This window comes from Hippoglossus hippoglossus, chromosome 12, assembly GCF_009819705.1.
Source record: "Hippoglossus hippoglossus isolate fHipHip1 chromosome 12, fHipHip1.pri, whole genome shotgun sequence".
Taxonomy (NCBI): Eukaryota; Metazoa; Chordata; class Actinopteri; order Pleuronectiformes; family Pleuronectidae; genus Hippoglossus; species Hippoglossus hippoglossus.
In genome coordinates this window covers 1,614,475-1,758,653 of record NC_047162.1, presented here as the reverse complement: position 1 = coordinate 1,758,653, position 144,179 = coordinate 1,614,475, and the positions used below count along the sequence as shown (strand labels likewise).

General features: G+C 41.0%; 7 protein-coding genes across 14 annotated transcripts in view; 4 read left to right on the top strand and 3 right to left on the bottom strand.

Moving 5' to 3' along the window:
* grk3 (G protein-coupled receptor kinase 3) overlaps nt 1–44,089 on the bottom strand; it is a 61,348-nt gene extending 17,259 nt beyond the window's left edge. The window contains exons 1-13 of the mRNA XM_034602779.1: nt 41,873–44,089; nt 30,596–30,672; nt 13,950–14,023; nt 13,690–13,791; nt 11,977–12,051; nt 9,967–10,028; nt 9,819–9,870; nt 8,585–8,676; nt 8,381–8,480; nt 8,185–8,263; nt 7,085–7,215; nt 6,052–6,146; nt 4,389–4,496 (exon numbers count right to left, since the gene is read on the bottom strand). Of these exons, the coding sequence (XP_034458670.1) occupies nt 4,389–4,496; nt 6,052–6,146; nt 7,085–7,215; nt 8,185–8,263; nt 8,381–8,480; nt 8,585–8,676; nt 9,819–9,870; nt 9,967–10,028; nt 11,977–12,051; nt 13,690–13,791; nt 13,950–14,023; nt 30,596–30,672; nt 41,873–41,985 (1,160 nt within the window). The 5' untranslated portion in view covers nt 41,986–44,089. The remainder of the gene's footprint in view (nt 1–4,388; nt 4,497–6,051; nt 6,147–7,084; nt 7,216–8,184; nt 8,264–8,380; nt 8,481–8,584; nt 8,677–9,818; nt 9,871–9,966; nt 10,029–11,976; nt 12,052–13,689; nt 13,792–13,949; nt 14,024–30,595; nt 30,673–41,872) is intronic.
* A 2,065-nt stretch (nt 44,090–46,154) lies between these two features.
* On the bottom strand, nt 46,155–49,190 carry cryba4 (crystallin, beta A4). The gene is made up of 6 exons (XM_034602874.1): nt 48,442–49,190; nt 47,759–47,802; nt 47,207–47,325; nt 46,932–47,073; nt 46,628–46,770; nt 46,155–46,458 (listed from the first exon to the last, which is right to left on the bottom strand). The coding sequence occupies exons 2-6, from the start codon at nt 47,795–47,797 to the stop codon at nt 46,311–46,313; spliced, it is 591 nt and encodes a 196-aa protein (XP_034458765.1). The 5' UTR covers nt 47,798–47,802; nt 48,442–49,190; the 3' UTR covers nt 46,155–46,310.
* Nucleotides 49,191–52,339: 3,149 nt separating this feature from the next.
* On the top strand, nt 52,340–56,765 carry crybb1 (crystallin, beta B1). Its single transcript, XM_034602858.1, has 6 exons — nt 52,340–52,660; nt 53,025–53,168; nt 54,230–54,348; nt 54,515–54,647; nt 55,203–55,345; nt 56,380–56,765. Exons 1-6 carry the CDS (start codon nt 52,550–52,552, stop codon nt 56,555–56,557), a joined length of 828 nt encoding a protein of 275 aa, XP_034458749.1. The 5' UTR covers nt 52,340–52,549; the 3' UTR covers nt 56,558–56,765.
* Nucleotides 56,766–57,714: 949 nt separating this feature from the next.
* On the top strand, nt 57,715–64,565 carry acads (acyl-CoA dehydrogenase short chain). Its single transcript, XM_034602834.1, has 10 exons — nt 57,715–57,846; nt 59,858–60,018; nt 60,357–60,506; nt 60,597–60,708; nt 61,591–61,742; nt 61,847–62,017; nt 62,845–62,982; nt 63,762–63,857; nt 63,938–63,994; nt 64,087–64,565. The coding sequence occupies exons 1-10, from the start codon at nt 57,819–57,821 to the stop codon at nt 64,237–64,239; spliced, it is 1,218 nt and encodes a 405-aa protein (XP_034458725.1). The 5' UTR covers nt 57,715–57,818; the 3' UTR covers nt 64,240–64,565.
* Nucleotides 64,566–68,030: 3,465 nt separating this feature from the next.
* On the bottom strand, nt 68,031–69,344 carry cldn5b (claudin 5b). Its single transcript, XM_034602871.1, has one exon. It carries the CDS (start codon nt 69,175–69,177, stop codon nt 68,530–68,532), a length of 648 nt encoding a protein of 215 aa, XP_034458762.1. The 5' UTR covers nt 69,178–69,344; the 3' UTR covers nt 68,031–68,529.
* Nucleotides 69,345–84,881: 15,537 nt separating this feature from the next.
* On the top strand, nt 84,882–102,322 carry sept5b (septin 5b). The gene is made up of 12 exons (XM_034602889.1): nt 84,882–85,193; nt 85,364–85,374; nt 88,671–88,761; nt 90,271–90,357; nt 90,486–90,609; nt 94,268–94,402; nt 94,494–94,611; nt 95,962–96,063; nt 96,367–96,463; nt 96,583–96,718; nt 101,441–101,543; nt 101,751–102,322. Exons 1-12 carry the CDS (start codon nt 85,151–85,153, stop codon nt 101,865–101,867), a joined length of 1,164 nt encoding a protein of 387 aa, XP_034458780.1. The 5' UTR covers nt 84,882–85,150; the 3' UTR covers nt 101,868–102,322.
* Nucleotides 102,323–108,085: 5,763 nt separating this feature from the next.
* mctp1b (multiple C2 domains, transmembrane 1b) lies at nt 108,086–142,063 on the top strand. 8 transcript variants are annotated; one of them, XM_034602768.1, is made up of 23 exons: nt 108,086–108,270; nt 108,316–108,938; nt 125,798–125,918; nt 126,002–126,144; nt 126,311–126,390; nt 128,819–128,942; nt 129,672–129,716; nt 131,258–131,296; nt 131,916–132,083; nt 132,211–132,341; nt 132,776–132,962; nt 133,048–133,141; nt 133,266–133,368; nt 134,090–134,192; nt 134,663–134,764; nt 136,659–136,733; nt 137,785–137,904; nt 138,225–138,335; nt 139,171–139,224; nt 139,308–139,417; nt 140,066–140,175; nt 140,261–140,358; nt 140,835–142,063. In XM_034602768.1, exons 2-23 carry the CDS (start codon nt 108,411–108,413, stop codon nt 140,904–140,906), a joined length of 2,718 nt encoding a protein of 905 aa, XP_034458659.1. In that variant the 5' UTR covers nt 108,086–108,270; nt 108,316–108,410; the 3' UTR covers nt 140,907–142,063. The 8 variants fall into 8 exon arrangements, with proteins under 8 accessions (XP_034458659.1, XP_034458652.1, XP_034458653.1 ...); XM_034602761.1 differs by lacking the exon at nt 129,672–129,716; XM_034602762.1 differs by lacking the exon at nt 129,672–129,716 and having other exon boundaries at nt 108,087–108,270; nt 131,919–132,083.
* The last annotated feature ends 2,116 nt before the right edge of the window (nt 142,064–144,179 follow it).

Sequence of the window (144,179 nt, the reverse complement as noted above, 5' to 3'; positions counted from 1 at the left end):
CTCCTAAATGGAGCTTGGGAAGTTACATTGAAAAGTCTTCCTTTGTGTTTGAATATGACTCAGTTTTGGCTCCAGGGAGGTTCAAAATTAATGTTAGATGCAATGTGAAGGTTTTAAAGTAAAATAATTGCCTCCATGAGCTGTGTCAAAGCCGCCGATGCAGCTCCAATTATAATCATAATATTTTAACAACAGACATTCAGTTAATTCTTACCAAGATTTACTAACGTGGCATGAATCGGGTGGTCTGCAACAACACCAACATGTCACATTTAATTATTCTGATATTTAGGGTTTCTTTTCAAGGCCGTAGTCATGAAGTGAACATGGGGGGGGGGGGGGACCAAAATCTCACAACTCATTATTTTTATGTATTTTGTTATTTAAAACAATGTTTAATACTGTAATGTAAGTCTAATGTGTGCTTGGTAATATAAACATGTTTATGTGTATTATATATAATATCACGCACACCATCCTCAAATCGGAAGTAGTAGAACAGCGTCTTATGCAACTAGCCAATAGCTAGTTAGCGATCGCGACGAGCAGCAAAAATATGCTGACCAGTTGTGTTTGGATGTCTGTTTATGCTCGAAAACAGCAAAGCCACAAGCAACACTCATTAAAAGAAGATGTATCTGCCGCTGTTTTTATTTTTGTGCTTAAAGTTAGCGCTAGCATTAGATGGAAGAGTGGCGCCGTATACAGACGTATGCAGTGACGTCATGACATGGACCTTTGAACGACACTGGCCTATGGAAAGGCAACTGCGAACCAGCACTAGCACCAGCCTGGAACTGGAACCTGGTTCACGTTGGTGGAAAAGGGATATTGGACAAACCGCATGCAGAGCTGCCAGAAACAGTATACGAGCTGCACTACACCATAATTCTTTTGCTTGTCGTCATAGCACAACAGTTTTATTATTGTTATTCATCAGCCTGTTTACAATTCAGTTTATTGGGGGGACAATTTGACCATATTTAAACATTGGGGGGGGGACATGACTATTATGACTACTGCCCTGTTTCTTTTAGTTTTCGCAGCACATTAGCGCATCCTGCATGTGTGCTCCAGGAATGTGTTGTATAAACCCCCCACCACCACCAGGCTGATCCAGAACTAGACTCCTCTGCCCTGTTCTGATCTCTTACTGAAGGAACAGCAACTCAGTGGCAGTTTTATAGCTGTTGAATATGTTATGAACTAGCACCACCTCGTGAATAGGTCTCATACAAGTTAAGTCAGTTCTTTTCAGAGGGTCTGAAAAGAACTGACTCTGAAGCTTTATACACACAAAGCTTTTGGATAAAAATTTATAAATGTTACTCTTTGGCATGCAGTGTTAGAAACATGGCAGCAGATGGGATGAAATTATTGGATAGATGAGATGTTAATACTATAGGTACTTGACATGTAGGAGCATCATTCATTTCTTAACCATGACAAATATCTAATATGTAACTGATAAGGGCTGGGCAGTATGTTTTTTTCACAACTGAGAGGCAGAAGATTTAAAACAATTATATGGATTATATAATTGTTTATATCCATAAATACTTTTGTTATATAGCTACTGAAGACAATTACATTGTGATACCTCTTGTTATCATCTTATTAAGCTGGATAACTATGTTATTAAAAGAGAATTTAGAAATGTGTCTGTTACCCTAAAAGGCAGAAGGACTCCAGGTACAGGGCCCGGGAAGAAAATATAACTCCTAGTTAAGAAGGTCGGAAGACGTTCAGTGAGGCAGTTTGGGGCAAAATTGTTTGTCTGAATGCGGAGAATCGATTTCGGGAGCAGAGCAGCGACATTGGAGATTTCTTAGGGAGGTAAAGTGAGTTGAGGTAAGGAACAATAAACACTGGCATAGATTTTTTTTTTTTTTTACAGGCAATCAAGAGAAGACTCCTTCAGGGGCCCATATATCAAGCCAACGAATTTATGAGCCTCTGCATCCAAGACACAAAGAGCACCATACGCCGCTCTACAGCTGAGGACGGTAGTTGCGTTAATCAATACATCAAAATCCCAACTTTAGGGTTGTAATCAGACAACTTATTCCAGGATCCATTTAACCGTGTGTGATAAAGCATGGAAAGTTTAAAGAGTATTCAAAGGTTTCTGACTGGAATGTTGAGTTTTGTGGATAAAGATTCATTTTCCAGCAGTTACTCCAACAGGCCATCATACTCAAGTTCATGAAGGAGCAAAATATCGGACCTATCAGATCATTTCGATGGGTACATCTTTTTTTATTTCCCCATATTGGAAGGTGCCACATCTCATCGCTGAAGAGATGCATATTAATTATTATTATGGTTTTTATTATACTATATATTATAATACCTATTATATTATACTATATTATAGGGTATATATTACTTATTTATCTTATTCAATTGTTATTCTATTGTTATCATTATTGTTATTTAATTATTTTTGTTGTTTTGGTAACATGAATTATTACTATTATATTATTATTACTACCACAGTACAAACACCACATCCTTTCGTCTTTCCGCTCCACATCACTCCACTTCAGACCACAGCTATATAACCAAGCCAATTAAACATGGGCATATACCATGGACTCATGCAGACGTTGCTCGCTTGCATTGCAAACACACACACACACACACACACAACACACGCACGCATGTTTCCATTTCACAAAAGAAAATTGTTGTGAATTGTGAACTTGGATCGGAAAATTGTGTCGATTGCTTCACAGACCTCCAAAATAGCCGACGTGCAGTGTATGAAAAAATAACCTGGGTTGTGTGGACAAGCTCAGTCCTGCAGCCGACTCGGATCTCACAACTTCGGGCATTGGTGTGTTGGAAAGCAGGCTAAAACTCACGGGTGCTAGTGCCTGTAGCACTGTCAGGAATCATTTCAAAGTGACACAGAGACATTGGAATAGCTGAATTTCCTGGAGTTAAGGACTAAAATGAAGCTCGTCATTGTGAACCTTTCTTGCTCTTCTGTGACAGGTGGGGTTAGAGGTTCAAATGTCAGGGAGTTACTCACTGCTTATTACCATTAAATCTGCATCTCACGATCCAGATCAAGTGTAACTACTAATGTAGGGTTATTCTGCTATGCACGTCTGTGGAATGTTTCGATTCTAACAGCACAACACAATTAGATGACAGTGTATCTGTTTACTTAACATTGTAACAGTCTGTCACAGACTTAAGGGGCATTTTTCAAACTGATTTCTTGATTTAGTCTTTGTTCATATTCTGGTCCATCTACTACATTAGAAAAAAAATGTCCTGCAGCCAAACCTACTTGCCGACCCCTGATTTACATGATACTGTGATGTACGTATTATTATAACATGACATCAATGAACCATTTTTAAATGTCACAGTTATCACCAACACTAGTGCAAGACCACACCACTACTTTATTTGTGGATGGTAAAATGTGTGTGCACAGATCACCTGATACGCTCGAAGGTAACAGGTTACATTTGTGTGTGGCATTCATGGACTCTTCACCTGCTCTTCACTTCTCCACCTCCACACAGATCCACAAATGTATGCTGCCTTTAAGTGCTGGTGGATACCTGGGATATCTGTGCTTTCAGTGAATTCATGTGTAATTCCAAAGTGGCAAAGATAATATAAAAAAAAAAAAGAAGAGATCATTACCCCTCGATTGGAACACACACGTTTATAAACTACAGACCTATAAATGTATATATATATATATGTATAAATATATATATATATATATGGTTTAAATAAGCTTATGTTGGATCATGGTGTGCTGAGAAAACCTGAACCTAACCTATAACCAGTGTTGTGTCGGAGTCTGTTGTACAGTCAAAGTGCGTCTTCCTCCCGTTGGAATTTTTTAGGATTGTGTTGAAACACACAGCCAACCTTTCAGTGAAGACCAACACAGTGTTCAAACACACCGATTCAAACATCAATGGAAAGACACGTCACACGCTTTTTCTCCTTGCTCAGACCTGCCAACAACCCGTCTCTCTATCTCTCACACTCTCTCTCTCACACTCTCTCTCTCTCTCTCTCTCTCTCTCTGAAACACACACACACACACACGCGCATCCCCCTTTTACCTGATTTCTGACCTACTGGGCCTGGACCTCTGGCATTTACACACTCGAGATCAAACAAGCACACACATACACACACAGACAACATCAAACACACACCAAACAGACGACGAGCGAGCGAGCGAGAGATGCAGAGAACGGGGAGAGCAGATTCAAAGAGGTCTACTCAGAGTGGCAGAAGAGGTTTGAAAGCAGTACATGAAGTCAGGATGTGGTGGGAGTAAAGAGCAGAGAGGAGAAACAGAAGAGGAAAGATGAAAGGAGAGCAGAGAGAGAAGATGCAGTATTTACCCTCGGAGGAGTTTGAAGAGCATGCAGCCTAAGGAGAACCAGTCGGCGCTGCTGTCGTACGCCGTCCCCTTCTGAAGAACCTCTGGAGCCATGTAACCATGAGTACCGCTGCAGCAAACACACAACAGGTTCATGTCAAACACACGCTCATTACTTTTTACAACTGCGAGAGCAGAATCACACACGACAGTCTCATTTGGACAGACTTCATATTAGAGGGGGAGGAGGTTGGTAATAAAACATTTCCCCTGTCCCTTGTAATAAAAGTTGTTGTTCTGGATGGTGTTTCTGCTACTCGCAAATTACGGAAGCTTGATTTGTGAGACACCACAATATGCAGGAAAAGCATGTAACCATCCACGCACAAGCTTTTCACTCAACTAAAATAGAAGTGTATGATCTGGAAACTGGGAAAGGAGAAAAAAATGTAGTAAAAAAGTGTTGTCAAAGCAGAATCTACTTTTTTTCCCCTAACAAAATGGTTGAACACACGTGATGACGCAATGAGTGCTGAGGCAACATTAATCACTTGATCTGGCCCAAGAAATACCACTTCTTTTTTTTGGTTTGGTTTCGAACTACTTTATTGTAGACGTGTTCATACACTTTAAAGTATAAATAATCATATATTCATAAAATACATGTAAGTGTAGTTTGAATCTAGTGTATCTAGTGTAAGATGAATTTTTGGTATTCCAACAAAATAAAACACTTTAAGGAACAAACTTTTTTTTAGGCATAAAATTACAGTTTCATTTTCTTTGCAGCCCTAGAGGCTCTTTATGCCTTCCTACATTGTGCTCCTTTGACAAAGTAAGAGCCAATCAGTCAGGCATTGGCTTATGGTGATTTCTAAAATTGCTATTACTTGCTGAGAAATATCTGTGACCTTGCTACGGACACAGAAAGTTTCAAACCTTGGGTCATTGTTTACATGAGGAAAGAGAATGGTACGACTGTTTGAACATTAGAGCTCCCTGCGCACAACATCAGCTCGGCTATGAATCACTTCAGGACAAAGAGTTGACTTTAGATGTGCATCAGATCAGAAACACTACTGTTTTAAGTTTCAGTGGCTGATTGGATCAACATTTAGATGATCAAGCTTACCTAATCAATATCCACAACCTGGAATGATTGATGCTGTTTGTTATGACAAAGTAGAATAACAGCTGGAAAAGGTTTTATTCTGATACCTGATCAGTCACATGCTGCTTTACCTCTGCTTTCTTGTACGGGCTAACAGAACAGTAGTGAAAGATCTATCCGGTTAGAAAAATTCTCTTCTACTTCTCACACTGCACTCTACTGAGCAGGTAGAAACAGTGCCTTGTGTAATATTTTTAATTTGGATTTATTACCAAAACAGGCATATGTGGTTTAGAAGTCATTCAAATTACTGACTGGTGCAGGTATATTTAAATCACTCTATCTCCCTCCGAGAGAGAGAAATCCTGGGAGAATGGGTTTTAACTCAAGCTTTTATCCAGTTGTATTTCCGTTAACCACTCACTATGCTGCCTTGGTTGGTTTTTACTAAGCCAACAAAGTCTCCATATCACCGCAGTGTGTGATTTCAAATGGCATTGTGTCATTCTGGAATCCAAGGCCTAACGTTCCCGCCTTGAACTGTTTGTGTAACAGGAGCTTCAGGAGCACTTACACACTGGCGTGGGGTTTCCTCTTGGAGAAGTCGCAAGCCAGGCCGAGGTCGGAGATACGAACATGGCCGTGTTCATCCAGTAGAATATTGGCTGGCTGGGAGGGGGAACACAGACACATCGTCACAGAGGGACAGACAGGGTGATAGCCATGGAGAAAACAAGAGAAAAGATCTCAGGGATAGAAAACAATGTTTGAGTCACAATTTAAGTTACAATTTCCGCTCAACAGGAGAAAATTCTGTGTGGATACAAATAATAAAGTAAAGCCCCCCTGTCCTGGTTATCCTCTGCTGTTTGGCCAAACTGTGACTCACTCACTCTCCTTCCAACACTCAGTCTCTGAGTATTATCTGCATTGTTCTGCACTGTTTATTAAAGACCTAAAACTGTTCCCTGACTTCCAGCAAAATATATCTATTATTATGGCAACCAGTCCAAACAGGGGACTTGGAGGAAAAACAGAGGACAGTTGAAAACATGGCTGATCTAAATCTATGGCTTTGAAACAGTACGTGTGGGGGTGTATCAGTGGACTGTGATGTTCAGGGTTCTACTCCATTTCACTTGTCATTCCTCTCTCTCTGTCATGATTTACAACATTCTCTACAACACAAGTACGACATAGCATCTCTTCTGAGCAGGGCTGCAACTAATGATTGCTCTCAGCTCCAAGTCCATTGGTTCCTACTGCAGATGTAAATGTTCTAAACAGGAGCTCAATGTTGTTTTTGGCAAACATTCATAACTGATTGGTTGGTTAATTTATTTGGAAATTATCATCAATCAATTTTTTTTACCAAGTCTAAGTTTAAAGATGTATTGTGTGCATGTGTCTGTGTGTATGTCAGCATCAACAGCGAAGTGGGGGCGAGAGAGAAAACATGAATGGGCATATATTCATCCATCTAGACCCTTGTCCCTGTGGTGAAAACAGTTACTGAGTTACTGCAAAATGTCATAACTCAGAGGGAACGTTCCTGCAGTAAAAATACAGCTTCAAAGAAGACAATGGAAACAGAGTGAGAGATTTACCTTCAGGTCTCTGTAGACAACGAATCGGTTGTGCATGTGTTCCAGACCCAGGATGATTTCAGCCGCGTAGAAACGCATCTCTTTCTCACTGAACACGCCGTGCTGAGACAGATGGTAGTGCAGGTCGCCCCCTAAACACAAACACACACACACAGGCAGGAAGAGACACATACACCACAAGGTGCGTAAGCATGACCTCACAACAACTCATGTCCCAATCAATATCTGTCAATAAGTTGGGGTAATCTTCTCAGGGGAGAAAATTAGAACCACTCAGAAGCCTTCTATGACTCTTTTCTCCAACCCAAGGGTCTCAGCTTTAACATGTATCGACTTACTGTACTCATAGCACAACTGCACACTGTATGATGTTCAGCTTTGACTTTAAAAGGTGAGTCAGGCTTTGATTGTGAGACTGTCTGGGAACGCTGAGTGGAGCCTCTGATGAAGCTAAGAAACTGGCTGGTCAGCGACAGGATGAGTAATCCAATCTTTCGCTCTTTCCTTTTCATTTTTTGGGGGCATGTGTGCCTTTACTTGACAGGAACAGTGAGGACAGACAGGAAATGGGGAAAAGAGAGAGGGGGAATGACATGCAGTAAGAGCACTGGTCAAACCAGGCATCTGTGTTCTTTGAAGTCAGCGCCCTCACCATTCCGCTGTCAGATCATCCAGTGATTAAAACTCAGTCTCAGAACTCACTGGGTAGGGCCGGAGTTTAATGAAGACGCGTGCATGTGTGTGTGTGATCCTGTACTCGTACCTTGTGAGGACCATTTTAAGCATAGACCCTACAGAGTGAGACATTTTGGCCGGTCCTCACTTCTTCAAGTGGTTGTTTGAGGTGTAAAGGGGTTTTAGGGTTAGGGTTAGAATAAGGTTTAGATTAAGGCATTTAGTCTAGATGGTTAGGGGCTAGGGAATGCATTATGCCAATGAGTGTCCTCACTAAGACAGAAGTACAAAACGTGCATGTGTGTGTGTGTATGTTGGTGTGTGTGTGTGTGTGTGTGTGTGTGTGTGTGTGTGTGTGTGTGTGTGTGTGTGTGTGTGTGTGTGTGTGTGTGTGTGTGTGTGTGTGTGTGTGTGTGTCACCTTACCGTTCATGAGGTCCAGGATGAAGCACAGCTTGTCAGGGGTGTGAAAGGCGTATGTCATACATACGATGAATGGGCAGTCCTAAGGACAAAGAGAGTCAGGAGTAAAGTAAGTTTTTTATTCAAATTAATCTAGTCGTGTAGAATAATGGAGCAGCATGGCATGGGAACTATTCAAACACTGTAATGCATCACTCACCCCTGTGCTGACTAATGACAGCATGATTCTCTCATTGAGCGCTAGAGTCTCCCCCTGCTTCATCTTGATCCTCTTCTTGTCCAAACACTTCATGGCATACCTGACATTAGAATGACAAAACAGCCACGGTATGATTGTGTGTTTTTTTCCCCTCCAAGCTGTATTTCACTCTTATCCATCGACCGTGCGTGCAGCTTTTCTTACATCTTCCCCGTGTCGGCCTTCCTGCAGCCATACACCTCTCCGAAGCCACCCCTGCCGATGATCCGATGCACACTGAAGTCATTCATGGTCAGCTGAAGGAGGAGTGAGAGTGAACATGTGAGTCTACTGTGGGGGTAGCTGATAAATCGATCAATAATGACCCAGAATTTTTAAAAGACGGAAATATTGCAGGGTGGTTGTGTGCCTTCGCCAAGCAGCACAGTTTCCATCTATATAAACAAAATTTCAAGACTCATCATATGAGGTCACCATGACCTTTGGCCACCAAGATCTAATCATTTAATCCGTGACTCTGAGTGAACATTTGTGCCAAATTTAAAAGATTGCCCATGAGTTGATCCAGAGATATACCATTCACAAAGCCAATCATGTGTTCTGAGGTCAAAGTGACCTTGGGCTTTTGACCTAGACCAACAAAATCTAATTAGCTCATCTTTGAGTCCAAGTGAATGTTTGTACCAAATTTGAAGACATTCCCTCAAGCCTCACCTTGAACTTGACCTCTAATCTCTGACCAGAGTCCAAGTGAAGGTTTCTAACCTGAAGTGCATCTTGGGAGGTGCAATTCACGTCCACCTCAGAGAACCAGATATTTTGTGATATTTTTATTGTCTTTTTACTTCTGGAATGACTAGTGTCTGAAATGCATCCTATCATTTAAGAACTCTATTGTCAGTTATTATTAAATGAGCGTGTTTTATATTATTAGTGTTCTGGCTTCATGTTGCTACCTTTGCATCCTTACTTATGACATTTAAGGTCCAGAGCAAAGCCTGGACTCTTCCCGCCCATGAGCACCACAATATTTCTGTGTGAGCTCTTTGCGTCACCGCAGAAAATAAATAAACACTTAGGTGTGGTGACTTGACACGTGTGACTTGCTGGAGCACACATTGTTGAGTCACCAAGGTTGTCCAGTGAATGAGGTACCTGACAGCCCATGTGACGTAATGTTTACACCTCTTGGCGCAATTATATTAAGTCAGTGTGAATGTGAAATGGACTGGAACTAAAAGATGGCAGTGAGTTTTTATTTCTTCTTTTTGGTCCGGAGCAGAAATGTTTTTAAGGGGGTGGGAAAGAGTCAGTGTGCAAAGGTAATGTAGAGTTAAAAATCCCCCAAGAGCATGAAGGGAACTGTAGTTCTTCTTCTCTTGTGGACAGCATGAATCAAGCTACAGGTGTGAAAGCAGCAGTCAAAGCTTGTACTCACGTGAATGTTGAGCTCCACATTCTTCCACTGGCAAAAGCGAGTAAACTTATCACTAAGGGAAAAAGAGGAGAGGCAATAAAATGTGAATATACTGTGATGTGTTGAACGAACGGTGAAAGTTCCTCCACCTCTGACGTCTTGGTCTTACCTCTCAATGAACTTCTGGAAGATATTCCCTCTCAGGCTGTCACAGATCTCCACTATGTATGGCTGCAAGGGGGGGGGACAGACACATAAACAACAGCTCAGCTCCAGTGTTTCTCTGCAGCGTTTCGTCTGCTCTGGCGCCTCAGTAACTATGTGATAAAAATTCTTGACAAATGTATGTGAATATATCTTCTTTGCATTGTTATAATGACTGAACCGGACTCCAGGTTGTCGGCCTCTGACACATTTTCTGGGGTCCGACCTTGTCAAACGTCTGCTGTGAAGCAAACTCCTTTCACAGAAACTCTCACTGAACAGACACAGACACCTCTATGTTCCAGCTGAGTGTAAAACTTGAGGAACCCTGAAGTCTAACAAATATATACAGGAAATAGGTTGATGTAATATCTCTGACAGAAAGTTCAGTCACGGGATCATTTTACTGAGCAAAAGCCATGTTAGAATTTAAAAGAGGGATTTGTTGACTAGATTTGCTGCTGAAAGAAAACGTCTGTTGTTTCTCTTCTGTATTTTATTTTACTTGGTGGCTTTTTGGCAACTGATTCTTTGCACTGCACTAAATATGTAATGAACCGGAGAATGAGCGGTATAAATATACTGTTGATAGAGCTGGAAAACATAACTAGGAATTAGTGCTGGGCGAAAGGAGTGATTTTTTTTTATAAGAAACATTTCCTCCAGAAGGAAATGAGAAACTGACAAACTGTCGACAGAGCACGTTGCTGGACAATGTGTCTGCAGCCAATCACGTCACAGAAACAAAGCACACACAAACACGCCACATGCTGCCGTGTTGGTATTAAGAGCTGAATAGAAAAGCAGCAGAGAAGATGAAGACCTGCTTTGGGTAAATGAGGTAACAAAACGTCAGTGGTGTGGAGATACTTTGTCTACTTAAAGCTCCATCTAGAAACACTGCGGACAGGGCCAGGTCACCAAGAGACATGCAACTTACACTATTGTATTACATCTTGTATTAAATGTATCACATTTTTCATCCACTTTATTATTTTACTTTGCAAAATCATGTTTATGTGTCTTCAAATGATCATATTTTCTTCATGCTGTGCATTAGTGGCTCTATTTGTCTTACGTAATGTACATTTAAGTGCCTTGTTGTTGAAAAGCACTGTACAAATTAACTTGCTATGCAGAGCACAACCACTTACAGCCTCATCACCAGCAATTAGACCCAGCCCCTGGGCTGAAGATGCACTGCAGCAATAAACTTTTATTCTCTACTCCAAAACATAAATTTGCTGATACCCTAAATAACAAATGGAAGATTAAAACTGATCAAAGTATCGTTCCAAGATATAAATTTCACACTGCAGGATTTACTAGAATTTATACTCAACGGTTTTGTTTATGTAAACAGATTTTCTTTTGTATGTTCAATGTCCACTAATAGGGAATTTAAAGCTAAAAGAAACTAAAAGAAAATGTGATCCTAAAATTGACTGATATGAAGATTGTGATGAAACAATTTGTCACATTGTCAGGCCGTGACACAAACATAGTATTTTGACGAAGCACAGAAACTGAAGTTTAAAAATAAGCCCTGCAAAGTGTGTGTCTGTGAGTGTGTAATTTACACCCTCAAATGAGCTGAAGTAAAAAATATAAAACCATCATTTGAATTAGTCACTGTCAGTCAGAACACGGCCCCTGACACAAACCATTTGTTGTGCTGAGATTGTTTTCTGTGCCGTATCATTTTGAATATAACATTTTCCATGTGAGACACTCTCACTTCACAGAAAAAGCTCAGATGTAGATAACAACACTTGAGCGGCAGCTGAACTCCGTTATAAGCTCATGTCATGATTTATTATGTCACAATGTCCGCTTTGAAACAGAACTTATATTTTGTCTCTTTGAAAATTAACAAATACATCAAACAAGCAATCATAGTTTCTGTATTTGTTGTTGTTCAATCTGAATCCAAAAGCACAGTGACAGGAAAAAAAGATTCATTTAAGGTTTCTACCTGGAAGAGAGTTGGGGGAACCTGTTTCTTTGCCAAGTGACTCTGCACATGGTCCACTGCTTTCTTAGAGAACGGCTGAAAATAGAGAAAGAAAAAGGGTCATTTCAAAAATGCAGCTTCACAAGTAATTTCAGTTCTGTTTTTTTCTGTTTAATGTAACACGACTAAGACTGTAAGAGAGGCCTCTACCATGAAGGACCAATACATATGTGTGTGTGTGTGTTTGTGTGCGCACATGAGTGGGGGATGTTCAATAACTTGCACATGCACTAACTTAGCTTTACAAGAAAAAAAAGTGTGGTCTGTGGTTAATTTGCATGGACTACTTTCAGATGCTTCTGTGAAAGGCGAAGTCATCACTCTGTGTTCCAATACATGACATTCAAATAGTAACTTCAAACTAATTCCACTTTTTCTACTTTTTTACCATCTATAGAGTTTAGCTCCTTTTCAGACACTGAATTTGTACCAGCGCTGGCTTCATCCGCCCAAGAGACAGCTTTCTGTCACAGAGACGGAGTTGAGTTGTTGTTGAAATGCTGCTCGGTGCTCTATTCAGACACGACAGCACATTTACAGATAGAACCACAATGCTCAGCAGAGATATTTGGCACCTGAGAGCGAGGAGTTGAGAAGTTATGATGTCTGTAGGAGAAAGAGGAGTCTTTCTGTTCTCACACAGAAAAACGTACTTTGCCTTTACTGTTTTGATGAACCACCATGTATGTGAGGGATCAAATCACTATCTTATAACAGAACTATCTGCTGCCTGCTTCGTAACGTCTGCGAGTGTGTTAGCATAAAACGACATGAATTCATTTTTGTTCACGCGCTCAATATGAGGCACTTTGCTGCATATTCATCATTTCACCCCTGATGAGAGGTGGGAGACCTCATCTGCCCTGCGAGGAGAAACATCTGCATTACCATGTAGACTCATCTGACAAAAGATGAATCTTCAAGCTTTATTAAACTGATTTTAATATCCTTGTGCGTAAGATGATGAGCAGTGTTTCCACAACACACATCTTTACCACATTGCTGCTGCTGAAATAACTGACACTGACTCTTCGGACTCTGCAGAACGTATATAATCGAATCGAAACGACTGTTGCAGGAAGTGGAGTCACGTTGCAACACCCAGCCCAGGCCGGGGGGGGCGGGGGGGGGGGGGCGTGGTAGATTTAAGAAGATAACATTAAGTAACATAGATATTTACTGATTGCCGGTGTACTTTGTGTAATTGTATGGAATTCAGTGTGACCAGAAATCATTGCATCATGCACTGTAAGTACATATGTAATGTATGTATGATGTACTGGCTTTGAATGTGTGTGGGGTTTTTTTGTTGAGAAAGTGTAGAGGGTTCATTCTGTCTGGTAGCTGTTCCCAACCTCTTCGAGATGGGTTGCATTCATCCATGAGCAACTCAACCAAAGAGTGATTTCTACTTAGAAGTAGACTCGTCAAATGGCAGATAGTGAATCTACAACCATTCTGATAATCAATCATTTGTCAAATTTCAAAGGAAACATTGTCTGATTGCAGCTTCTCCATTGTGAGATTTTAATGCTTTAATTTTCCCGGGTTGGCAGCATTAACCAACGGCAGACAGAAAACCCCTCATCGCACCACGTGTGGTCAGTGTCCACATGTGCACTTGACCCAGAGTGCATTAGTGACGCAGCATGGATCTGAGGCTGTTGTCCTTACATGTGAACAGGACAGGAGCTCCTTCATGATATAGCCGTCGTAAATCTGTCGGCTGCGGCTCAACCTCTCCTCCTCCGAGTCCAGCTTCTCGTAGTCCTTAATCTGAAAGAGACACATGGGGTCATCTTAAAAGTTCGCAACAAAACAACGCAAAGCGCTTCCTGGGTGAGCTAAATCGGAATGAGTGGATTACAGGCGTAATCTCTCATCCATCCCATGAAGCCTTCTAATCTTGCACACACGGGACACTTTAGACTTACTTCTTCGTAGAACTTGAGCTGTGGCACAGCCTCGTCAATCTCATTCATACAGAAGTCCTTGAAGAGTAAGAAGCCTGAAGGACAAAAGAGAAACAGTGAGGACAGATGACCAATACTGCTGTTAACTGCCTTACCAACACTCCCTGCTGGTTACACTGAATTTGTGATTAAAGTAGAGTATTCTGTATATTTTTTAAGCATGTTAGCAGTGAGGCTTTGGAGTTGGCCATGACATTTTATTTAAAATAGTTACCTGCATTTATTTAGAAGCATGTATCAGTTTGTATTTGTGGGAATAATGACATGCTATTTAAAAGTTCTTGCAAAGTCTACGATAAAAGATCTTCAATTAGAAAGAAAATAACAAAAGTTACACTGTAATAAATGTCAGAAGATTCTGTATAGACTTTCATGTTTTGTGTCCCAGTTCCACATTACGCACGTTAGCTTGTTTGAGCTCTTATTATTAGCAACAGCTCAGAAAGTGAGCATTATGGTCGACTGTCATCCCTGTTCAGTCTGTGAGATTACAACTAATATTTTAAAGGAAACACTTCACAAAAAGGTTGACGTTAGAATCAGTCTTAACTATTGCTTGCACACTTACTATGTGGATATATGTGTGTGTGCGCGTATGTGTATGCAATATTCATATTTTCGCTGTTGAATTGAATTTGATATTGAGAATGGTAGAAATTCAGTATCACTGGTACTACAAAATTTCTGATGTTGTGACGTCTCTAACCTCTCTAATGTGTCCAACAGACGTACACACACACACACACACACTGAAGTAAACAGCTGTAACACCACATAAACACGAAAGAAGGGCAGCTCAATTTACTGTATTAGCCTTAATAATGGATTAAGGTTGTCTTGGTCTTATTAGGGCTGCTACTGACACACACACACACACACACACATAACAGAAAATGGCACCAGGCATTATTGGCTGAAAATGACACTCTGGGTTGCACTCAAACACACTAACAATGGATACAAATCTCATGATAGGTCACAAATCCATGCTCAATGAAACATTATCTGAGGAAGAGGAAGGCGGGACAGCAGGGAATAAAAATGCATCCATGCTGCCTGCAGAGATGAGAAGCACTGTTGCCATGGTAATTGCTTTTGTGACTATTGGCTATAAGCTGCTGGCCGAGAGGACATCCCCTGACTCCTATTTAGTGCCTGAAACATTTCCCCTCATATTTACATGTGGCGACAAGAAAGATCAAGGGGACAGAGACAAGAGACACAGGAGCATTGAGCTTAGCAGCCGCAGCCGCACCTCGTGTTTCCATGGAATACTACGCTCTGTGGCTTTACCTGATTAACATCAGGTATTAGCAAAAATAGACGGCTAACAAGATCTCTCTTGACACCGATCACAGGTCTCGTCATTCCCGCTAACCTTCCTGATGGCCCTAGCAGACATCGTGTTGCGAGTGCAGCACGACAGACTTGACCTGACCAAAGAGATGTTTGAAGACATGAGAGGAACAATATAAGTGATTGTCAGAACGATCTAAATCCCCGCCAACTTGCATCTTTCTCCTTAAGAGGAGACCAGAAGTATGGCTGCCGGAAATGTTTTTCAATTAATCAATTAGTTGTTTGGTCTGTAAAATGTCGGTTAGTGGTGTAAAATGAAAATAATAATTTACCAGGGCTCAAGGAGATGTTTTAAGTGTCCTTTTGTTCACGACCATTTGTCCAAAGCCCAAACGTATTCAGTTTTATTGCAACAAATGACTAGAAATGTGGTAAATTCTCCCAACTGCATCATTTGCTTAAAGTGGACAGAAATTATTGATTGATTGCCGAAATAGTAGCCAATTATTTTTCTTTTCATCAGTCAATAGATTAAATCATTAGCCTGAACTTCTTTTTCCGCAGTTGCTAGCAGAATGTCTTGTCTTTACCAAGAGTCTCTTTAGTCTTCCTCCAGGAGCCATCTTGAACCAATCTATGTGCTCCTTCATTAATAGCATTTTTGATGGATCATACAGATGTCTGTAGAGAAGGACCTGTTCACGGTCTCTTGCCTCGAGCTGATCCGTGTTTGAGTATGTTTTAGCTGCACGCAGCGCACGCCAAGTGTAAATAGTTGGAAGGTGCGCGACCAGCCAGTGGATTTGATTCTTGGAGCATCAGGACGACTGCCCGAGCAGAAAGGGAGAGTTAAAGTAAACGCTAGATTCAAAATTGTCAAATCATACAGATGCTTTTTTGAGTTCATATAACCTGATTGTGTAAAACGGGCATGCAATATCGTTACATATTGATCGCCGGCCTCTGACTCGCATTGAATTGTGGCAGATTTTGTGATATCTGCAGATATTTGATCATTGTCCGAAGAATCTATTACATATTGTATTGTGATGAAACTTGTTTTAATCTACTAAAGAATAAATTATATTTACTGTCTGATTTTTGTGGTATTTGTGTTGCCAAAAAGAAAGTGTGATATGATCTGTGCCGTAACAGCTCACACAGTAACGTTTATTGTAACGTAAAGTTCAACGAGTTGAGCTTCTTTCAATGAAACTTAGCAAGATCTTAGAAAACAATTCTTCAAAACTACATTGGTGAAATCAAACAGCATCGTCATTCAAAAGTCACAATTTGACAGAGATTGAAAGACCTTTACTTTGTCAACTCATAATAACTCAATTCATTGACAATAACTTAGCTAACACTAACAAGAAAATCCTTACAAAAGGTGATACTAGCTGTTGATTGACAGAAAAGCAATCTGCAGGTATTTTGATAATCAATTAAATACGTTTTCAGGGAAAAATGCAGAAAATGTTACTTTTCAAGCTTCTAAATTGTGAGAATCGCCTGCTTGTCAATAGTAAACCGAAAAGGAGACCTAACTATTAATCAGTCAAAATTTGTCAGAAATTAAACTAACTGTTCGTTGCAGCCTTAATAAAAGCAACAGAGTAATGAATAGGTTTTGAGCAGCAGCTACATTACCCTAAGTGAAACATTTCAACGGGTTAACGTGGAAGGACTGTCGTGTCCGTATCAACAGAAGAGCTGCCACAATTAGGCGATCAATGGTTAAGTGGATGATTATTACTTTGATGATCAATTAAGTAAAGATGTAAAACATTCCTTGCATTCAACTTACTCTTTATCTAAGTCTTATGTGATGGTAAGATCAGTATGTTTTATATTGGGGGCAGTTCAAAAACATGAAAATTCCTAAAGCTTGAGGCGTTGTCCCCTCTGACTTCATGGAACTGTTACAAATTTGTCTTACTGTTTTCTAACAAAACAATTAATAGATTAATCGAAAGATTATTGCCACATGATGGAAATAATCCCTGCCTGCGCCCCAAATTAAAGCAGAAGCAGGTTAGTTTCTTTTTAAATGTGAGCAAATGTAGAAATATAGAAAATAAAATACTCTATTTGTATGAAAGGCATGAAAGGCCTAAACCTGATTCTTTCTGCAGCCAAGGCAAACAAAGACCTCTGCAACCCTCTGAGAATGTATAATTGTTTAATTACATGACATACAGCCTCTTTGCTTTGAAAAAGTGGCTTTTGCTTCAATTTAGTAGGCTCACTGATTCAGTTTTAAGTTGCACAAGCTATTTGTTTTGGGCCTTGCGTCTGCTATCGTAAATTCTCACGTCTTCCCCTCTGCTTTATCGCTCCTCCAGACTTGATGCATCATTTCCCCTCCGCTCCAAAGCCCACACTAAAAGGCTTATACAAATCAACGGGCTCACATGCATCCACACATATGTACACAGTTGAGTGCACGGGGCATCCTTGTTTGCAGAATGGGTGCTACTGACAACCACACACACACACACACACACACACACACACACACACACACACACACACACACACACACACACACACACACACACACACACACACACACACACACACACACACACACACACACACACACACACACACACACACACAGGTTTCAAACAGCAAGGACGGAACGTGTGAGCGAAGAATTAAGAGAGGGACAGAGGGGGAAACGACAGATCTTACATCACAGAGATTCAAGGATTAACCTTAATCGCTGAACACTTCAACACTGCCCAGCTAATTCAACAAATGGTCTCTTCCAGAGACGACAGACAGACACACACACACACACACACACACACAGACACACACACACACACACACACACACACCTAGCTCAAATCAGACATGAGTTCCTCTGAGCTTTGTCTCATTAGTGAGATCACCTGAAATGCCTAAAAATAGCAAAATGGCTTGTTCTGACAACTGCCTCTGTCTTCCATCATCACAGGCAGCATTAGGCCTCACTGTGGAGCAGGTATGACTGCTGGAGGAAGGATGAAATTCAAACTACGGCCAGGATGCATTAACAATGCATCAGTCATTAATAACTGTTGATATTTCAGGATCTCCTCAGATACAGATGAGTATCGACTTCACAGAAACAATCTGGTCACATTTCTTTGGATGTTGGCAGTTTTATTTAAAACAACACAAACAATAATCAAAGAATTTTTTGCCAAATGATTCATGGATTAATCAACTGATTGTCTTTGGAAACGCTGCTGGCCCTGTTTCAGTTTGAAAACTCCAGGGCAGTGTTTTAGTCTGGCCCATATGGTCCACTTTTAAGAAATGAAGCTTAAATATCCAGGTTATGAACTCTGCCATCGTGTCCTGAAGACGACATTTGAAGCCAGAGTCTGTGCAGTCTCACCGATACACACGCGAGTCTGTCTCATCTGTCAATCATGACATTTCACCCTGAATGAAGGCCCTTTGGCTTCACTTTCAGTGAACCAATCATGTCATTAACCTTTATATATTGTCTATGGTCTGGCGATCAGAAATGATGATGCAGTTATCCACATTTGATTCCGGTCACAACGTGACGTCCAGTGGTGAACGCAAAGTGTTGCTAACATTTACCGACTGTAACAGTTCTACCTTTGTCAAAGAAAAGACATCCCAGCTCTTACTTTTCACCATTGCTGCTTGTTTTGTAAATTTTTCTGTAACTAAGCAACCAACTGCATAGTAGACAATCTGCTTCCTGTTTGTATTGACAGGCACATGCCAAGTGTACATGAATGGTCATTTGATATGTGGTTTCAGTGTGTTAGTATGGACGGAGATTATTTCTGACACGGAGCTGGAAAAACTCGCCTGGTCAGAGATCATTTTGGTTTTAAAATGAAAACATGATTGTGAATGTAGCCTGAGTGTAAGGTTGACATGGAACAGTCAGCTCTTATATTTTAATGAGAACAATGCTTTGATGCAGCAGGGGTAACGATGCAGAGGCTTCAACAACAAGTGCAGTGTTGTTGGGCAGGAAGGCTGAACCTGCCTAAGCAGATTTACTTGAATGGCAGGATAAATGACAGTTGTGACATTCAGTCTCATAACGTATCGCTAGTTTGATTATCTATTAAATCATTATTTTTTTAATGGCATAATTTCAGCCTTTAAATTGCTTTTTTTGTAGTTTAACATAGAAAATCTGCAAGTTTAATTGTTAGTCCTATACAACAAAAACCTTGTGATGGATATTTTAGACAGAATAAAATTGGCAGACTCATTGATACTGAAAATGATGTGAATCTGTTTGGTGTTGGAAAAACAGTCTCTAAAAGTCTCTAAACCAAATCAAAATGGCAATAATCTGTCAGAAGTGAAGCAGACAGTATAGTGAAAAGAAAAATTGAGTGGAAAAGTAGATTACAATCAAAACCGGAAGATCTTACAAGGAACCCGGGCCCAAGTGTTTTCAGAGAAATGTGTCAACACCATGAGACTTATTTGAGTCTTTCAGAAATGTACTTGATCTTCTCATTTCTTCTTTTGATCTTTCAGGAAGTACACACCAAACATGTTTTCACCACTGGTTCATTTACTCTTATGTCCCACATGTAAATGTTGAGTCAACATCAGCTCTCATAAACACCTAATACAAATGAGAATGTGGTTGAGACTTAAACCTTTTAGGGTCAGTGACTACTTCTGTCTTTCAGTTATACATTTTCACTTGAATTCACAACATTTGTAAAGGTTCTTTGAAAATGAACATTTCCATTTGTTTCATTTTGTTACAATAAAATCTATGTAAAAGAGGGAAAAGAAGGTTTCTTCTTATTCAAGGCTCATGTGAGACTTGCCTGTGCTGCATTATACATACAATGACCTTTACTGGTGGAAGAGAGCCAGCACCGAGCCGACCACAGTGTGTTTGTGTGGGAGTGTGTGTGCATGTACTGCACAATGTGACGGATATTCATTCAAGCACAACATCAGGATTAGCAAACAATGTTAAGTATTCTCCCGATCTCGCTGCTCTCTTGCTCTGGCCTCTTACAGCAGCTACCCATGAGCAGAGGGTGAAGACCCACACCGCCAGGTGAAAAGATGCTAATCGCCGCAGTCAATTTGATTTGAACTTGAAACAGGGTGGATTTCTGATATAACACTAGCACACTTTCATAAATAAACCCACTATAATGTAAAACATACAGGTGATTCTTGTTTGCCATTGCTTTTGTCCTTTCAAACCCGAGACTGAATATCTTAATTTACAGTGTAGTTACTGCTCATCTTAGCCAGGAACATATATTGTTATCTTAGGAATGATCTGGAATACTTAGATATGCCATTATTAGGCCACTCAGCAGTGCTTTACATGTTCCAGGAAAGTTCACACCCTCTGCTTTTGTTTATTTGTCTACCAAGAAAATTGGAGGAAGGATATGGTATGGGTCATAGAAGAACCGATTCAATTTTACACCCAGATCAGGGTGCAGATCAAGGCATTTTCTTCACTTTCTTTAAGATTATACGATTTTTTGTCCATTTCTTGGAGAATAATTCATGGATCTTGATGAGAAAAACCTCAGACATGTTTAGGGGACTGGCATCTATGAGTGTCTGCAATTTGGTGCACATCCAAATAAAGACTGGGATCTCGTAGCTTCATAAGAGGACTGTTGGGCCTCGGCAGAGGTATGGACTCTACTAGCTGGAAGCCAAAACTGCACCATTTATCACAAATACAAACTATAACTACATTTTCAGCCTTCTGCTGGTTCATGAATGGTGAACGGTATGCATTTATATGATGATTTTATAATCTTATCAACCACTCAAAGCACTTTACTATACAAGTCACATTCACACACATTCATACAGCAGTGCTATATGCTGCCCATGTTCTGTCACACACACCAATCATACACTTCCGGCACAACTCTGAGGGGCAATTTAGGGTTCAGTATATTGGCCCCGGACACTCAAGCATGCGAAATGGAGGAGCTGAGGATTGAACCACTGACCCTGACAGTGGAACACCCACTGTTCCCACTGAGCCACAGCCGCCCCATAATGTTGACGTCATGTGTGACATTTCCTTCCGTCAGGCATTAAATTATGACATTTCAGGGGTAAATATGCAACAGGGGCACAAAAAAAAAAAGAAGACAACACTCAGAAACGGATTAGGGTTCAGAGGGCTGATACCTGAAAACCAGAGCATATATAAATTAAGCTCACATGCAATCAGTTTTTTCTGGATATGTACACATCGTAAACGGTACGTTTTTATTCCCCTGAGGTCTGTTATCTGCCGTCTAAAGAGCTGGAATAACTACATCTCTGAATAATGATAAACCCTGTTGCCACAGCCTGAACATGAGGTCTGAGCTGAAGTAAAAAACAAATTCTCATCAAATATTTATCAGAAGACTAAGCAAACACAATGTTTCAACTTTTTTTTACTCTTTAGTGTATGGAAAATACTGGAAAACATCTCAACTTTGCAAATGCAAAGCACAGTTTTAAATTTGAATAGATTGAGAATGAAAACAGACTGAGAAAGACTGAATTCCTCAGTCGATCAACTAATCAATGTCTAATAATTTTCGCTGTAAGGCCCGGTGTGACAGACAATATCAGATGTCTCAGACAAGTAAAACTAACATTAAACATCACGTTCAGTTTGCAATTGTCCAGGCTTCTGCACTTCACACGGGAGAGCAGGAACACATGTTCCATGGTATTAGCAAACACTAATTAAAAGGACGGAGAAGCTGTAGCAGGCTAATTTCCCAGGCACATTGTTTATGGCTATACAATGTCATTACCGGTTCAGGTTTGAAGTCCTTAGCTAAAGAAAATGACTGAAACTAAACAGTGAAAGTGCTTTTAATGAGGCAGGTGCGGAGCTTTCACGACAGCTCTTAACTCCATCGCCCCGGGACTGTTTGCGAAACTTAAAACAAATTTCAAAGCGGATGTCTTGTCCTGGAACAACTTTGACTGTTTACAAAGACTGCTGAATTGAATATGCTAAACAAGACCACAGCTCTCATCATGTGAACACGCTGCACTTGCATGAAACTAATGCAACTAGTTTGCATTAAATTATGGACACATGGAGATTTTAGTCTGAGAGGTGAGAACACCCTCCACGCACTCAACCAAGACTACACAGTGTCAGGTTTAAACCTAATTGGCTCAGTGGACACACAGGACACAAAAAATAAGGGGACGCACATATGGAGAGTGTCTGCAGGACTGTTGGCTGAGTTTCACTTAGTATGTGAGAATTCTCTATCACATCCACCAGCACGTAAAGGCACATTTGGGACCATTGCTATTAGTCACTGCACATGTGATATACGTGATGCGGCCACCAACTGATGATGTCAGTCATTTTCTACAAAAGAATGCACACCAGTTGCCAAAGTCTACAGAGATGGGAGTATAGCGTGGGTCGGAGAAAGACTGGAAAGTGGGCAACTAAGCAGAAAACTGACATTTGTCTCGAAAGGAGAAATGGTAAATAAGACATCATCATGTACTGCTTGTTAATCAGCCCAAGTGACATTTAGGTCCACTGAATTAACATTGTCCAACTCCAAATTAAAACTCAAACTCTTCTCTAACCTGGGAAGCCAGAGCAATGACCACACTCAACATATGTTCTTGTGCAAAAATATAGTCAATAGAAGTGACTGCTTCAGAATTAACTACCAATTGACTTTATCCACTGCGACTGGGACAATATGCTTATATATAATACACTCTCCTATTCAATACTATATTGATATTTGGGTACAAATTTCATAGACTGTTTAGGTGCATCAATTAATCCAGAAAACACAGATTTTGGAGCCAAATTAAACTGCAATCATTTGTGCATTGCAATATAATAATATACTCTACAACTGGTAGTTACTTCAATAATGGATTACTTATCAATTTCAGTCAGTTTATCAACAATGATTTATTATTATATTGACAGAAAGAGGCCATTTTTGAGTTGACAAAACCATCTCACCACCAGGTCCATCTAGTTCTGGGTCTGTTGTTCTAGATCTTATCAGTGTTTCCTCAGTCAGAAATGAACTGGCAGGTCAGAAGTTTTGGTTTGAGCAACTCCCAGGTCTGATTTCCCCCAGGGCTGCTGCGACACAATCATTTATAAACTGTAGTCAGTTTGTTATATATTATTACAAGAGAGGTATCTTACACATTTTGGTATAAACTGTAGTCTTGAGACTGAGTTGTGATATTAAACTGAACTTCGCTGGAGAACAGACCAAACAATGTGGTCTTCCAGACATCTGTCATTCTATGTTATGCTCCCCCCCCCCTTTCTTTGCATAAAGTTGTGCTGATGATCTCTCTTTTCATTAAAAACTGCATGGGGGCAAAGCCATGTTGTATGTATAAACTGTCTCAGAATTATCACCGGACAAAACACATCAGTGACAGAAGCTGGAGGTGTAACACATGCTACAGAAAAGAAAATGTTTCAACAACACCTTACAGTGTTGTATATCCTACAGGTATTGACATTACTGCATCACTGTGTATTTTAAGTATTTGTTGTTTAAACTATGATCTTTTTTTGATTTTGCAAGGCTTTTGGGCTGTATTTTGGGAAAGACAGATGTTCTATAATGAAGTTTATTATTGTTATTATGATTAAAAGAATATACATGAATTGAAATTGTACACTAAAGACAAAAGCCACATGGTAATCATATTAATGGGTGTTGTCGGCCAGAGTAAACAGGGCTTTAGAAAATTACCATTACATGGCAGCAGTATACACAGCTGCTGTGTGAAAATACACAGTACATAGAATCATCTGATTTTAGTACTTGTTGGGAGTAATAATACAAATAAATAAATAAATCGACATGTTTCATCACTGCACTGTGACTGCTACTGCGATCAGATTGATCTGATGTGAGGATGGTGTCAATCATTAGGGATGAATAAGTGGACAGACGTGAGAGGGACTGGAGGCGTGGGCAGTCTGTTGACATACACAACCTGGCCTCTTGGAAAACGCTGCATTCTGAGGGAAAACGGAGAGATGGTCCTTCGGTTTCTCCATTTATCGCTCCCCCTTAAAGACATCCTCTCCGATTCCTCCCTCCGATTCTCATCACCTATTTTATTCCTCCTTTAATCAATTTCATTTCTCCCCGTCGACAAGCAAATGCAGCAGTTCTGGTCAGGTTCCCATGGCAACCGCAGTTACTAGGCAACACACAACTCTCCATCATCCATTCCAGAAGTGTGACAGATGGAGAGGGAGAATGCCAAGGCAAAGAGTGAGAGAAAGACGAGAGATGGTGAAACTAGGAAAGAATGAAGAAGAAGAAAAACAGAGAAAGATGTACGACAGAGGCAGAGATGATAACCTTATCAATGATCCTCTCTTTCTCTGCCTCCAACACTACATTTATCCACATTTTCCTTTATTACTATGGTCGTTTGTTTCTGAACAAAGTTTTTCATGAATGCTATTTCACTGCTATGACTCACTGTTATCTCTGCCTGAAAAGGGGAGACGCTGCCTGATGACTTGATCCTAAAATGACGTCAAAAATGATTTCATGCCCCTGCAAATAATATCATAATGAAATGAAATAATTTGTTATATTCAGTCAACCTATTGTAAAATTCCATTCACCAATTTAAGGGACAATCAAGTTATTATGGTAAAAAAGCAGAACAAGCTGTGGTAGTTTATCAAGGTTATACCGAGGCCACTTGCCAGCGATCAACACAATTAATTCATTGTTTTATTTCAGCTTTTAATTTCAACTAATGTGTCAACTTAAAAATATGGACATTTACACAGGTCAGTATTATTAAAGCCCACATATTACATCAGGTGGTCAGCCAGAGGTCTTAGAACCATAATTAGAGACATAACTCTTCCGTCTGACAATGAAAACATACACTCCTTGGCGGAAGTACTAATAAAATTACTTTGCTTATAGTCAGGTCACTTTAAAAGTGAATGTCGTGGTGCATTACTGTTTTAAGCAGAATTCATTGACTTTTGGGCCGAGTGGGGGCAGTGGAACAAGCTCAAATCATAACACTGACATGTTACACCCCCCCCGATAATGCTACGACCAACTTGTTGGTTAACACTATTCACACATCCAGCAGACACGATGAAAGATGTGAAACAACCTCTTTTTCTGTCACTACGGGTAATCTTTTTCACATTACATGATCCATTGTTGATGTAACATATTGATTAGTGCAGCTTTGAGGTTTTAATATGAATAGTATGACTCATTCAAATAAAGAAAACTGAATCTCTGATGGTCATCCTGCCTGAAAGTGATTTTGTCTGAGGAATCCACTCGTAGCCTGACAGGTGGATCTCCTCCACACAGCTTTCTTCGGCTTTGTGACAAGGGCTAAAAAAATAGGCCACTGACTCTCACCCCCTCAGGAAGCTGAATTCATGGATTGCCAAAGACACTGAAGTGCACTCTCTGGATGGATATGTAGAAGTGGAACAAATAACCGTTTATGTGCAAATTTGTCAGACTGGATTCATTCCAATTAACACACTTGTAGACACGACAAGATAAATTTTAGTTTCTCTACCTTTGAGGTAGATAATCATTCCAGCAGCACTCCTTTCTGACCTTGGTTGTCATGACAGTCCACAAGGCCTGTTGAGCTCAAGGACAAAGTACGCTACGAGCAAACGCATTGCCGAGCTTCGTCAACTGTTTATTGAAACTGACTTCCACTTCTGAAGCTAAATCCTCAGAGCATGACAGGACCAGAAACCGATCCATCATGACGGAGATCTAATGTAGACAAAGCCACTGGAGCTGTATGAGCCCATGTATCCCTGTACAGATCCAGCTGTTTGAAATGCACATAATCTGTGACTTGGGTCAATATCCATTTAAATGCAATATGAATTTAAATCACAAGAGTGTCTGTTCTGGTTAACTGCCACAATAACTCTACAGATGACCATAAATTTTACAATTTGAATGCGGCATTTAGAGTTTAACATAAAGCTTCTTTCAGACATGCATGGTGATGGCACTTCTAAAACGCCACAGTCGCAAAAATGAAAAAAACTAAAAGAAAACTAATATCTACCAGTGAACAGAGATGAAGATGTCAAGAGAGTTTGTGGTGATAAGGTGCTGTAAACATGATCATGTGATCTCGGCAGCAGAGTTAATATGTCACATCCTGCTTCTGTCTGCTGCACCCGGCTGCTCCACCACTCGCCTGAATAACACAGAGGATTTGTTGCTTTTGTTAATGTGTCTGTGGAGAAAACCTCCCGCTGTGTTGTGCATGTGTGAAAAGCAAACTGCGGGTAAACTCCATAGCCAATTCTCGGGCTCTTACCCGTAGGTCATGTCTGAAAACAGCTTAAGTGTCCGTCCCATGAAATTGGTCCCAATTGTGTCCCATTTGGAAATGTTGATCCGTCTGTAAAATGCTGCCTGGGCAGGTTGTGGTCATGTGGTCGTTACACTTTAAAACAGTTTAAAATCAGGTGGTTCGACAGTTGTCTGTTTTTACTTTGTCATTCAAATGTGTACAGCATGCAGGCTCTCTCAGCCTCACAACTACAATATTTCTTGAAGCCGCACTGGCTAATGCAACACAGTCTGTGGTCGGAAGCTCTCTCAGATCTATCTGTTGTTACGTTAATGGTCCAAGCGAGAAAAGCACGACGAACCAGTAGAGCAGGATGGAGGCTTGAGCCGCAATATTCAGCTGGTGGCCCTCTTTCTTTCAAGAGAGGGCCAAATTACAATACAATTACACAGTAACTGAGAAAGTAATTCATAAATGTAAATAGAAATGTTATTAATTAATAATTAAGCAAATGACAGAAAAAATAAAAGCAATAATGTAGGGCATATTAAATAGTTACAAACTATTTTTTAAAACTATGTATAAAATACAGTGTACGTAACAGTTAAAGCTCAGCTAAAAACCAGTCACAGTAACAAATACTACAATGATAGCTGTAGCTAGCTTGCTTATTAACAGTAGCTCTGTGAGTTGGCAGACAACTCCATCGCCATCTTAGTCCTTCAAAACAAGAGCCATGTAAAAGGGTTTTACATATGCTCATGATGACTAGTCACTGAATCAAACTAAGGCTAAAATGTTAACATCATCACCGGCTTAGCAAGTAGAAGACATGGCAATAAAGACACAGCATTGTTCTTGAATTGTGCAGTATTATGAGGACAATTCAAACTGTTTTCTTTATTTACTAGCCAATGATTGACAGGGTTTTCTTTCTTAGTTACGTCTTAAGAGACTGATCAGAAAATCCTTGCTCCGAAGAGTTCAGACTCAATGGTCATTAATAATTGTCAAATTCTTCTACAATAATATTTATGAAAATGCATCATTAGCAATGTTTGTGTAATTTTAAAAAGGTCTGTACAGTATAAAGACGACAGAAAGCTAAAACCACCTGATCATATTGAACGAAAAAGCTGTAGACCAGAAGATCAGAATTAAACTGAGTTCACCTCCAGATGCATCTGTATCGGCAGCAATGCAAGTAAACTTATAGTAATTCATCTTAAATTGGAGTATTTAACCCAACAGACAACCACAGAGTTGATTGCTCCATACAAACGCTAACACAGCTTGGATGTTGACGGAAAAAGTGACAGATACCTGGGTCACTATGTATTGATCGGAGCAAAATCATTATTATTATTAATCAAACATTAATGGATAACAATAAACTATATCACAGGAATTAGGAAGGAGACAACAGTCTCTTGATTACCAGGTCCCAGTCCCAGGAGCAGGGGTGCACTGATTGGTCTGGTAACGAGTGTTTTCTAGGGAGACAAGCTAATGAGACCTGAGACTTGGACTAATGACCAGCAGAAACCCGGGGGCCTGCTCAGGCACTCAGAAGGCAATAGTAGATGAGGAGGGAGAACAGAAGAGCAAAGCAAAGCAATGGTGCGGTCGCAGAGAAAAGCTGTGCGAAGGTGAAAAGATCCGGGATTTGATCTCGGCTCTTCTTTTTTTCCTTTGTTACACATATATTTGCAGCACTAGTCCTATGAACAACTAAGTGCAACACTGTGGAAGCCTTCCACAAGAGAGCACTATGTCCGCAGTTATACCCATGTTTAAATGAGTTCAGGGCAAGTAATCAATACTAGTAGTGTTACTACTATTACAAACAACAATGTGCAGACTTATCGATCATCTATCAGTAGGGGATGCTCTGGTGATTTCCCCCTACGCACCAATCATTAGCTGTAGTGACCCTTTGGTCCAAATAATGCAATTTGAAAAATTCCAAAATAAATCAATAACAAACATCATTATCCAGCAACAAGTGTGAAAAACCAAAATCTTGGTGGAAACAAAAGGTTAGTCTTTTCTAACATAAACCATTAATCATTTCTTTGTCAATAATCATCTCATCTCAGCTCCAGATTTGATCAAACATTTTAGAATTGAAACATTAAAAGAATAGTGTGATTAGTCCTCTGCATATTGTGGAGAATGAACATATATCATCTGGCATCAAGTGTTGCAATATAATTGGAAAGCTAAGTATTTAGTTTCACAATGATGTATAGCATAAGGGTGTGCACCCACATCCACACACACAAAATGAATTAGAAAAGAGGAAATGAAGTGATGATACTGAACATAAAGAGACAAAATATAGAGAGTGTGACAGCGGGAGGACTGAAGACAAAGAGGAGGAGGCAGGGAATTAACGCGGCCTATTCTCACAGGGGGGGCTGAGACCTAGAACAGTAAGTAAACCATGCAGAAGCCTGCAGGGCAGCTGTGGTCCCCTGGTACACCACAACTTCTGGCACAAAGCCTGTCTGCTCAGAATGGAAACACTCGGAGGAGTCGGCACAGAGGCGCTGCTACCGTCTGGAGGGCAGGAGGAAGACATGACGCTCTGCACTGAGCTGCTGCATCAACAGTGCTAACACGGAATACAAACAGAGCCGCCACATGATCACAGCCAAGAACTCTGCCTGGAGAGGCAACAGCAGGTATCTGTATGAAAGGTTACTGAGCAACCACCACCATACTGATGCTCAGAAACCCTGACATTCAGGAGAAAGTGAGAAAAGACTTTTTATCCAATGTGCTCTATGACTCTGAAGCAACAATAACGATAAAGAAAAAGTCTGAGTCTGGCTAAAACTTAAGTGGCTGATTGTGATGAAGGCTTTTGTCCAGTTGGCTTTGTGGGTATGGATGTCAGGACCAGCAGCATGGTAAAAATCCCACTGAGACCAATAGCAACAGAGTTAACACCGAACCTCTGACAACAAGCGATCAATGTGGCAGAGCGAATAGCAATAGACAAGGATGCACATTATTTGCACAGCTCAGGTTCCACTTAGCAGCAACACTGGCATTAACAAAACCACACTGCACTTGATTCTGTGACTGAAGAGAACCGTATCATATCTGAAGATACTTTTTTACTCATTTGGATTCTGCTTTTATTCACAAAAATCAAAAACAAATAACATCTTAGTGGAGACATGCACTCTTTTGTGCACTGACATAATTCTGGGTGGCAGCAACAGCCTACAGATGACATGAACAGCAGAAGATACAAAATGCTGATTATAAGTCTGACACATGAGAAAGTTACAGACTGCTAATCTATTTAACAGACTATTTGATGCAAACAGTGAGGGACCTGATTCAGATCTGGGATGTTTATCTACAATAACACAGAACCAACTTGCTGTTGTTGAGCAATTTTACACAGCAGCACTTTCCCTCCCATCATGGTCTCATTGTCTACCAAGAGCAGACAACAGCGTGCAGAGAGCACAATAATCAAACGTCAACCATGTTTCAGTTCAGCCTTTTGACAATTATTGTTAGTTTGTTACAAATAATATAATTTGGAAAATGACTGTCATTTAAAAAGACTAGAGCTATGGCAGCAGCTCTGCAAGGCTGCAAATTAATGTGTGCATCGACTTTCAAAACAATCCATCCAGTATTTAAAATTTCATTTAAAATCTAAAAGAATATAAGAGAAATCATTAGAGCCAGAACAAGACCAATAAATATTGGCTTGTTACAGATAAATCAGTACAGGTGTTGGATGAGGAGTAAGACGAAAATAACAGCAATAATATTATTACTACATTATATTGAACTGTTGAACACAGATATCGAACTTGCTTTACTCTCAAACACAGTGCATGTGGTTGGAAGCCCTGGAAGATGCAAGCAAGACACCTGGGCTGTTTTCTACAGCATTTCCTTTAATCCTTTAATGCGATAAAAGAAATGTTGACACTTACCAATTTTCTGGTTGAAGATTTTGTCAAATGTCAGTTCATCTCTCTCCTCCAGGTACTTCTGCATCACACTGCGAATACTGTGAACACAGTTTGGTGGGGGTTGGGGAGAGAGACATGGATTAATACACACCATAATCAACAGCTCACACAAAGTCAGATACAATAAGCAAATCTCCAAAAAATGTCAGAGGCCAGTCCCGTCCTCCTCCACCTCAGTGTGTGATCCTGGCCTTGGTTTAGGACTCGCCCTGCCACCTGTCCCCTGACAGAGTCCAATGGTGGGGAGGAAAGAGGAGGACACATGGGAGGCTGTGGGGAACCTGGAGAGATACATGCTACCCTGGGAACAGGTGTTAATGAGAGTGGGGAGAATGAATCAATTAGCACCCCCTCCATGGGCTCATTAACACCACACCAGGACCAAGCATACATGAGTGGCGGGTGCCCAGGGTTCACCTGCAAACACCTCTGCAGGATCGCACTGAATATGTGCCAGCAAAAAGCAGCCCTGGCTCCTTGTGGCTACGCCATTTTATTTCCAGTATTTACATTTTGACAGAGCTCACTCCCATGTCCATATGCCCACGTGGCTAGGTACTATTGTTTATCGGTGCACCAGGAGCCATACAACTTTACTAACCTGCTGCCACAATTAAGTCTAAATTAAACGCAAATGAAAGCAGAGAGGCATCTCCTGAAAAGGATGTTAGCAACTTCATTGAGCACTGATGCCGTCTTGAGTGTGTGAAAGAGAACTTCTTACACTACGGCATGAGGCTTTAATGCACAAATGTTCTTAACTCCTAAACAGCGCAAGTCATAACAACACCCTTATGATCCATCAGTGAACAATACTGAGCATTTTGAAATTCAAATGGAATTTCTCTTTGTGCAGTTGCTCAGTTATAAAAACAATGGGTCTCAATGGACTTCAACAGTCTTTAATGTGTCATAAAACTATTCTCTCTTCTGCTGTCCTCATAATGAGCTGATCAGCATCCCATACTGAGCATTTTGATCTACCAAAGCAGTGAGATGGAAATACTATGCGTCTGTGGGATTGTCTATGTAATGCAGTTATCGATGAGAAAAGTCAGTCGACAAAGAATTACGAATGATCTATATCAATAGTATAGGTAACAAAACTAGGCTGTTTTTATACGTAAAAACAACAACTTCTAAACAATTTTGATGATACACAGACTTATAATTGGGACAATGTCACGTCGGTAAATGGTCTGTATTTATATAGCACTTTTCTAGTCTTCATGACCCATCAAAGTGCTTTACATTACATTTTTGCCATTCATCCAGTCATACAGTGCATCTACTCTATAAGCAGCACTTTTTCTACGGGCCATTTGGGGTTCAGTATCTTGCCCAAGGACACTTCGGAATGCAGATGGGGAAGACTGGGATCGAGCCACCGACCTTTTGGTTGGAGGACGACTGCTCTACCCCTCAGCCACAGCCACCCCAAGTCATTGCCACAGTTCTCCCTGGATTTCTGGAACTGCACTATACAACTGAACTGTGCTGGAACCTGCTCTACGACACATGTCACACCAACAATCAGAGCCGCAGCTAGCAGCTAGCTATAAGAGACAACTAGCTCGCCACTTGCAGTTTGCACATCATGGCAGAGCCCCTGAAGAAACCAAAGAGGACATTGTCAGACAAAACAAAGAAGAGAATATAAGAGTGATTATCGGAGCATATTTCAATATTTCCAAGAGGCCAAAGGATGCAGGACATTAACTTTGCTTGTTTGCTATGTCTTGTGCTGTTGTGCTTGCTTGACATTGGGCTGTGTAGGTGAAGCTGTCAACTCTATTAAATCATCAGAAGCCACGTAATCCCATCTCGATAAAGGTTTAGCTGTCAAGTTAGCCAAACACTTCAATGTGATTTAATACACACTTGCTTCATATTTATGACAGTGAATTACGCATCTAATCTGTAGGGGGAGGCCAAGTACAGCCAAGAACGAATCTTGCATCGTGTTTCTTTAAAACAGAAGACTGTAAACTGTGGGTAACATATTTTGTTCTATTTGCTGTATAATATAATAAGATCATCAGACCAATGCTCTTACTGCAGTTGGTTTTGTGAATGCAACCTGGCCCCATGCGTGCTGACTTCTATGGGAGGTGGAATGAACAGTAGATGAGACATTTCTGCAGTTACAGGAACAAGAACCAAGGAAGTAAACACTTCCTCTTTTAGTTAGCAGAGGCCTTTTGTGTGCTCCACTGAATCATTCACGGCTGACTGTGGATGATTTGTATGAAACCTCACCACTTACGATGCTGCCTTAAGACCACTGCTAATATTTACTGCCAAATTCACTACAGAACACTAAAAATACTTTCTGGGGACTCTGTTCAGCCAGTACCCGTGTAAAAAGTCTGCAGAAAGTCAGGAAGAGCCGATGTAGGAACACAGCAGGAGATCCTACGCAGGATTCACCACAAACGAGTGGTGATGTTTCTAACATGCGACAGAATCAAAAAGGGGGAAAAAAGAAAACAAATGTCTCCAGAAGAAAAAGCAGTGCCACACATGTAGAAGACAACGATGATTAAAGAGAGCTTTGGTGCTAAGGGCTGACGCTGGTGTCGATGTGCTTTAAACAAAAACATGTGATCTACGCAGAAGAGTAAATACATTATGTCCTGCCTCTGCCTGTTGCACCACGCCTCACCTTAATGCTGCGGGGATGTATGTATGAAAGGCAAATTGCGGAGAAATTCCGGACCCAATTCTCCAGACATCTTCCAGGGATCATATCCGAAAACGGGTTAAGAGTTCTATCATCATCCTAATATAATGGAGGTAAATGCTTCGAATATTTGTGCTCCTGAAAGCATTGAAAATGTTATCTGAATACCTCAACAGCCACTTCTCATTCCAAAATACAACAACCATGTTACTGTGAAAGACTCACGGACCTTGTTGTGTCCTTGCTTTTCACCAAAGCAAACCTTAGTCAGTAACAACAGCAGCATTACACACCAGCATCAGCTTACGGGAGCAGATGACCGCAGCAGAACAGAAACAAAGGGGCTCCTGCTGTGACAATGCAGTGTGAGTGACAGGATGACTGCTGGGACATAGTGGTAAATAAGGCAATATTATCCACAGGGGATCGCCGTGATGCTGACAGCTTATGAGTGGTGGGCTGTCACAAGAGTATGAATATTGCTTGTATGTATTTGCTACATTATGAAGCAGCCTGGAGTCTCACTGAAAGATGGGCGAGATTAAACAATAATCCACAAAGTGCAAAGTGGCATTATCCAAATATTTAAAATAAAATGTCACATACACCAACAGGTTGTACAGTGCTATGTTGTAGCATTGTGGACTCGATGCAACCCGGTAAACTCCAGTTATTCTCTTCAGCTTAGTCCTGATTTCTATGTCCTGTTGCCCAACCCTATTTCCAGTCTATTGATAACGTATCACCAAAGAAGGTGGCGCTCTTCTGCAAGCTAGTCTCATCCTAAACTAATATCCCCATACATATTTAAGATGATCAACTAAACACAAATTTTGGTTCATGTTGGTTCTGGTGATTCTTCGCCTTTTCAGAAGAAAACTGAACCGTTCTGTCCTTCTGGTTGGGCTAAAGGAATCTGTGAGATATCTGTGATGCTGCTTTGTACTCCACAATATCGAAAATGGATAATTTCAGGTTTTGAAAATATGCTGCTTTCCTTAGTCCTATATGACAGTGAATTAAATATTAGACAAAATTGGACATTTGATTAATCACCTTTGGCTCTGGAATACTGCAATGAGCATTTGGACTGTTTTCCAATGTTCTATAGACAAAAAACAACTGGAAAAATTATCATTCTGCGACACATGGAGTTTGCAGCATGGTGGTTACATATGTTACTCCCATTTGGAGATAATTTGATGAACACCCAACCAACAGTATTCAGAGTGCCGTCACACCTGAGTGGCTTACGAGACATGATAGACTGCTGTTTTGATTATAAATGATGTAAGATATCATATTCCTGCCAGAAGCAGGGCTTCTGTGCAAATTGGTGCAAATTTTGACCGCATTTCCAGACCAATCTGAAAAAGAGTAGACATTCTATGTTCCCACACTCTTACGTCCTCTACCCAGGACTTTCTAAGTGCACCTTGAGCACGTTTTAAGGAGATTTTGCTTTCCAGTCAGTCATCCCTAAGGGGGACTTAGAGGGAGCTGTAGGAATGTACCAGTAAAGTTGATGTCAGCGGTCATTGAAGTTAGGAGACAGGACAACAACTCAAGTGTCCTTGAGCTAGACATGCGGTGAGACTACCAGTGAGATGTGGTGACATTGCAGGGACATTGCATTGTCCTGTGCCAGTACCCACTATATACTTACTATACGGTGGATACGCACATGTTCCATTAGAACATGCGCTACACACCTTCCTTTTGGCTGAACTTACATTATGCCTCCATTACATCTGTTCCAGGATGAACCAGCTGTCAGCACAGTTGGATGAGAACAAACCTACCTTGCCAATCAAATTACCACTATTATAATAAGCCAAAAGGTACTAAAAGCCTTGTCTACCCTCCTACTGTGGCCCTTTTTTTAAACCAAAAGCAAGACCCTTCCAATGTTATCTGACCTTTTTAGGTGTCTCCCTAAACACACGTGATAATTGGTTGATCGATAGACATTCTCTATAGTTAATTGAATCTTTTTGAGTTTTGGGCTGTCAATACGCCAAAAAGAAACAAAGATTTGAACACTACAACTTGGGTTCTTAATTCAAGAAAATAATCAGGGTTACAAATAATTCAGTGATGATTAAATATCAGGTAGTTGCAACTCTGCAAAGCATATAGAAAAAATGTTGATCTACTTTACACAGCACTTGTTTTGATTACATAATTACTGCAATTAGGAAATTGTTGGCAGAGTAGTCAAGGCCTCTGAAAAAGTAATCTCTGCGTGTAGTAAACTTAAGTGATACTAGTCTCAACAACACTGAGAACCAGGTGGGCGAAGTCGGTTTGGAAACCCACATGTACTATGTGTATGTGCACCACAATGCCCTGGACTCAGTCGAGTAACTGTCAGTGCAGCAGTAAAAGGTCAGGGTATATACTGTGTGGAGGATCCAAACATGGTGAACTGATAACATCTCCCTTATCCTCCTGTGATTAGTTTAGTTTTACGTCTTCCTTTAGGGAGAAAGTCAAATTTCAAAGCATCAGCGCCAATGTGTGTAAATGAACAAACACCCAGCTTCTAGGTGTTGATCTCCACTACTAACGCTGGTAACAGCTTTGTGTTGGTGACCCTTGCTGCAGCAAGTATGCAGATGTGTAAATATTTAACACATGAACAGGACGTCACTGGCATTTCCATAGCTCGGTCTGTGGGCATGTGCTTGAACTGTGATGATAGCGAACCACAAGATGATAGCTGATGGCCTATGTCCTGATCTGATAATTCTATTTTAGACTCGAATTGGTCTCTAGTTGTCACTCTATAAATACATATATATATTTAATAATACCAAATGATAAAAACACAACCAGAGTAGTGGGAAACAACACCTATTTCAGCTCATTCAAGCCTGTAGACATGTAATTATTCTCTTTACCACGAAGACTAGTTAGACTTTGGAACCTGTTTTTCTGGCTCCTGTTCCAATGGAACATGTGTAGGATTCTGAGGGAGCCGCCTACAAGACAAAGAAATTGTTTCTCCTCAATTCACTAAGAAAACTAAAATGTTTCTGATATAATAGTTTTAGTTTCAGTTGAGATAACTTTCTAACTGTTAAAACTCAATGCACTGTTACAATACACAATTTTTGTACTAAAAAAAAAGCGGAAGCTCTTAGATAAACAATGTTATCTCGGTGTTGGCTAAAAAGTAGGAGTAGTAACAATGTTACTTTGAGGATTTAGCACCTTGTGTGGTTTTAACACCATGGCACCACCCAAATGTAATCTTCTCCATTATGCTTTTGCTCTTGAGGTGAAATATAATTTAAAAAGGGAGCTCAATGGGAACTGGCAGCACCATCTGATGTTCAATTTCCAAGAAATCATGTGCACTTTAACACAAGTTAATACCTTAAAACTTAAAACTGACAGCGCAATCTAGTTTCTGATCCGCGTTCTGTAGAACCGGGGGGGACAAAGATCAACAAAAACACTTCACTAAAATACTGAGGAGTCAGCTGAAACTGTAGACAAAAAGCATCTAGGAGAGTTTTCAGAAACCCGTAATGAGTAGCATGAGAGACAATGGTGCACTGGAAAATTGTATGCTAAGACTGCGTGTAACACTGCTTTCAGTGTTTGAGGAAGAATTGTCCTGGAGGGGTCAAATGGGCCCATTAGCCCTTTACTATTGAGTCACTGCCAGATCCAAGAGGGACATAAGCAAAACTGTATAACTACTAGGACAAAAACTACTGTGCGAATAACGACAAAACTTCCACTCCATGTGAGAATGCAGCATGTGTCTGGAAGGAACCCATTCGATTTTGGTGTAGATCTGAGGGCGAATTTCACTTTCTCAGCAGCGTTTACCGACCACGTCAATCTATGACGGAAGCTGGAGTGCATTCATGCACCTGCAATGAAAGGTACACAGACTAAAGAGTTAAAGAAAAGGGTCTCAGGGAGAGAGTACAGGCCGCTTGCAGGAATTGCAGCTGAAACTATGAGGTCTGACTGTCTGATGATGGTAACAACTTTATGGATGATAGTGTGAGTGGGCATGCAGTAAATAGTTCTGCAACGTTAGCATATACTGTTTATGACCATTCAGAGAACTCTGTCTTGCTCCTACTGCCCCTAAACTAAAGCCATATTCTTTTAGCTGTTTCAATGCAAATATTTCCTGGGCCTACTTACTCCACTGACATTTTCTGATCTGCTAAAGTTTCATGATGAGCCAAAATATCTTTACATTTCTACGGGTTTCACATTGATCGATTTATTTGTCGCCAACACCACAATATTTACACAGACGACCAAATGTTGAATTTCTATTTCTGCTTTCACTATTTGAACTTCAACTGTAAAATCTTCTTCATTTTAAAGCTTCATAACGATTAACTCAGCCCCTCTTGTCCCTGCTCTCTCACTCCCATGTGTCATAGTCGGATTGGCCAAAACAACATCATTTGGTCTTTGTGAACGGAAAAGATGTGCTTATTTGCATATAGAGTGAGGAAGTGTGATCCAATACAAATGGTCACAGAGGACACATGTGGAGACGCATTATAATGCCAGGTGTGATTGGATCACCAAAGACGAATGTAACACCAGGTCTGAACAGGGCCACAGACGTCATTATGGTTAGGTTATTTATTTTCTTTGCCACGTTTCAATTTATTTTCGAATTTCAAACATAAAGTGACCGCCCCACAGAGCACACAGACACTATAAAAACAGCCAACAAGTTAAGCCAACTCCAGCTGATAAAATCTAAAAATAAGAAGGCTGCTAAAAGCATCTTTTCTGCTCTTGATTTCATGGCGATGTCTGGGGGCAGGGAGGGTGTAGTGACAGGGCGTTTGATGTTTTAACAGGGTCAATATCACAAAGGCGTACTCTGGCTGAAAGCCTGTAGTTCGGAGTCTTTACTACTACAACCACCAGAGTCAGATTTTGTTCTTGTACTTCCACCTCCAGGATAACTTGGTCAGGTCTACCCCATACCCCTCATCTCAACTGCCTCCAGTGTTGCTGTCAAAATCTCACCTCTCTGCCAGAGGACATAGCCTAGGCCTGCCGAGAATGTGGCAGCACCACACTATCTCCCAAGTGCCACATTTAACTGCCCCCCACAAGCATGCAGCTGAATGCTTCACACATGCTTTACTGCGACTGCTAAACCTGTGCATACATAAACGTTTGAAGGTGTTCACACAATCCCTACACCCCTTTATAAACGTTTTGCTATTTTTAGGAACTAGTTTCGCCGAAACCATACATACACACCCTTTTCCCTCTCACTCCTCTCTTGTGTTGTTTCCATCACGCTATTTTTTTTTTACATACGATTTAATCCAGTTATGTCTGACACTTTATTGTGACAATAATAACAATGACCTAACTGACATGTTTTGGATAAGTTTTCATATTACTGCATGTTTAATAATGCCTTTACAAGTCTGTTAGCTGAGGCCTTTATCTCTGCAGCTGCTGCAAATAATAAAGTCAACATGAAACCTCTTGATAAACACACACATTCACAAAAGCAGTGCACCATGCTGGTTTGGGTTGGTTCATATAGAAACACCTCTGCCTGGTGCAGATGACAACAACATAAACTAAGTGTGTGCAGGTCCCGCCGATTACCTCTTATTCTCTGGTTGATAACGTACTAATCAGTCAAATGATCTGGTGTCATCTTTAGTCTCAGCGGCACACGGTTGCCAATCCTTGGATTAACTTCTCACGTCAATGTTTTGCAACTTGGATTCTAGACTGAACATCTAATGAGCAGCCATGAACTCAATTAGCTTGGCATACAGTGACACTGTCAGACAAGCGGATCCTGATTACCTTCTCATTGGCTACAAACACACAAACCTAAACTTTTTACTAACAACTCAACAGCGTATATGAAGAAGAGGCCCTTCAACAGCACTACTCTATACAGCCACACAACAACTAACTGCCAATCAATAAGGTGTCTCCTGTCACCCAGGGAGTTGGATTTCATACAGATTTATAGATTTAATAAAAGTAACTTAAACAATTTTCCCAGATAATCCAATTAAATAAGGGTCTTAGATTTGAATGCTTCTTCATTTACAGAACATGGTGACAATCTGTAATTTCCTAGGCTACATCCACATAGTTCTTTTTCAAGATGCATTATACCTGGTGTCCACACTACTCCAGACTTTTCCGACACCTAAAACCGAGAACTTTGGAAATGCTACTGGCCCCAGTTTAGTTTGAAAACCCCGGGGGGTGTGTTTTAGTCTGGAGGAGAAGAAACGGCAACTCAGTCACCTGCATTTGCTTCCTGAATGGGTCTCATCAATCTGCAACTAAGCAACCAGTTCCAGGTGGAAAATCTGCTTCTGGTTTACACCAGCATGCACATGACCAGTGTACATGAATGACCGCGCATCTTCAGGTGTTGGCATGAATGGGGATAATTCCTAATATAGAGCTCTTCTGGACGGAGATCAATACCATTAAGAAAAAAGTCGACAGAAAGGTGTTTTTCTTTTCTGCAGAATATGACACATTTCCCCAAATGTCATACAGTGACCAGCATGCAGGTGCAGCTGTGAATTAGTGCGCTACAGAAATTTAGAGCAAACTTTCAAGCCTGCGGGGGTTCGTGGATTTAAAACATGCATCAGTGGAGTTCTCCTTTAAAAAGCTAAACTGGTAACTATACTGGTTCTCCTTTAGAGTCAATTTGTTTGAAGCAATGAACCGAACACAACAGCACAACTCAGACTGTCACTGGTGGGCTGAAAAATACCTTATTAGAACTTGGTTGTTTAATTTTGTGTGTCTGTGCTGAAAGCTCAGGCATGATCATATTTACTGCAGACTTCAGGAACATGAGTGTCTGTAACGCTGTGTTGCAACTGTGGTGTTATGCAACATCAACACAACTTTGTTTGTACAAATATTTAATGTGACAGAATGTACACTGTAATGGGTTGGCTCTCTCCAGCAAAGCTTTGAATTCTGCAAGCTCATTCTAATATTATACAGAGATGAGCTGAAACCAATACAACCCTGAAGGAGAGAATCCAACATTTATCAACTTGCAAACCACTCACAAAAGGTTGGCAGTAATGTTACGGGGGGAAGGTCATGTTGAGAAATATTTGTTAACAGATAACCAGTCAAATATGTAGCAGTAATAAAATAATCATAAAATAATCATCCAGAGGGAGCAGTTTGGTGTTAACTTGTCTAAGTATTGACGTTTAAGATACATCTCAAGTGCCAGAAGAGAGAATTCATTACAAACCCGGAGAAGGTGAGACTACTCTTCTGAACCTGCCAAGACGGCAGGGCTTTCCAGCTTTTTATGAAACATTAATGTATAGATGAGATGTAGAGGGTGACAAATTGTATTATATCCTCGACTCTGACAATTGATATGGACTGGCACATTTAAAGGATATCCTTTTACCAACCCATTTCAGTTGGGGAAAAAAAATCAACAGGCTATGTATTCAGTACTGTGTCCGCCCCTGTCAGGATCATTGCTTTCGCCTGATCTGCCGAGACAAGTCATTAAGTACTGAAATAGCTGACCTCCAAAGATCAGCTTTGAATAGAATTGTCATTTAACCTGTAAAATCACAGTGTACCGCCACTGTATTTACACACGTGTGGAGTGCAAGTGCCAATAACTTACAATGTCCCACATTTGAACACTTCCTCTTCCATCAACTTGCGTGCCACAAGCCTCCAACCTGGCCTAAAGAGACACCGTCAAGCCCCTGACAAGCTGCAGTTGCAGAGACAAAACGATGTGCAGTCATGTAGCTGGTGGAGGGATGAGTTGCGGGTGGTGGGGGGGTGTATTATGTATATCCGATTTTAGCTGTAGTCTGCTCTGATGGCCTGATCACACTGGGCGCCTGCAGACAGCGCAAGTGAGCTGGGGTTTCCGGATCAAGAGCTGCATATGCTGATAGTGAAACTGCACCAAAGGGCTGGGAAGGTACACCGCACCACAGATGAGACTGAGCTGCCTCAAGTATGTGGCACATGCTACACCAGACGCATCTGTGATCAGACTGCCAGTCAAGCCAGGCTGGCAGCAGAAGGGGGATGTTTGACAGGACACTTTGGCACCAAGATATCAGGGTTGGGAAATAATCAACACGTGGTGGTAGTGTTTGAAAAATGACAGATACCATGACAGAGATTGTGTGTGTGTGTGTGTGTGTGTGTGTGTGTGTGTGTGTGTGTGTGTGTGTGTGGCCGCATCACGACCTGCTGTAGCGGCCTCCATTAAGATACACTAGAATTCCCGAGAGGTTAACATAAGGCTAACTTCTGGCAAAGGTATAGACGTATAGGTTGGAGATGACGTGCCGATTGAGCCGCTGCGTGGGTGTTTTGGTGACATTGTAAAGCTCCACAGTCTTATTTCACTTTAAGTCACAGGTTTGAGAGGAAGCACGTCTCCATCTCCCTACATGGCTGCATAGCGTGCACACACAAAAGAGATCCATCCGTCTGACATGCAAACAAACACAAGCCTGGGCCGCAGCACCAGGGCTCTCGGTAAATGTGCTTACCTGGGCTCGGGCAGGATGATCTTCTTGCTCGCCCGGGCCGCCGGTGTAGACTTGCTCTTCTCCATCGCCATCAAATAACTGACATCGGCGAGTACTGCTTCGAGGTCCGCCATCTTTCGACCCTGGTGCGACCACAGCTGATACGAGAACCGGAGACGGGGAGATGGGTTTGGTTGTCAGGGAATTAAAAAATTGGGTCCGGCGCCAGATGTGACCAGCATCAAGGGCCGAGGTGCGTGACGGCGGGGCGGACAATCCACTTGGAGCCGCGTCGCTGTCTCCGGCTGCGGTGTGTTCACCTCGCCTCAGACTGCCATCGTTGTAAAAGAAAAGGGGAAATTCAGGGAGAAAGACATTGGGTGACAGGTTAGGTGAGAAATGACAGTCACGGGGCCCCGCCTGATCACCGTCCTTGTAATCCCATTTAGTGCAGAATGTAAAACAGAAAACACATGCGGGCTTCTGGGGGGGGGGGCGGCAAACAATGCAAGGAAAGGCTGATGAGATCTGTTGGTGAGGCCAGCTCCTCCTCGCGTTGTAGCAATCTGTCTCACAGAGAGGGGAAGGTGCACCAGGTGTCGGCTCTGGGGACAGCTGTCAGATCCCACGGGTCACTGGGGACTCCTCCGGTCCTCCTCATGGAAATGGGTCCACACGGCGGGTCGGTCTCCAGTGCAGCATGTGTTTTCTGGGATTTTCCCTCAAAGTGTAAACACACGCCGACAGAAGGAAAAAAAACCACTTAGCTCCTTCCGTGTCTGGAAACCAACAACAACAAAAAAAACAGTCTTACGGTGGTTAGAACAACACGTGTGGTCGGGTCTCTTCCCTTGGTCTCAGAGAAGTGAAATGAAGGGGGCTCGGGGTGTGGGGGGGGGGAGGACAGTGGGCGACAGGTTGAAGTGTCCACCGCCGATGTCCTGGATGTGTCTCGGCTTGCGCGCACATACAAACAAAAACACACGCAAGTCTCTCCGGCGCGTTTTTGGCACAAATAAAACCACGCAAGCACAGGTTGGAGACGGGTCGGGACTCTGGGTCTACATCCCCCCGCAAGAAGGACTCCACACACCGCGGTCGTGTTTATGTTGCCGTCGTTGTTGCTGGCTTCCTGTGTAGGCTGCAATGTTCCTGCTTATCGCCTCATCAATCTCTCTCTGCCCCTCTCACACACACACTCACACACACATGCACAAAAAATGTCGCCCGAGAAAGACGCGTTTAGACACTCTGAGAGGTTTAGCACCCAATCCAACCCAAACAGGTGGGCGTCATCAACTAACCTCGAGCCAAATCCTCAACGCCCGAGAGCTAGCTCGCTTTAGCCCGCTTGCAATGTCGATATTTGGGTTCGTCTGCTAGTTAGCTTCCGCGCTAGCTAGCGAAAAAAATGAAACCTGCTAGCCAGTAGGCTAACTAACGAGCAGCGTGTAGGGAGATGAATCTCGCTATGCATCCAGGTTGGGTTCCTCCAGCTCGGCGGACACGTTAAATGTCCCGGTTGTCAGCAGCAAACGCGGCGAGCAGCTGGCACCAACAGTTAGCACTGGCTCGGCTTCAGGCAGCGATGTGCTTGACAAGCTAACGGCTGCGAGGAGACTGGCTGCGGGGATTGGGGAAGTCTTGCAGCGTCCCCGGAAAGAAACAGTCATCGAGGGTTCACTCGAGTCCAAAACAACGACACGATGGCACAGAATAATCCATGGCAGCTTGTTGTGTTACCCCGAGCATTGGGGGGGAACCTCCTCGCCTGGAGACCCAGCACAGAGCTACTGACTGTGCGCCGATAGTGACGCTGATGGCTGGCGGTGGAGGAAGGGGCGGAGGAGGGGGGAGGGAGAGCTGCTGGGAGATGGAGCTCCGCTGGAGCAGCGGTGGCTGCGCCGCCCGTAAACCGAGAACTTTGCCCCGGCGCTGTAAACCTGCCGCTGATCCGGTGACACTCCAGGCCTCGGGTCGGCAACACAAGAGGCGCCCGACAGAGTCCCCCGTCGCTCCCCTCGGAGCCGCAGATCTCCGGTAACGACACGAGTCGAGCGGGTCCTAGCCTACCAGGCTCTCCGTGCTGGGGCAGCCCACGCTCGGCTAGGTAGCTGTCCGTCCGTCGGTCGTGAGTGCCGAGCGTCTCCGTCCGCTGCAGCCGATCAAGCTGCTGGTTTCCCTGCCCCGGTGTGGCACATGTGTCAGTGAACCCCCAGCCTGGGTTATTTTCCCTGTGTTTTTTTCTATTAGCACAGTGGCACTGCTCTGGTTCAACTTCCTCCCACTGCGGCGGGGAGAGGCTTGTAAAACACGGAGCGGCTCGCTGTGCACTGGGCCTGGGCCACACTGGGTGTCGACAGAGGGGGGAAATAACATTGTTTTTGAAATCTTTATTCATTTTTGTTGACATTTGTGTCCAAACAGCATCGTCAACCGAACCACACACGTGACCCCTTGCGCGGTTTGCGCTGTGATCGCAGCTTCATCTCCAGGATTGTCCATATTTGGAGCATTTTTGTCAGTGGAGATTTATGACTGAGCGTTGCACTGGGAACAGCATCTGTTTACATGAGATTTCCCGGATGATGGAGGAGGGGAGGGGGGGGGGGGGCTTTTAAAGATAAAGACGGGCACCAAACAGGCCTATTTGAATTGGATGAGTGCTACGGCCTCGCTGCAGCACATTTAGCATACAAACAGGCTTGAATAATGACCCTCCGCCCCCAGCCCAGTGTCACATAGGTCGCTGTTCCCATTGCATCTGAATGGTCACGCAGCAGCAGCAGCAGCGGCCTCATAATGAATGTTACCGCTCAGTCAGTGGTTCTCTGTAGATGCTCCGGTGAACAGACTGGGTAGTGTCTGGTGGAAGCGCAGCGCCGCTTTCTGGCCAGCAGCGGTACTGCTCCTCATGCAATGCAGTGCACAGGCCTGCACGTTACTGTGCAGAGACATCATTTGGCGGTGGGGGGCAAACAGGCCTCTGGGCTAAATGTGGTCCCGTTAAAGAACGTTAGGGAGGTTTTTACTTTATAATTTGCATCAAAGCTTTTGCATTATTTATAATTCTCAAATGTGCATGTAAATGCCAGTAAATATGGCATTGTGACATAAAGTAAAAGGGATTTTCATCTCAAATACAACCAGGTGGCCGTCTAAAAGAAATGGTTCTGTAATGATCTACATCTGCTTTAAAAAATCATCACAAACAATGACTGTTTTTTTGTTCTGGGTTTTTGTTTACCAAATTATTACTAGATTCACTTAAAATGAATCTTAGAACAAAAATACAATAAGACATAAAATATATGCAGAATTTACCTCACCTATTATTATGGTATTTATTAAAAGGGCTGGTCTCCACTTCAAACATGAATCTTATGCACCAAATTGTAGCTTCAAAATAATTAGCCTCTGTAGTCATTTTGCAGGTTAGAACAGTTAAACCATGAAGTGATGTTTACGACTGTTCAGTCCCCCCCCAAAAAACAAACCCTGCAACATCTTTTTGATTATTGACGTCCAAAGATGTTCTTTTAGATCAACAGCCCAAAACCCAAAGATGCTTACTTTCATTTACATTTTTTATCAGTATTTTTAGTTTATATCAGTATTGTATGTTTTACCAATATTAATAGCAAAATATACTATCAAAAGTAAAAAAGGTACTTGTTTCTGTAGAGAAGTGGCTGTTGACATTGTTATTGGATGAATACAGCATTTTTCTGTCAGAGCTTATTTTATTTCCTTTTTTTCTTTTTGCACCAGACATTTGGATCTGGAACAATGTGATTACGTACGCTGATCATATTTTGCTTGTACATGCCAACATGCCACACAGAGTCATTTTGGATGAACCTGTTCCTGGATCCCTTTTTGAACACATTTAAAACAAAGTGACAGGCTGTGTATGTAATGCATTTCAGGCCGAGGGAACCAAGCACACTGCTGGTTGATAACAGATTAGCATGTCTGTTGCCTAAAGATTTACAAGTTAATAGAGACTACAATTTTTCTTTATATTTGCAAAAATAGGAAAAGGATTAATACATTTTAAGCAAAAATAGGTTTGGAAATGACTGTAAAGTTATGTAATCACATGTGGATTAACTAGGGCTGCATATAACTATCCTCCTTATCAAGTTTTCTACTGTTTTTGTTTAGTATTTTGTTACCAAAGATGTAGTTGGCAGCATTGTTTTTCTTTTTCATTGATTTAAATTAATGAGTTTATCAAAACTCTCACTGAACTTTTGGGTTTATCTATCTTATTTTATCTATAAATCCATGCATCCATCCATCCATCCATCCATCAGATGATAAGCAAATACATAGGGGAAAGTCAGTAGGGTTTAAGAAAGACATTTTATTCAGCACTAGGTAGCAGCAGGGGTCAAAGGTGAAGGGTCAGATGGGAAGGGGGGGGGGGGGGGTCAGGGGAGTTTGGAGTAAGTTGTTACTGCTGAATGCGGCGGATGGACTGGATCTGAGGGGTCTGGCAGTGGGAGCCAAACTCCCTGAAGTGTTTGTACTCCCCACAGTGACGATCACACTCCATGATATACTGGTATCCACGATAGCCAGGGTACTGGTAGCACACAAATCTGTTGAGAAAGAAGAACGCACACATGAAATGCTGCAAAAGTAGACTGTTGTGAGTATATTTTCCGAACTGCTAAAGAGAGGCTACAAAAATGAAAATTAAATGGTTAAGTATGAAATAATAAATGTGGAATGGTAGGAGGAGTTATCTGGCAGCTGGAGGACACTCACGCTCCAGACTGGATCCTGAGAGAGCCAACTTCGTTGTTGCACCAGCCCATGGCCTGGAGGGAGGGGTAATCGTCACTAAGCTCACCCTTACGGCCCAGGAAGTTCTCACGCTCGAAGATAGTCATACGACACTCTCTGTGGTTCTGGAGGGCAAAAGAGAGAACGAACAATGCATAAAAGATGTTTTTCCAGTCAGTCAAGTCTAACGCAACCATCGGACAAACACAAAGGTTTCACAGACACGGTAGAGACGTTGACATTTCTGAGTGAAAAGGAAGGGGGCGAAAACAACTCGTGAACTTACAGCACAGGCAATTGGTCTGAAGGAGGTCAGTCTCTCAATGTGATAGGCATTGCTACCGCCGAAAGCATCACACTGGGGGTACTCTCCCCTCTCCAGGACAAACTGCTGTCCCTGGTAGGAGGCGTGCTCATAACCCACCCAGCTGGGGGAGAAAAAGTTCAGAATTATTACCTTCTCATTTCAGTTTTATGACAGCTGCAGTGTTGCATTTTCCTGCTCCTCTCTGCAAATGTAAAAGAGCTTTTTTTTCTGCATGTGAATATCTGTTTACTCACGCTCCGCTCTCCACTCTGAGGGAGCGCACGGTCTCAAAGCCAAACTCCATCACGTTGCAGCACTCGGAGGTGAACTCATGGCGACGGCCCTGGAAGCACTCCTCGTCGAAGACAATGATCTGACGGGGAGAAATCAGGAGATTTAATGGCAGCTGATATATGATGATTGAGTATGGATGCAGTAGCACATTAAAACACAAAGAGATAGCTTGTTGTGTAGGAAACCAACTTAACAGCTTTTTTTAAAAGCATCAAATTATGTTAGGTTTGTTTGTTAAATGGAATGCATTTAATTTAAAATCATGATAGAGACAGTTAAAGGTAAATTTATATGATATTTTGTATTTCTAGTGCCCTGATTTGGTCTACATTTATTCAGTTCCCTGCTTGGAAAGAAATGGTAGCTCCCCTCGAGGAGCTGGTGATAAATTGTGTCTTTTCATCCGAGACATTTAACTAGAAGCAGTCGGTGGCATCCCGGGGAAAACATGTAGGTTGAAAGGACCTCTATTGAGGTGATGTATGAATCTGTTCCTCCGTCTGCAGACTCACCTTCCAGTGGCCGGAGAACTTGGTGCAATGGTGAGTCATCTTGTCTGGAACGAGGAAATAAAGACAAATGTTAGATGGTTGAAACGGAGATAATGCACTTCCAGAAATCCCAGTGACTAGAGGGGACAGCCTGTGCAAACACTGAAGTCTGAGAGGTCTGCTCACATGCACTTGATTCTGAAAAAGCTTTTACACAAAAGTTTGGCTGACAAAGAATCCAATTGCACTCAAATCTAAAAACAGCACAGCAGGAGGCTAACGATTGTAAGTGTTATTCCGTGAAAATAACAAGCCTAGAATGCTATACAACATGTGAAATGACCTACGCAACAGCATCAGTCTATTTTTTTAAGGCTGAATAGCACCAGTAAAAAAAGTGGCCTGAATACTAGAATCAGCCTGAATGCATCATTCCTGAATTGAAAGCGTCTATTTAAAGTTCCCACACAAATATGAAGAAGGTCAAAGTAGCCAGAGGCTTCACCAATTCTATCTCTTTATCTGACTTTCTGACCATGTCTTTTCCATCATCACTATTTATCTGGCCCACCAGTTACAGTGAAGGCCGTCAGTGTTTTTGGGTGTTTGTGTATGTGAATTTATGGGGCTGAAGTACCCTGGCTATGCTGCCCTGAGCTGCCCTGTGCTGGGTGCGCTGTGCTGGGTAAAGGACAGGGACTCACCTTGCTTTGATGCCCTTGGGATGTCCTGCCGTGAGAGTGAGAGGAGCCACGCGCCCCCACCCTTTTAAAGCCTCCCCTGGCAAGGGGCCATGCTGAAAGCCCCGGCTCAGCAGCAGGGCGGGGCTTGTCTTTGTCCCCCCCGACAAAAGCATGGTTAATCTGTGGAGGGGCAGAAGTGCAGACACCACATTATCACCCTGGGCAGTGGACATGGGTACAAGGGAATATGAGACATAGGATGAGAAAATAATAAGGGCATAAGATATGAGGGGGTGGAGGATGGAGATAACTTTAACAGAAAACTTTTAAAAACTTTATTTGAATCTCAATTAATTTTTGCGATTATACATTAATCCATGGGTCCTTTCCTGACTAAATGTTGCACAAAATCTCAAACTGCTTGTTTTGTTTGACCAACAGTCCAAAACCAGAACCTTCAGTTTACCATCATGTATAAGAAAGAAAAAACCTCAACTCCTCACATTCATCAAGCTGGAAACAGGAAATGTTTGGTATTTTTAGGCAATAACAACAAATTCTTTGATAATTAATTTTCAGTCAATCAATGAATTGAAATACTTCACTCATATTAGTACATTAATACTCACTTTGATGACTCTGCGATATGCTGGTATCCCCAAAAGTATAAATCCTAAGAGAGTTTCTGTTCTCTCACTTAATTTGAACTGCAGCATATGAGAAATGTATTTGAGAGTCCTACCAAGAATATCTGGTAGAATTGTGTCAGCAGTTTAAAAACTGAGAGTCATTTGATTACATCGAGATTTCACAATTGAAGTCACGCCTTGTTATAAAAGATAAATGTCAGCTATGTTTAAACATGTTTAACCAAGAGGTTGTCAAGTATAGAACAATATATCTTCTGATGCTATTCAACACTGTGTGTGTGTGTGTGTGTGTGTGTGTGTATGTATGTGTGTGTTTGTGTGAGATAGTGAGTGAGTGAGAGACAGCTCACATACTCAACAACTTGTAAATAAGAGAGCCGAGGCACTTTATGGTAACAGGACATTCTGAACAGCAGCTCTACCTTCTGTGAGCCTACAGGAATTTAATTTAAGTGCATGATCTGTATTTCAGTCACTTCTAGATGTAACCACATCACATTCCTATAAACCATAACAGGCACATTTAGCCTGAGTTAATCACTGTATAATGGTCTGTGTGAAATTCCGACCGAATTCTGCACTGCAATAAGTGAGTGATGTGCTTATTATTATGTGACTAATGTGAACCTGAGATAAAAGCAACCAAATGACAGGCAAGTAATTCCGAGGTGCAATAATTGACCTAGTTAGCTTTCAGCCTTATTCTGGGGGAATGATAGAAACAAACGGGGGTAGCCGATCGACAGCAGAAGCAGGGGAAGGTCAATGGGTCAGCAAATCAAAACGCTTCTTTCTAATGGTAGCATCAATTTAGACAAAAAAATACAAAGGCCTCAAGTTAGATTCAGTCATGTTTGGTTATCAAACCTCTTACAAGGATGGTCTTTTGAAGGAGGGCCTCTAATAAAAAGAGGAGCATTGAAGATTTAACAGCAATGAGATGGCAACAAATTGTACATCTGGAGAAGCCTTAAGCGGTCCTGACAAGGAGTCATTTTAAAAATCGAAGGTCACATAGTCACAGGGTGTCAAAAATCAATAGGGTTCTTCCATCTGAGAGTAGAAATGTGTGCAGTAGATTTTGTGTCAGTGTAAGTAGACGCAGCGGCCACAAGGTCAATAGGTTTCAAAATCAATGGCTGCCCTCCTGTTGCATGTGCACAAATTGTATTTGTATTCAATAGATGTCTGCTGATAACTGACTTATTTCATTGTACCAAATAATACCTTATGCTGACAAATGTAAAAATGTCCTTCTCAATTTAAGGATGATTCTGATCATATACTAAACTTTTAGTATTAATCCACCTCTAAAAATAGTCCTCAATCAATTCACTTGACTTCACTTCCTCCCATTGGCCTATATTGATCATTTTTTTTGTCTTCTGTAGGAACCGGTTGCAATATAAAAAGTGTGAATTGATGAATTACCATTTTGATTGTTAGGTTATTTTTATGGCAGCTTTGTTGACAATAAGAACACCAGCCTTACGTTAAAAAAATGACTTAATTATTTCATATAAATGGGTCCAATCTGTTTACAAAGATTGTGAATCTAACTCAGCACTGATGCCCATGTTTTAGAATTTGATACTTGCTTCATTATTTTGTCGTCACCATCAAAAAAGTACAGAGGTTTGATACCCAGCCAAATAGGAACCACACAGATTACCTAACGGGATTAGTTCCCACATAATCTGAATATATCAAACACATCTAAAGTGACATAATCCAGACATAATCCAGCTGTAATCTAAGATTTATTACCACTTTCAACAACCAACTTTCATCTCTAAAGACTCTCATTTCTCATTTACATGTTTATATTACAATATACTCAAATTGTGATTTTATAATATTGGAGACTCTAAATTACATTATCAAGTAAGTTTGTGGACTGAATTATTTGAAAATCATGTAACTGTCCCTGTTTACTTTAAAGAAATACAATATTTCAACATCCTTAATAAATTTCCTTCTGACCATTACAGGAGAATATTGATCTGTAACTCTTGCTTAACTATAGTTTGAGATGGGAGGCAAGTATTCTAGATGAACATAAGTACTTACTATTTATTGATGAAAACAGCTGGCTTCAGCTATCACAGTGAGTTGGCAAGTGTTATAGTTGGAGACACTGCACAGAAATAGACCAAACATGTAATTTCATCTGGAACTACAAATTGTTGTTTTTTACCCAATTTCTGTCTGAGAATAATCACCTTTAATGGTCACACCACAATTCCAGTGGAATCGCAGCAACCAGTGGATTCGCTCTTGAATCGATGACCAATACATTTCTTGCGTTGAGATCAACTTGAAGCATGCTATTCGCACTGCTAACTTGTAGCAAATGTAAAATTGTGGAAGCTGTCATAGCTTATTGACTGTGTTGCAAAGTAATGACAGAAGCTGATAGTTAAAATACTACTTTTGAAGCAATTGCATGAGTCTAACGAAAGACTGAGCTAACAAGCTTGTTGATGACTGCAAGTTCACTTTGTTTCAAGTTTCACTTTGAGAGTTTTTACCTTTCTCTTCAGTAGATTTGTATTCAAATACATTAAACCACGGACACGTTAGTGTTGTGGTTAGAGGGTAAACCCCGCCTCTCGCTCAATGTCAGCTGGGATTGGCTCCAGCCCCCTGTGACCCTCAAAGGTCAAGCGCTATGGATAATGGATGGATGAATAGTGCTAACATGTTACCACCTGTTACCGCTCACAGCGCTATAACAAACTAGTTCTTGTATATTTAGAGAGGACATCCACAAAAATATTTTTCTAACATTTGGACAGAGACAGGTTAGCTATTGCTTTTTGTTTCTCCTGTTTATGCTAAGCTAGGCTAACTGCCTGCTGACTCCAGTCTAGACACAAACATGAGATATTAAACGTCTGCTCTCACCCTCATAAGGAAAGGAAACAGTAAATATATTTGTCATGAGCAAAGCAGACTGATAGTTTTCTCAGCCTTTGGGTTGATCAATATAAGCAACATATAATAAATCATTGCATTGTGTGGTATCCTTTCTTATAATAACAGAACATTTTCCTGTTATTATATATATATATATATATATATATTAGAAAATAGGTGTGTAAATAGGCCTCTTTTCTTTCATTTCATATGGTTTGTCAAAATCAACAAGAGGAATAGATCACTTGAAAGAATGATTTCAAATACTGAGTTGTTTTTTTTAGCTGGAGAATATGCTATATTTCTGTGTGCCTGTTTAGGTGATTGAGAGGGATCCCCTCTTTGTGCCCCCAGAACCTTTGCATTCCTCCTCTCTTCATGTAACTAGCTTACAGCCCCACCAGTCCAACACATGCAAAAAATGCCTTGGTCAGTGCTTTCCTTTGATAGTAAAACGCTTACAGGCAGGCCAGTGGGGCCGGCGGCGTTTCTAGGCTATGCGATGACCCGGTGGCTTTGGCATAGGCCAACTGTGATGACGAGAGGCTTTCTTTTGTGCTATGAGCCTCTACGTTTGGCCTTTGCCAGAGTATAAAAGCTTGGGTCGAGCGCTGAAGGGACCAGCACGAGCCAGCCTCCCTCACACGGCACTGCAAGCTATACTAACGCAGGTAAGGACACACAGACACAGACATGCACACCAGGGGGGCAGCCACACATCATCCAGAGCCAGGGCCCTCTCCCTGCCCACCACACCCAGGCAAACCACCCTCAGCCTAGGGAAAGACCCAAACAGAAATCCAGGGCCTAAATGAGCCTCCCACATAAACGGCAGACTTGTGCTTTAGTCCAAATCCCCAAAACATACCTACCTACCATCCCCTGATAAAGTTTACACCTCGACTAAAGCCACATTGAACCCTCAATTCTACTTCACTTCACCTTCCCTTTCATTCTCTCCTCTGTGATCCTTTCACTTCCATTTACACCTATAATTCTGTTCATCCCCTTGTCTTCCTCCATCCTTTCACCCAGACTCTCCTGAAGCCCCTCACCATGTCTCAGACTGCCAAGTCCGCCTCCAGCCAGGGCACCGATGCCAAGGATAAGGGAGCCCCCGCTCCAGCTGCCTCCAGCAAGGCCACCAAGACCGGAGAGCCTGGCATGGGATCCTTCAGAGTGAGTCACAGCTGCGTTACACATCCGCATAAACAGCCTTTCTACAGAATACTCAATGTCAGGTTTAGTTTAACAAAATTACAATGAAAATGTGTTTTCTCATCAAGACTGGCAGATAGTTTTCTTTTCATTTGCTTAGGTGTTAAGATATTCAATGGGATTTCCCAATTTCTAATGTCCGTTGAATTCAATTAGAGGGGCTAACAGCATTTGAAAAACTGAACAATGTCTGTTTCTAGAAATCTTCTCCTATTGCTAATGTTTTTCTAATTTGGACGCTTTTAGAAAAACTAATGGCAATAATTGCAACCATTCTGTAATTGGGACAAAAGACAAAGTCTTTGTGATTCGAGTATACAGACACTTTAAGGGGATTTTTCTCTGTGCAAGGTTTTGTTTAGTTTTGTTTAGGATTAGATTACTTTTGGTGAAAATAGCAGTGGTGAAATAAGTACTCAGATCCTTTCCCTAAGCATAAGTACAGTAGCAATATCCCTTGTGTGAAAATACACAGCTATATTTTTGTAGTTTTTATATTTGAATGCATTAACATACAAGTGACATTTTCATCTTGTGGTTGGCCACAGTGGCGCTAATATGAAACTTCTTTATACACACTTAGGGAAGTGTTATATCTTATATATTATGACATTTCTATAATATTTCATCATACTTTTGTGGGTAAAATCTTAATCTGCAAAGTAAACAGTGACTATAGCTCTCACATTAACATGGTGGACTAAAAAACACTCTGAAAGGTGAATGGAATTAAAGTACATGAGTAAATTACGATGCTGATGCTTCATACATTAGTAACCGAACATATTGGATAGAGAGACTTGTGCATACTTTTCATGCTCGGACAGAATAAAGTCACCTTTAATGCCAGTCTCAGTCTTTGTGGCAGGTGCTGTTGCCTAAACAAAGTCAGTTATTTGATGGGTTTTACAGATGGATATTAGAATTCATGATTAGCTGATTACTTAAATTGAGAAGACTCAAAGGATATGATGATTGTTGTTGTGTCTGTTTTTGTAACTTGTAATATCTCCTGTGCTCAGGTCATGCTGTTCGACCAGGAGAACTTCCAGGGCAGGATGATCGAGGTCCAGAATGAGTGCATGAACGTGTGTGACCGTGGCTTGGATAGAGTGCGTAGTATCATTGTGGAGTGCGGCCCGTAAGTGGATGTACACACATTTGGACAAACATGATTTAACCCAAAGTCGGATACACTCTTTCTATATATTTTCTCTAGTCACTTTATATTACCTCTCCTCTAATTCTTCTCTCCTGTCCTCTCCCCCCTTGTGCCCCCCCTGTGCCCGGCGGCCCCCCTTCTCCAGCTTTGTTGCCTTTGAGCAGACTAACTTCCGTGGGGAGATGTTCATCCTGGAGAAGGGAGAGTATCCTCGCTGGGATACCTGGAGCAACTCCTACCGCAGTGACTGCCTCGTGTCCCTCAGGCCCATCCGCATGGTATGTGTAACAGTGTATATACTAGCCTCATCCTTCACTTAATATATTGTAAGCATATAGTACTACATTTTTTTAAAAGAACAGAAAAAGTAAGACTATACATTTCTAGCCTTGCTACTGACTTGATGAAGCTGAGATTTAACCACTGATATAGCTACTAATTATTTTCTTTATGGATTCATGGATTTAGCTTTTTGGGGTTTGATATCTTGCTCATACAGTAATTTAGCAGTGAATTGTTCCACCTCCAAAGACTCTCTTAGATCCTCACTACTAAAGTTGTAAGGTCTATACTAAATCCAAAGGGTTCATCCTCTGTCTGATGGCCTTTTTAGAAAATGTTTAACTCAGTTTGTGTATTACCGTCAGGGGTAGCTGACAGGGGCGCCAGATGAAATGTGAAAGTATCACCTAAGACATTAAGATTTGTCATCAGCAGTCTGTACCACATTTCATTGCAAATAACACAAAACAGGAATATGACTGATGCATGTGTAGTTAATGTAACATAAACAGCATCTGTTAATTTGCCCACACCTCATTTCATCCCTACAGGACAGCTTGGAGCACAAGATCTGCCTGTATGAGCTCTCCGACTTCAAGGGCAACAAGATGGAGATCCAGGAGGATGATGTGCCCACCCTCTGGGCGCATGGCTTCTGCGACAGAGTGGGCAGCGTGAGGGTGCCCGGAGGAGCGTGAGTAGACTCAGACTCACGTTTTAGTAGTTTACTGCTGGGGTTTCAACATGAATAGATTTGATCAAGAATCAGTAGGCATTATTTAAACAATATGACAATGAGAAAAGACTTATCATACAGCCTGGGAGAAAAACCTGTCTGCTCCTTTTCTATATATAACTAAAGTGGAGGCTCTGTACTGCAAATAGACATAGACATAGTTTCAGAAGGGAACTGCAGGCTTCTTTACACTACAATCTAGCTGTTCATAAACAGTAGTATGACATGTCATCACAAGGCTTAAAGCTAACTTGTCTTTTTGACAAATGCGTATTTTTGGCCAGGTTGTTTGTCCTCATATTATTATGACCAAAACCTCTTCAGTGACCCCTTGAACCTCCTAAAATACCTTTAGAATTTCTAAGGGAATGTTGGAACCTCTCAGTGACTAAAATCTCTAGATTTCTAAACTCTCTAAAGCACCATACAGAATCATTCAGGAACCTTCCCAGTTATACATCCGCTGAAAAGGTTACTAGAACCCCTCCATTCCCCTTGTGAACACTAGATAAAAATACCACAAATCCCAAAAGAAATCTATAGGGACCAGTGGAACATTCCCAGTGACAACCACAACATGTTACAGGATCAATAGAACCTCCTATCGAGAACTTATATTACAATTCAACCTCCTAGAATACTTCTAACAGCTAGTTGAATTTATCTAAGAACCTATTCAGTCACCGTTAAATGCCTGAAATTCTTGAACTCCAAATGGACCCATAGAGTATTAACCATCCTATTAGATCTGCTTGAAGGACAATCTCCAGTGTATTCCTGTATTGTGAAATTAATGTAGTTATCACATCATTCAGTTTTAGCAATAATAATATATATATAAACATCATATAAACATTGTATAGTAACAGAATAGGATTGAAATTATATTAATGTCATAAGTGAGTTATGTTAAACTACAAGACTTTTAGAGAATTAGATACCTTTTAAAGTGAGTCAGTATTAACTCTCCCCACTCGATCCATGTCTCTCAGGTGGGTGGGCTACCAGTACCCTGGATACAGAGGCTACCAGTACCTGTTTGAGTGTGGTGACTACAGACACTACAACGACTTCTGCGCCTTCCAGCCCCAGATCCAGTCCATGCGTCGTATCAGGGACATGCAGTTCCACCAGAGAGGATGCTTCACCTTCACCTCTGCCAGCAAGTGAATGACACCTGCTGGCTGCCGGGTGCTGTTGTAGCCATTACAGCCCTCTCGCTTATATCTCCAAACACCTGCCTTCTCCAATCCTTTCCTGAATCTCCACCATCAACGCTCCATCCCAAAGGAAAGACAGAATGAGAGCAAATACACTGGACAACCTTAACTGACTTTTTATGGTGCTAAAAAATAAACATGTTGTGAAAAACCTGAAACCTCCCTGGCTGGATTACCTTTATTCATTCCACAGAAAAATCGCTCTTTTTAGGTGGTTTGTTAAGTGTTAACATTTTTTATTTATTGTATCTCCTAGGGCTATATCGCTATAATTGACCAGCCTATTGCGCTGCTAATAATTAGAACATAACTGTTTTTAAATGTTTTCCTTAAACAAAATTAACCTTGAGGCATATTTTACCAAAAAGACAATTTGACATTAACCTGATATTTACTAAGAACATAAATGTTTCCAAATCTCACAGTGAAATACACTGTTTCACAAATTTGACTGATCATATTTCAGTTTCCAAAACCTCTACAAAACCCTTCTAAAGTCTACAATCTCCTTTGACCAATAGAGCTTATTTGACAACTTCAGGAACCTCCTTGGTGACTTCTTGAAACCCTTTAAAGGCCACAAACTCCCTAAAGGACCCCTAAAACACCATTAATAGCAACTAGAACTTCCTCACGGACCACAATACACCCCTGAATGACTGCTACAGTTCATAAAATGATCACAGAACCTCTTGAAAATCCATGAAAGCTCCTCACCTCCCTTCAGAAACCAAAAAGAGCCTTTAAGGACCCATAGAACCCTCTCAACTGCAACTAGAACTTATGAGTAGAACCAAGTCTTTGATACATTCACAAACAATAGTAAATCATCTACATTGGATAGGGAAGTTACATTAATACATTGTGCATTTGTAAGACTATAAACGTACAAAGTCTGATGTATCCTTCTGGTGTCAAGTTGGGGCACATGTTGCCTTCAGGGCTCCTTGAAAGCTCCTTGAAAGTGCTATAGTTGTGTTATAATTTCATGGCTGTTTACTTTAGGACAAATAAATGTGTCATGATCACATGTGAGCAAAACCAAATAGGCTTTAGAACAGTTATTTGAATATGCTGGCCCATTAATGTTGAATACGTCGTCAAAGTTGACAGATAGAAATTCCGTCAGCACCTGAAGGCAGCAGTTTGGTGAGCTCCTGGGGAGACAGCGGTTAGCCTGGTGTTGTTCATCCAACTGAGAGCAAGGAAACATGGCTGCACTTTTCAAAGCAAGGAAAGGTGAGCACACGAAACGCGCTGGACAACGAGAGGTTTGAACAAGAAACAAGGACGCGGGGTACACTGCTAGCCTCATATTAGCATTACACGGGCACTGGGATACCACAGAGCCACAATTAGCTTAGCCTGCTATGAAGCCAGTGTTTGCCCTGAGGACATTTGACTTTCAACATTTCAACACCAGATAAACACCAGATTGTAAAGAACCTGTGAACCAGCTTCAGTCAAGTGACGCAAGTAACGGAGTGACACCTTAAATCACGTTATTTAGCCGTTAGCTCCTTGGCTAAGGTGCTAGGTGCACCGGCTCAGTAGTTGGCCAGTGTGTTATTTAGGTGAAAGGTCATCGTCCACATCAGTCACCCTCGTGTCAGTGTTTGTCTGAGGGGTTTCTGACATGTTCGAAACTGTGACACTGACGCGAAGGTGACTGATGTGGACGATGACCTTTCACCTAAATAGCACACCGGCCAACTACTGAGCCGGTGCTGCCTTCACTGACCGACAGGACATGGGGTTCAAAGCTCGGACAGCAGAGCACCATGGTGATCGTGATGTTTTTGTGACACAGGCCACTTAACAGTGTCAGTACTTAAAGACTATTAGTTGATACAAAATGTGCTTGGAAAAAAGCTGAACAATTAAAGATCATAATAGGAAACGTTTCATGACCGCGGAGGACAATGCTCATACTAGCTGTCTTTATTCATTAAGCAGGTACCAGAACATACAGTGGATATATATATATTTTTTAAATATTTTCTGTAACACCAGGTCCTTGAACCACAAAGATGCTTTAATGGCCAAAAAAGTTTTCTGCACACTAATAATCAATGAATTAAAAAACACTTTTTTTATATGTGTTCAAAAAAGAAGTAATTTCCCCCCTAACATTTGCACATCAGTTGTATCTGATCAATGCTCATTCAAAAGTAGTAATCTTTATATGATAATCTTGGTTCAAAGAGATCTTTTCAGATTCCAGATTACAAAAAAACACTTTACAAGGCATCAAGTAAAACAAATAATCCATAAAATCATCACTTTTAAATGGCAATAGTTATAAATATATATTTAAAAATAGGATTTAATTTAAATCAGGAAAAAGACATTGAAGTATGTTTTAAGAAATTGCACACGCAGCTGACCTGATTTCCTTTAGCAGAGAAAAATAAGAACAAGACAAAAATAACTTCAATTGAGTGTGAGCTCAGGTTTTATAAACTATGTGGGGTCCTTATGAATGGCACTATAAATTAAAACACTGAGAAGATTTCAGGTTTGAGAAAACAACCAAAGTCACTTCAGCTGGTTAAATTCTGTTTTAAGATGTGTAACACCATATCCCCTTCATCACATGTGAAGGAAACTTAATGTATGTTCAGGGGACAGCACAAGATGTCAAGCGAGTTTAATCAGGGTTACTTAAAGGCGTCATGAGCTATGATGCTATATGACACTTAAAGTTTTGGCTAAAACGTGCCTCCAGAGCGTGCACAGCTAATTTTGATCTCTGGGTCTTCAGGTACAAATTTGAAGACATCTATCAAGATTTATAAAGATTAGACAAATTCTCAAAGAGTTATAAAGCCAAGATATTCTAAGCCCCGACCTTTGTGAAGATATTTCGGATGGTGTTGGCCAGTGTTTTTCCATCCATCCTTCTCCTTTTATATATGTCTCAATCCACCAAAACTGCATTTAAGGTTTGGTCAAAATCCAAATGGTTTTATTCATTTGATTTTATAAGGCATAAGAATCCAATCCAATGCTTTGACCTTGATCTCTGACATAAAAACCACGATTCTTACGACTGCTGTTGGATTCACAGCTTCAGATTTGTGAAACGTTTAAGGACAATTTTACTGCTTTTCTACCATCTAGACCACACTGGACCCAGTCCAAAAACCACTGTACTTTAATAGTTAAATACTGTATATCACTCCATTACAATAACCCACATCCAAGGTTATATGCAGTTTTGAAACCTTTTGTTTTTTCTCTCCCTCAGCTCTAGGCTTGTGTCTCAGTGGCTGTCGAAGTCTGTCTCAGCTAGCAGAGTTACCAGAGACTCATCAGATGCTGAGGCAGACCTGCAGAGACTATGCTGACAGAGAGCTGATACCCATCGCCGCCAAACTCGACAAAGAGCACAGTTACCCTGCCCAACAGGTACACGCTCATACAGTAGACAGAGTCTGATGCCTTTATTGTCCCATTTTTGTTATTACAATTCAGTGTTTTGCAAAAACCAGTGTAGAAGAGAAGGCCACTTTAAAATGGCCAAAATTGATATTTTTTATAATGGCAATATAAAAGGGCTGTGTGAAAGGTGTCTCTGGTAGCGATGAATTATTATCTGAATGTGCCACTGTCCACTACCTGCTCAGCAGCAAGCAGAGTCAGTCAGAGAGCAGCTGGTCAACATAGGGGAGCATTTACCAGCTAGAGAGCCAGGTATTTACTCAGGAGGTGGTATCAAATATGTCAATGTTCTTGCAATTGTCCAGATTCAAGAGTTGGGGGCGATGGGGGTGATGGCCATGGAGGTACCAGAGGAGCTGGGTGGTGCAGGGATGGACTACCTGGCCTACAGTCTGGCTATGGAGGAGATCAGTCGAGGCTGCGCCAGCACCGGAGTCGTGGTCTCTGTAAACAATGTGAGTGCAGTCTGTCAGCATAGAGGAACTTTGAGTAAAAGCATATCTGGCTGTGCAGAAGAGTGAACCTGAATCTGATTCTGTTCTCAGTCTCTCTACATCGGACCAATATTGAAGTTTGGTACAGAGGAACAGAAAAAGCAGTGGATCACACCGTTCACCACCGGAGAGAAGGTGGGCTGTTTCGCACTCAGTGAGCCAGGTAAAAAAACCTATACACACACACATATTATACATCTGTATGTGCATTAATAAACTGCTTTCAAATGTGCTGGAAAGCTCTGCTGCCATACCAGCAATTAGCACATGCTGTAGGAAGTCTAGTCTGAAACACAACAGACAAGGACACAATGCTGATTCCTTAGCAGTTATACCAACAATCTGACAAAACTCACTGTTAGAAATACTTGGACTTTTGAGCTGCTGTTGTTAACATCTCAGTGTGAACAAAGGGTGACAGCATTTGATTTAGTCTCTGTTTTAAAAACCCATCATGCTCCCTCTTTCAGGGATAAACTCTCATATTCAAATATTGCTCCACGATGGGCCTCCAGCGCAGCGTCACTCCTACTTGTCGTAGATTGTCCAAGTCTACGGAGCCCTACTGGAGAAGTGAACAACAGCCTTCCAGATAAAGTCCCTCATGTGGTGTTGGGATGACATTAGTGGAGAGATCTGTCCATAGCTGGAATACTGTTTTTCTGAAGATCTGTGTAAACATACACGCAGGCATAGGGGATGTATGTGTTTTAGAGCAGGGAGCGGGGAAGATGTACACTGAAGCAACCGAGCAAAACACTACTGCAGAAAACCTGAATATTATTGTGAGAAGTACAAATAGCTGAGCCACCACCGTCTAAGTGCAGTGAGCTGAATATAACCTGAAACAGTGTTTATGCTGTGATCACCCTTTGTCTTTACACCAACACGAGTTCACCTTTGAACAACTGCAGTTTTTCAGGCAGGTTGTTGAGAACATCTCCTCACTCTGTTGTTTGTCTCTTCAGTGATCCCACACTGACTCCATGACGCCTTCTCCTAACATCTCCTACTTTAAATAAGACAATTTCAATTAATATTGCAGGTAATGGCAGTGACGCAGGTGCTGCCTCCACTATGGCTCATCAGGAGGGAGATGAGTGGGTGCTCAACGGAACCAAGGCCTGGATCACCAACAGCTGGGACGCCTCTGCCACAGTCGTGTTCGCCACCACTGACAAGAAACTCAAACACAAGGCACGATGCAGCACATTTTAATGTTCAGAGCAAAGAGCTGAAGAGTTGTGGTTCAACTGAGCAGTATAACTGTCCCGCTGGTCGTAACTGCTTTTTGTGTGCAGGGTATCAGTGCCTTCCTGATCCCCATGCCACACCCTGGGCTTTCTCTAGGAAAGAAGGAAGATAAGTTGGGCATCAAAGCCTCATCCACTGCTAACATCATCCTTGAGGACTGCAGGATACCGCTGGGCAACATGCTGGGTCCTCGCGGTGCTGGATTCAAGATCGCCATGGTATTTAAAAGTATTTACTTCCCTGTTGCACAGAAACTGCATTTACATAGAGCCTGTTATACCAGTATTATTCCATAGTAAAATGAAGATCTGACTAAAAATGTCTCTGTAAACATCCTTAGGGAGGATCAAACCTTTCTCAGAACTGTTAATCCAATGAAAAGGTGTTATTTAACAAGTCCTGGTTACAAGTTTGTGAACATCTACTTCAATCTTTTTCTGCATACTTGTGTCACCATGTGACAAGTCTGTATGAGATTAAGCAGATGACCCTTCTTCCTTGTTTAAGACCTGTAGGAGTAATTTATATGCTGTTTAATTTCCTGTGAAAAGTATATGTAGCATGTAGGATGGCTTTATTTTGGATAACGATTCAGAGCGTTTTCATGTGGAAAGAGACATAATGAAAATTCAGCTGCAGAAAGAATCAGAGCTGTGTTAGAAACTGACTTCTTATTGTTAATGACAGGCCTTTTCTAATTTTCTCAACATATTTAAACCATATTTAGATTTTTAAATCCTCTCCGTTAACTCATCAACTTTTCTTTGGCTAATTAACACCAGTCTTTGCCCTATTGCTGCTAAAATCAGTTACATTACTGACAGTAATGTCATGTAACACTTTCTCTGTGTGAATGTGTGAGCTATTAGAGAACTGGTAATTCCATGAGTCCTCAATGTTTAATGTCTGCCTTTATTAGTGACTGTGACTTGAAACTGAACTCACAAACACACAATCTATTAATGTGACACGTCTTTATTAAAACTTAGCCATACTGAAGCGTCCCTGCAGGAGCGGTGATTTAACGTCTTTGTCTGTGTCACAGCAAACGCTGGACAGTGGAAGGATCGGTATCGCAGCTCAGGCTCTGGGTATCGCTCAGGCTTCTCTGGACTGTGCTGCAGATTACGCACTCAAACGCACTGCATTCGGAGCCCCCATCAGCAAGCTGCAGTCCATACAGGTAACACCACCACCAATCTGTTCACTTATTCTAAACTACAGCATGACCAGCTTTAAAGAAAACAATTAGATACTCCTATGTAGCTTTAATTACGGTAAATTTGTGCTGAGATCTGGGAACATGGTAACTAAGCTAGAAATACGTCCATGAGGGCAATCAACACAATCGAGCTGCTTTCATACATGCACTGGAATCCGCAGTTCCTCCGTGTTTTCTCTGGAGGAGGTGCATGTCTGAACGCAAATGTCCGACAGACGCTCCGCAGTTGAGACACGCATATAGAAGACACTGAAGAAGATGTCTAGAGCGTTTGTGGTGATGAGAGCTGACGACAGTGTTGGGCTGCTGTTAACAAACTCCTGCGGTCTACGCAGCGGTGTTAATACATCACTTCTTGTCTCTGTCTGCTGCACCTGGCTGCTCCACCTCTCGCCTGAATAATGTGGAGGATTTGTTGCAGTTGTGAACATTTGCAGAGAAACCTTCCGCTCTGTTGTGAAAGGCAAACTGTGGGTAAACGCTGTAGCCAATTTGTCCGTATTTTACCCAGAGGTCATGTCTGAAAACGGCTTCAGATACAAGGCAACAGTTAATCCCAGAAGATCTAAGATACCATGTTATATATTAAAAACAGAAATTAAACACATCTGAAGTGTCTGCAATAATCCGCCAAGGTTTTTTTATGCTGGAACCATCCCCTTATAAGTATTTAGCATTTCTAATTCTTATAGTTTATCAACATCTGATCTTTATTCTTTTTTATCAAATAATTTGTTTAGTTCAAACTGGCTGACATGGCTGTGGCAGTAGAGAGCTCTCGTCTGCTCACATGGAAGGCTGCTCTTCTTCGGGATTCAAAGAAACCCTTCACTAAGGTACGCAGACGCCTCTGACGCCACACATTTTACTTTCAGTCCAGCACACAGTAAATGACCCTCTGCTTTACTTCCTGCAGGAAGCAGCTATGGCCAAACTGTCAGCATCTGAAGCTGCCACGCTGTGCTCACATCAGGTAAGAAAACTAAACCATGATGACTGTGTTCACGATACTGAAAAAACCCTCCAGACAACTGTCTTACATTGTCTATTTGCACTTCAAATCAGGCGATCCAGGTTCTAGGTGGGATGGGTTACGTGGCGGACATGCCTGCAGAGAGGCACTACCGTGACGCTCGCATCACTGAGATCTACGAGGGCACCAGTGAGATCCAGAGACTGGTTATCGCCAGCCAGTTACTAAAGGAATATGAGCCATAGACACACTTCTGTCAGTGCCTTTGGTTTAACATGGAGATTTAATCCCAGATCTGGAATCAGATAAGTAAACCAAGAGACACGGAATCATCCAGAAACAAAGGGAAGCCAGTGTGATTAAGCTCTTTAATACTGTATCAGTGTTAGATCAGAGACTACAGTACAGAACTGTATAGGAGATTTATTTGATTTTACATTTCCGTTATCTCCATTGTGTCATATTCAAGGGAATTCAGGAATAATTTTAAAGTGGCAATCTAGAAGATTTGATTCCTGGTATTTTAGTGATTAACTATTGACATTTTAATAAAGAAGTCAGTCAATAACTTGCCTTTTTCATCACTCTGAACAACGGTAATCTGAATTTATGCCGCACACGGTAATTTAACAGACATTTATTTACATGAAAGTTTCAGGGATTGCCACTTTAAAAACTGTAAATGAAAAACAAGTTACCTCAACTGCCTTAAAGAGGATACAAGTGCTTTGCCTTTTTAAAGGGTCAGTTCACTCAAATTTAATATTTTCTCACATTGATCGCAGGTTTATGAAATTTCTTTCACTCAACTGCACAAGTAAAAGTAACACAACTAATTAGATGTACTTTATCATTCAGTCAACATCAGCTAAGTTAATCACTGACGTTGTGATCAAGCTTGATGTTAGACTTAAGGCGACATAGGTCTGGGTACTAGTGGCAGTTTAAGGTATTTAGTTGTAGGTTGGTTACTTAGTTAGTTTAGTTATATCTCAATCAGGGGAGGACTCACCACAGTTGTCTTGAATGTCAAAACAGACTTCCAAGCTCACCTAGTTTTTAACAGAAATGTGAACTGACCCTTTTTAAAATCTACACCAGGCTTCATTTTGCCTAGACACTGTCTCATTACTCCTACAGAACATGAGTCACATCTTTGTGTCTGCTCTGTGCTTGCTATTAGGAAGTTTAACCACCAGGGGGCAACCCTGTGTAAAGACACAGGGTAAACAGGGTGTTTCTTGACCCACTTCTGCTTCAACCTGAATCACAACTCACTGAAAACCAATCAAATGTAACCATTTACTCTCATTTTACGTGGCTGTTTTCTGATTTCCCCTTGTGGACGGAAGTTAGAGCTGATATTTGAATGATAATGTGAACGTCTGCCTCAACATTCAAACAGATAAATCTTTGAGCTTGTCATAGGCTGTAAGAGGCTGTGTCATGAATTGTATCTGCTGATTTCACAGACCTCTTGTGCCTCTGTGACATATGTGTACATATTTTATTGTAATTTATTATGTGCAAATGATAATAAAAACTAAATTACAATACTTGGTAGATGCTACTGATGGATTTCATTACAGTGCATTAGTAAACGTGATGGAAGCTGAGGATTGACTTGAGTATTTAATTCTCCTGTTTATCTACTTCACTACATTTTATCTACTCACAGTTGCACAACAAAATATATAATATAACAAAATATGATTAAAATGACTTAACATCCACGAATCAATATTTATTGGCTCCTTACATAGATAGCCTACATCAATAACTCAACACAAACACCAGATCTGTTGACTAACTTGATGTCTTAAACTAAAATGTCAGCTAGCTGGTAGCACATGTTTAAATTCAATCTTCTCTATTCCAGTTTAGACTCTCGGAGCTGTCCTAAGGCACAATTCAGTCCTGCACATGTAGGAACCCTGCAGCAGTGAGTCAGGCAGGAATAGTATGTGCATCACTGCCTTATTCTGACACAAAATGTTTTCACTCACTACATCGCTCTAATTTCACCACCAAACCTCAATGTATGTTGAGTCCAAGTTTAATTTATCATAAAATTGTACTTTCTCCTAAAAAGCAGATAACATACAACATTAAAGACTTGTGACTGGTTCACTCACTGGTTTACACTCCCTCCCTGGGTAGATCCACTTACTGCCTGCACCTTGCTCTCCATCCGTCAGCCTCTAAAGAGAAACTCATCCCCGTCTGGAGGGGGAACTTTTCTGATCAAACGTCCTGAACGCTGGATGAGTTTAATCATCAAATCGTTCAATTTTAAGGTGAAGACATGTTGAGGTTAAGTTCAAAGTTAGGGTAATGGTTAGGATTAGGCAAGTAGTACCGATGGTTTAATCCAGGTTCAGCTCATTCAAGCCAGACTTCAGTTTCAGCCTGGTTTTTCTCTAACTGGGGGATTTCCTTTCATGTGAATTTGCTTTCTGTGCGCCCCCCCACCGCCCCATCCCGCCCATTCAGTGTTCATGTGTGCACACTGCCGTGTTGTTAGCATGTTTGTGTGTATGTGCACGTGCACGCTCTTCTTTTTGTTTATCCATGTGAGGGCACTGATTGCTCGGCTGTGGCCCAGCTCCAGGTCAAGCTTCCTGACGCTGGAGTTGCACCCTGCTGATTGTGCTGATCCTGGTGATTGTCCGCTGGGTGCATTGTTCAAACCGGGTCCGAGTGCTCCTGCACAGGTCGTTTACCGCAAAGTCAGGGTGTGCGAGCCAGGGTCTTTAATATTTTGACGTCATTTTCTGACTCTTGTTTGTTTCCTTTATTTGACACACAAACAAGTGCACAGACTTATACACCCAGCCTCCTGAAATCCTCTCTCAGGTGAACTTAGACCCTTTTATAGAAGTGAAACTGATGTTGGATTCACATGTTGGCTTTTGTAGTGGCACTAAAATCTGCGCTGCATAAAGAATCACTATTTGGGGGTTAGGGGAAGGTATTGGCATATCCTGCCAAACCACATCCTCTGACCAGTGGAGGGGAGCTTTTAGCAGCTAAAGAGCCAGGTGTTTCCCTCTGGAGGTGGTGGAGACCAAACACAGAGATCAAAGAGAGGGAACACACTTACATCACTCACACAAATAGTGATGTTGCTCTTCACTATGGGATGCTGAAAGATGAGACTCTTTTACATCAGTAAAATAAGTGGATAGCTTGTTTCTACAAACAGTGAGAAATGTATTTCAACTGTCCTAACTGAAAATGTTTAATTTGTATCTCATGTGTGATTGAATGTTTCTAATAATAATAATAATAATAATAACAATAATAAGCATCTGCAGCCTTAATTGTCCCCTTTCCCTTTTAATATGTCTGCTGTTGCACCTCCACAATCAACAACTGAACACATGCTAAATCTATTTTGTAATGGATGTAATAAAGTGTTTATCACAAACCTATGAAGGCTCACACAATCTGATGATGTTTTCAAGTTAAATAACATTATTTCTGTCTGTGGTGGATCACAGCGGACATTTAGGCTAAAAGTGTGGACTGTATTGGATTTGGCTGCAACACTGTTGGCACCTGAAACTCCCAAAGTGTTTTGTGGACTCAAACACTTCACCCACCCCTCCATCGGCATAGTGATGAGTAGATATTGAGTGAATTGTAATTTTTTGTAATCTTTAGATGGGATCATAATTTAAGTTTCAGGGTAGAATTAATTAATTACCAAAAACTTCAAACCCAATCGGTTGCAGCACAAAATAAACCTGATGAGGCTTTAGAAATAACTATAATAATAATAATAATAAGGTTATCTGTTATCCTTCTGATGTCCTCCAATATTTTTCAGATAAAAGAAATAATCTGTCAAAATATTTATTCAGCCAGTGTCTTATGATGCTAAGAATGTCAAATTTCTAAATTGCTCAAAAGACTTGTAATCCCAGGCTAGGGGTTACAAGTCTTTTGACTTAATTATGACTGCATAAATCACATCTATCTTTAAAATACAATAAAAACATCGGCCTACATCTGATAATGAATAACAAGGAAAGACAGTTACATGTTTTTATTAGAAAATGTGTCTATTGAGAGACTTGAAAAAAGACATGAAGGTCAAAACACTGTACATGTATTCAAATGCAAATTCCCTCCTCTGATCACAACACGAGTGCACGTCGGTCTGATGGGCTCCACTGTTTGCTGCATGTTCGCTGTGGGAACTGAGCAAAACTAGGCCAGAGGAAGAACAAACTATATTTACAATGAAGCTGTGCAGATATTCAGCTGAGGGTCCACACTTGACCCGACCTGCACCCTGACCTGATTACAACACTCGCAGCACCAACAACTTCTGCTGCATGAAAAACCTCCAATGAAATGACATTCAGATCATGCATAGTACAAGAGTTACAGTCACAATGTGCTTTACTGTCTGTTGAGCATCACTTCGGCGTGACCCTGCCCTTTGGCACGCACCACCTCAGACTTTAACAGCAGAAATGTCCCAGCTCAGCCCGAAAACCAAAGGTCCCCAATGTGAAACTTCGACTCTACACATAATGCTTCTTGTCAAAGTCGCTGTTGACGGTGATGGTCTTGGTGGGGGCGTATTTGATGGGATACGCGCCCCTCACCACCCGAGAGAAGGAGCAGCACAGCAGGGTCCCGCCGAGCAGCAGCAGCGCGGTGGCCGCCCAGCCGATGTAGATCGCCGCCCCGATCTCCCGCTTCTTGGACGGAGGCACCTGCGGGTCGTAGAAGTCCACTATGATGCTGTTGGCCATCCAGCAGAGCGGCACCAGCACGAACAGGCCGCTGAAGATGTACAGGACCCCCCCGGTGTTCACCACTTTTGCCTTCAGGGTCTCTTCCCTGAGGCAGTTGGTGCACTGCGCCCCGGCCACCGTCACCGTGAGGGCGACCACCGCCAGCACGGCGGAGATGACCGTCAGCGCCCGCGCCGTCTGCAGGTCCTGCGTCAGGGACAGGACCGAGTCGTGGACCTTGCACTGCATCTGCCCGGTGCTCTGGACCACGCAGGACATCCACAGGCCGTCCCAGATGGTCTGCGCCACCACGATGTTGGAGTCGATGAAAGCGGTCACCTTCCACATCGGCAGGCCGCAGGCGACCATCACCAGCAGGGTGCCCGTGAGGCACAGCGCCAGGCCGAGGAACTCCAAGCACGCAGCAAGCATGGCTGTGCCTTTCCAACTCCCCGACGCGCTGCTGAGAGAGGTGAGGTTACGGGGTCGTGGCGGTGGTCTCTCCTCTCAGCTGGCTGCTCCTGGTGCCTCTGGTCACAATGAGTTGGCGCGCTGACACTGAGCCTTTTCATTTATGGGACCATCAGGCTGACGCTGCCGCTGCTGCACCTCCGGCAAAACACCTCTCGCAAACTTTGGGCCAATCAGCAGTAGCAGCATCTGTGTCTCAGCCAATGAGGGCCCCACGGGAGCGGCAGCGTGCTACGCGCGCGCACGCACGTGAACGCAGCGGTGTGTGTGAGAGTATTTATTTACCATCGGAGCAGCAGATGTGTGGGGTCTTCCTGTGATTCAGTGTGCGGGAGGAGAAGGAAAGCAGAGCAGCTGACATGGAAGCAGAAATGTGCAGTTTATCAGGATTTCCAAGTTAGTATTCGGGCTGATAATAATAAACCATCCTGCTTGAAATACCACTTTACAGACACCTTGATGTACACCGCAAAGAATCAATATTTGGGGAACATGGGCATATCCTCCCAAAGCACATCCTTGGAGCAGTGGACTGCAGCTTCTATAGAGCAGCTAAAGAGCCAGATGTTTCCCTCTGGACGTGGAGGAGGCCAAACACGGAGATAAAAGAGAGGGAATACACAAACATCACTCCAGACGTAAAGTCATACTACTGTAGCTGCTGGATGTGAAAAGATGAGACTGACAACACATCAACTTCATTTAGTTAATAAGTCAAAGTGATGTTGTATTTATTCACAGCTTGTTTCTACAAACAGTAAATGCAGCTTTAACACATTTATTTCAACTGTCCAACTCAAAATGGTATTGAAATTTTACTTTATGTTTCACTGAGATGTATGCAATAATAATAATAATTATTATTATAATTATTATAATAATAGCAACATTCTTAGTCGTTTTATTATTAATAATAAAGAATCAAGGAACTATCATTCTGGAGTTTTAAGTTTCTCTCAAACTGAGCCACTGATCCTTCCACCCTGAGACCACACAAGCATCATTTTTTGATATTTTTGACCCAAGTCTTTGGCATGTGACAAACAGAGAGTGGCACACAGGATGCACTGTGTGTGACGGACAAGGCGACCATGTTGAAATGCTCCATTGTGTTCTGACTGTTGATGAAAAGTGCCCTCAACTCCCCTTTTGTTTTTGTGTTTTAAGTGGACTCACCACAGAGACGTATGGCTGCAGTCCACCTAACATACACATCCTATGCATAATGCAGCGTCAACAGAGTGATGAGAGACCCCCGAGCTGCCAGAAGCAAAGCATGCTGGGCTGTAACCGTTCACACGTTAAATGAAATCAAACCCAAGCTTGACTCCTGGCTATCAGCTTTGTAGGAATGTAAACAACTTTTAATTTTGGGCCTAACGTACATCATCTGGGAACCACGAATGGCTGTTTCAAGTTCAGTTTCAACATCTAAATGAGTTCATATGAAACCTAGTCAATATGTTCTCAGTGGCTTTGCTGTTTGTACAAAGTGCCAAAATGTATTCGCTTTGATAGCCACAAACTATAGGCACGTGGCTGCTGAGGAAGCACACAGCTCAACCACCAAAAAGAGAAGGGGAGACAAGGAGGCCATAGCCAGAAATAAGTTGATCCTTGTGTCTGTGTATGTAGCATATGTATTAAATTACGTTGCTCCTGCAGCTTTGGTTTGGAGATGATTGCAGAAAGCGGGCCGGGTCTGGCGCGGAGATTTGAGGGTGCAGGTCGGTTTCCAAAAACTGACCCGTGGAGGAATTGGACAAAATATTAAAAACACTTTTCAGTGTTATGCAGCACAGTGCAATACCACAGACAACGTCCAGAAGAAGAGTGGGCACCAGTTTTTCTTTTTTACTTTTCTAAATCGTTCTAAATTTGAATTCAATCACGCCCAGACTTCCTCCGGGTTCCTCTTCATCATCTAATTGAGATGAGAAACTGGTCAGTTTGAGAATAGCATCCTGTGCAGAGGTTAGTGTCACGTGTGGTTGTGACCAGTTGTGTTTACTGCAGACAAACTGGTGCGTGTAGATAAAAAGCCAGACCACACCTTCTGTAATTACTCTGCTAATGTGGAAGATGCCCAATCTCAGTCTTTCAGCTTTAGTCATGAAGCTGCTCCATAAAGAGAGTCTGAGTCAGACCACTGGTATCAGGCCCTGGAGGTGGGGGTGGGGGGGGGGGGGGGGGGGGTTGCCTGCTGACTGACCCACTGGGATGCCACAGCATATAAACACAAACAGGGTGGAGGAAGAGCTGGCTGCTGAGATAAAGTCTCACATAACCACAACAGGAGCAAACTTGTGCTCAATAGTAAATATTTGTTCTTGCACTTTTAATGACTTCAGTACTGAAAATAACTCTGCATGGTGTGTGTGGGTTTTTTGTTTTGGCCTGGCTGCATGTAGTTTCCTGCTGAATTGATAATATGACACCAAACTGATGATTTTCAGATTTCGGACAGAGGTAGCAGGTGTCGGTGCAGCATGGACGTCAACATGCTGACAAACAACATTCCTGCAACAAAACACAATCAGCTCTGAGTCTGGAAAGCTCATTATTTCACACACACTCACACACAAGCACGTGCACATGAAGGGGAATAAGTCATTACATCACGTAGTAGGTGAGTGGGTCAAAAAAACAGTTTTCCTGTTGGCTTGATATCACAAATCCAACAATCTTAATTACAGTCAAGACTGTGGCCGCTGCCAGTGTGTGTGTGTGTGTACATGGTTCAATGCATGTTCTCAGTGGGCCAGATGCTTCCTCCTCTGTTTCTATGGCTGACTGTTTACTTCCAGCTCATTGTGTCAGTGCTGATACAGAAACACTTAGATTGCCTTTCGCCAGAGTGAACTATCACTTTGTAAAGATTAGTTTAACTACAGTAAATCAACCAATTGTTAACCGGTGGTGTTATTAACTTAAACCAAACTTAAACATAACTTAAATGAACTTACTCAACCTAACTCCAGTTCCACCCTCACTCAGCTCAACTAAGCTCAACAAAACTCTACTTCCCTTTACTAAAATCAGCTAATAGCAAACATTTGGAAAAGCCGGCACAGGGAAACACCTTTTTCTTTTTTTCCAGACTCAACTATTTATTGATTCATGTTGGGACGTGAAGAGGATTTCAACAAATAAGATAAAAAGTGTTTCAGAGACAAATTATCAACCCTACCTTTAACTCAGCTCGACACAAACTTCACTTCACCTCGTGCAACGCAGCCAATCTCAAACCCAGCTTCACTTCCCTGATTAAAGTAAACCAAGATCAACACAGCTCCAGTTTCACTAAGCTCAACTTAAATTGGATCAGCGTAAACTGCACTTCATTTCACTTCAATTCAGCTCAGTTTTATCTCAAACTCAACTCACTTGACACTTTACACTACTTTACTTTATTTCTTCTCAGCTAATCTCCAGCTCTTTAAACTCAAGTTGAGGTTCGGCTGAAGCTGGACTTCACTTCACTTCAACTCACTTTAGCTCAGCTGATCACCTTTACCTTAAAATTCATAAAAACAGCAGTATTCATCATATATAAACAGAGTCTGTTCCATGTATTAAAAGGTGTCTAATTTAAAGGAGTCCCAAAGCTTATTCCACCTATGAGGAGCAAAATAGGTGAATCTTTTATCAAATTCGACTCGAAACGGTGTCATTGACACCATGTTTTAAGCCTAAATGTCCGCTACCAGAAAAAGCGATGGCGAAAGCTTGTGTGCGTGTGAAAGTGAAGGTGGACTTTGGAGCACATTAAGTCTTAAATCATGGTGGACTCAAACACTTCACCCACCCCTCCATCAGCATAGTGATGAGTAGATAATGAGTGAATTTTTCTGTGAACTATGCATTTCAAAGTACTTTATGACTATTTCTTCTTCTTTTGCTGTCAGTCTTGGTTGTGCTTTGCCACGCTGACTGACAGCTGCTGCATGGCTCTCTGGTGACGTGTGGGCAGTGGGTGGGAGGTCTGAGATGCAGCAGTGTTAGGATGTCCTGTCTCTTATCACTTCCCTTCCACTCCATTGTTTCTGCGGGCCACTGGGAACATTCTCCTCCTCTTTCCACATCAACTGTTTTTATTATCCACAATGAAATGTCACCTGCACTGGATGTTTGGCACTTTGAGAGGTGTGCGGCCTTGGCATGATGTTGTGTTTTGCGTTTGTCCGGTACCAATATCTGGCACATGGGTCAGCAGGCGTCTTTAATATTAGTTGGTAATCAATCATGGAAGCTGTCTTGTCAGTGACCAACAGAAGTTTGAGACCACACACTCTATGTGTTCAACACAAATGCTGGTTTGTGAGTCAACAGTCAGGGTGCTCAAAGTAACTCACCCCTTCTGTCTATCTTTTCACAGGAGGTGACAGTACTACTTCAGTATTATCTGTGTGTTGTCGCACTGCTGTCACTCACTGAATCAGCAAAACCATAAAAAGTTTGGAACAGCCGCATAGGATCATCATTACAGATATTGATACTTTTTATTGCTGACCTGTTTCCACACATGCATCATTTTAACACAAACTCAAAGTTAATGTAGTCTACCTGAAATAAAAAAGTTTCATGATCACAGTTATGAATCTGGTCTCCTCCAAAAAGAAAACTTGCATATTATGTAGTAAGATCTTTTGTTAGAAAAAACTTTGGAGCCACAGCCACATGTCTCATCCAGTTCTTTCCTAAAAAGCTTAAGCCTACCGCAGTCCACTCAATTCAATTAAGTCTAGTATCTACGGCCACATTACTACTCTATCTCAGGTTTCTAGCTCTATTTATTACAGCAGCTGAAAAACCCAACCGCCCATGAAACCACATTTAAAAATCTGGATTTTCATTTTGATCTGCACCAAATTGCACACATTCATATATTTCAGTTCCATACACCTGCTAAACATGCAGATTTTTTCATCAAGATCCGTGAATTATTTCCTGGAAAATTGGCTTCTCTCGTGCAAAGTTAAAGAAAGTGAAAGATAAAATTGGGGATCTAGCCCTTTGTCCAGATCTACCCAAACAGATTGGATGGATTCTTTCTTGGTTCATGTCCCGTCCTTCCACGAGTTCTGGGAATACATTTTGTAGGATTTGCGCAATCCTGCTTACAAACACACAAATGGACAGAGGTGAAAACACAACCTCCTTAGCAGGGGTAACAACAAATGTCTGTCATGTGACGTATATATATATATATATATATATATATATATAATAAAGTAGGTTTAATTGCAGCGACTGCAGAATCAGCTCCACTTATGTTCACAGGAAGCTGCAGCCGTCGTAACATGAAAGACGAAGGTAAGTGGCAGCTCATTGAGAATTATGACTCGACTGTTGACTCAGAGTTGAGGAAATCCCAGCACTAGAAAGTCATCAACGTGCCATGATGAGAGGTAAATGTGCTGTGTTACTGGGCTGTGATGTCCGCTGAGCCTCCTCTTCCTCTGGTGACTAATTCCACCTGTTCTAACAAACAGCGGACGTGACGCAGTCACTCAGCTCTCAGAGCGTCATCACAGCACAGTCGTCCTGTGTCAATTCAGCTCCACACTTGGAAAGCCATGAAAAGCTTCTCTTCATTTTCCTGTTCAGCTGTTATTTTTCAGTTAAAGGGGACATAGCATGCCCATTTTACCACAAGTTGATATGGTTCCTTGGGGTCTTAATGAAATGTCTGTAACATACTTTGGTCAAAATACCACAAGGATCATTTCAAACAGCACCCTTTTTACCCTGTATAAAACAGCCCTCCACAGAGTGACCTGTTTTGAGTGCCTGTTCCTTTAAATGCTAATGAGCCAGCTCCCCCCTCCCCCTCTCCCCCCATGATTTTAAACGATATAAATTACATATTTTATATGATATAAATTATCAAATATGCATCCCATACTTTGTATTCCCCTTGTTGTCCTGGAGTTTTAATTTTCCCAATCACATAATTAAATGTCCCCCTCTGCCCATCCACTACAAGCACACAAGCAGACAGACCATCATTTACCCCCGAACCCCGACATTCAACGGGTACAACAACAAGCGGAGAAAGCAGAATCGCGGGCTGACCTTATATATACAGTCTATGGGGCTGACCAGCGGAGAAATGCTCGTCCCGTGTGAACAGCCAGGCGGCTGCGTGCTGGAGAACAGCGCTGCGCTGCCTCGCTGCGGCGCTTCCGCGTCCGGTGTAAACCCGGCGTAACGAGTGGGGGGGCTCTGTGTGTTTGTCCCAGTGTTACAGTAGTGCTGAACACTGCGGAAGTCTTCCACACTGCTGGCTGTGTGGCGCTGACACAAATGATGAGGTGGGGGGTGAGGTGGGGGGTGGGCCAAGGCCATGTAGGGAGACTTCCAGTGCCTTGTTACGACACAAAACCCAGGAAACTCAATTGAGTCACTCAAGCATGACGTTTCTGACTTAGAGGAACCATAACAAAACGCGCAAATGTTTTTTTCCCAGAGTTTTTGGGTTGGTAGACATGCCAGATACCCACATTAACGTGTAGAAGCACTAACAAAGTGGAATTTGCATGCTATGTCCCCTTTAAGTACCATTTTGAATGAACGTCTTTTCACAGTACTTATAATGGAGGATTTTATTAGTGCTTTTGTGTAAAGTAAAGGATGTGAGTACTGCGTCTGCATCAGCGTTACTAAACCCACACCACAGGGTCAGTGTTCATGTCAGCATCTTTCCAGCATGGATGATGGATGTGCGATAACTCTGATCTGCTGCTGCAGTGAGATGTGCTGTCACTGAGACACACTTTACATACATGTCACTGAACATGGAGGTCAATGGGCTCTTCAATATGACCCCTCCAGGCTGTGGTCCATCGATGTTGCCCCAACACATGTCCCAGCAGTCGTGTTCATATGTGACCTCAAAATGCTGAAAGAATAATCAGGTTATTGTTCTGTGCTTCATTCAGCCTTCTTACAACTGTATTTTTGACCTAAATATCTTAAAGTTTGTTCCTGTTTCCTTTTCACACTCACTGTTGGTTTCATTTAAACGTGACCCCAATCATTTTAAAAGATATAATATGTAACTTTTCTAAAAGTCTAAGAAGAACTAGACTTCTGTTACATATGTTGTTGATTTGTGTTATTATATATTCAAATCTGGAGAAATATGTCATTTTATATTAAGGTAACAGTGTGTTTCATTTGGTCGCCTGTCACTGGCATCATGTTCCCTTTGTGCATGTGTCAGTGTAGTGTTTGTTTGACAGAAGTCTAAATGGACTTTTTATCCAGTTTCAAGTCCAATTTCACACTTATAAGACCTCTGTGATTTTTAATAATACATATTTAAACAGCATGAAGATTTTTTGTCGTTGGACGTCTGGATCTAAAGTTATCAGAGAAACATTCTGAGCAAACGTTAGCAGCAGCAGCTCGGCTCACAGCAGCTTTATAGTCAAAGTCAACTATGTTGTTAGCAATTTTTCATGTACAAAGTAAAACCTCAAATGTTTCATGGTTCCAGATTCTCAATGCAAAGATTTTCAACATAAAAGCTTCTGTATTCAGTTTGTTATTGGATTAAATCAATAGCTCTGTTTGTTTTGAGGAGAATTCAGCTCCTGAACCACAAGCCCTGAGGACAACAACTCCCATGATCCCACTCTACTTCACACTGTGGCTAGCTGCATCTATTTTTAAACTTTATTTTATTTAAAGATTCCTAACGGCAGAAAATTTCCTGTTTACTGTGTTGACTGAAAACCAAGATTATCGTTTCTATGAAACTATTATCTTTCCTAAAACAAAACCTTGATTATGATGATGTCGGATCGGAATGAGGCTGTGTGGCTGAGGGGTAGAGCGGTTGTCCTCCAACCAGAAGGTTCGATCCCAGTCTTCCTCATCTGCAAAACAAAGTGTCCTTGGGCAAGATGCTGAGCCCTGAATTGCCCCTCATAGGAAAAAAAAGTGCTGCTAATAGATGCACTGTATGAATGTGGGTGTGAATGGTTGAATGGCAAACTGTTCTGTAAAGTGCTTTGAGTGGTCACCAAGACTAGAAAAGTGCTATATAAATACAAAACCATTTACCATTATGTCATTCAGAAAAGATCAACACAACAATGGAAGTCTAGTGAAATATTCACTGTGCTCAGGACAGATTGTCCTCCCTGGTCCAAACCTCTCACATACAGAGGAGAGTGCGAGCAAAGATATTGTGAGAGGGATATTATCAATCAATCAATCAATCAATCAATCAAATTTTATTTGTATAGCCCATATTCACAAATCACAATTTGTCTCATAGGGCTTTACACATCAATAACACCTTTGGTCCCGTTCATGCAGACTCCGGTGGATGTTAGTGACATATCTTCATTTGTGTACCTTGGTGTCATCAGGTGTTCCAGGCTTTTAATTGCAATAGCGTTACAAGCCGAACCTGAGGGTACACTGAGGCCAAAGGTAAATCTGACTGTCTACTGGCTTGTATGGCAGTACTATGAAAGCCATGTAGCCCGCTCAGTAGATCAGACATCATTACCTCTGTGCCTTTTTAAACTAACAAGGTGTGACATTCTCTGCCCTTAACCCTCAACAAGAGCAAGGAAAAACTACTAAAAACCTTTTAACAGGGTAAAAAGAACGTAGAAACCTCAGAGAGAGCCACATGTGAGGGATCCCTCTCCCAGGACGGACAGAAGTGCAGTAGATGTCAAGTGTAAAGGAGAACATCAGAAAGATAAGGGTTTTAGCAGCATTGATAAGAATAAACATTTTGAAGCATAACTGAAGGTCAATGAATTGATGGATTATTGTCAGTAACGGTCGAGGATCCGAGGATAAATATTATATATCAAGCAGTCCTGCTGCAATCATAGTCTATGGTCAGCAGCCACCTCGATCGTGGTCCACCACCATTATCAGATGCCAGCACGATACAGAATCCGCCATACTGGATCCACCATTACGATCTCTGATACGCGATCCACCATCATAATCCACGATGTGGCCGCAGCCGCGGACGATCTGCGGACGATAAGGCAAAGGGACTCCGGCGAAGAAGTCAAGTCAGTAACATGTATTGATGAGATATTCATTTCTTTGATGTGATAAGGAAGGAGAAGAGGAAGGAGAAGCTTGAAAGAGAAGCTCTGTGTGTCATGTGTCCCCTGACCTTCTAGACCTATAGAAGCATAACTAAGAGCAGGTCTAAGACAAGCCTGGACCGGCTCTAACTATAAGCTTTATTGTAAAGGAAGGTTTTAAGCCTACTCTTAAACGTACAGATGGTGTCTGCCTCCCGAACTGAAAGTGGGAGATGATTCCACAGGAGAGGAGCTTGATCGCTGAAAGCTCTGGCTCCTACTCTACTTTTAGAGACTTTAGGGACAACAAGTAAGCCTGAATTCTGGGAGCGCAGTGCTCTAGTGGGTTGATAAGGTACTATCAGCTCTTTGAGGTATAATGGTGCCATATTATTAAGGCCCTTGAAGGTGAGGAGGAGAATTTTAAATTCTATTCTAGATTTAACCGGAAGCCAGTGTAGCGAAGCTAATACTGGAGAAATGTGGTCTCTTTTCTTTGTTCTTGTCAGGACACGTGCTGCAGCATTTTGGACAAGCTGCAGAGTCTTTAACGACTTACTGCTGGAGCCTGATAATAAGGAATTACAATAAACAAGTCTGGATGTAACAAAGGCATGGACTAGTTTTTCTGCATCTTTTTGTGAAAGAAACATGTCTGATTTTTGAGATATTACGCAAGTGGAAGAAGGCGGTCCTAGAAATTTGTTTTAAGTGAGAATTAAAGGACAAATCAGGATCGAAGATCACTCCCAAGTTCCTGACTGTTTCATTGGAAGCAAGGGCAATGTTGTCTAGCGCAGCTATATCATTAGATAATGTATCTCTAAGGTGTTTAGGGCCAAGTATTAGAACCTCTGTTTTATCTGAGTTTAATAAGAGAAAATTGTGGGTCATCCAGGTTTTTATGTCCTTGAGACATGCTTGGAGTTTAGTTAATCGATTACACTGTTCTGGTTTTATTGACAAGTATAACTGGATGTCATCCGCATAGCAATGAAAATTGACAGAGTGTGTCCTGATAATGTTTCCTAGTGGAAGCATATATAATGAGAATAAAATTGGGCCGAGCACAGAGCCCTGTGGAACACCGTGGTTAACTTTGGTGCGCACAGATGACTCATCATTAATTTGCACAAATTGGAATCGATCTGAAAAATATGATTTAAACCAGTGTAGGGCGGTTCCTTTAATGCTAATTGACTGTTCTAGTCTCTGTAATAAAATTTGAAGGTCAATAGTGTTGAATGCTGCACTAAGATCTAACAGAACGAGGACAGACACAAATCCCTGATCTGAAGCTATTAGAAGGTCATTAGTGACTTTTGCCAAGGCTGTCTCCGTGCTGTGATTGGCTCTAAACCCCGACTGAAAGTCTTCATAGACATTACTTTCCTGGAGAAACTCACACAGCTGATTGGCTACAACCTTTTCAAGGATTTTAGACAGGAAGGGGAGGTTGGATATTGGTCTGTAGTTGGCTAAAACCTCCGGGTCTAGGGTGGGTTTTTTGAGAAGGGGTTTGATTACAGCTAGTTTAAAGGACTGTGATACATATATTAGAGTCAGAAAAAACTGAAACCAGCCAAAGGAATAAAACAACACACTTTTCAGAAGCAGCTTTCACGCCTACACCCTTGAGTGTTTTCAAGAGACTATTCCTTTAATCCTCATGCCACCTCCCAGCAGTCCCATCTGCTGTCCCCCAGCTGCATCGGCATGGACTTGTTTAGATTTCCGGAGTAGATTTTCCCTACTTATCTGCGCCATCAGCTCGTTTCCTGTGTGTAACAGCCACCATTTCCTGTCTCTGTGGAGCACAATCAGAGAGATAACCCAACGGCCACACTAAATCTCCTTCTTCTCTGCATGTTTCTCTTTCTATTCCTGGCCTCTGCACGTCTCTGTCCTCATCGACTCTTTATCTCTGTCTCTTTAGTGTTTAAGTAAGTATTTAAACACCTGGAGGTCACCAATGTTGGTCTGACAAATAAAAAATCAGCTCTAATCTCATTCACTGTGTGTTTTCTTGGCATTTTGACCTTTATTTAGTTTTTTAGACGGACCAGGGAACGACACAATTGACTCATAGTGGATCAGCATGAACCATAATTCTTTAATCAATTTTTTTCCTGGAATTCCTGCGTTTTTACAAAGTATTGTTTTTAGTACAAGTAAAAACAAAGGTTCCCTCCTGCTTCTATCTCTGCCCTTACCCCTTTCTGCTTCCATTGTTCCTCTGCAGTGAAAAAGAGAGAAGGCTGGCTCGGAACAATGAGCACTTCCTCCTGTGCGGTGGCGTATTCGACAGCGACCAAGGAATCAACGTTGGGCGCATGTGATGGGCTATTGTCCGGCACTGAGCTCCAAGCCTTCCTGCATTAGCCTGTTTCCGAGCTGAAGTCACTGTGTGACCCTGAGCTGCATCTCTTTCTGTGTGCAGGAAAGGCTCATATTATTGTACACTGATGTTCTCACATGGGCACGGTACACACAAGCATGTTTCTCACACACATGCCCACCTCCTAGAAAATACATTTTGTGGGTAATGTGATCTTTCTCTAACCCTTATCCAGAGCTGTCAGAGTCAAAACAGAACCATAACACATGATGGAGTCACTACAGGTGGAGATTTGACATTAGCAGTTTACTTTTAATACTGATTTATTCAGAATAAAGTATTTTTCACATATTAAAGTTTTACATTATGTTAACAGAAAGGATGAGGAGGGAAGGTCCATTGTCCAACAACACATCACAAAAATGTTGAAGACAACATTACAAAGGGCTTTGCATCACGATTATCATCATTAAGATTTGACAATACAAAAATGAGGGGGAAAAAGGAATGCTTTAAATGCTATTGCTATTTTGTTTAGTGTGTGGATTTTTGGGTGGGGTATATGAATTATAAAATACTACACAACACTAATACTTACATGTTGGAGTGCAAATGGCAATAGGAAATTGAGAAGTGCTCAATTATTTACACAATATTATAATCTCTTTTATTAACATGATAACGTTGATAATTCCTTCAGTATTTGGCAGCACCAAGAAGTTGAAGGTGTGCAGTGTTATTGTTGATATTTTGACGAGGGTTCCTGGTGTTTGCTGTCAGCTGCCAGAGATTAAAACATTAACATCTGGGTTATTACTGTTGCATCATGTTAATCCCAGTTTATTACATTCAGGCCTGGTCTCTGGCTCATGCTGCTGTAACTGAGCTTTGCCAGAAGCGGGGCCACCGGAGCAGCATGCAGAAACTATTAGAAATACATAAAGAGTGAGACCAGCGTTAATCTTGTTTGTGCACAGAGGTCACTGTGATCCTGTTGGCCCCGAGATCAGAGCAAATGTGTTTTGGGTGATAGTGGGAGGGGAGGGTCTCTCATTGTCTGACCACCCCACCCCACACCCACCCACACCCACCACCACCCATGTAACCAGCACAGGAAACAGTCAGTTATGGCACCCTGCTCCTGCCTCCACTCCCACGCTCTCATCATTGTTTCCCCGCTGTCTTCTCCTCCCTCAGGTAGCTGTCAGCGCCGCGGGACAAGTCTCACCAAGTGTGTTTTGAATGAATCACTCACTGTCACTGACCGCTGGGACACATCTTCTGACACCGAGCTGTGATTGATTCGTGAAGCAGGGAAATTACCAGCATGTCTGACTATGCAGCAGCTGTTGGCTGTGTGTTTACTCCTTCGTTAAATAGTCCACTTCGATTTTTTTGAGATAAAAAAAATGGTATTTACAGATTGACAGTTGTGTGTTGTTTTGTGAATCGAGGAACGTGTCAGTGAAGGACTTGTTTCCTACTGGTATTTAAATGCAGGTAAAGTGGAAGAAAAAAAAGCCATTGGGGAGTAACAGGCGAGAGGCGGGGTACACCCTGGACAGGTCGCCAGTCTGTCACAGAGCTGAGATATAGAGTCTCCAAATAACCTAAGCTGCATCTCTGTGGACTGTAAGAGGAAGTTGGAGGAGCCACATAGACACGGGGAGAACATCTAAACTCCACATAGAAAGGCCCTGGTCGGCTGTCAGGTCCAAACCAGAAACTTCCTGCTGTGAGACGACCACTACGCTGCCCTGAATTTGATACATCTACATGTAGTAGACTATAGTTTTAGCCTGTAGAGTTTTATTTTGTCTGCCGAATATATGGCCCACATGATGCTACTATATTCACAAAAAATAGCATCTTTGTGTTATATTATTAAATTACCCGAATTTTATGTTGTTTTAGTTTTTCTTTCATTGAATGATGTTTTAATACAGTTTTCATTTGCACCTTGTGAAGCTCTTTGTACGCAATTGACTTTTAACTGTTTCAAGTGGGAAAATAAAAGATTTAATAACCTTCTGCTGTAATAAGAGAAAAGCTCTGGAACAGCCTCTAACTTAGCATCTGGTCAGCTAATGCTAAGGACAGGTTCACCATGTTCCTAGTCAGGTGTACATCATGGTTTCCATACGAACACTGCTGCATTTACTCATGTTCACACTCTTAATGAACAACAACTAACGCAGGGTTTGACTGCAAATTAAAAATATAAATAAATGTAAACGTTTGAAATGATCTTTGCACAGAACAAAGACTGAAGATGCAGGAAAGTGAATGTGAACAGGAGAGAGAACTGTCACTGCTCCTCCAGCCACCGCACTGTTTGTGAAGCTATCCTTTAAAACGCTTATGGCTGTTCTTAACTTGCAGACGGTGTTACTATAGCATCTGATGCATTGCTAGGACAGCTGGTCTGCTAGAAGTAGGATATTTAATATATAATTTATTAACAAAGCAAGTCACACAGACCATTGTACGTGTTTCATTTAGAGAAACTGCAAATTATGCTGCAGTGTCAGTGAGGGCTGTGGGAGCAAAGAGCTGCACAGTCTGCAGTAAACCTCATGGAGCTGGTTTGACATATCTCCCATCATCAAGGAGGTTACTTTCACCTCTTTCTGTGTGTTTGTTGCTATGTTTCTATCTAAGCAAGATCACACAAAAGCAACTGAACCAATGTCCATGAAACTTGGTGGAATGAGTCATGTGTGTGTCAGGGAAAAACTCATTCAATTTGAGTGTTGATTTAAATCAGGGGCCGGATTTTTTTCTTCCTTTAATACATTTTTTCAGCATTTTCACAGTTTAACATTCAGAGACATTCAATCATGCACATGTGAATACAATCTAGAAAAAATAGGGGGCATTATAAAACTGTGTGAGGTATTTCATTTAATAGGATTTTTACAATTTTACAAAATGGACCCAGATACCTCTGATTTAAGCTGGCAGGGCTGTGGAAGGATCAGCACATACATGCATTTACAGTGATCCTGTCCAATGGTCTGGACTAGGGTAACCAATACTCTACTGGAGATAATGAACATTTATATCCCCAGATGCCCTGTAGTGTGCATATTGGGAATTAGAATAGAAAAAAAGTCGGAGGAACCATACAATGTACTGTTGCATCAAGCCTTCCTTTCTGTCAGGAGGACAATACTTAGCAATCGTAAATCGTAAACTCGACGGCTACAATATACATAATTGGCTGAAGGATTCCCTGGATTCTTTATCGATGAAGAGTGCATCCTCACTACTTAAAGGTTATGATAAGGGGCTGGGTGCCCCATGGACACTTATTAGAGAATTTATAAAATGATAAACTGACTTAAAATATGTTTGTAGGTGGTAAGCCTGGAGTACCTTACCTAATTTTGAGTAGGACTTGATGAGGTCAGATAATATACAGTATGACCTAGATTCAACTGTGTGTGTCTTTTGTTATTGTCAGTGGGGTTTTTTGTATTGTGGAAATTATAAAAAGGAAGGAAATTGAATTTTACATTGTCGTATATAATTGCATGAAAGTGTCAAATGCTATGTGCTGTCTTTACCATACACTTTGTGCCTAATGTTTAAAAAGTACTGTTTTCTAATTCTTGAGAAAGCAGTGGGCCACAGGACGTTAAAGGGATAGTTCACCCCAAAATGAAAATTCACTCATTATCTACTCACTACTATGATGATGGAGGAGTGGGTGAAGTGTCTGAGTCCACAAAACACTTTTGGAGTTTCAGGGGTAAACAGTGTTGCAGCCAAATCCAATACAATTGAAGTAACTGGTCACTGATTCCTCAAACTTAAAAAACAAACAAACAGAAAAACACATAAAATGCTTCCATACTGCTCCCGTGGTGTCACCCAAGTGTCTGTAAGCCCCGACATTAAAATTTGACTCAAAATGGCGTGTTTTACATTGTGTTTTTAGCCTAAATCTGCTCTGATATAAACCGCATTCATGTGTGGATCACATTGGACATTTAGGCTAACAACATGGTTGTTTTTTTACATTTGAAGAATCGGTCCCCAGATACTTCAATTGTATTATATATATATATATATATATATACATTATATACCACTGAAAAGTGAAAGTGTTTTGTGGACTCAAACACTTCACCCATCCCTCCATCGGCTTAGTGGTGAGTAGATAGTGAGTGAATTTTCATTTTTGGGTGAACTATCCCTTTAGGCTGTTCACGGCTCTGTGATTAATCTTGCAGGAACAGAGTCACACTGCCACCCGCTGGAGATGCGTGTGAACTGCAACCACTTTGTATGCGCACGACCAGTAGACCGGTGAACGCGCACGACAACACACAGTGTAAAATGATGGATGCGGGGATTTTTGTGTGCGTGTGATATAGATGAACTCCTGCAGGTCTAATTGCTGCTGTTGGACGCACATCTTGCTGCTGCAGTGGTGAGACCCAGTGCAGACGTCATTACAGGGACCAGACCACAGCCGCCCCTCATCATCCAGACTCATCCTCCACCGAGCGTGTCCAACATGACGGCCAACAGCCGCTCCAGGAGCCGTGCGCCCCGGTCAGGTGAGCACCTGCAGGTCACCACTCACCTCCAGCCATTCACATTCACCAAGCATCGATCGGCGAGTGTCCAGAAACCCACCCTGTGCTTTTATTCCCTCCGGACATTCTCCTGCATGTGGCTGGCACCTGCTGCCCAAACGCACCGACGTCTCCCTGGAATCTGTCCTCAGATGATGGAGAGGTAAGAGAAAACACAGGGGACGAAGGTGTGTGGGCGTGTGTGACACAGTGTGTGTGTGTGTGTGTGTGTCTACTGTTGTGAGAACATATTGTCTGGTCCTCAAACCCTCAAATGAATGTTTCAGGCTGAACACTTGGTTTTACGATAGGGTTACAGTTAGCTTTCGGTCACGGTAAGGTTTGGGTCTAGGTATTTAGTTGTGATGGTTGAGGTTAGAGTAAGGGGCCAGCAGGGAATGCATTGTGTCAATGAGGGTCCTCAGAACTATAGAAAGACTAACGTGTGTGTAAGTGTGAGTGTGTGTTCCACATATTGCTCACGATGTGGGAATTGTCTTCCTTATGGGGACAAAAATAAAGTCCCCATAATATAGATTATTACATTTTAAGATGGAGACTTAAGGTTGGGTTAAGGTTTAGGTTTAGGTTTAGATTAAGGTTTAGGTTTAGGTTAAGGTTAAGGTTAAGGTTAAGGTTAGGGTATAAGGTTAGGCAAGTAGTCACAATCAAGGAGTAGTGTAAGTCAATGTAATGTCCTCTGAAGTCATGGAGACACACTGTGTGTACACTGTGTGTGTTTATTTTGTGTCTTAGCTTTGTCGCACTTTGTGAACTAACCAGAATGTTGCCTTGCCACGCCACATGATGTAGTACTGTACAATGTCACTATTTCAGTTTTCATGGACCAAATCAGAAGTTGTTCATATCTTGTCCCCATGCTCACTTACCCACGTCCATTTCCATCATTGCACAACATCTGTCCAACATCTGTAAACATGAATCTGCAGCTGACGATGAGCAGGACAGTCATGCAGTCTGTTAATCAATGAATCCTCTCAGTCACCTTTAAGCAATAATAAAAGCCAGAATTCTGTGATTACAGCTTCTCAAATATGAAGATATACTTGTATTCATCCTGTGTAAGGTGGTTAGACATGCAACTATCTAAATTCATTATCACTACAAATCAATTGATTGTTTAGGTGATTAAATGTCAGAAACATTTTTTTCATCCGACTAACTAAAAAGAAGCAGTAGGAAATACTCACATTTGAGAAGCTGGGAATCAAACCAATAAAGACACTTTTCTCTGACAGTTTAAAGACAGACTATTAATCTATAGATTCTGTTTAATAACATCTTAAATAAAGTTGAATGCAGGACATTCATTTCACCATCCACTAATTCAACCATTCTCTGATATGATACAGACTGAATGCTTAATTTTAATCATTACTTTGTGTTGTATGTTATAAACTCCAAAATAACATGTTCAGACATTATTTTGTCCAACTAACAGCAGAACATGTAAAAAACAACCTTCAGTTTAAAGTTAGATACAGCAAATCCCCACATGGAAGAAGCTTTGCATCAAGAAATCCACTCAGCTTTAAAATATATCATGTGAGACAGCATGGAATACAATGATTTATTCCAGTTTTAAAGCTACTTAATATCAGAAAACAAGCTGTATGTTGACATGTGTATCAGACTTCAGGGGGTCATATTGTGAACATCCTTATTTTCAGATTTGCTGCATAGCTCCCCAAATCCCTGGAGCAGTTTCCACTCATGATTCTTTTTTACCATTGTCCTGCTTCACAGTTCAGTGTTTTCATGTCGTCTTGGACGGCAGCTCTGAGTCTGAGTCAGAGCAGCGTGGTGTTATCCAGCAGTCTGGATGTGTGTATTTCTGTGAAATGTGTGTAGGTGTGAAACGCATCCACAGACAAAATGTCAATATGGAAGCGTTACTGAAACCAAAGAGACAGAAACACACAGAGAACATCCCTCCCCCCTCTCGGACACACACCTCCATATACACAGCTCCTCACACGCTCCCTGACAAGTCAAGCTCATGCTCTCTACATTAGATTTGGCATTAAAGCTGGTTGCATCCTCAAGTAGAGAAATCTAGTGCATGATGGGGGAGCTGCACTTCTCTCTGACCAGTCTGCTTCGGCCACATCACACACCATCTGCCTCCCTCAGAGCTGTTTGTTCCTGTTTCAGTCATTCTCTCAGCGTTCCTACAGCAGTCATCAAATTCAAATCATGACTTTTTGATATCATATAAAGTACATTATTTAACTTTATATCAACTGTTTGTATTTGTCAGTGTTTAACATGATCTGGACCTACTGTATGTATGGCTCACTGAACAGGCCTGCAGGGCACAGGCCCGAGGGGAGAAGGGGGGGCCCTGGTCCAGAGCCTCAAAGGGACTGTTGGTCTTTCTTGTTTGAAAATGACAGAGCTGAGGTAAAGGACTACAAAGAGATGCAATTATCACAAGACGTTTTCAGACATGAATGCTCAGATGCGTTCCCAACGAGGTGAGGGGTGGCCCAGCTGTCAGAGGCAGGACGTGACATATTCATTCCTATGCAGATATGATGGCACCGCTTTTTCATCCTGAGATATTTGTTTTCTTTATATTTGTGTGTGTTAGAAACATTGTCTTTTACCCCCCACTCGATCTCCTGCTGTGTCCTCAGACGTTCTGTGGAGTTTTCATTTGTGGGCCAGCCGGGGGAAAGCCCGCAGAAACTCGGGAGGCTCTCACTCGGACATTTGCATTCACACATACATACATGCCCAATGGCCCGAGGGATCTCCACAGTTCAGTGCATGTCTGAAAGATGCTAAAGGGACAAGTCAACTCACAAAATCACCAGAGATTTAAAGGACCACAAAATGCTCTCACAAAGAAAAACTAAATAATAATGAGAGACACAAAACCAGAGACACAAAACCTTTTCAACTAGAAGGTCACTCAGTAGTTTGCACCTCTGCAAAGGCCCAACAGTCTTAAATTCAAACCGCACTTCACTACACAGTTGTAAATAAAATTCAAGACTTTTTCATATATCCTCCAGGCTCTTTTTAGGAAAACTGAATTTAATGACTTTCAAGACCTGCACATACCCTGTTTAACCTTTTTCTTCCTCCTCTCTCTAAGTATTCGGATTCACATATACTGTATGTCTCTGCTGTGTTGTTCACCACCCCCCTCCTCTAGTGCCAGTGGCTGCCTGCCTCTCTACATTATGAATACTTGGTGTACCCCAGGGCATGCTCCCAGTCGCTCCACCACACTCTCTTTGCCACTTCAATAAAACATGAAGAGAATCATGGGAATGTCCTACTAACACAGCTGCTGTACCACAAAGGAGTAGATGTGACCCAGCAGCCTGTGTGTCAGCCATCATGATCGGTATACATTTACTTACTGCTGCTGAGCCAGAGTCACTGCCGCTGATTTAACACTGCACTTCTGTCTCCATGTAACTCTAGGAAAAGGACTATGTTGGTTTTGCGACGCTGCCCAACCAGGTGCACAGGAAGTCTGTGAAAAAAGGATTTGACTTCACCCTCATGGTGGCAGGTGAGAAGTGATGTCACACCATTTATTTGTTGTATCTGACTGTGTACATGCCCTGGAGTGCATAAGGAAAGAAAAATCACATTTATTTGCACAGCACCGTCATTTTAAAATACTTTATATAAGACAGAAGCCGTTGTTAGACATCAACTCCGGGTCCAGATCATGTTTTTGGTCACAGCACATCGACACAAGCATTGGCCCTTATCACCAACAGCTCTCTTGACATCTTCATCTGTGTCTTCTACGTGTATGGAACCACTTTTTTATGCTGGGTTATTTGTATTATTGTGTGTTCGAAAAGTGGTCAACCTTCATTCGCTTGCAGTGTTTTCTGCAGGGGGTCTGCTGCTGTGTTCTCATGTGGGGCCATTTGGAATCGGACATTTGCCTTCTCACATACAGCTCCTGGATAATGTCCGGACATTCTCCAGAGTTCATTGCATGTCTGAAAGCAGTTTCAGATGAGATATATACATATACAATATAACTGCATGATTGGGCCCAGTGATAGAAGAAGTCATTACCTGTGTCCAGTAGGCGAAGCTATCATGACTGAATATTGCCATGGAGATGTCTTCAGGCAAAATACAACAACTTTTTAGTTCAAGGTAAAGACATGAAAACTCCAGGACATGCCACAGACATACCCTTACACAACACAAGTTTAATAGCTTTGAATTTTTGAAGGTTTCTAAATTGTAGACATAAAGTTTGGAGCGGCTGTGGCTGAGGGGTAGAGCGGTCGTCCTCCAACCTGAAGGTCGGCAGTTCGATCCCCAATCTTCCCCATCTGCATGCCGAAGTGTCCTTGGGCAAGATGCTGAACCCCGAATTGCTCCTCATAGAACAACAAAGTGCTGCTAATAGATGCACTGTATGGCTGTGTGTGTGAATGGGTGAATGTAAAACTGTACTGTAAAGAGCTTTGAGTGGTCATCAAAACTAGAAAAGTGCTATATCTATATAAATACAAAACCATTTACCATTCACAGGTCTGATGATTGGAGCCCCCAGATTCCTGTATTGAGGCAAAAAAAAGTTGCTGCCACTTGGCTGTCACACACAGAATTCCCATTCCGCTTATCTCTTTGACCTTGTAACTGTTTGTATTTGTTTGATCATGCATTTAAACAGTTTATTCACCTTTATCCATTAATCCATACATATTGCTATCTCTTAGCTGCTAACTTTCTCATCTGTATATTCAGTACTTTTATACAATTATGATTAACTGGTTAACTTAAGTTTGCACCTATTGCAGGGAGGTTAAATTGACTTACTCAACATACGCATCAGATTTGGCTGTTTCATTTCCTCCTTAAATATGTACTTATATATATTGTGTCAATCAAACTCATAACTTTGTTTATTGTGTGTTTTGTCTCTGTTTTTGCAAGTGTATGTAGTGCAGTACAAGTAAAACAAAACAGCATCAAATGAAAATTAACAAGTAAAGTAGAATTCCCATAAAAGTACGGTACTTCACCTCTGTGTGTATGTGTATTACAGGGGAGTCTGGTCTGGGTAAATCCACCCTGGTGAACAGCTTGTTCCTCACTGATCTGCATAAAGACAGAAAACTACTCAATGCTGAGGGTGAGTCACCGTCCAATCAGACGTCCCCATATCTAGATTTTTGTTTTTGTCTCCAGCCCAGATAAGACTGAAGAGACCTGTGCAGGAGATGGACTTTGTTGAATGTCTCCGTGTGTTTGATGTTTCAGAGCGCATCAGTCAGACGGTTGAGATCACGAAGCACACGGTGGACATCGAAGAGAAGGGGGTGAAGTTGAAACTAACTATTGTGGACACCCCGGGTTTGGGGACGCCTGTCAACAACACAGAGTGGTAGGTGTTTACTGTGTATCCCAAGATCTGGTCAATTAAAGTGGCATTCTGAGATTGTATGATAAATAATACTGTTAGCTTTCTCTGGCTTTAAAGGGGACATAGAATGCCCATTTTACCACAAGTTGATATGGTTCCTTGGGGTCTTAATGAAATGTCTGTAACATACTTTGGTCAAAATACCACAAGGATCATTTAAAACAGCACCCTTTTTACCCTGTATAAAACAGCCCTCCACAGAGTGACCTGTTTTGAGTGCCTGTTCCTTTAAATGCCCTCCCTCCTCTCCCCCATGATTTTAAACGATAGTCGCTCAAGCATGACGTTTCTGACTTAGAGGAACCATAACAAAATGCACAAGTGTTTTTTTCCCAGAGTTTTTGGGTTGGTAGACATGCCAGATACCCACATTAACCTGTAGAAGCACTAACAAAGTGGAATTTGCATGCTATGTCCCCTTTAAGTTAAAGGTTCAGTGTGTAGAATTTAGTGACATCTAGTGGTGAAGCTGCATGTTGCAGCTGAATCCCCCTCACCCCACCCTCCCCTTCCAAACATGAACGAGAACCTGTGGTAACCTTCAGTTGTTATAAAAACTCATAAGAGGAGGATAAGGTATTTCAATATAAAGGCCCCATTCTAGGGAAAACAACAACTCATACAATTTAGGTGAAACACACTAGTGAAAACATCACTAGGATTATTTTCTATTCAATTTCTGCCAATAGATCCCTTTCACCTAAATCTTACACACTGGACCTTTGATTGAACTTGTTCCCCTACACATCAATGATGTGACCCTGCCTTTTCAGCTCTGTGTCGTCACCATAGTAAAGATGGATGCATCCCCTCTTCCTGGCACTATCCAGAAATCATGCCAAAACGTCCCAGATATGAACACTGCCATCTTGCACCGTTGAAGGCATTTGGAGCAAGAGTCTGTGCCGTAGGGATCATGGAGATGGAGCCATCGTGATGTTTTTTATCCTCTTTTATAACATCAAAACCAAACCTAGTGGAAAAATGACAACTTAGACAAAATGTGTCTGATAAGAACGATGATGACAGAAACTATCTCTGACAAAAGAATATGTAACGCGTATTTGCCTTATTAGCTGCCCCATGTCCAGCCCACTAACATGAAGGATGCTGGATTCATGACCTATATTGCAGCCAGGCACCAGGGAGCGATGGCGTCTTCACTTGTTGGGGAGCAGTCATATATAGTCTGTCGTAGTGAAAGCTGTGAGCCATCTGGCAATGGTCGGTAAACTGCAGAACTGGATCCTCTGTTTGTCCAGTCAAGCAGCAAATAGACCTGAAGTGGCACAGCATGAGTGGAGTGAGATATGGGTGGAAGGAGGACAGTAAAGGGAACAGGAAATAAGAGGAGAAGAAGTGTGAAAGGGGGACTGAAAGGAGCGAGGGAAAGGAGAATGGCAAAGGGGGAGAAAGGACAATAGAAAAGGTGGGAGAAGGAGGGATGAAAGAGGACAGGAAGAGGGCAGACAAACGTTTTCAAGACAGAGCAGAAAAAGAAAGTGAAGAAGAAATGGTTTGATTTGAGGTTTTAAATATTTGGATTTCCAACCAAGCACAGTCAATCACAGACCTGGGAACTGCAGCATGAGACATGAGATGGATGAGTGAAGAGGATGGAGACTGAAGTGATGGAGCGAGGAAAGCAAAATGAAGATCGGTATGGGAGAGAGGGATTAAAGGAAAGGAAGGATGGCACAGGAAAGAGGGAAGAAGGGAGAGTAGGAAGTGGTTGGCGTATGAAAGTGAAGGAAGAGACAGAAGAACGGACGTATGTTTAAAAATACACGTTACCTGTACTGTTGTTAAGATGCACAAAGGAGAGACTCCACTGTCTTTGATACTAAACTGATACATCTTTGAGCTTTAACTGTCTTAAATCAAACAAACAGGAGGTATTTCTTACAACATGGTTTAATAGTCAAAATGGAGTCAATTAAAATATGATATAAATGTCAGTTACTTAAAGTTTTAGGCCTGGTTTTCTCTCATTCTTTAACCGGTGTGACCATAAATTTCATTCTGAATGCGGTGAAACACTCATTTAAAGTATTTTATTTGGTGAACACTGCAGAAGCCCTAAGCAGAGCGCACGTATGATCATGGTCAGTTTAACTGTGCATATCCTCTGGTTAACCATGGTAACATATATGTGTGAAGATTTTTCTTGGTGCATTAGAAAGTCAAATGGAACTTCAAAGGAAGTTTTTTCGGTTTATGTTACTGTTAGAACGTTTTTTGCCATCTGCTCATTTAGAAATGAAAAAGAATGCAACATCTTGTCCTGCAGGGCCTTCAATTGGAGGTCTCCTTTTTGTTCTGTTTCTGTTTTGTGGTTTTCACACACCAGATTTCTTTTACACAGAAAATTCAATAAAGTGTTGCATGACTGAACTGTGGGGATTTGATGTCCCCATGTCCCCTGGAGACTTTCATTTTAATTTTATATGAGCCTGTGCACGGCCGACCAGCGTTTCCTGTGAGAACTCTGCAGCTTCACCACAACCAGCCAGAAAAGCTCTCTTCTTAAAGCTGTTATTTTTTATCATGAGGGATTGTGCGTTTTTTGTTCCGTCCGCCATGTTCGCTCCATTTGTTTTTCCACAGCTACACTATTGATTTGATTTGATTAAGACGTTGATTATATTTCACGGCCTCACTGCCCTGTTGTATTGATCTGCTGTTGCTTCTGTTTAATGTCCACACACCAGCGACAGGCGTCACTGGAAGCTTTATGTTTACAGGTTGGCCGTCCATCTCTCTCATTCCTGTGAACGCCTTGAAGGAATGTCTTTAAACTTGGCTCAAATGTTCACTTAGATGAAAAGATGAACTGATTTTATTTTCATTGTCAAAGGCCACTGTTACCTCATGAAATGGGTTTTTGGCCAGGACTCAAGAATCAACACATTACTTTGTCTAAGAGGATAAAATAATGAATTGATGACATTTTATATTGAAAGGGTCAAAGGTCAACTTTATGGTGCCATCATAATGTTCTGTAAAAACACTTCTGGACATAATTTAACATTATAATTTAGGAACAAAATGTGAGATTCAGTAGGATATTACTATTCGGACACACACTCTACAACTGTAAGGTTACAATTCTAGTTTCTACTGTTTGTGAATCTGCTTTCATGTAGAGTTTCACATTAACTGAGGTGAGGATGTATCCTCATATTTTGGAAGTAGGCCTTTATTAAGGTGTAAAAAGTAATCTCATCGGAAAACATACTGGTACTTTTCAGTCTGTATAAGTTTGGGGTTCTTTAGCTGGTTGTGCTTATGTGTGGTCAAAAGCATTGGGGACTTGCATTTGCTGGTGCTATTATTTTACTCTGCATTTTATTTCATAAACCTGTTCTGTGAAGTGGCTATTCACTGACGTCATCAGATAAATGTATTGGAGTAAAAAGTTTCTAGTTTTTAAATGTTTCCTTATTAATACATCAAGCATAAAATGAAAATACTTCAGAAAACTACAAGCAGCTCAGATCTGTGCTGCAGTACTTGAATAGACCTACTGTCCTTCACTGTGTTGATCGATCTTTGTCTAAACTATTACTTAAAAAGTTTGTTGAGTTTACATAAAAACCCACATGTTTGTGTTTGGTAGCTGGAGGCCTGTCACGGACTACATCAATCTGCAGTTTGAACAGTACTTCAGGGATGAGAGCGGACTCAACAGGAAAAACATCCAGGACAACAGGGTGCACTGCTGCCTGTATTTCATTCCACCGTTCGGACACGGGTAATATACACACTGGCATGTGTACTCACTGTATCTATTGTATGTCCATGCATGCCTTAAAATACTCAGTAAAGATCATGTCCTCCTGCAGGCTTCGTCCAGTTGATGTGGAGTTCATGAAGGCCCTGCAGGACAAGGTTAATGTTGTTCCTCTCATCGCTAAGGCAGACTGTCTCACTCCCAGTGAGATAAAGAAACTCAAAGAGCAGGTCAGACCGCACATGATTCATAACTCCCTCCATCATCCCATCCTTTTCTGTTTTGTACAAATTAAACAATACAAATTGATTCATTTCAGGGGTGTATTTTTGAATTAGCTGCCATTACAGCCTCCTAACCCCAGCTCTGTATTTAACTCACGCACATGAGTTTGATTTCTATCATCTCATCTAATTCTCGTGAAAAATGTACCATTTATCAACATATTGACATTTAACTCGGGGGAGAAATTTTAATTAAAACAATAAATCGTCATCAGCATAAAGAAATTCTGCACAAACAACTTTAATTGTCTCTCAGTGGTAGAGAGGGTCAAACTGGTGGTTACATATTGGTACTAGAATGGCGCCCTAAGAGTGCATAACTGTGCCAAAGCTAATGCACTGACAAAAAGGGGAAACAAAATTCCTGCATCAGTTATTTGGATCGTGACCAAAATTAAACGGGTTCTTTCTAGACCCATACAACGTCCTTCCACCAAGTTTCTTGATAATCCATCCAGTGGTTTTTGTGTAATCCTGACAAGACAAACAAAACACAACCTCCTTGTTGGAGGTAACGACTATATTGCTTGATGAATAACAGTTTATCTACTAGTACCTCTGCACTGTGGAGACACAACTTGCTCATTAGTTAGCAATAAAGATATTAACAGGCACTCCCTCCTCTAATGCTAAGGTAGACTCATTGTTTACCTGGGCTAGCTCTATATCAAAATTACATATTTATACATGTTTCCCTTTCATGGCCTTAACATGGCTTTGACATAATTCACAACTCTGCCTTGTTTAGGATGTGCAAATAAACAAATATGCAAATTGGCAAAAACACTGAGCTGAGATGCTCAAACCGTCTGTAGCACTGGTGTCAAGTGCAGATTCCTGTGATAAACTCTGCTCCCCATAAACCTCTTCTCATGTTTATCATGAGATTTAGAGTATCCATTCTCATCTTGCTCTCAGAAAGAAGTGAGAACAAACAAATAACCCATCACATGGAACTACTCCCACATTATGCTGCCAAAACAAAAATGGTTTTCTATGCCAAACCTTGAATGTGAATCAAAAGCATATGAGTTCATATATATATATATTGATCTTTTGAGCTGCTTTGGTCAAATATATGGAAACTAGATGGGAGATCCATTTTCAGCTTGTTTTAGTGGTGAAAGATTTTATCTGGCGCTTTAAAGCTTTTATATAGGGCAGCCACAAACTAGCACTCAGTGGGAGGATGTGTGCGCGTGTGTGTGTGTGTGTGTGTGTGTGTGTGTGTGTGTGTGTGTGTGTGCGTGTTCCTATTGTCCAACATATCTTTGATGTGTGTGTGCTTTGTCCTAGTTGAGAGAGGAGATAGGTAAGTATGGGATAAAGATCTACCAGTTCCCTGACTGCGACTCTGATGAAGATGAGGGGTTCAAGCAGCAAGATAAAGAGCTGAAGGTGAGTCAAAAACATGTTTCTCATCTGCAGCACAACATTTAAGCAGGCAATGTTATGCTTTTCTCCTCCACTACCATATCTGGCAGCTCTGGTTATTAGTGTGAGATGCCTGTTCAGGATACTAAAAGACAATACCCAGAATAGCAATATCCGTTTCTGTTTCCTTCTGCTTTCTAAGATTTTATTTAGTGCTAGAATTGAACTATTTCAATCTTAATGCTGGGTAAACTTATTGAACTTTGGTAGTTTACTTTGAGTGAAGTCTCCAGTAACATGTCTCCATGTGGTGTGTTTGTGGTGCAGGAGAGCACTCCGTTTGCAGTGATCGGCAGCAACACTGTGGTAGAAGCCCGAGGTCAGAGGGTGAGAGGGAGGCTCTACCCCTGGGGCATCGTGGAGGGTAAGAATCTCTCAACTGGACTTTAGTGTCCGTCTTCCCCAGCCCTCTGCACAAGGCCTGAGGTCTCAGTTACCATGACAACATTGGTTTGCATTAAGTCAATCTTTTCCTGTGTGCAGTGGAGAACCCGTCCCACTGCGACTTTGTGAAGCTCAGGACCATGCTGATCAGAACCCACATGCATGACCTGAAAGACATCACCAATGACTGCCACTACGAAAACTACAGAGCTCAGTGCATCCAGACCATGACCAGGTGTGTGTTTACACACTGACTGATGTTTGTCTAAAAAGCCCTTTACTTTGCTTTAGTGGCCTTTTTTCCTTTTCATTTCCTTTTCATGCTTATGTTCATTTTTGCAGGGACAGTGCACCATTCAAAATAATTAGCTGGTAGACAAAATAAAACACTGAGCATTACACAATACACAAATGAGCACAATTCATAGAAGCACATCAGTATGGGATAGATAAACTCCACATAAGAAATATAATACAATCATTGGTTATTTCTGTAGACTTTAGCCAAAGCTTGAGGCTGGTGTGGAATTCCCCTTACCCATGAAACCAGGAAAGCAGATTGAACCCGCTCTCATCCTTCTTGGATCTGTTTGAGTGTCCTCCACCTCTGATATCATGGCAGTTCCTTCCTGACTGCTAATACATGAAATATGGCTTTTTTTGGGAACTTTTGTTTGCAGCTAAATTTGGCCGAACCGGGATTCGAACCAGGAACCTTTCTTGCTGTGAGGTGACAGTGCCCCTGTGAAATAATATAACAAATAAATGTACTCACTTTTTTTGTGGTGTGATAAACTGCACCACAAAACGGCTCTGAGTATAAATAAAATTACCAGTTTAAGTTAAACTCCTCCAAATAATTAAATACTTAAAAATTTCAGAATAATTGGATCAAAATTCTGTTGAAGCAGCACAGATCTTTTTTGGCTCTTGGTATCTGATTGGTTAGCAGACAGCATGTCAGGCAGCATAGTGAAAGTACCTGTGTGTGAGGATGATGGGTCTGTAGTGGCATTCAAAATTAAACTTAAAAGAATAGTTCACCCAAAAATGAAAATGCACTCATTATCTACTCACCACTATGCCGATGGAGGGGAGGGTGAAGTGTTTGAGTCCACAAAACACTGCTGGAGTTTCAGGGGTTAACAGTGTACTAGCCAAATCCAATACAATTAAAGATATTAGGGGCTTATCTTCAGACGCTGATGAGAATAATGGTAACTAGTTTAATACTAGCCTACAGTTCCTGTACCTGAATGTGAAAGATGATGTTATGAACACTGTTGTTTTTAGATTAGATTAGATTCAACTTTATTGTCATTGCACAGAGTACAAAATACTTAGACAACGAAATGCAGTTTAGCATCTAACCAGAAGTGCAAAAAAAAAAAAGCAGAAAAAGTGCAGAGTATGTGCATATGAAAAGTGGAATATGTAAATAAATAAGATATGTACAGTAAGAAATAGATATGGAATATGAACAGTATAGATACAAGACTAGCCGCAATAGAGGTAGGTAGTGTAGATATGATGTGTATATAAAGTGCAGGTGTAAGTATAAGTGGTGTTAGTAAGTGAGATAAACATGAGAAAGTAAGTGAATGAGGTAGTAGTAATATTGTATACAAAAATAACAGTCTAGTGCAAATGTTCAGTGGCTGGAGGAGGGTGTGTGGCAGTCCAAGCCAGGGTGAAGGGGGGAAGTACAGTCACTGGAGGAGGTGTGTGTGGGGGGGGATCACCGTGGTGCAGAGTTCAGCAGGGTGACAGCCGCAGGGAAGAAGCTGTTCCTGAACCTGCTGGTCTGGGAACGGAGGACCCTGTAGCGCCTCCCAGAGGGGAGGAGGGCAAACAGTCTGTGGCTGGGGTGTGAGCTGTCCTTGACGATGCTGTGCGCCCTCCGCAGACATCTCTTGCTCTGGACAGCCTCAATGGTGGGGAGTGAGGAACCGGTGATGCGTTGGGCAGTTTTCACCACTCTCTGCAATGATTTCCGGTCCGCAACAGAGCAGCTGCCATACCACACTGAGATGCAGTTGGTGAGGATGCTCTCGATGGTGCAGCGGTAGAAATTTACCAGAATCTGAGGAGACAGATGGGCCTTCTTCAGTCTCCTCAGGAAGAAGAGACGCTGGTGTGCCTTCTTGACCAGGGTTGAGGTGTTGAGGGTCCAAGAGAGGTCCTCAGAGATGTGGACACCCAGGAACTTGAAGCTGGCGACACGCTCAACCTCCGTCCCGTTGATATGGATGGGGGTGTGTGTGCCACCTTTCTTCCTGAAGTCCACAATGAGCTCTTTGGTCTTCTTGGAGTTGAGAGCCAGGTTGTTGTCGTCGCACCACTCAGCCAGGTGCTGGACCTCTTCTCTGTAGGCGGACTCAATCATTCGTGCGCTGATGTGGCCAATCACCGTTGTGTCGTCTGCGAACTTAACAATGGTATTAGAACCATGTACAGGTGTGCAGTCGTAGGTGAAGAGGGAGTAGAGGAGAGGGCTCAGCACACAGCCCTGTGGCACACCGGTGTTCAGGATGAGGGTTGAGGAGGTGTGGTTCTCTAACCTAACAGACTGGGGTCTGTTGGATAGGAAGTCCAGTATCCAGTTGCAGAGGGAAGTGTTGATACCTAGATCACTGAGTTTCGTGATCAGTTTGGAGGGGATGATGGTGTTGAAAGCTGAACTGAAGTCTATGAACAGCATTCTCACATAGCTGTTGTTGTTGTCCAGGTGAGAAAGTGCGGAGTGTAGTGCCGTGGAGATGGCATCCTCAGTACTCCTATTCCGACGGTAGGCGAATTGGAAGGGGTCCAGTGTGGGTGGTAAACAGGTTTTGAGGTGAGCCAGGACCATCCTCTCGAAGCACTTCATGATGGTAGGGGTGAGTGCAACAGGGCGGAAGTCGTTAAGGCTCGCAGCAGTGGAGTGTTTTGGCACCGGCACGATGGAGGTGGTTTTAAAGCACATGGGGACAGCTGCTTGGGCCAGTGACAGGTTGAATATGTCAGTCAAGACCTCAGCTAGCTGCCCAGCACAGGCCCTGAGCACGCGTCCGGGGATGCCATCAGGGCCAGCAGCCTTACGTGCATTGATCTTGCTCAGTGCAGCACACACGTCGGTGGAGGAGAGTGTGAGGGGCTGGTGGTCGGTAGAGAGCACAGCCTTGATGGCCGCCTCCTGGTTGTCCCTGTCAAAGCGAGCATAAAAGCTGTTAAGCTCGTCAGGGAAGGAGGCATCGCTGTTTTGGGGGGTGGTGTTGGTGGGTTTGTAGTCCGTTATGGCCTGGATGCCTTGCCACATGCGTCTGGGGTCGGAGTTGTTCTTGAAGTGCTCCTCAATCCTTAGCGTGTGGCAGTGCTTGGCTTTCTTGATGCCCCTCTTCAGGTCAGCCCTGGATGAACTGTAGGCCTGAGCATCACCTGATCTGAAAGCGGTGTCTCGTGCCTTCAGCAGTAGGCGGACCTCTCTATTCATCCATGGCTTCTGATTAGGGAATGTAGTGATTCGTTTGAGGGTGGTGACACTGTTGATGTTGGTGTTGATGAAGTCCAGAACGGAAGAGGCATAGGAGTCGATGTCCGTGTGGGAGTCCAGTGTGGCCTTGTGTTTGAACCGGAGCTGTAGAGCAGAGTCAGCTCCCTCTGGCCACACTTTAACTGTCCTCACTGTGGGTTTCACATGTTTGATGAGTGGTGTGTACTTGGGGAGTAGGAACAAAGAGAGGTGGTCAGACTGACCTAGGTGGGGGAGGGGGACGGCTTTGTATGCACCAGCCATGCTGGTGTAAACATGGTCCAAAGTCTTGACTCCTCTCGTGGCGCAGGAGACATGTTGGTGGAATTTGGGGAGTACAGTCTTCAGGCTGGAGTGGTTGAAATCACCCGCAACAATAAAGGCTGCCTCCGGGTGTGAAGTCTGTCGTTTGCTAATGGCAGCATGCAGTTCTTTCATTGCCAGTTTAGCATTAGCATCAGGGGGGATATAGGCTGCAGTCACAACAGTAGATGTAAACTCTCTGTCACCACTTTTCACAATTTGTCTTGTTAAAGGTTTATCACTATAGTGGGCTCCATCATTAGAGTTGTGGAACCCAGCAACTATTATCCAGAAGTGGGTGATGGGTCGAAGGATGAAAGAAGAGGGAAGAGAGACAGACAGGAAAGACAGGAGGAGTCCTAATTGGAACAATTCATTAATAAGACAACTGGAATAGCACTCAGTTGAGCGCTTACCCTCTCCAAGGCCCAACTGTGCCCTTAAATTCACATCAAGTCAAGTTAGATTTCACACACTTGTAGATATCCGTCCTCTAAGTTTGCCTGACTTTTTATATCAAGATCTCTCCAATATTTCTTAAGAAATTCACAAAAAGTAACAGAAAAAGCCCTATCTTGCAATGTTAAAGGAATTCGCTCTATTCAAGTTATTCAAGACAGCAATGAAAACATAACCTCCTTGGTAAAAGCAACAAAATAACCTGGTCTTATTTGGAAGCTAATGACAAATGAAATGACAGTATAGCTAATATGTGTACGTTTAATACTTTGACAGTAATATGTAAGCAAGCGCTCCCCCCTCCTTTCAATTTCAATCCAAACTATTAACAAGTTGTCATTTGTTTCTGTCCAATGGTTTGTATACATCCATGTCATCTGTTTGCTCTTTCTGTATCTGTTGTAGAGCCATCTGGTGGCCATACTTATTTGTTAGTGGGTTTATTTACTTTCTGCGTGGGTGTTTTGCCTCTGTGAAGGTGGAAACAGGAAGAAGACTGGTTTCTACTACAAATGTTTTTTTTTTTACATGTATGGTCTGATTTTAAGAATTTCACTATGAAATAGCCCTCAGAGCAAATACTTTTTTCACTGCTATTTGAGCACTCCAGACTCTGACCACTCACAGTTTCATGAGCCAGTGTTGTGCTGCTGCCATGCCTCATGTTGATCTGTCGTGTTACAGTAAGATGAATGCAGACAAGCGGGTGGAGAGCCCCATCCCTATCCTGTCGCTGCCCACTCCAGATGTGGAGACAGAGAAAATCATCAAAATGAAAGATGAAGAAGTGAGTGGAAAAATAATCCTGTATGACGCCTTTTTAAACCTCAGACAATGAATAACACATGGCAACAGGTATTACATAACCAAGATGCTGATGTGAATTGATGACCCATGTGTGTTATTATGTAAGCTGTCTCTCACCCACTGCTTCTCCCTTGTCCCTTGTCCCTTGTCCCCTTGTCCCTTGTCACCATGTCATCGGCCTCTGCAGCTGAAGAGGATGCAGCAGATGCTCCAGAAGATGCAGCAGCAGATGCATGAGCAGGACCTGTGCCGCTGTCCTTTTATTTCGGAGACAAACCAAGAGGGTCAAAACAGCAATGATTGATACTTTCCCTAATGCCATCTCTTCAGAGGAGGAAATTAGGAAATGTTTTTATGATAACATTCAATATTTTACCTGATATTCAAAGCACTGGTCACAAAGAAACTGTAGAGGAATGACAGCATGCTGGCAGATGTATTTTAATTTAATTAAAATGTTTTGGCATGATAGAACCTTACAGAAAATAGTTTATTATTTATTGCAGTCCTTTAGCCAAGTGAGTTAAGTTAAGCAATAGAGTTGATTTTACTTTGTTACCTTTAGATCACAGTAGATTCCCAAGTACTTGAAATACTTAATGAGATGAATGCAGCACACCCTCAATGCTGATCCTCCAAATACTGTTTAAAATCTTTAACCATGAATCTGACCAAACCAAATTGTATTGCAATGTACAATCAGAACTGTAATCATCAAAGATGCAAAGCTAATGTAAAATCAATCCCACATGCAAAGTACTAATTCAATTTTGAGAGCACTTTTGTTGAGTCTGGCTGCATGATATACAGAATTACATCATCAACATTATCATTAATTCTCCATCTGCCATAGCGGTTACAGATATTATCACATGTATTTCAATCATAGACTGTATGTAGAGAGAGACGTCTCCACTTCCTCTCACTATCCAGAAACGAGGTGAACTTATCTTGGATACTGCTGCCATGTTTTGCGCATTTGAACCAGAGTCTGTAAAGTAATGATCGTGGGATGAAGCCCTGGTAGCGAGGAACCACCGATTCGCTGACTTCACCGATGTGTGGGTCTCAGCTGTCAACCATGACGTTTCACCCGCTTTTAAAGCATCAAATAACTAACTGCATCAAATAACTACACTCCAGCACATTCCTCTGGCAAGGCCCAACAATCCCAATCAAGCTGCACCAAATTTTCACACACTCATAGATTTTTACCTTCATTGATAATAATTCATGAATTATTAGACGACGAAAATGTTGAAAAAAAAACCTACCTCACAAAGTTACAGAAAGTAAAATGAATTCCTGTATCCGCCCCCTGATCTGGATCCTTGCCTGACCCATACAACATCCTTCCACCAAGTTTAGTGTTCAGTCGTTTTTGTTTAATCTTTCTTACAAACAAACAATATAACATACAGGGGTGAAAACACAACCTCCCGGGCGGAGATAATTAAAACCAAACTTACCGCAAATACATAAATACAACACCTAAATAAGAATTGCCTAAAATGACATAAACCATCTTTGTGAAAAATGTATCTGATGTGTACTTTGTCCTTGTCCGATCCACTAACATGGATGAGACAGGATTTATCACCTATACTGCAGTACGCCACCAGGTGGTGATCGAGACGCTTTGGCTTCACATTTGGGGAGTTGTCATGTCGTCTGTCTTCATATATATATAGATCCTGGTGCAGATACGTATGCAGTAGATGTAAATTAAAAACATTAAAGGAAATTTGATTGACTTTATGTTGATAGTAATAATAACTTTTGTTCATATAGCACTTTTCAAAGTAAAACAGGGTAAGTGAGGGTTAAATAATATAACACTTGATTTTATATGCTATTGAGTAAATGTGTGGATTGACTTAACTGATGATTGATGATTCTGTGTTGTTTAATATTTTTCAAAAACCAAACTGTCCTAAATTTATGTATTTGTACTAATTTTTTTAACTGCATTTTAAGACAGTTTTAATTAGAAGGACTTGAGGGTTGTCTGAAAGCCACTGCAGTTAAATGAAAGACAGCTTAATCAGCAACATAACCTCCTTCATGTTTATAGTTTATAATCACCTTTGTGTTAAGAAATGCGTAATGTTGAATTAATTCTGTTAATAAACTAAAAGCTGCATTGAAAATTGATTTCGTCTCAATTATTTATTTGGGGTTTTGGGGGCAAATCGTGTAAAGCACCAAGCCTACAGCCATGCTAGTAGCTCTGTGAGACTGTAACCAAGCAAAGTCTTAAAGCTAAATGCTTAAGTCAACATGATAACTTGCTCGACACCAATGGCAATACTAATATCCAGATGCCTGTTTAAAGCTGCGTGTGTGCACAAAGTTGGCAGGATGGGAAGAACAACACCAACATGGTTAGCAATAATGCTAATCTTGTAGTCATACCAGATAAACAGCTACATTTTTACTAGTCATTTTACTAGTCATCAAAGGTTTACCAGTCAACTTAAACCCCATCTGGTCGCTAGTAAGCTGTATTCCTATAGGTCAAAATGTTGTTTATTGTTGAATACTGTACACACACGTATTTTACTGTACACATCTTGTAGGTTTTATGTAAATAAGTAATTATATTTTCTAACATTTTACTGTTCATGTATTCTCTTTTGTAAATCAACACTTAAACGTTTGTCTTTTGTATCCGCTCAACGTGAACTCTCACAATTGCAATCCTCTTTGTGCTGGTGGTGTCTTCTTCAGAAAGCTGTGCACCTTGTTTAGTAAAGCCAGGTATTGTGAGCTTCACCTTCCTTTCAAACAGCAGATCACGGATGGTTCTCCAGGAACCCTGAGTCAGCTGTAACGAGTTTGTCACTACTCATACGGTAGGAGTCCTGCCACCATTAGCAGAGGAAATGAACATAATAAGGCCACAGGATGCAATTGCCTGCAGGTATTTGATGGCCATAGAAGTGGCTTTATAGTCATCCAGATTCCAGGCCTTTTGGAGTGGGGTCCTCAGAGCAGTCTATGATGCATGTTGTGTTTGGTGGTGTTCTTTAAGCCCTGGGGCATGGTGGCCCGGATAGTTTCCCATTGGGAAGCCAAAGAATGTATTGCCTCATATTTCCTTCCATTATAGGTCAATCCAGTAGCTCAACACTCGGCTAACGACGCTCTGGGACACATTAAACCTCTCAGCCAAGTCTCCCTGGAGCAGATTAAGCCTTAACTTCATCAAAGTCTACAGAAGCTGGTCTGTAGGATCAAGCTGAAGGCTATATTTGAAGAGAGTTACAAGGTGGTAAGCCACTGTATGAAAAGCAGGGAGTGACAGCCAGTATACAGAGTCTTGTAGAGAGGTTCAGCACACTGAGTTCTCTGGTCAGGAGTGGTGGACAGAGGCATCGGGTGGAGCCTTAAGGATTAGCTCTGCTTGCTAAGTGTGCGGTGCGGTCCTCCCACAGGGTTCCAACATCTCTTTGCGAGTATGGCACATCCTGGTCATCCATGGTCTCATGCTCCACGATGTCTGTTGCATTTTTATCTAGAAAAACAATCAATTGTATTTGGTTATTAATATGTAGTTTATAAACATATGAAAAAGTTTCCTACTGTAAATGAGACATTTTCAGTATAACTATGAAATCATCCAAAAAAGAGGCAAATGGTGATTGAGCTTATCTGTGCTTTGCCAGCCATAGACAGCCATGTATTTCCTTGGGATAATTTATAAGTAGCATTTCTAGAACTCGCTGCTACTACTGAATTAATTTGGAAACAAACTTTACACAGCCTTTGGTTTTTGGCATTGTTATTATTACCCTTACAAATTGTACACATACTGAAGATGAGATAAGATAGGATGTACCTTTATTAATCTTCTAGAGGAAATTCACAAATGACACAGCAGCACAAGGAAGTGGCAGCGCAAGGGGGAAAATGTTGTAAGAGTAAAAATATGAACAAAAATAGAAATACTATATACAATAGGTAGAAATAATACTGTGTATACATAGGTCTTTTTTTCAAAAATGTGCAATATATATATATTGACCAAGTTTGTGTTATTGGGTAATTCTCCATTCCTGAAGTATACAGTGTAGAAGATGTGCAGCAGTTCTTTCTTGAAATATAGATTTAGTGTTCTACCTAGGGCGCTGTGAGGTTATGCAGTCTAATGGCTGATGGCACAAGGAGCCCCCCAAAACCTTTGAGGTGCGTGGCTTCATAACAAAGCGTATTCATGGGAGCCTGACAATTAAGACAGCCTTTGCTTTTTGTGATTACTATTGTTATTAAAGTTACAAATTGTTCGCTCACTTCCTTAACCAACCAATGTAAACAGAAGTAACTGATAATTGACACTTTCATATACCCCATTTCTGGACTAGCACTTGACATGTTCGAAGGAGCTTCATATCCAAGCCACTTCTCCGGGTAGGAGAAGTGCTTTTCTATTCATAAAGTGAAATGAAGAAACAATAGGATGCTTGGGTGGGTTTTTTTTAGGTTGAATTCTTCAACCAGAGCCTGAAGGCTGCGTTTTGTGTTCGGAGGTGGATGTGGGTTGTACGGGCTCCAGGGCTGCACTGCTTTCCTGCTATAAAAACCGTTTCCTCAATTATTATGGCATCCTCTAAAAAGTTACACTTCAATTATAGTGAAAATGCTCGGAAAACAATATGGCAACTTTATCTTCAATAGAATATTGAGGTATAGATATTATGCCAGAGGAAGCACTGACAGACAATTACTGAACATAAACATTTCATAATAAAGTTCAACGGCAAGTACTGAACCGAATGTATTACAAGGTAATGATAGTAATAAATAAAATAAAATTACAAATATTAAATCGAAATAGGTAAACACAATAAAATGTGACACAAGGGTAAAATAATTAATTATCTAATTCCATGGGAAAGGTTTTCAAAATATGATGTATTTTTTGTGCTTTGGCTGTCTTCACAAACTTTAAGGATTTTATGTCTAATCTAAATAAATTGTCATCTAACTGAACATATAATGCTCTCAAATAATTGTAGGCTTACTGTTCACACGCATCTCGTCTACCAATCTACAGCTATGTGACTTCCGGAAGTTCTAACACAAGACGGAGGTTCTCTGTGACACCCTGGTTTACACCGAGAATAAGGTGAATAATTTCAGTCAGTTTGTTGTTCACGTGTCAGATGTGACAGAGAAGAAAACAGGAGCTCAGACCATCAATCAGGTTCTCTTGTTCTGCTACAGCCTCACGGGGGCGCTGTTTCACCCAAATATTTAATAAAGATGCATGAAAACATACAGCCCGAGAACGTCCCGAGCTTCTTTGTGTAAATGGGAAACCTGAGTTCCACACGTTTATAGCTGTGATCTCGGGAGATTTAAAAAGGGGCACATAGTTTGATACAGTTCTCATTCATGGTGTCAGCTCAGCTCGGGCTGTGACTCACAGTACAGTGACTCTGTGGCTTCATGTTGAGCTCAGACGAATGCAGACATACACCTGGACCCACCCACTCTTACAATCATCGTAATAAAATAATAACTCTACTTATAGCAGAAAAATACAGACAGACAATACAGTACTCTGTGCCGTGCACTGACAGTTATAGTAAAGTATTCTGTTTAAAAGGATAGTTCACCGAAAAAAAGAATTCACTCATTATCTACTCACCACTAAGCCGATGGAGGGGTGGGTGAAGTGATTGAGGTCCACAAAACACTTTAGGAGTTTCAGGGGTGACAGCGTTGCAGCCAAATCCAATACAAATGAAGTAACTGGTGACTGATTCTTCAAAGGTAAAAATAACGACAGAAAAAAACACAAGACTCAAACACTTCACCCACCCCTCCATCGGCATAGTGGTGAGTAGATAATGAGTGAATTCTTTTTTTCGGTGAACTATCCCTTTAAAACAGAATGTCTTTTCAGTTCATACAGAGGAAACATTCAACCATCAGTTACTCACAGAAAGAAACAACAAACAGGACTGACATGTTGAAACAATATAACTTGAGGGGTATACTTAGCTTATATAGGTGGAGAAAATTGTATTTGTTAAAGGAAATGACTTTCATATTTGTATCTAGGTGTGGTGATGATATTTATATTTATATTTAGTTGAAATGCTGATATTTATATCTAGTTGTGATGATGATATTTATGTTTAGTTGAAATGCTGATATTTATATCTAGTTGTGATGATAATATTCATGTTTAGTTGTGATGATGCTATTTATGTTTAGTTGTGATGATATTTGTGTTTAGGTGTGATGATATTTGTGTTTAGGTGTGATGATATTCATGTTTAGTTGTGATGATGATATTCATGTTTAGTTGTGATGATATTTGTGTTTAGGTGTGATGATATTCATGTTTAGTTGTGATGATATTTGTGTTTAGGTGTGATGATATTCATGTTTAGTTGTGATGATATTTGTGTTTAGTTGTGATGATATTTGTGTTTAGTTGTGATGATGATATTCATGTTTAGTTGTGATGATGATATTTGTGTTTAGTTGTGATGATGATATTCATCTTTAGTTGTGATGATGATATTCATCTTTAGTTGTGATGATGATATTTGTGTTTAGTTGTGACGATGACATTGTGAAGTGTAAGCTCAGTCAGCTTGTTTTTCACTGATGTGACAGCGAAGAAATCCAATAGTCTGTCTGGAGTTGTAAATCTAAAAGTGGGCTGGACCCGGACCACCAGCGCTGCAGCCGAAACCCTCGGCTCCGCTGCAGTTCTACCGAGGTGTCATGCAGCTGAACAGGGAAATAGACAGCTTACATAAGTTTGTCGCTGGATCCATAGCCTCCACATCGGCGTGACAGCCCGGCTGAGCTCCGAGCAGAGGCGGGAATGGAGCGGGGAGACGGGGACGAGGATGAGAGGAGCTCGTCCCAGCAGAACTCGCTGTGGAAACAGTTCCAGGCCAAAGCCAAGCCGCTGCTCAGCCCCAAGCTGGGCGCCAGGGACCCGGAGAACAAGAGGGAGCGAGGCATGTGGATGTTCAAGATGATGAAACGGAGGGAGAACGTCGCCCACGACCGGGTGATCTCCTCCTCGCAGCCCGACCTGCTCTTCTCCTCCCGGGGGGACGTGGACGCCACAGAGGCTCCGCTCCGCGGAGAAGCGGCGGCGAGCGGCTCCGGACTCGTGCGGGAGAAGCTGCCGTCGTCCTCCCAGCACAAGACTGCCTTCCTGGACAAGCCCACGGTGGCTCAGCTGGTGCAGTCCCACCACAAGAGCTCCTCTCTGGGGTCTGCGTGTCTGGAGAAGCTGTCCGAGCCACCGGCCAGCGGCAGCGGGGGCAGCAGCGGGGGCGAGGCGGCAACAGCTGCTGCTGCAGCCACGGAGCCCCCGCTGGAGAGCAGGGATGAGCAGCCGGTGAGTCAAGCATGGGGGGGGGGGGTTGGCCTTTTAATAGGAAATCTATTTACACGACAATGTTTTGATCGGCTACTGGATTACTGTAAAATTGATGTTAGCACATTTAGTTCGGTTTCTGTGTTGTAGCTGTAGACGTGGCCTGTGTGTACATCCTGAGTAAAACACGTGTTATTTAAACTGATGGACGGATATATACATGTATTAATAATCAATAACATGAAGCAATATGTTTACATGCAACAACTATTAGTATTAGTAGTATTTTGTTGAATAACTATTTAACAGCTTGCATACACCTTAGGTCAGGTGGGGTTTCCGTGTGTATATGGGTAAAACACGTGTTATATAAATTGATGGATGGATATACATTCATGGATAATCAATAACATGAAGCAATTTGTTTATATGCAAACGTCTGTGAGCAAATACCGTATTTTGTTGGGTTTCGATGCAAAGGTAAAATCCCACTCGTGCAGCAAACACTTTCCTTATGTCTCTTACTTTATTTTCACTAACTGGGAATATATATAGAATATATGATTTGGGCATATTGTGCAAAAATGTTGGTACTTAGTAATCTGCCTCCTCCAGCACAAGGCGATGCATCACAAATAGTTTGTTGTGTTTAATCAACGATTCAAAACCCAAAGATTTCCAATGCACACTGACATAAAAGAGAAAAACAGTGGCCTTTCCAGTGAGAAGCTCCAGCCTGACACTCTTTGGCATCTGATGTCAATCAATTACTGTAAAGCTCCATTTAGTGTTTTTAGGTATCAAACATTCAGTGTTGTGTGTTTGTGACAGGCCAATTTGAGTGATGAAAAAAAAAAGAAGTGATTATAATAGAACATTTTGATTTGACTGTTCTAGTGTTTACACTGTTTGGGGTCAGCAGCTTGCAGTAAACACCTTAGGTCATGTGTTTCATTTGCCTAGCATAACACAGAGTGTCTCAATCAGCTTTACTGGGCCACATCAACAGCCTTTCAGACCCACCCTGAGTTGTTTCGTGTACAAGTAAACAAAGGACCTCAGAAGACAAATAAGAGAAACCACATGTTGCAGCTGGACACACAGGAGGGACAATTGTCTTCTCAAAAAATTAAAAGAAGGATTTAACAATTTCTATTTCCACAAAGCCCAAAACTAAGCTAAACAAGTTAAAAAATCCACAAAGTCAGATATTTAAAGTTATGTCAGTGAAACATAACATAACTCAACACCTGAATGGATCATTCAGCTGAATCCACACCTCTCTTCACCATGTCAACACACACTGAACATCATCATCTTCATGTTGCTGGACTGTTGTATTAGACTGAATTCAGTTTTTATCTAAGTGGGCCTAATAAACTGGAAATTGTGTGTACTGTATATGCACAGTATAGTGACAGTACTGTATGGGTGGCTACGAGGGGCTGACTCTGTGCATGTGATGTGGAGGTGGGGTCCTGCACATTTCAGCAGGAACATAATCTGAGTTTGCAGAATGTGCAAAAAAGGTCATAAAAGAGGAGCGTGTCATGGTAACATGCTCCTAAGTTGAGCATTGCCAAACAGAGAAAACAAGCCAACTCACTAAACTAACAACTCACCAAAGTAAACAGCCTTAATGCTCGTTTAGGTTTGAGCTGCACTAACGCCTTCCAGCACTGCAAACTGTTAAATCCCATAGGAAACAATAGTTATGCACACGTGTAGAACATGAGCAGTCCTGCTTCAACAGGAATGCCTTTCACCTGGAACAACATCTTTAGGCGGTGGTGGCATGGTGGAGCAGTGGGTAGCACTGTCGCCTCATAGCAGGCCAAAGACATGCAGATCGGTGTTAGGGTAATTATAGACTCCAGGCAAGGTAAGGCAGTTTTATTCACAAAGCACACAGAGGTCGATTCAAGGTGCTGTACAGGGACATTAAAAACAACACAGAGACAAAATGAAAAGAAATCAATTTAAGATCAGAAAACTCAGTGGAAACATTTTTAGAGAAAATTTAAAAAAGCTCACAATATAAGAGATAAATTGACTAAAAGAGGTTAAGTATATATAAAGTTAAAGGAGTAAAATAATAAAAGAGATAGAAATATGTGAAATGATGATGGCCCTAGATTTCTCAAATACTTTAGTTAAAGGCTCTTGTGACTAAAGACCAATTCCATCTGGATTTGGAAGCAGCAATGAATGTGGCATTCCTAAAACCAGGCATTTGACCGTAGGTGTGAATATGAGTGTGAATGGTTGCTCTGTGTTTGCCCTGTGATGCACTGGTGACCTGTCCAGGGTGTACCCCACCTCTCGCCCTGTGTCAGCTGGGATTGGCTGCGGCTCCCCCCTCAAAGGATAAGCCCTAAAGATGATGGATGGATCTTAGGGTGGCATGAATTGAGGTGTGGTAAAGAGAGATAGTAAGCCTTTTTCACAGCAGCCACTTTGACATGGTAAACACAGTTGTAAACAAAGACTCTATACCTAAATAGAATAGAACTTCAATAATGTGATTAGTTCACCCAATATTAATGTAAAAATGGCTGCTGTGAAGGTCTATAACACTGATAATATTACAGTATATACTCATTATAACTGTGAGGTGGGTATGTAAGTCTTGCAGTCACACAGGGTGCGGACTCAAAAGCTCTTCAGCTAATTTTGGGGTTTTGGACTGACAGTCTTGTTTCACAGTGCAGGATACAAGGAAAAGGTGGAACAATTTAATGCTGGGACCAGCTAGAACATTTTCATCGGCAAATGTACACGTCATAATAATTTGACAAAATGAATTAGATAAGTATATATTTGGAGAAAACTTTATCAGTGATTATAACATGTATCAATCAATCAATCAAATTTTATTTGTATAGCCCATATTCACAAATCACAGTTTGTCTCATAGGGCTTTAACAAGGTGTGACATCCTCTGCCCTTAACCCTCAACAACAGGAAGGAAAAACTACTAAAAACCCTTTTAACAGGGTAAAAAGAACGTAGAAACCTCGGAGAGAGCCACATGTGAGGGATCCCTCTCCCAGGACGGACAGAAGTGCAATAGATGTCAAGTGTAAAGGAGAATATCATCAAGATAAGGGTATTTGTAGCATTGATTAGAATAAACACTTTGTAGCATAATGGAAGGTCAATGAATTGATGGATTATTGTCAGTAATGGTCGAGTATCTGAGGAGAAATATTATATATCAAGCAGTCCTGTACCCTAAACGTTACAGCATATTCTTCAAATAAGATTCACTGGGTATATTGTGTGATGTTTTATGATGTTTTTTGTGCTTTATGACTTATTGGACCTGAACCATCATTAATGTTAGTTACACCTGTTGTTTTCCTGTTAAGAGCAATGTGAAATGTCAGTGGTGAGAACGGTCGATGTGGACAGACAGAGAGGGGTTGGTGCTGGAATCTGAGCTCCTGTGTGGTGAACAGGCTGGAGCTTTTACAATAAAGCAATGTTTATAGATGCTCAGAAAATACATTTAAGGCTGAACACTCGTTGGCACGTACTACTTCTTAGCTTGAACTTATTTGTCACCTTGATCTTAAACCACAAAAGGTTATAGACACTGAAATCGAGTGAAGGGAATTGAATTTCTTACTCCTTTGTGTAAAATGATTTAGCTGCTGTGACAAAGTCTGATTGAAATGGGTCATGGAAATTACTAGACCCCAAATAATCCAACACTTGATTAGACATGTGAAGTTTGGAGAAGAAAGATAAACTTTGGAGTTGTATAGGATGCTTATAAATCTTTCCATTTCTACTTATATAATTATGCTACAGTGTATTTTTGTTGTTTTTATGGACTACTACCTCTGGGGGAAGGTGTAGACAGTCATGTGCTTCTTTTTTGGCACATGGCACAAGGTTCGCTATAGCTACACCTCCTCACTTGCCAGTGATGACAGTCCCTGAGAGGCCACGCAACAGGGAGAAGCTATTTCCTTCAGCTTTTGTGGACCACCATCACCTCAGCCAACCAGAAAATCATTAATGGGAATTAAAGTCTGAACTTTCACTGTGATACGTATGATTTAATCTGTTAAAACCCTGTTCACACCCAGAAAAAAACGAAAAAAAATAAAACGGAAATAATGTACACAAAATAGGGCTGTCACTATTTAGACAAATTTGGAACATTTCTTTGAACCATGAGAATAAAACATTTGAACATTTGAAAAAAGTGGAGCAAAAATGTGACTCGCCTCTGTGACTAGCTCAGATCCCCTACAGGGACAACTTTCCAAGCTTGATTTTGACTCTTTATGTAGGATCAAATATTTGTTGGCAATAAGCAAAAGTCATTTTAAGGCATCTCAAAGAGGTGACACACACTTTTAGACTCAAACAAGTAGCAGTGGAGCTTTTATTAGTCTCATTGTTATCTGTTGTAGTGAGTGATTAGATAATGTGGGCGAGTCAGTGACACATCCCCACTCAAGAATGGCCTAAAGTTGAACACACTTGTGCGAAGGCTAAAAAGAAAATCCCATAAAAAAGACTAAAACAAACCCTATGCTGCAAGTTTTTGGAAGCGCAACTGGCAGAGTAGAGTGATGAGGAGGGGAGGGGGTATGAAGTCATTTCTTTGAGCAGTGCTTTTGAGATACAACATGCTTGACATACAATAGACCTACTCACATACTCGTCCATTCCTGACAACAAGTCCTCAATTCATTTGTCATTGCTGCTCCCTTCATCTCTATCCGACATTTCCTTATGTATATTTACTTTAAACATTGACACACTTTTCCATTATGTTACAAACTGTTTCCTCTAATCAATGTTACTCTCAGTTACACACGCAGCATCTATTGCATCTATCCTTTTTTTTACCCTGTTAATGGTTTTTTAATCTTGTTGAGGGTTAAGGGCAGAGGATGTCACACCTTGTTAAAGCCCTATGAGACACATTGTGATTTGTGAATATGGGCTGTACAAATAAAATTGGGTTGGAAGTCTAACTGGCAGGGTTTTTAAGCAAACATCATTTACTCCGCAGAGATTGGATATTTAAGAGCCCACGCAGAGATAGAACCCGGTCGAGGAGGGTAATAGCGTCCATTATGACTGTCCTCTATTTGCGGTGTTAGGATTTCTTTTCTTTCGCCTGTTATCATCGCTGTCAGTAGCAGCACCGAGGGTTACACTATCTTTTGAAACACAGAGGTTCATTTCTAAAGAGCTTTTATGTGTGGTTAAGATATGTGTGTGTCAGGGGTCTTTCTTCTTTCTTTTAGCTGGTAGGAGGAGACAAGAGATACTATTTCACTCCCTGTCTGGGGAACCTTGTTTGTCCTCTATGAAGTTGTGTGTCTGGTCTCTACCTGTACTAACCTGCACGGAAACACATGTCAGACATCAGGGAAGCAGAGCTGCAAGATTTTGCATTTGAACGTCGAGTCTGTTTTGTGAATCAATCATTCAACACAAAAATGTGTGTGAATTGAACTGGCCTGGTAACAGGGAATGAGGTTATTGAATAGTGTGAACTGCAGTTTCTCAGGCATTTATTTATGAACATGCTGTGTGATGGGCTACTGAACGTTAGCCACTTTTATTGAGTTTTCACTGTGGAGAGTGGCGGACTGAGGGAAAACAAACCACTCGCGTGCTTTCAAGCTGATAGTAAATGTTGTCTTTGCACAAAACAAGTAGGGTGAGACCAAGTTATACTGTCAGGAACTCTTTTTCTCTGTGTGTGCAGTCAAATGAGTGTGAAAATTGACTGTCTCCTTCAGTCAGCTCATTATACTGTATGTTATACGTCCTTGTCAAAGAGTGTTAGCAGTGTTACTTCAGAGTATATTTTCAGTCACTGCATGTTAAGTTACCTCGAACAGTGAAATATTGACATACATGTTACGTTTCCAAAATAGCTTTTGTAATGAGTCATCCACTCCCGATTGTATAATGAACTTTCCTAAAAAAAAATTGCTTAAAAGTCAGTATTCACCACATACTCTTGGTATTTGTTTATATCGTTTTCTTATTTAGTCCAAATTGTTCGTATCAAAAAGAAGAAACACATTTCTGCAGTGCCAGAAACATCAGATAGATTTTTGAAGTTTAAGGGAACTGTTTTTCTTTGTGCTTTATTCCCATTCCAGGTTTTTCTTGCAAAGATATCGTCAATGTTACTTAACACTGAAGCCGATTTACGACATGACCTGCGGGTAAAGTCCAGAGAATAGGGTCTGGAGAAAGTACACAGATAACCGGAGCCTCTCACTCGGACATTTGCGTTCACACATGGTGGCATGGTGAATGGGTCTAAACACTAAAGAAACGAAATGAAAATTCTCTCATTATCTACTCACCACTATGCCGGCGGACGGGTGGGTGAAGTGTTTGAGTCTGCAAAAGTCTCATGGGTAAACAGTGTTTTAGCCAAGGTGACCTCTTTTTCAGACGTAATAAAACAACAGAAAAAAACCACAACATGCCTCCATACTGCTCGGGTGGTGTCATCCAAGTGTCCGCCAACACCATGTTTTAAACCTAAAAGTCCACTATCGGAAGTGATGATGCTAGTGGACGTAGCCACATGAACGTTCAATTTTATGGAATCAGCTGCAAAGCTGTTAACTCCTGAGACTCCAGAAGTGTTTTGTGGACTCAAACACTTCACCCACCCCTCCATCTGCTTAGTGGTGAGTAGATAGTAAGTGAAGTAAAATTTTTTGGTGAACTATCCCTCTAAGCGTCTGTCATTCGTTACTGGTGCAAGTGACATAATTTTACTTTTATGTTTTAATTTCCGAACCAGGAACACTCAAAATAGTTCTTCAACTACTTTCACTATAGTTTGTCATATCATTTCAGATACAACAATCACACAGCAGTCCGCAGGGTTGGTGTTGTTAGCTATTTTTTGCATCTGTGATTTCAACACTCTACATTATCAACCAGATCCATTACTGTTGCGGTTCAAGGTTACAAAGCCAACTTCTGCTGTGAGATTTGATAGTTGCATGAGAGAGAGCCAGCTAACATCAGCTGGGTCGAGCTAGCTGCTCGTGCTATAAGAATGAGTCCATAAATTAAGTTAGCAAATACAATTTGAAAACAACTTTTATTGAATGCTCACAGGCACTTACAGTCTACCAGGAGCATTGTACGGGTAAAAATTATTATATAAGTAAATTATGTCTAATATTTTTAAACTTTTTTGTCTCAGGACGTCGGAGAGGGCTTATTAACAAGCCACCAACGGTAGTAGCCTAACATTAGCTTTTTACTTCTTGAAATTGTAATTAGACTTCAGAAATCATAAACGTGATCATTTGTGAATATTATCTTGCTGTGAACAAAACTTGCAAGTATCATAAGCTTTAGTTTGTACAGATTAAACAAACAAGAAATAACTAGAGGTGCTGGTGGGTAGATTCTGTTACATATGGACAGACAGTTCTTTCCACATTTTCCAGTCCTTATGCTAAGCTAACTTGTCATTGAATACCCAGCAAGAAACAGAAATAGTGTATTTCTAAAATGTAGAATGCTTGTTTTAAAGAAGACTAGCTTTGCCCCGCATTTACGGCCCTCACAAACAGGGCTGCATTTGTATTGTTTTCGCTTTTGCACATTGGTTCTAAAACCGTTTTATTTTCTATTAAATGGACAAATTTGTATGATTTGATATATGGTATCATTATTGTTTTTTTATTTTTTATTTCTTTGCACAAAAGTAAAGTTACTTGAAATTTTTATTTGACTTAAGTTTTGTTTATTAGGACACTAGACTGCAGTCATGTCTTCCTAGTGTTCCCTTTAGTATAGTCAAGCTTGCTCCATTGGTTAAGGATAAAAGTTAAGCCAACCAGCTCAGTTCCTCCTCTTCCTCCCTCCCTCTCACTTGTTCCTCCTCCTTTCATTCAGCTTTAACACGGACAGTACAACACCTTCTCCTTCTCTGCTGGGTCTGCTTTCTTTGGAGATACTTCCTGAGGTCACAGGAGATTATTTTGCGTTTTATCTGGACCTACTGTGGTAGTATTCTCAGTATCTCTTCCTCTGCCATGTCTCCCACATAGTCGCACTTTTTAAAAATAGTCCCCACTCACCGCTCTCCTCATTACACCACCTCACCCTGACTGTATTATCCCCCTGCGCCCTGCTCGACCCTGGATCTCCTTCTAAGTCAGGCCCCGGTGGCAGAGTCCCGTCTAGCGATTCGAGGGTTACTTCGTCATGGCTCTTGTAATGACTGCTTTTCCCTCGCCTCCACATGTGGACGACTTCTGTCGGTGAGCTCATCATTAAACTACAAGCATTTTGCATTCAACTAGATCAATATTTTTATGTTTATATATGTGTCTTTTGCAGTTAAGTAATTTCAGTTATTAAGGCATGTTAGAAAATGACTAATTAAAGTACTGTACAAGTTAACCTCAGCTTATTTTTATATATATTTTTTAAGTTCAGAGTTCAAGTGAAACAAACCAAAGCAGGATTAACAGAAAATAGTTTGAATCAACATAACTTAAACCAACCGAAGTTGATTTTAATGGAAGCAGAATCTTGACGAGGTTAAAGTATTGGGAGATTGTTTCAAGAGTTTGGACTGCATTACATTTTTTAATACTGCTTAACGCTATTGACTCACTAGCACCTCTTGGGGTACAAAGTGGTAATACAAGGCTTAAATTGACCCTATAATTCATTGATAATCAAAATAGTTGTTAATAGGTGACTACAAAAGTCGTATCATACCACAAAACATTTGCACACTTCAGTGTTTTTACTCTTCCTGATTGTAAAATACAAAAACATCTGTGCAAGCTAGTGGAAAAAAGTCTTTGTGTGCTATAGCTTTGAGCTAATCTTCATGTTTGTCCCAATACCAAACATCATGCGTCTAACTGACATTTGAGGGCCTTCCATGGTGAGCTACTGACTAGTGCGTCTTGTACTAAGTTAGCGGTGTGGGCCGTGTGGTGGAGTCTCCTACAGCCGATCATAGAGTTTAAAGGGGTTCTCACCAAATTGTTGTTAATTGAATCAGCCTTTATTGGGGGCCTCCTCTCAGCTTGGGGGCCCCAGACAATCTCCTGCTTTGCCTAAACTGTTGTGACGCCCCTGACTAGATGTACAATATATAACAGATGAAATAATATATAACAGTTAAAGGGGACATTTTTCTGAACTTTTACTTTTATTTTTCCATTTAAGCTTTTAAACATTTTCAATACAAGTCTCTTGCTATACAGTTTTGACACTTGTAAGCAAAGGATGAAAACACGTCCTCAATCTGTTACTGATAATGATATTGATCATTTTGAAAAACAATTCTGTGATATTTGTTTTATTTTTGCATACGATAATCAACCATACTGTTGTGGCCCTATTTCATTTTCTTTGTGAATGAAGGTTGGTAAGATTTTTTGGGAGAGTGACATCCTATTATTAGACAACAAGCCCAAATTATTTATCATGAATCCCAACCACTCTGAATTCCAACAGTGTAGCTTGCTAACATTAGCATTGGCTTCCATTGTGTGTGGGACGCCTGCTGAGTCATGTGTTGATTCTGTACACTTAGTGCTACGTTAACTCAACCAACACATCTACATTACGAGAAACAGTGAGATCAGACAGCAGCACCATACTTGAGTCTGCATTTGCGGTTATTGATGCACAATAAGCTCTAGTCTGTATGTGTGTCCAAACTCTGTGAGTGTGAATATAAGTAGTGCAACTCACACTGTCAGTTGATCACATCTCACATGTCTCTGCAGTATATTTGTAGGCATTGTGAATGTGTGAGAATGTGTCAGATTGTACTTTTGTAAAATGCATGTTACACTTATGCTTGGAAGGCGCCTGTTGGGAGCTTCTTGGCTTTTATTTACTGTATTGATCGCTGCTGTCTGTATTGGCAGCAGTATTGATGTTAATGGGCCCCTGAGGTTTGACCATCATGTCATGGTGATAGATGTTACTCTCAGCTCTCCTTAGTGCATTGACTTTTTTCCCCTCTCTTTCAAGGGTAATTTTCACATGTTTCTGTTTATGTGCTTCTTAAGAGACAGTGTCCTAGTTTTTCATTTAGAGCGTGAAGGATCACAGAACAGGTACACCAGACTCAGACCCGAGGGCCAAATGAGTCAGGGGGGCCCTGGATCAGGAGGATATTTCTTATTTAATATTCAATCAAATGACCATAAAGAGACATAAAACAATCCTAAACACATGAATATTTACTACAAAAAAGCAAAATGATGACTTAAGACCACAAAAAAGCACAAAGGGATTATAAAATGATGTGAAAGATGACAACGAAAAGACACTAAAAGAAGATGAAAGAACAAATAATAAACGACTATAAAAAGACAAAAAAATACTACAAAGAGATTCAAAACAACTGCAAGATTTGCAAAATAAAGGAAGATTAAAAAAAGTGACAAAAAATGATTATGAAAAAGGCATAAATCAACAGCAGAGAGACACAAAACAACTACAAAGAGACTCAAGTTGACATGAATGTCCACAAACAGACACTTACAAGAGATTTCAAGTCATAGTAGAATAAATAGATACAGTTGGAAGAGAATGTATTGCTGCTTCCTAAAATAAAGCTGTGCATGTGTATGTCATATGGAGGATCTCTGGAGACTTTGGTCCAGATTTTCTCCGCAGTTTATCTTTCACACATGCACAACGCAGCGGGGGATTCTCTGTTCAGACGTGTTCACATCAGCAACAAATAATCCGCAGAATTCAGGTTTGGGGTGGTAATAAAATGGAAAACCTTTGGTTTTGGGGCTTTTGGTCTGAACAAAAGAACATTTTAAGTAGGCTTCTTTGATCTAAAATTGATACTGTATTTTTCCAGAGTCAATCAATGAAACAAAAATCTGAAAGACTTTATTTGTACAGCACTACATACACAAAGCGCTTTATAGAATCAAAACAATACCTCCCACAAACCCATCCATGCACAAAGCAAAACAATAACAACAGGAAGTGAGCGAACGCTATCGTGAATCTCATGTTTCCAATGAGGAAACACCAAAGACAGGATAAATATAAAATAATAAAAGAAGATAGATGCTTTGAAGTAAAACCAGAAACAAAAAGTAGGTTATGAGAAAGAATATCGATCCAGAAAATAAAATAGAATAAATGGCTACACCAGTAAAACAATCCAGTGTTTAAATAAATTAAACATACAGCATACATAAACAAAATTCTATTAAAAGTCAGACTAAAAAGATAGTTCTTGAGTTTTCCTTTAGGATATTTAGCAATCCCTGCAGCCCTCTCTTGATTAAATATGTATCTGACATTAGAGCTGGAGCTTCTGAATCTGACACACTTTATTTTCATGAGCTTTGTGCTCCAAAATGAAATCCATGATGCTTAATTCATCCAGATTGTGACTCCTGATCAGGCAGAGAGAAGGTGTGAGACTTGTTGGAACTGCATGAACTAATTTCGCTCCTGGTTGTTGAGTGGTGCCACAGAGTGGAAATAAGGATTAGGTGTGGCCTGAATCCTGATACACCTAAGACTAAAGCCTGACCTGCATGCGCAGAGTGTGTAGACACAAATACATACACAGCCCTAAAATAGGTGTGCATCAGTGTAGCTGATGGGATTGTAGGTGATCTGACGCTATTCCCTGCTTTGTGCCGTGCTGTCTGAAGACTAATCCCTCTGTAAGCAGCAGGTTAATTCCAGCAACCTGGTCACTCCCTGAGTCATCTTGGGACCAGGTTTGTGGCTGCTGCACACTTGTTTCCCTCATTCATACTCACCAAGGTGATTGGATGTAAGTGTGAGTTAAGACATGCTGCTGCTGCGTCATGATGATGCCGCAAAACCCGTCATCAGTTGTAATGAGATGCAAAGTGGAAACCTCATGGGCTACCTGAGGCCGGATCCTGTGATGTAAACACGCACTGCTGCTGTCTTTGTTTCTGAGGTTGATGACAGAGAAAATATTCACAGATAACACACTGTATTTATGCTAAACCTTAATGTTGTTACCGCTGGGAGAGATGCTAAACAGAAGCGCCTAACAACTGTGAATCTGAAGAGAAGTTCATACCACATCATTTTCTCAATCTATCTTTCTCATAAGTGGATTATGAAACTGTCAAATTCAAAAACAACTCACACAAGACGTCTATCATGTTCAATTCTGAACGTGTGAAACAAAAAAAACCAAAAAAATTAAACAACCTGCAGCACTTACAAGGCACCATCATTCTGCATAAAAGTAAATGCTGCCACATGCTATCACTGTGACAGTAACAGATGTTTGTGGTGACATGACGTCAGCCGGAAATCTGCAGACTGTTAGCTGGTGTCAGGGGCACTGATCACTCCACCGCCACAGCCTCACAACACGTTGCTCGCCATAATATCTATTCAACAAACACAAACTGAGCTCAGATGTTTACTGAGAAAATGTGGATATTTAAAACTCAATCTTTAAAAAAAATAAAGGATTTTATAGTGAATCATTGAAATAAAAATTACAATTAATTACAAAATAATTATCATGTGTTATTGTGTCATTTGTTTTGTCACTGTGAAAGAAATTGTTATCTGTTGTCTATCTCCACTCAGCGTTACAGAGATTCTAATCTCTTTTGGCTCATTGTTTTGAATATCCACTCATATCTCTGTCCCCGACCTGCTCAGCAGCAAAAAGCACACAGACACAGTCAGAGAGCAGCTGGTGAACGTAGTGGATTATTTGGCTAATGATTATGTACATTAGGAGGTGGTGGAGACCAAACACAGAGATAAAAGAGAGGGAACACTGGATTTAAAGGGATAGTTCTAGAAAATTTTTAATTCACTCATTATCTACTCACCACTATGCCGATGGAGGGGTGGGTGAAGTGTTTGCATCCACAAAACACTTCTGGAGTATCAGGGGTAAACTTTGTTGCAGCACAATCCAATACAATTGAAGTCAATGGCGACCAAGACTTCAGACGTAATAAAACAACAGAAAAAACATAACATGCCTCCATACTGCTTGTGTGGTGTCATCCAAGTGTCCGCAAGCCCCGACATTCATATTCGAAGATCATTTACACCATGTTTTAATGTCTCTGATATCTTCCTACAAGGTGCATTCACGGACCCCTCGGACACATTATTGTGTTACTGCGTCCGCTAGCGTAACCACTTCCTGTGGACTTTAAGGCTTAAAACTCAGTGTAAATGACGTTGTTTCGAATATGAATGTCGTGGCTTGAGGACACTTTGATGACACCACGCGAGCAGTATGGAGGCATGTTAAGTTTCTTCTGTTGTTTTATTACGTCTGAAGTCTAGGCCACCATTTACTTCAATTCTATTGGATTCTGCTGCAACAATGTTTACCCCTGAAACTCCAGAATTTTCAGTTTTTGGTGAACTGTCCCTTTAAAAGGAATGATCACGTTGCTGTGTCTGTCAAATGGTTAAATTAATCCAAACAGGTTCATAAGGTAATAATATTCCAGTGTTTTCATCTGTGTAACGTTGACCTTGTACCCATCCTCTATTTTTATAGCTGCAGCCTGTTATCTCCATATTTAACATCATCTCGTCTGAACTGGACTTACCCCACATGCTACATACGTTTTCAACAGCCTTCCTCCCGCGATACAATCTCCACACAGTCAGCCAGACACTCTCAGCCTCCTCATGTTTCACAGGATGGTCTCACTTATTTTATTATGCTGTTTTCAGTTACTGCCCAGTGGAATTTCCACAGCTTGCTTAATGCCAGAGCAGCACTTGGCACACTTCAAAAGCCTCAGGAAACAAGTATGTGTTTCATAATGTGAGTAATTCTGTGGGTGGTGCTGTGTGTGCTCACAGAGCAGCTCTCCACGGGGATATTAGGGAAGTTTAAAAGTTTTATAGCGACAGATGGAGGTGAGAGAACACATTGGCTTTCAGACTTTTTACCAACACAACAGAAACACATTCTGCTTGAAGGGAAAGAAAGAAAATATACTCAGATCAGATCATTTGATTATTTGCTTGATTTGTATATTTCTTTATGTTCCACTTCAAACCAAGCAGAGGCTGCATGAAAACTGTTTTTTTCTCTGGCACCAAAAACCTGTAACATAAGTTGTCATAACAGAGATTCGAAGTGATGGAAAGTAAGGAAGTGGAGTTAAGTTACACAATTATTTGTAAAGATACTTCCACAAATCTTCTTGCCTGGGTCTGGGATTTTTTTTTAACCTTCAGTTGCACATAATTGCAGATTTATTTATCAAAACCATTTGGCTTTCATATCTTTTGGTACTATAATAAGTGGAGACAAATTCAAAAGGTATCCAGGTATGATTTTGTATCAGACGTGAAACATATTGTAAGACTGTGAATTACACTGAGCCCTAGTTGTTGTACTTTATGTTAAAGTTGCATTGAGGTAATTCAATAAACCTGAATATGGGATAAATCTAGATTTTTTTGTTTTGTTTTTCAAGCATTTTCTAGAAGTAAAATGCTATTAGTTGAAGTTACAACACAATGAATATGAAATGACAAGTTGGATGAGAAGGTGATTTTTTCGGAAACGACTGACTAATCTCAATCTTTTGACCGGTTGTCTTTGTGTGACCATGTACGACATCACAAACCGCTGGCAGGTGTGTAGAAACACAATTATTACTTGAAACAATCAATCAATCAAACTCTATTTATATAGCACCTTTCATGCAGGTTAGTGCAGCTCAAAGTGCTTCACATATGATGGACAATATGATAATAAGACAAAAAAACAGCAAGAGCAAAGAAAAGAAACATTTAATGCAATTAAAAGCCATTAGGAAAATATTGAGAGTAATGCACACAGTTAAATAGAGATTAAATAAACAAATAATTTAATAGATTGAAATAAATGGCTGAATAGTGGTAAAATTGTGTGGAGTAAAAACTAAATTAATAAAATGAAAATAATAAAATAAAGTTAAATAAAAGTTGATATAAAAGAGGTATAGTAAGAATAAGTAAAAGAAGTTCATAACGATAATAAAGAGTCAATAAAAAATGTCTGAAAGACCAGTCTTAGTCAAATGTGCGAATGAACCGATGAAGTAATGAAATTATCCTGCAAGTTATCAATCATCTGTTGTCAATTTATGAAGTTTATCAGAGGAAGTTCCACAAACCATTCATCAAGTGATTTAAGTGCTTTAAAATGTAGAACTCATTAATAATCAGACAAAATGATGAATGCATTTGAATGGAAAAGTAACAGTATATTACCTCCTGTGGTTATCACTATATTCATATGTTGGCAGTGCAGTGATCAAGAGGCAGTTTAGTCAGAAAGTCAAATCGTGTTTTAAGGGTTAGTATGTATGTGTATGTATGTATCAAGTGTAATACACACAGTCCGCTGAGACCTCTTTTCATATCCAACAGCCATATAGTGTGGTCCTAATGTATTATCACATTATAGAAGTATTGATCAGAGCGTCCCTCTAAGTGGATGAGTGTTGACAGGATGCTACATTCCCTGCAGAGTAGTTCTCTGAAAGTTGATGTATATGCTGAGATCAATGTTTGATTAACATTGTTGTTTACATATGGGCTGAAACCTTTTTTCTATAAATTGGAAAGACACGGACAAATGAAAAATCTATTTTTCTAAACTTCCCATCATGAAATACGTAAAATGTCCTTTTGTCCCCTGAAAGGCTTATTATTATTATTAATATCAAATAATCATCATTGTTCATGTTATCCTTCAGATTTTCTTCTTATTCTTGGAAATTAAAAGCTAAATCTGTCACTTACAGTAAGTTAGTAATGGGATAGAGCTTAATGTGGACATTTTCATGCCTCTGTGCGTAGATGTTTTTCTTTTTACGTCTCTTTGTAAAAGAGAACTCCGTTGTTGTCTTGTGTTTTTGTATTTATCTTGTGTCTCTTTGTGTTGTTTTGTCTCTTTTTGGTCCATTTACTTTTCCTTGTATTTGCATCTCATTGTAGCCCTTTTTGTGTCTCTTTGTGTCAGTATCATCTTGCATCTGAACTTGCTTTGCATCTCTGTTACTGTTTTTTGTCTCTATTAAGACGTTTCTTTTCTCATTGTAGTCATTTTGCATTTCTTTGTGTTTGTTTTGTTTCTCTTTGGGTTGTTCTACATGTCACTGTTGCTGTCTTGTGTCTCTTTGTAGTTGGTTTATCTCTTTTCGATGATTTTTTGTATGCACTTATCTCCTAGTGATCTGTTTGAATCACTTGCCATTCTTTGTGTTTCTCTTTGTGTTCATGTTGCATCTCCTTTTGTGGTTGTATCAAGGATTGACTTTCTTTTCAAATGTATCAATGCAGCCATAATGTGGTTGAGACAGATGCCAGAATAGAAAGAAAACAAAACCACTCTCGACATTTGTTTTTCGAAACATGCATCCTCTTTTGCATCTGTAACAGGTGTTTCAGATCAGTGTTACACCATATTGTAGGCGTATGATTTTAATCCATCTTAACACTAGTACTATGTCTATCTGTTGCATTTCTGCATTGCAACAGCTGAAACGTTGCTGCTGCAGTGAAAGTGAGGGTTGTACTTTGGAAAAAATATCAGCTCAACAACGCTGTGGACGGACGGGAGGAAGCTGCTCTCGTGCAATTTCCTGTTAGTGGTCACCCCTGGGAAAAGTTACTCAGTTGAATTAGACAGTTCAGTCAGTGAAAGCTGTGGGCAAATGTGGATGCAACAATACAACTGAGGTAGTGAGGGCTCCGCTTTAGACGGCTTAAAACCACTTTCTTGTTTTTCTAACAAATATCGGTAAGTTCACTTTGTGGCTGTTGGAGAGATTGGTTACTGTTTGCACTGTTTGTGATTTATGCATCCATTTTTTTTATAGGGTATTGCTGCTCCGTGCTCCGCAGGGGCCAATCCTGAGCGATTCACCACCAGCTCAGGGATGTACAAGCTGGAGATTGAACTCAAGAGAGGCCACAACCTGGCCGTACGAGACCGAGGAGGTAAACTGAAATCTTGTCTGTTGATTACCTTGCTTCTACATCTTGCTTTTTTAGCTCAGTTACAGCTTTGTTTTTCTTCTTAGGCAGCAGTGATCCATATGTCAAGATCAAACTCGGGAATAAAGATGTGTTCAAGAGCAAAACCATCCACAAAAACCTCAACCCAGTGTGGGATGAGAAGACGACTGTAATAATGGATAGTCTGAGTGAACCTCTGCATGTCAAGGTAAAGGCTTGGATGATGCATACACACACACACACACACACACACACACACACACACACACACACACACACACACACACACACACACACACACACACAAAGCTTCTCCTTATGCATTGTTAATGAACATTAAAGTCAGTGGAGAATTTTGTGTTGCTTCTCTGCAGGTGTTTGACTATGACTTTGCGGTTCAAGATGACTTCATGGGTTCAGCTTACCTCAACGTGGAGTCTCTGGAGCAGCAGAGGTATAGCATGTTACCCTGACGACATTAATGCTAACATTTGCTATCATCTTTGCGTCGCCTTCCAGTCGGATTTCCCTTTTCAAACAGAAGTATCCTTTTCAATTCTGTTACGTTGCCACGTCAGTCAAAAGGGGTTTTTCACAGCTCACACGTCTGGACCAAGGTCCGAACCAAGGTTCATATCATTGTTACGTTGTTTACATTTCATCTGGTTAGTTTTGCCTTCATATTGCTATGGGGAGCCAACTAAAGACTTTTATATGACATACGTCCTATCATCAACAGCTATGTGGCCTACATCTGCCTTTACCTGACATTGATTGATTTGTAGATGGGCGTGGATCTGACATCTGTTGTTGTCAGTGTGGTTATTGTATTTGCTAACCTTTTTGAATGAAGTGAATAGAGAAAACGCAGTCTTTCCGTTTGAAAGGAGAATATGGAAAAATCTGTTCACCTCATTAATTTTGTGTGCACTATAATTATTTATTATAACAATGGTATTACTATCAGCAAACTGAATGATGTCCTTGTTGTTCCAACTATTGTTGGAGGTGAAGACTGCGAGCAGCTTATGCTTCTTTTTCTTCTTCTATTGTTTCATATACCAACTTCCTGCAATTAGTCAGAAAGCCGGAACTATCCCCAAAAATATTTCACAATGCTAATGGTCTAAACCATGGTTCAATCTGGAACAACACCTTTTTACACCCGTTATTTTAGTTTGGACTGAACTGAAAAGTCTGAAGGTCCGGATTAAAATGTCTTGTTGTAAAATGTGGTCTCACTGCCCAATACTGTACCTCTGGAGTTGTTTTTTCTCTGCGGTTTCATGGCATCGTTTTTGTTTTTGTTTTTTCATTTTATGTTGGAAATTCAATGGTCTGCCTCTTACTGGTGGCTGGTTGGTTACATATTGCCTATCAGTACACCGCAGATCACAATAAGCTGAAATGTTTTTTATTCTTATTGTCACATAAACTGGCCATCATGAACTCTGGGAGAAATCCTGCCACATCAGTGGAATGTCAAAAATCCTTCCTGCAAATGTTGTTAGACTAAAATGTTTATACTTCAGCTTCTGAACGGCTGCATTCCCATTCCCAGTTGTTCTTAGTGGTTTGTGCTATTTAGCCAATTTTAACAAGCCAAATGAAGATGATAAGCAAATGGTAAACATCATACATTCAAAATGTCAGCATATGAGCTTCGTCATTATGAGCCTGTTTGTATTTTACTTGACTTGTAATTATTTTCATTACAACACTCAGTCTTATAGAGTTCAAGTGTGATGTTCCTGATCCCCACATCCCCCCCCTGCCTATCTCTCTCTCACTTTTACTCGTCCCCATTTGTCTCCGCTCACCCCAACCAGTCGAGGCAGATGGGTCTGAGTCTGGTTCTGCCAGAGGTTTCTTCCAGTTAATGAGGGAGTTTCTTCTCTCCACAATCGCCAAAGTGCTGCTCATTGTGGGAACTGTTGGGTTTCTCTACAAACTCAAGGTCTCGACCTTATTGTTTTATGAGTTGGCTCTTAAATTGGACTGAACAGTCGAATCTTCATTTTGCCATGGACTTTTGTCTGAAGCACTTTGTAACCTCGTTTAGATAAGTGCTATACAAATAAAGTTATTATTATTATTATTATTATTATTATTATTATTATTATTATTATTATTATTATTATTATTATTACTTACCCTGTTAAATGTTTTTTTTAGTAGTTTTTCCTTACTCTTGTTGAGGGTTAAGGGCAGAGGATGTCACACCTTGTTAAAGCCCTTTGAGACAAATTGAGATTTGTGAATATGATTGATTGATTATTATTCAGTTGAAAAGCACCTCACATGGCTAAAGATATTTCAGATGTGTTCAGACCCACTGCAAAGTCTTTTTTTTGTATCTCCTGTTACTCGCACAAGTTCAGCTGCTGCATTATTCATTAACTGGCGAAGGCAGCAATAACGCCTGTGCTAACTTGGTTTGTGGCAAATTACAATCAATAGCTGGAATCAAGTAGGAATGTGTATTTTCAGAACTTACCTGATGATCTACTGTTTCTCTTACTTTTCTCCTGTTTTGTGCTGTTTCTTTAAAGTTATATTGTAAAACTGTACAGCAATACATGTTGTTCTTCATTTGTGATGCTTGCGTTGTCAAGAGAAACTCAACACAGGCTTTCATGACACAGCATCACTGACATTTTAAAACATTTTAAAACATTTTCTGTCTTTGCATTGAATTAGTTTGTAATTTCTCATCAGGTAAAAATATCAAATTGTTTGCTCTGAACAGAATATCAATGTTATTTAACTGTCAACTTATTTATTCTCATCTAACTGTCAGCAGCAAAGTGATTGAGTGTTGAACTACTTCTTTAACATGGTAGGGAGTATAGTTGACCGTGATTCATATCTGTGTGCCACAGGTCGATACCTGTAACCCTGGTGCTGAAGGACCCACAGTACCCCGATCAGGATCTGGGCACCTTGGAGCTCGCTGTCACCCTGACGCCTAAAGACAGTCCCATAGAGGAGCGACGAGACTCAATGGTAGGAATACCCCCCCCCCCCCCCCTCCATTGTCTCTCTGTGTTTCTCTTTCTTATAAAATTTCTAACTAATTTGATCCTCTATATTAGTCATGAATACACAAATATATATATATATATATATTGTATTACGTGCTTAGCTGGGTATTATCACACAGTAACCTCACTATGGTGTGGAACTAAACTACCGCATCAAGACCCTTTAGAGGAGGTCGTCCAAGGTGATCCAACCTCAATCTTACCCAACTACCAAGTGTACACAACACACACACAAACACATGCAGTGGCGGACGCAGTACTGCTGAAGACTCAGCTGTAACTTTATGTTTGACTCTTGTGATGTGGCTGTCCTCATGAAATACCAAATACTGCATGATCACATCAAACTTCTACAGTATATTATAGTTCATTCCATCTTACAACTAATTTAAATTTGAAAGATGCAACTGATGAAGCTGCATTTGGTCTTACAAAAAATGATGCTGCATGTAACAAGACGTTACATTTCACATGTAAAATCTTCCTTTGTAAAGTAACTTCTAAATCTGTCAAATATTTGCAGTTGAGTAAAAAAGTACAGCATTTCCGTAAAAAAAAGTGTTTACTTAATAAGAAGTATACTTAGTACAGTACTTGAGTAAATGTTCAAGTAACATTACATTCTACCTCCATGTTGCTAGGATTTTAGTTTTTTCAGGGGCAGTAACGATGTTCATTTTGTTTCCTGCAGCAGAGGGAGGTTAAGACGTATCGGTGGAGGCCTTATGTGAATAAAGTGAGTGTAGTGGCGATTAGGCTCTTAGTGACTTCCTATAGCTGCGTCCTGGCTGACCCCTCCCCGCTTTACCTCTCAGCCTAGTGAAGAGCTTTTTCCGTAGACAGAAAATTTGCTTTTTGTCGTCTAATTGAAACAGTCTCATTTATCAAGTTCAGTTTATCTTTATATCTTCCAATGTTTAGTATTAGTTAGTTTCCTGATTTACATTTGTTTAGCTTTTGGTTTTCGTACTCCTTCAAGAGCTCTTATAAATAAACTGAGGACAAACATGCAACTGTCGCATTATTTTCCCCTCAGCACTGATCTCAATGTGCCACTCTTTAAAAGTTAAAACAAAATGCAACCTTTGTTTTCATTTTTAAAGTGGTAGATGTTATTTGGACCCACTTAAATATAGAATAAGGAAATACATAAATACATATCAGTGTCGGCTGGTGATAACATTTATTGGGGAGGGCACTTCTTCGAGCAAACCCCTTGTGAAAGGGCGTTTTTGTAAAGAAATTACCAGTTTTGCCGCAGTTCCACATGAAGTCGCCGTACCTTTGCCAGTCAGCTTGCAGCGGAAGTAACTCGTGACGGTGGATGTTCCTGAGACGGCATCGAAGGTCGACCAATCACATTTGATTAAAATAACATAAATCCATAACAATTCTTTTCCAATGGAAAATCTGCGACAACCAATTAAAGAGCAGCCTCAGGTCCTGTGATTGCCCAAAGTTGAAGGACTTACATTCACTCTCATTTGGCCGGCGCCCCACACCCGGAAGTATATCTATTTAGACAGAAATGAACCAAATACAATTTAAACACAATTTGTAGTGAATGCTCACAGGTGCTTACGGTATACTAGGTGCATTGTAAGAGTAAAATATTATTATCTAATTAAATTATGTTTAACATTTTTGTATAGGCTTTTTTCTGAGGATGTACCAGGATCATAGCAGTTTTAAACTTAATATATTAAGGAGTGATTACATTTCACAGTTTGTGTTTTTACGTTCTACACATATCTTTTGTCCTTGATTGGTATCAGAGAAAGCTGGTTTTCCAATGTGTCCCCAGCACTAAGATTAAACACAGCCTGTCCCATTCATGTTTAATTCAGTATATAAATTAATCATATGACCAATCTTGTCTGTGCTGCACCTCCAGTCAGAGAGGAGGAGAGACATAAACAGCAATGACAGAGAGCGACGTAGGGATGAAGACGAGGCAGCCTCAGAAACAGGACAGCTCGCTCTCTGAAGTCCCATTCAAACTAATGAGCCACCAGTGAGGCCATAATGATGAATATTCAGTTGGTAGAGAGCATTTTTCACTTTTACAATCTGATGCTTTATTTATGGAGCGTGACTCCTCCTCATCGCTTGTTTTAGCTCCTTATAGTGTACTACAGAATTTTAAAGAAAGAGGATGTTGACTTTTCTCTTGTTTCCATGTTGTACCACAAATATTTGTAGCCCTCTTGCTGTACCATTAGTATTTTCCCACCCTACAGGAGTTAGTTGAAATAATATATGTTAATGTATATTCAGACTATGCTGCTCAGGAGGTCCTGGAAACGATCCACTAAGGTAAGTCGTCATCGTGCTTGTGCGCGGTCGTAGCTTTTCACCACCTGTCCTGAAGTGTTCATGCCCATCACTTACTGTATCTGTCAATATTAGTTGTTTTTGTGTGCAGACTTTTAGAGCCTCATTTGACTGTTTTTTTGTGTTTTGTTTTCCCATGTTGCACTGTACAAATCATCAAACATGTGTATTGATCCTTAAGTATTGATTGTTTTTGCCGCTGTCATTTCCTCCATCCCCTGCCCGGAACCAGGGCCCTGATCTTCAAAGTTTGCACAAAACGTTATCACGCTAAAATAATCCTACAAGCGTCTTCAAATGGAGCTAGAGGATAAAGCTATAGTTTTTAAGTATTGTATGTGCATACAAAGCCTGATATTTGTCAAGAGATATTGATGTTAGTGTCAAAATTCTCTAAATGGAGTCATGTGACAATCTGGCAACAGTTCCAGATAAATTTTAAGCCCCAACTACAAATCTGAAAATCTTCACCTTTCAAATCAAGCTGACACATGAAGAGCAGGGTCCAGCATGCTGACTTTTTTTCCTGTTAAGTCATAAATAAAATTCAATTTGTGTGTGTTTGGTTGTGTGTGTTTGTGTGTGTGTGTGTCTGGACCAGCAGCAGCAGTCAATGCGTCTCTCAGAGATGCATCGGAAATCACAACTCTGGCGAGGGATTGTCAGCATTGCGTTAATCGAAGGTCGGAACCTGACTCCCATGGATCCCAATGGCCTGAGTGACCCGTACGTCAAGTTCAGACTGGGGCACCAGAAGTATAGGAGCAAGGTTTGTCCACTGCGATCTCTGTGGTGGTGCTTTTTTATTTCTTAAATTTGAGCATATCCTTACCTTTTTTTATTTCTGTTGCTTCCTTGTTGTGTGTGTGTGTGTGTGTGTGTGCGTGTGTGTTCAGTGTGTGCCAAAGACCCTGAGTCCACAGTGGAGGGAGCAGTTTGACATGCATCTGTTTGACGAGATAGGAGGAGTGTTGGAGATCACTGTGTGGGACAGGGACACCGGCAGGAGAGATGACTTCATTGGACGGTCAGTCTGGCTCTCTGTATCAGTGCTCTGCTCCACTAATGTGAGACCGCAGGTGATGGAGCCCCATGTTTTTCATATCCATTAGAGCTGAGAGACTAACCCTTAAAACATATCTGTATCAATCTTACAAAAAGTAAAACTAATTCTACATAATCAATTAATTAATAAATGTTTCCTGACCTCTTTGTTAAATTTCTGTAATTATTAGTGAATTACAATATTCGTTAATACTTTCTCTGGTGAATTGACATTAGTTATTCAATTGTATGATAACACAGAGTATCTGTAGGTGCATTAGCTGTTTTCCTTCCTGGCTTGTTAAATGCATTCTGAGGTTGTCTTCCCCTCTCTGCTACATCCTCATCTTGTCCCTGTTATGTTATTTTATGCGTATACTTTTAATCTGAAATGGTGAGATTGTGTTTGTTGTCCAGCTACCAGCTGGACCTCTCTGCTCTGGCCAAAGAGCAAACCCATCACCTGGAGCTGCCGCTGGAAGAGTCCCGGGGCCACGTGGTGCTGCTGGTCACGCTTACCGCCTCGGCCCACGTCTCCATCGCTGACTTGTCCGTCACACCGCTGGACGACCCACAGGAACACAGGGAGATACTCGAACGATACGTAGGCAGCACTCAAATGTGTAAAACAGTAAAACATCATGAAATATGCCAGAGTGTGACATTTTGTGCCTTCTTTCCTTCTCCAGAGTTTGCGACAGTCGTTCTCTAACTTAAAAGATGTGGGCATAGTGCAGGTCAAGGTGATGAGAGCAGAAGGTCTCATGGCTGCAGATGTAACTGGTAATCAGGATGCCTCCTCTCATTCATCTTACATTCATGAACATAGTTAGAGTTGCTCCTAATGTACTTTAAAGTGCTACAATACTGCCACACCAAATATATTATACACTCATTGTTTCCTCAGGTAAGAGTGACCCTTTCTGCGTGCTGGAGCTGAATAACGACAGACTTCAGACACACACTGTTTACAAGAACCTAAATCCAGAGTGGAATAAAGTCTTCACCTTGTGAGTGACCATCAGTTTTCTGTTGTATTAACCTGTTACCAGACAACCCTGTGTTTGTGCACAAGCCCTGAAATTTAAAGGCAAGTATTTAGATTTTCAGTGTAAAAGACACTGAACCAAGGTACAGAAGCACGAAAATGGAAGAAATTTAATTTTTTTCTCTTGTTTGTCAGAGTTGGAAAAAATACACCTGACAACATCTTTGAGTTATTAAAGAGAAAGAGCAGGTTCCTCATTTGTAATGATGGGGATCACAGGGATACAGAATTCATTTGAAATGTAGGACAGATTTAAAGGTCCAGTGTGTAAGATTTATGTGAAAGGGATCTATTGGCAGAAATTGAATATAAAATAGTTCTAGTGATGTTTTCACTAGTGTATAATCATCTAAATTGTATGAATTGTTTTTATAAATTTCTTGATGCTTTTTACAGTAGCCCAGACTGGACAAACTAAACACCTTTTGAGTTTTATGACAACTGTAGTCTACCACAGGTTCTCTTTCATGTTTGGAGGGGCAGGGTGAGGGGAGGGGTATTCAGCTGCAACATGCAACTTCACCACTAGATGTCTCCACACTGAGTCTTTAAATAATAAAAGAATGAACAGGAAAAAACGACAACAGATCGACAACAGTTTTAGTGGATGTTAACTATTCCTAGTTTAGTCTGATGCATCATTTATCTGCTTAACCTTCATTCTTTCTCTGTCTATTCCTCAGTAATGTGAAAGACATTCACTCAGTGTTGGAGCTGACAGTGTTTGATGAGGACAGAGACAGGAGCGCTGACTTCCTGGGAAAAGTTGCCATTCCCTTGTTGCATGTGAGTGCAAGAGACACTGAAGTCACAGGATATCTGAGTACATCTGTGTAAATAATAACAAAACTGCAAATATATCAGTGTTCACCGATTCATTTTAAAGCTTGAGTTGTGTGTTCTTTGAATATTTTTCTCAAAGCTAGAGAAATATGCAATATTAATCAAGGTATAATTTGTTTGCCTGTCAGTGTATACCTCTATTTTTGCATAGGTCTCATTGATTCACTTTTATTTTAGATCTTTGATCTTTTAACTTCTTATTATCACTATAACATATAATATATTATGTTATATTTTATTTTAATTGATGTTTTTTTTTTCATGATAACGGTTAAATTCAGGCACATCATGTGTAACAGCAATAAAATGATTCAAAATACTTCAGTGAACACGAATCTTTAACAGACTGGTAGTTTGAAACAGTGAAGCGAGTGAGTTCAAACTGTTTAACACTTAAACTTTATTTCTGTCAGATACGAAACGGTGAGCAGAAGAGCTTCACATTAAAGAATAAGGAGCTGACGGGTCCAACCAAAGGAGTCATCTACCTAGAGATCGATGTCGTCTACAACACTGTGAGTGTCAGTCTGTGCTGTGCATGAGGGACTGAGACCTGGTGTTAACATGGGTCTCAGGTGATCCCATCACAAGTGGACAGCTCTAGGTTCAGTTTTTCTGAGAACATCTTAGATTTTACATCCAATCACTCAGAGGAGGGCTGGACGCATGTGTCCAGTGCCACATTTTAAGGACCACCTAGTCAGCTGATGAACTACACCACTACACTACAGTTTCATAGTGAAACAAAAATATTTGTATTTATTTGTGACCACTAAATTCTTTGTATAGCTGCACACAGCACATTTATTCCCCCTTCCTCTCTTCTCTCTCTCTCTCTCTCTCTCTCTCTCTCTCTCTCTCTCTCTCTCTCTCTCAAACTGGCTAAAAACAACATGTATTCAGAAATAATGTCTTTATTTGCATAGAGTGAGAAAATAAATGTGATCATGGGTCGTCCACTTACCAGAAGATCAGGTGTTCGATCCCTGTCTCCTGATTCCATGTGATGAAGTGTCCTGGGGCAATATACTGAAGACTGAAATGCTGACGGCTGTGCCAGCAGTGCATGAATGATGTATGATAGAGTGCCTCTCGTAGATGCACTGTGTGAACAGGTGGATGGCAATACTGTTCTGTAAAGTGCTTTAAGTGGTAATCAAGAATATAAATGCTATATGATCTTTATACAGACCATTTACAGACCATAAGTGGTCACTGGAGACACATGCAGAGACACATTCTAATGTCGGGGCGTGAACTGACCAACTCAGAGCTGCCCACTTGTGACCAGGTCACCAGAGACACATGTTAATACCAGGTCTGAAGAACATTGTAGCTAAATACATTGTACCTGTACTTTACTCAAGTACTTCCATTTTCAACTGCTGCACACTCATACACATAGTTTCTGCAGATATTCATTTCCTGGCCCACTGCAAGCGAGTAGGGGGGGTTGATGATGCTTCTGACAATCGACGGACAAAAAAAAGGGTGGAAAAAAAGGAAAAAGAATATCTCCAGATGATAAATGGTGCCATACACGTCTGTGGCTGAGGGGTAGAGCAGTCGTTCTCCAACCAGAAGGTCGGCAGTTCGACCTCAGTCTTTTCTTTTTCTGCATTCCGAAGTGTCCTTGGGCAAGATGCGGAACCCCGAATTGCCCCTCATAGAAAAGAAAGTGCTGTGTGTGTAATGGGTGAATGGCAAAACTGTACTGTAAAGCGCTTTGAGTGGTCATCAAGACTAGAAAGGTGCTATATAAATACAGACCATTTACCATTTACACATTGAAGACACAGACGAAGATGTCAGGAGAGTTTGTGGTGACAAGTGGCGATGTGCTGTAAACAAAAACACATGATCCCTGCAGTGAAGTTAATATGCTGCACCACCACCTGAATCCTGCGGAGGATTTGTTGCTGTTGTGAACGCGTCTGAGGGGAGAATCTCCCACGTTTTTCATGAATGAAAGGAAACCTCTGGAGAAAGTCCGGACCCAGTTTATCAGAGTTATGAACTAAAACAAAACGTATCATGTCAAAACAACACACAAGACATGATATGCAAATGTGACTATATTTTTTTGCTTTTATGTTATTGCTGGTTCAGTGAGTTTTTACTGATTAGATTTTGGTGATTAGAGGCCAGAGTCACTGTGACTTCACTGAACAAGTCACAAATGTTCTCTCTGACTCAATTATAAAAAAATTTGACCAAGATTTCAAACAAATGTCTAAAAGCAAAAAATAATGATGTGATGACATTTTATATCCAAAAGGTAACAAGGTTGAACTTTACTGTGACATCATGTTTCAGGGTCATCACTGGGACTTGTTCGGTTGGTGGAGGTGTACAACCTGAACTCAGTCACATGACCTGCTCTGACAGTGTGTTTTTATTTCTCCTCAGGTCAGAGCTGCTTTGAAGACTGTGGTCCCTGCAGAACAGAAATATATCGAGGAAGAACCAAAAGTCTCCAAACAGGTACGTCCATACTGCTTGTATTATTATGATCATATATATTTCTTTACAGATGACTGACAAGCTAATAATGAGACAAATGTAAATAATTCAAAGAATTGGAGATAATAGGTAAAATATCAAAAGCAATAAAAAAGACAAACAAAAAAATTCAAAAACAAGACTTGAGGGGCAGCGTATACCTCACCTGGTCGAGCTGCCGCCCCAACGAGGCCCGGGTTCGATTCCGATCTGTTGCCATTTCTGCAATGTCCTCCCCCCCTTTCTCTCTGTCCGCCTTTCACAGCTTGCTCTCCTTCCTATCAATTAAAGGCAATAAAAGCCCCCAAAAATATACTTAAAAAAAAAAAACGAGACTTGAGACCAAACCAGAGTTTAAAGTTAAATCAACATTGGAGTTTGATTCATCACATCAGAGATAAACAAATGAAGCAGCGCGTTAGTTCATGCAGGACACGGAGTCATGTGCTCAGCTGTCATAAGCTGTCAGCTACTGATCTGGTTTATGGGTGCTCGTCAGTCACTAACCAATCACAGCGCATTCTCTCAACAAAGCGGCCCCTTTAAATACGACCTCCTCCTCACTGATCCCCGCTCGGCTACACTGCCACTCACGCCCTGCTGCCGGCAACTTGCCTCAAACAGTACAAACATGGTTGTTGTAAATGGTGTGTGTGTTCTTTACTGAACTATATTGTTACAAGGCCATAACATGTTGAATGTGCATTATTTATAGCTTGTTATCTTGTTATTATTTATTATTATTTATAGTTCTGCCACTTGTTATCAAGAACTAAGAACACTTAGTTCTGCCACTAAGTGTTTAAAAGCTTTAATAGAAAATAAATGGCTTTAATTCACAAATTCACATTTAGTCTAGATGTATATGGTTTAGATACTCACTGTTATTGTTGTAATCAGGAGTCATTCACTGTTTGGATTTTGAGATTTCTTGAAAGTAAAAAAAGTATAGAATATTTTCAGAATTATATTTGAGGCACTGCTAAATATAACAGTCTAAAAGTACAGAAAGATGTACTTTGTCTCTTTTCAGTTGCTCCAGCAGAATTTCAATCGCGTGAAGCGGTTCATCATGGTCCTGATCAGCTACGGGACGTACATCAACAGCTGCTTTGAGTGGGAGTCTGCACAACGGAGCATCATCTCCTTTGTGGTATGAAAATACACTGATACTGATTCACTGACACTTGTTGGGTGCTTCTAATGACCTGGTATGTGTCTCCTCATTTTCCTGTGTCAGGGTTAGTGCATTGTAATTACATACGAGAAAAAAGGTTTTGAAGACTTTTTTCATGATTCAATATAACTTTTTATGAGAAAAAATCTCAATCATAAGAATTAATTTGACATGTAAAGGTGTTTCCTTGAAGCATCTCACCTCACATCTTACACACGAAGTCAGACTGACACACAAGTGAGGGGAACTCAAGGCAATTGAGAAACACCCAATGTCACATTTTCATTTTTTCCCAGCTATTTGTGGTGGTTGTGTGGAACTTTGAGCTCTACATGTTGCCGCTGGCCTTGCTGCTGCTGCTGGTCTGGAACTACATCTTCTCCTCGAGCAGGGAAACAGGCGACATGGTGAGAAATCAAAGAAAATAGATCCGACTTGTGTGTCTCTCTTTTTTGGTGATTTTTGTATTGAAGTAGAGAAGAAAATATCAGATCATCGATGGAAAACCAGTATTCGTATTTGTGACTTCCTGACTTCTTGGATAACGAAAAATAATTAAATTAATGAATAAATTATGTCCAGAAAAATAAAATACACTTTCAGACTCACAGCTGTATGAAAATGAGAAAAAAGAAAGGACAGAAATGAGAAGGGGCAAAAGGAAGAGAAAATTAAAAAATGTAGATAACAAGATTAGCAACCCTGAAAGGATAGAGACCTGCACAATATATATCTCAAGTTAAAAAACAATGTATTTGAAGTGCATATGTTAAAATTATAAAATAAATCATACAATATCTCAGATTGCCTGCCTTTAAATCTAACATACAAATATGAGGCAATGGCTGTTGTGTAAATAAAATTCTCAATGCCAAAAACTACTCAAATATAAAGAGTAAAATAAAAAATAAAATAAAAGTTATCTTTTTTGAATGCACTGTACTGTGTTGTAAATACATAATTGCATATGTTCAATTATTATAAAAGTATGTAGCCTTTTCTCTTTGAATGAACTAAGTAAATAGTTATGAAAGAGTGCCATGATTTTCCATGCCACAATAAAATCAAATCACAAAGAGGGTGTTGTCCACCAGAGGGCAGTGTAGCCTACCAGTCACATTGAGATTGTTTATTTTTATTTGAAGATATTATCCAGATATATGTTATATATCACAATTATCTTTCATTAAATCAAAAAGTGACATCACCAGTCAAGTTTATTTATTCATTATTCTCTTTCAGTCAATGGAGGCCATGTTTGAATGGGAGGATGAAGAGGAGGATAAAGAAGACAAGGTAGTGTCATTATAAAGCAGATGTTCACTCATGTCAGACTTTATTTAATGGAAAACGACTGACGTTTACCTTGTTGCTATCAGGACTCAGAGCCCAGGGGCTTCATGGATAAACTATATGCCATCCAGGACGTGTTCATCAGTGTGCAGAGTGCTCTGGACGAGGCGGCGTCTTATGGAGAGAGGATAAAGAAGTGGGTAACACAGCAGTCCATGATGGTGAATCCAGTTCTATAGTGTTTTTAACATGCTGGGAGTGAACAAGCAAATTAAGGAAGTTAAACAATGAGCACATAGTTTTGTTCTGTGTTCATAATACTTTGTAATATACAGAGTAAGACCCCCAGGAGACCCCTATATGGATAGAAACGCCACCACAGCCACAGGAGAGAAGCTACTGCCTTTTGTCTTCAATTAGCACCATCCTTTACTACGGTGGCCCTGAAGTGCAAATTAAAACGACAAAGGGGAAAACACAACAGCAAATCACAAAAAACAACAACAAAACTAAATTAAAAACCGTAAATATGAAAACACAATGGAAAATTTAAAAAACAAATGGCAACTCTTAAAACCCATATGGCAAATATAAAATCAACAGCAAATCACAAAACACAACAACAATTTGAAAAAGTGCAACAGTAAATCACAAAACACAACAAATAAAACAATACAACAAATCAATACACAAGGGCAAATCACAAAAACACAAACCAAAAATGGGAAAACACAACAAATACAAAACACAAATAAAAGAACACAACAATAACAGCAACAACACAACAACAACAAATAAGTGAGAAAACACCAAATGTAACCTTGTGTTTGTTCTCCCACTGCAGCACCTTTAACTGGACAGTGCCTTTTCTAAGCTGGTTGGCGATCACTGCCTTTTGTTTGGCCACAGTTCTTCTCTACCTCATACCTCTTCGATACCTTGTGCTCGCATGGGGTGAGTCCAGACTTCCCACCAGTAGCGTTTACCAGTGTAGACATGATGCACTTGTACGGAAATATTGTTTTCTGATTTTCCGCAGGTGTGAATAAATTCACCAAGAAGCTTCGTAATCCGTACTTGATTGACAACAATGAGCTTCTTGACTTTCTGTCCAGAGTCCCCTCCGATGTTCAAGTGGTGAGTAACTTGTGGGACATATAGACGAAGCAGTTTGTGAAATATGGGAACCCCTACAGAGGTGTTCAGTTCCTACGTGCCAATGGTGACATTTACTCAATTACTTCTACTTACTACTGTATACACGCTACGATATAACAATCTTTCCAACCTTTTTTCCTCCTGATATCATGCAAACAGCAGTGTGCAGTCAAACAGACAGTTTATTTTTTATTTATTTTTACTATTATTTTTACTATAATCACAGCAAAAATCCAAAATGACAGACAATTTCCCGAAAACACAAAACAGATTTGTCAACTTCAGGTTTTCTTGTCATCTGCTATGAATCATATTTATTGGGTGTCCCAGTCCATATGAAAAACTGTGAATCAAACCAGCTCTACCTTCACAGTAGCAAGTTGCTCACACACTGATTCTTCAGTATTAACCATTTAAGAACGTCATATATAATAACTATGTGTGTTGATGGACAGATGCAGTATCGTGAGCTAAGGGTCGACCCTGGACAGAGCCCCAACAAACGTAAGAGGACCAACCTGAGCTAACCGTCACATCCACGTAGCATCTGTCCTCCTCTCTGCTGGAAAACTCCCCTGTAAACAGTGTAAACTATGTTATTTACATATCTCTTATATATTTTGATGATGAAAAGTGTTGTTATGTTTTGTTATTGTGGAAAGACACTGATTTATTTTCTAAGTCTTGATCTAAGTCTTGAAGAGAGATGCTTCTGAGAAAACCAGGCATGTTTTTTTACTCCCTTTAATTTGTTGTAACAATATAAACCTGACGTTATGTGTGGTAATAATGTATGTTATGAATATACATGTGCATGTATGAAGGTGTGCTGCTGTTGCATGGAATCAATGCATCTCAGGTTTAAGTTGTTTTTTTGTTTTTTTACCTTTTGTCTTTTTAACTCTATTTATTGTTCAGTGTTATTTTAAAAACAGAGCCGCATGTTATTACTGCCACTGTTATTCCATTTATGACAGTATATACACATAAACCCATATATAACTCAGTAAATAACACCTCATATGAAACACAAGGTCAGAGTTGATCAAATCCACACAGCAACCTTTATCGTAAACTTGCAAACTGTAAAATATCCCTGTCAGCAGGATTTCTGTGCTAACTTTGCCCATTTAACCCAAACACTGTAACATCATTTTCTTGAAGGTGATTATGCAGTGAAAGGGACATTCCACAGTTTTTTGGTTTTCCAGTTTAGGAGTGCTGCTCTGCGATTTAAAACCCTTCTCTCATTTGGGTCGGGCAGCTCCATCGACAGCTGGGGGATCACATGATGCAAAATAACTCAAAGTTACTCAAGTGCTGTACTTAAGTGCAAATTTAAAGTACTTGTACTGAGTATTTCCATTTAGACCACTAGCAGATTCAGATTAATAACGCCAAATATATATGTATATAAAAACAGAGAAATGATGGTGTATTTTTTTATTATGATGGGTTAAGATGAAGCTTGACTAATCCCCCTATTTGTCCCACTTTTAACAGCTGCAACATTAAAGTAACAATAGTAAAAATACATTATTCTGAAATGGCATTCTCCCATTCACACCCACATTAATACAGTGCATGCATGTGCAGCACTTTCTCTGTCACACATCTGTCACACTGCTGGCACAGCGGGCACGGTCCAGTGTCTCACTCCTGAGCCAAGGTTGCTTCAACATAAAATAACATAAAACATCAGCAAACGTCTTCCATTACAGCCCAGACCAGAATGCTATGCACATACAAGGATTAGAGCCCATACAGGAGTGTTCTGCATGTATAAGCAGTATATACGTAGTAAATCAACAGTACTCTACAGTGTGCTTATAATACATCTAGAGCTGTGTCTCCACCGCAGGGATCAGAGTTCATATTGAGTTCAGAGGAAAGTTACTAGAGCCAATTAGGGTTTTGATTGATTTCCTGTTTACTGCTTTTGCAGTGATGCACACATGCTACCTGTCCATCAATTTATATGGTGTCATCATTGCTGTTAATGTCTGTTTATATAGAGCTTTTCTAGTTGTTTTACAGAACAGCTTTTTGTCATTCACCCATTGACACAAACCTTCATACTGTGCATCTATGGGTTCAGCATCTTGCGGAAGGACACTTTTCTAACATATTGAATTGTATATCTTAGTTTGATTTGCTTTTGTGTCGACAGTTTAAATCTTCTGTAAGATTAATTCAGTCATTCAGAAATTTTCTTTTTCCAGGAAACAACTTCAAGATATAGAATTGTGTTTATTTTCTCTTTCAACCTTTTCTTTTTGCATAATTCTCACATCTGCCACTTTATTTTCTCTTTCCATTGTTTCCTATTTTGCTTTGGGCCAAATGTTTGATTAGTGTGAAGTGTGTTGGTGTGAAGTGTTCAGGAAAATCACAACAGTTAGTGTCAGTGGAGTTCCCATCCGGAAGGTTTGGGGACTTGATCTCCTGCATGTCTGTGTACGCTGTCATTTGTGTGTGTCAAAGTGTTTATGCATGACCAAACAGAAACTATATGCAAGTGCATTTATGGATGCTGAATGTGAAGTGCATCTAATATGTGTGCCGCTTGTATGTGACGTCCAGGTCCACCTGCGCTTCCAGGTGAGGAGAGAGGAAGCGTTGTTAAATCGTATGTGCTGTTTCCTCTCTGCAACAAATCATCTCTCCTGCCATGTTGCACATACTATGTTTACAATGGGTATCTGCTGCTGTTGACGAATTACTGGGATTGTAATGAAGGACCAGCTGTAAGAACTGTGTAGCATTTATCTCAGAAAATATATTTCTACACATCCACACCGCTCCGTGTTTGATTTTATTATTATGAATTAATATGTGTGAGTAAATACATGTTCTTGCCACTTTCTCTTCCATCAGCTTGTAACTTTCAAATCTAATTCTCAAGTTCATTCTTGTAAAACCCCGGCCGGATTGACTTCCAAGGTCCCGGAGCAAAGATGTGTTGTTGGGCCCCTTTGAGCACATTATCTAACAGCTTCATTGTTTTACATCCAGAAACCGACCAATGGGCCACAACTGAAATAATTTGTGGATAAACAGAAAATAGGTTTAGGATAGTTCCTGATTCAGAATCCCTGATAAGAGCCTGGGTAGAGAAATGATAGAAACAATCAAAACAAGCAAACGACTAGCCTCCTCCTTCTCCAGAGACCTACTCCATTTACACACTGGCTCAGTCGAACATTGCACAGACGTTGAGGCTGGTGGAATAAAGTCTGATTAAAAGTCCAGTTCAACTGAGTTGGACACTTGTAAATGGTTTTGTATTTATATAGCGCTTTTCTAGTCTTGACAACCACTCGAAGCTCTTTACAGTACAGTTCTACATTCACCCATTCACACACACATTCATACAGTGCATCTATTAGCAGCACTTTGTTGTTCTATGAGGGGCAATTCGGGGTTCAGCATCTTGCCCAAGGACACTTCAGCAGCAGATGGGGAAGACTGGGGATCGAACTGCGACCGCTCTACCGCTCTACCCCCTCAGCCACAGCCGACTTGTCACCACACATACTGCAAATATGTGTGGTGGAGGCCAGGTTTGCAGTGCATGTGTGAGAGCAGGTTTTTCTAAAGGGAAAACACCAAACAAGAGCATTTAAAACGTTTGTATATGGTTGGTCCAGGAATGGGCCTGTGAAATCGAAGAATCTGCATTTGTTCTGTTTTTATTCCTCTTTGCCAACAACAGCCAGTGGAAGGAGGCATTCGGGTCGTCTGTCCAATTCTTGTAAACGCCATATTTCCAGATCACCTGGTGGGAATTCTTTTACATT

What these genes read in the sequence shown, in the direction of transcription:
- cldn5b (XM_034602871.1), bottom strand. Translation starts at nt 69,177, where the DNA reads ATGCTTGCTGCGTGCTTGGAGTTCCTCGGCCTGGCGCTGTGCCTCACG.
- acads (XM_034602834.1), top strand. Translation starts at nt 57,819, where the DNA reads ATGGCTGCACTTTTCAAAGCAAGGAAAG. An exon ending in ACAGTTACCCTGCCCAACAG is followed by an intron (nt 60,019 to 60,356) that starts GTACACGCTCAT and finishes GCAATTGTCCAG; the next exon opens with ATTCAAGAGTTGGGGGCGAT. An exon ending in TCGTGGTCTCTGTAAACAAT is followed by an intron (nt 60,507 to 60,596) that starts GTGAGTGCAGTC and finishes TTCTGTTCTCAG; the next exon opens with TCTCTCTACATCGGACCAAT.
- crybb1 (XM_034602858.1), top strand. Translation starts at nt 52,550, where the DNA reads ATGAGCCTCTACGTTTGGCCTTTGCCAGAGTATAAAAGCTTGGGTCGA. An exon ending in TGCAAGCTATACTAACGCAG is followed by an intron (nt 52,661 to 53,024) that starts GTAAGGACACAC and finishes CCTTTCACCCAG; the next exon opens with ACTCTCCTGAAGCCCCTCAC. An exon ending in GTGAGGGTGCCCGGAGGAGC is followed by an intron (nt 55,346 to 56,379) that starts GTGAGTAGACTC and finishes CATGTCTCTCAG; the next exon opens with GTGGGTGGGCTACCAGTACC.
- cryba4 (XM_034602874.1), bottom strand. Translation starts at nt 47,797, where the DNA reads ATGACTCACCATTGCACCAAGTTCTCCGGCCACTGGAAG. An exon ending in TCAGACCAATTGCCTGTGCT is followed by an intron (nt 46,771 to 46,931) that starts GTAAGTTCACGA and finishes TTTGCCCTCCAG; the next exon opens with AACCACAGAGAGTGTCGTAT. An exon ending in CTCAGGATCCAGTCTGGAGC is followed by an intron (nt 46,459 to 46,627) that starts GTGAGTGTCCTC and finishes CTTTCTCAACAG; the next exon opens with ATTTGTGTGCTACCAGTACC.
- mctp1b (XM_034602768.1), top strand. Translation starts at nt 108,411, where the DNA reads ATGGAGCGGGGAGACGGGGACGAGGATGAGAGGAGCTCGTCCCAGCAG. An exon ending in GTGAACCTCTGCATGTCAAG is followed by an intron (nt 126,145 to 126,310) that starts GTAAAGGCTTGG and finishes GCTTCTCTGCAG; the next exon opens with GTGTTTGACTATGACTTTGC. An exon ending in ACCAGAAGTATAGGAGCAAG is followed by an intron (nt 132,084 to 132,210) that starts GTTTGTCCACTG and finishes GTGTGTGTTCAG; the next exon opens with TGTGTGCCAAAGACCCTGAG.
- sept5b (XM_034602889.1), top strand. Translation starts at nt 85,151, where the DNA reads ATGACGGCCAACAGCCGCTCCAGGAGCCGTGCGCCCCGGTCAG. An exon ending in CCTGTCAACAACACAGAGTG is followed by an intron (nt 90,610 to 94,267) that starts GTAGGTGTTTAC and finishes TGTGTTTGGTAG; the next exon opens with CTGGAGGCCTGTCACGGACT. An exon ending in ATTCCACCGTTCGGACACGG is followed by an intron (nt 94,403 to 94,493) that starts GTAATATACACA and finishes GTCCTCCTGCAG; the next exon opens with GCTTCGTCCAGTTGATGTGG.